This window comes from Oncorhynchus kisutch, linkage group LG13, assembly GCF_002021735.2.
Source record: "Oncorhynchus kisutch isolate 150728-3 linkage group LG13, Okis_V2, whole genome shotgun sequence".
Classification (NCBI taxonomy): Eukaryota; Metazoa; Chordata; class Actinopteri; order Salmoniformes; family Salmonidae; genus Oncorhynchus; species Oncorhynchus kisutch.
The window spans coordinates 15,979,048-16,106,983 of NC_034186.2; the positions used below are offsets into that span (position 1 = coordinate 15,979,048).

The 127,936-nt window shown below is 41.9% G+C and overlaps 4 protein-coding genes and 1 long non-coding RNA gene across 14 annotated transcripts; 2 read left to right on the plus strand and 3 right to left on the minus strand.

The window, feature by feature from the left end:
• Positions 1 to 19,063: 19,063 nt before the first annotated feature.
• dnai3 (dynein axonemal intermediate chain 3) lies at positions 19,064 to 48,159 on the minus strand. Of its 2 annotated transcripts, none has more exons than XM_020499498.2 (23): positions 47,934 to 48,159; positions 47,314 to 47,395; positions 47,109 to 47,153; positions 43,080 to 43,264; positions 40,267 to 40,371; positions 39,873 to 40,022; positions 39,516 to 39,715; positions 39,131 to 39,247; positions 37,867 to 38,057; positions 36,693 to 36,817; positions 35,880 to 35,969; positions 35,038 to 35,130; positions 33,119 to 33,241; positions 30,832 to 30,905; positions 30,500 to 30,653; positions 30,118 to 30,214; positions 28,570 to 28,694; positions 28,227 to 28,290; positions 25,435 to 25,565; positions 25,041 to 25,245; positions 24,720 to 24,811; positions 24,383 to 24,505; positions 19,064 to 19,492 (listed from the first exon to the last, which is right to left on the minus strand). In XM_020499498.2, the coding sequence occupies exons 2-23, from the start codon at positions 47,360 to 47,362 to the stop codon at positions 19,355 to 19,357; spliced, it is 2,676 nt and encodes an 891-aa protein (XP_020355087.2). In that variant the 5' UTR covers positions 47,363 to 47,395; positions 47,934 to 48,159; the 3' UTR covers positions 19,064 to 19,354. The 2 variants fall into 2 exon arrangements, with proteins under 2 accessions (XP_020355087.2, XP_020355088.2); XM_020499499.2 differs by having other exon boundaries at positions 33,119 to 33,238; positions 47,934 to 48,093.
• Positions 48,127 to 57,229, plus strand: mcoln3b (mucolipin TRP cation channel 3b). Of its 2 annotated transcripts, XM_020499496.2 has the most exons (15): positions 48,544 to 48,746; positions 49,235 to 49,455; positions 49,776 to 49,943; positions 50,897 to 51,050; positions 51,628 to 51,709; positions 51,948 to 52,044; positions 52,327 to 52,426; positions 52,537 to 52,649; positions 52,958 to 53,107; positions 53,186 to 53,287; positions 53,418 to 53,540; positions 53,702 to 53,908; positions 54,146 to 54,273; positions 56,549 to 56,624; positions 57,104 to 57,229. In XM_020499496.2, exons 1-14 carry the CDS (start codon positions 48,674 to 48,676, stop codon positions 56,601 to 56,603), a joined length of 1,773 nt encoding a protein of 590 aa, XP_020355085.1. In that variant the 5' UTR covers positions 48,544 to 48,673; the 3' UTR covers positions 56,604 to 56,624; positions 57,104 to 57,229. The 2 variants fall into 2 exon arrangements, with proteins under 2 accessions (XP_020355086.1, XP_020355085.1); XM_020499497.2 differs by lacking the exon at positions 48,544 to 48,746 and adding an exon at positions 48,127 to 48,520 and having other exon boundaries at positions 56,549 to 57,229.
• LOC109902827 (G-protein-signaling modulator 2-like) lies at positions 57,070 to 83,710 on the minus strand. 8 transcript variants are annotated; one of them, XM_031785678.1, is made up of 14 exons: positions 66,455 to 66,878; positions 63,952 to 64,173; positions 62,569 to 62,704; positions 62,007 to 62,146; positions 61,668 to 61,791; positions 61,300 to 61,415; positions 60,727 to 60,882; positions 59,946 to 60,054; positions 59,495 to 59,645; positions 59,127 to 59,206; positions 58,715 to 58,912; positions 58,313 to 58,475; positions 57,839 to 58,074; positions 57,070 to 57,661 (listed from the first exon to the last, which is right to left on the minus strand). In XM_031785678.1, exons 1-14 carry the CDS (start codon positions 66,601 to 66,603, stop codon positions 57,485 to 57,487), a joined length of 2,157 nt encoding a protein of 718 aa, XP_031641538.1. In that variant the 5' UTR covers positions 66,604 to 66,878; the 3' UTR covers positions 57,070 to 57,484. The 8 variants fall into 8 exon arrangements, with proteins under 8 accessions (XP_031641538.1, XP_020355081.1, XP_031641540.1 ...); XM_020499492.2 differs by lacking the exon at positions 66,455 to 66,878 and adding an exon at positions 83,571 to 83,710 and having other exon boundaries at positions 57,225 to 57,661; XM_031785680.1 differs by lacking the exon at positions 66,455 to 66,878 and adding an exon at positions 68,869 to 68,976 and having other exon boundaries at positions 57,225 to 57,661.
• A 6,402-nt stretch (positions 83,711 to 90,112) lies between these two features.
• Positions 90,113 to 99,962, minus strand: stxbp3 (syntaxin binding protein 3). Its single transcript, XM_020499489.2, has 19 exons — positions 99,833 to 99,962; positions 99,149 to 99,198; positions 98,815 to 98,896; positions 98,093 to 98,169; positions 97,859 to 97,931; positions 97,644 to 97,744; positions 96,828 to 96,976; positions 96,093 to 96,201; positions 95,675 to 95,799; positions 94,436 to 94,534; positions 94,291 to 94,348; positions 94,086 to 94,151; positions 93,750 to 93,830; positions 93,500 to 93,635; positions 93,121 to 93,227; positions 92,789 to 92,890; positions 91,957 to 92,042; positions 91,401 to 91,549; positions 90,113 to 90,801 (listed from the first exon to the last, which is right to left on the minus strand). Exons 1-19 carry the CDS (start codon positions 99,876 to 99,878, stop codon positions 90,701 to 90,703), a joined length of 1,797 nt encoding a protein of 598 aa, XP_020355078.1. The 5' UTR covers positions 99,879 to 99,962; the 3' UTR covers positions 90,113 to 90,700.
• A 10,773-nt stretch (positions 99,963 to 110,735) lies between these two features.
• Positions 110,736 to 116,197, plus strand: LOC116353049 (uncharacterized). The gene is made up of 3 exons (XR_004202336.1): positions 110,736 to 111,259; positions 113,178 to 113,462; positions 115,634 to 116,197. It is a non-coding gene; the product is annotated as an uncharacterized LOC116353049 (long non-coding RNA).
• The last annotated feature ends 11,739 nt before the right edge of the window (positions 116,198 to 127,936 follow it).

The window sequence follows — 127,936 nt, forward strand, 5'->3', positions numbered from 1 at the left end:
ATTAGGGTTCAAATAAGGGTTTTCAATGTATTAGGGTTCAAATATGGATTTCCAAGGTGTTAGGGTTCAAATATGGATTTCCAAGGTATTAGGGTTCAAATATGGATTTCCAAGGTGTTAGGGTTCAAATATGGATTTCCAAGGTGTTAGGGTTCAAATATGGATTTCCAAGGTATTAGGGTTCAAATATGGATTTCCAAGGTGTTAGGGTTCAAATATGGATTTCCAAGGTATTAGGGTTCAAATATGGATTTCCAAGGTGTTAGGGTTCAAATATGGATTTCCAAGGTATTAGGGTTCAAATATGGATTTCCAAGGTGTTAGGGTTCAAATATGGATTTCCAAAGTATTAGCGTTAATCTTTCTTTGCTATGGAAAAGTTAGAGCAAAGCAACAAAAGACAGGAAAGATGGGAAGTGTTCCTGGCTCTGCAGAGTTTTGGGAATATTTTTAGGATGTGGGAATCTCCCAGTGCTTGGCACAGCTTCGGGGACATTCCAGAACTACAGCCCTCTTCATTTTAACTCTGTGGAGTAGCCTGCTACCTTTCTTTTCTTTCTTTTTACACTCCGTAACACAATTACCCCACTGAAGACATTCTTTTAAAAAGTACACTCTTCCATAACAGACTTTATATGGGCAAATAAAACTCATGGAATAAAATGGAAAGTTTTACGTCTTCCTAAGTCTGAGGTTAATTTAAAACATCCAGACTTGTAATTGTATCAACTTGCCACCCAAGGCTTTTACTACAGACATATAATTAAATGCACTAAAGAGGAACAATGGGTACCTATTGAAGATGCACATGCTCATCCTCAGAATCTTTTTACGTGTTTGTTTTCAAAAGATTAAGCTAAGAACATTAACAACTTCATAGTTAAGAACCTCATAACAATATGGAAGAACATTAACAACTTCATAGTTAAGAACACCATAACAATATGGAAGAACATTAACAACTCCATAGTTAAGAACCTCATAACAATATGGAAGAACATTAACAACTTCATAGTTAAGAACACCATAACAATATGGAAGAACATTAACAACTCCATAGTTAAGAACCTCATAACAATATGGAAGAACATTAACAACTTCATAGTTAAGAACACCATAACAATATGGAAGAACATTAACAACTTCATAGTTAAGAACACCATAACAATATGGAAGAACATTAACAACTTCATAGTTAAGAACCTCATAACAATATGGAAGAACATTAACAACTTCATAGTTAAGAACACCATAACAATATGGAAGAACATTAACAACTTCATAGTTAAGAACATAGTTAAGAACAATTAAACGGATTCTGCAAGAACCAATATCACTCCCAAAACACAACCCTATGGAACAATCCTTGGATAGCGTTTCAGAATACACCGATAATTTGGAAAACTAAAAGCATAGGAACCGTAAAATAATTGGTTTTAGGAAATATATTAAGTTCCATGACAGAATTAAAAAGACCAATGTAGATATTTTAAAATATATGCTAATTAAAAGTTTTGATTTGAAATCTTTTGGACATCAGAGCAATCTCAAAATTCTATTTGAGTCAAAAAATGATACTCATATGATAGGTAAGATATACAAAACCTTGCAGAGAACCTATCCAACTGACAACCTCTTGGTTCAAATATGAACTATTTGAACCAAGACTTAAAAATAACTGATATTGGCACAAGTTGGAGGGAGCATAGCAAACAAAATTACAGCTAACAAAAATGTACGCTTAATCCCATGGATAGAATTTATTATACAAGAGACAAATAATTAATAATCATTCATTATTAATAAATTCTACAGCAAAACGGAGAGTCATGTCTTAAGTAAGACTAACAATTAGTCAATAATCCATGCCTTCTGGGAATGCTATGAAGTTCAAAAATGATGGCCTGAGTAATGAAAGTTGTTAATCCGTCTGTCCGCATATTTCAAGACATGTCATATGAGGCGGCAGTGAGACCCATGTGTTGGACGACACTCTTCTCATCAATTATCTTGAAAAAACATATTCTTAAAAACTGGAAATCAACCAATCCTCCATTGTTTAAGACAATAGAAAAAGCAGATGCTTAATTCTGTAAATATTGAAAGAGCATGGGCGACGAAAAGGAACAAAATGGTGCAATGTGAGGACATGTGGCGGAGAGTAGTGCAGGCACTGGAGATAGAACAGGTGGGTCTGGGCAGGAGTGATGATGTTGTTGTGCATCAGTATGTTATCTTTTGTATTTGTATGTTTTGTTTTGTCTTGTTCAGCCAGGGCACCCATAATGGAAGTCAGTATTAGATGTCCATCCATGTCTGAGGACGTGGATGGAGGACGTGGACGTGCAAACTTTCAAATTCCAAACTTCAGACGGGCCTGGACATATACTGGCGTTAGCAGGGGGACACGTCTGGCACTGCAGGATTTGAGTCCCTGGCGGCGTAGTGTGTTACTGATGGTAGGCTTTGTTACTTTGGTCCCAGCTCTCTGCAGGTCATTCACTAGGTCCCCCGTGGGGTTTTGGGATTTTTGCTCACCGTTCTTGTGATCATTTTGACCCCACGGGGTGAGATCTTGCGTGGAGCCCCAGATCGAGGGAGATTATCAGTGGTCTTGTATGTCTTCCATTTCCTAATAATTGCTCCCACAGTTGATTTCTTCAAACCAAGCTGCTTACCTATTGCAGATTCAGTCTTCCCAGCCTGGTGCAGGTCTACAATTTTGTTTCTGGTGTCCTTTGACAGCTCTTTGGTCTTGGCCATAGTGGAGTATGGAGTGTGACTGTTTGAGGTTGTGGACAGGTGTCTTTTATACTGATAACAAGTTCAAACAGGTGCCATTAATACAGGGAACGAGTGGAGGACAGAGGAGCCTCTAAAAGAAGAAGTTACAGGTCTGTGAGAGCCAGAAATCTTGCTTGTTTGTAGGTGACCAAATACTTATTTTCCACCATAATTTGCAAATAAATTAATAAAAAATTCTACAATGTGATTTTCTGGATTTTTTTGTCTGTCATAGTTGAAGTGTACCTATAATGAAAATTACAGGCCTCTCTCATCTTTTTAAGCGGGAGAACTTGCACAATTGGTGGCTGACTAGATACTTTTAGCCCCACTGTGTATATATATATGCCCCCCCCCACTTCTTAAACCAAAGTTGTGCCACTGCTGAAAATAATATTAATAAAATCTTTCAAATAATAATAATAATAAAAAACATATGATAAACACCTTCAGCAGTAAGGGAACATAGAGTTCCAAACAATCCAGAGCCATTTGAGCTGTAAATGGTTTTGTAACTTTTTGGTTGTGATGGGTATTCAGTACGTAACATTGGATACATTGTGGGAGTCAACCCGTCTGCCTAGGGAGACTAGTGTTCTTGTGGCATTTTTACAATTTGTTGTGAACTAGTGAAGCTTTAGGGTACAGAGTGTATAGCACCGGTGACTGTATTACTGTAGCCTGTAGGTATGCCTTTTACCAACCTGTGGATTTGGATGGAATTCCAAACTTTCAAATTCCAAAGTGAGCCAACTTTTCATTGAGAATTTAAAGATGTACAGTGGGGTCTGAAATTATTGACACCTTTAATAAAGATGTGCAAAAATGACTGTATAAAATAAATAATTTAAATACTGAGCTATATGTTAAATTATGCTCAAAATGGGAAAATTATATTATTTTATACTAATACTATTGCTCAGAAAGAGATTTTGATACTTCAAATCAAATCAAATCAAATTTATTTATATAGCCCTTCGTACATCAGCTGATATCTCAAAGTGCTGTACAGAAACCCAGCCTAAAACCCCAAACAGCAAGCAATGCAGGTGTAGAATCACGGTGGCTAGGAAAAACTCCCTAGAAAGGCCAAAACCTAGGAAGAAACCTAGAGAGGAACCAGGCTATGTGGGGTGGCCAGTCCTCTTCTGGCTGTGCCGGGTGGAGATTATAACAGAACATGGCCAAGATGTTCAGATGTTCATAAATGACCAGCATGGTCGAATAATAATAAGGCAGAACAGTTGAAACTGGAGCAGCAGCACAGTCAGGTGGAAGTTGAAACTGGAGCAGCAGCATGGCCAGGTGGACTGGGGACAGCAAGGAGTCATCATGTCAAGTAGTCCTGGGAAATGGTCCTAGGGCTCAGGTCAGTTGAAACTGGAACAGCAGCATGGCCAGGTGGATTGGGGACAGCAAGGAGTCATCATGTCAGGTAGTCCTGGGGCATGGTCCTAGGGCTCAGGTCCTCTGAGAGAGAGAAAGAAAGAGAGAAGGAGAGAATTAGAGATACTTTTCTTTCTCTAAAGGGTAGCAGTCAAAATGATTGACACCACTGTTTTCAATGCCCCATAACATCAAAGATCCACCACCATATTGTACAGGAGGTATGGGGTTCTTTTCTGCTTATGCATTCACTTTTTTTGTACCCCCTTTTCTCTCCAATATCGTGGGATCCAATTGGTAGTTAAAGTCTTGTCTCATCGCTGCAACTCCCGTACGGACTCAAGAGAGGCGAAGGTCGAGAGCCATGCATCCTTCCGAAACACAACTCAACCAGGCCGCACTGCTTCTTGACACAATGCCTACTTAACCCAGAAGCCAGCCGCACCAATGTGTTGGAGGAAACACTGTACACCTGGCGACATGTCGCGTGCACTGCACCCGGCCCACCACAGGAGTCACTAGTAAGCGATGGGACAAGGACATCCCTGTCGGACGATGCTGGGCCAATTGTGTGCCGCCCCATGGGTCTCCCAGTCGCGGCCGACTGCGACAGAGCCTGGACTCAAACCCAGAATCTCTAGTGGCACAGCTAGTACTGCGATGCAGTGCCTAGACCACTGCACCACTCGTGAGGCCCATGCATTCTAATTTTGATGCCAAACCCACCACTGCTGTGTGTGGTGAAGTGCTCTATTTTCATGTCATCCAACAAAAGTTGCCACTTGATAACAGCCTGTCTGTTGTAGTGAACTCAACTGAACCTGTTCATTTTCTAATTGGAAAGAGAGAGACTCAGTGAGCCTAGCCTTGCTATTGAGGAAGGCCGTTGTAGGCAGACCTGGCTCTCAAGAGAAGACAGGCTATGTGCACACTGCCCACAAAATGAGGTGGAAACTGAGCTGCACTTCCTAACCTCCTGCCAAATGTATGACCATATTAGAGACACATATTTCCCTCAGATTACACAGATCCACGAAAAATTGAAAACAAACCCGATTTTGATAAACTCCCATATCTACTGGGTGAAATACCACAGTGTGCAATCACAGCAGCAACATTTGTGACCTGTTGCCACAAGGGCAACCAGTGAAGAACAAACGCCATTGTAAATACAACCCATATTTATGCTTATTTATTTTCCCTTTTCTACTTTAACCATTTGCACATCGTTACAACACTGTATATAGACATAATGTGACATTTGAAATGTATTTATTATTTTGGAACTTCTGTGAGTGTAATGTTTACTGTTAATTTGGATTGTTTATTTAACTTTTGTTTTATTATCTATTTCACTTGCTTTGGCAATGTTAACATATGTTTCCCATGCCAATAAAGCTCCTTGAATTGAGAGATAGATATGGGTCTCTTACGGTAAGCAAGAGAGAGAGATAGATATGGGTCTCTTGTGAAACTAGATCTACTCCACCCGTCTAATATCCTCCCCCCCTCCCTCCCTGTCCTTCAACCTCCCTCTCAATCTCCCCCCTCAACCTTCCATTCCAGCTAAACAATGGTATATACAGTAGCGTTTTGCAAATGTAAAAAAAAATATATCATACACAGTAATATTTTACACACACATGAAGTTACCCATAAACTATAATTTCGAATTAAAAAAACACAAATGTGAAAAATTATAGCATCAAGGAAATTAACTCGTCTTTAATGTTCCGTACTAACTAATGTGAGTCATTAGAATAGAAGTTACTAGTTGGAGCTAAGCCTCCATAATTGCTGGGAACCTTTAGATTCAAAAACAACCCCAGCCAAGACAGACATTCCATACATGTGGTGTCCTTCAATAAGATGATATTAATCACATTTTACCCAAAGTCCTGCTTCCTTCTGATGTATTTCTCTTTTGTTCCTGCCGGTGGCGGCCCTGTTACTTGGCAGCTCATCTGAAGCCGGTAGACAAATCACTGACAGATTCCTCTGGTAGCTAGCTGTGTTCAGGGACAGAATGATGAGATGAGAAGGGAAAGAGAGGAGGAGGGGGGGGGTATAAGATGAGGTTTAGACGAGAGGAGGGAGAAAGAGGTGAAAGTGAAGACTGGAGAGGGGGAGAACAGAGAAGCAGTGTGACGGGAGGGAGAACAAAGAAGAGGAGAGGGGGTTATATACGGGGGGGAGACGATAAGGAAAAGGGGAAAGGGAGAGGAGAAAGTGAAAAAAGGTGAGAGGATGAAAACAGAACCGGTGCTTCTGATCCTGTGGCTGGGGCCTCAACGTAGAGCAGAGTAGCCCTTCTCTGTCTAAATTAACCCCCCTCCCCTGGCCCCCCCTTCTCTCTAGCCGTGGTTACACCTTGCATTAATGTGTGATTGTCGTCATTTGATCAGCATGATCTGATCACTATCTGATCGAGATTTGTTGTGTCTTCACATGATATTAAAACATATCTCTTATCTGCCCACTGCCTCTGCATTGTGACCAGATCCCTGGTACCTCCCTGTATGCAAATGACTCCAACTTGCCTTGGACCTCCTATTACACACACCTCTGTGAAGAGGAAATGCAACACCCTGCTACAGCTCAACTCCCCATGAAGTGAAAGAGGTATGGACTGTAGGTGCGAGTAAGGATGACAAAAGTCCAAATTGACCGTTTACTAGGAATTTATTCCGTCAAACAGTAATTTGGGGAAAAGGGGCTGGACGGAACCAAAGCAAAGAAAGTAAATCTCAAAGCCCCCTCTCCTATCTTACCTGCCTACCTATCTAACTTAGCACCACCTGGAGCGCTAACCAAAATACAGGGGGTGGTCCGCCCAGGTCTTACCTAGTGTGCCTAGACAGTGAATATACTACGGGTATATGTATGCCCGCGGGCCTCTTTCCTAAGCACTCCCTAGGTGCCTTCCCCCCTGGGAACAAATGAAACAGAATATTAAACAATCCACTTCACTACAAAACTGAAAAAAACTCAGGCCATTTTTGTATTTGTTTATATATTTTTTTTACCTTTATTTAACTAGGCAAGTCAGTTAAGAAACAATTCTTATTTTCAATGACAGCCTAGGAACAGTGGGTTAACTGCCTGTTCAGGGGCAGAACGACAGAATTGTACCTTGTCAGCTGAGGGGTTTGAACTTGCAACACTAACCACCAGGCTACCCTGCCACCCCATTAAAGAAGCTCTGACAAAGCAACAAACACAGAACATACCAAAGCTGCTACCAATGACCAACATGCTATACCCCTCAGCCATCAACCTCCTCTCTCAGCAATGATCTATACCACAATCAATCTTTCTCCTGAACAACAGAACACTGGCTTTTATAGCTTCAGAAGGCATTGGAAATTGGAGACAGCTGTGTCCTGACGAGGGGGCGGGGTCAGCTCTCCAATTAATCGTGGAGTCGACCAATCAACTGCTGGGGGATTTCAGGAAGCCATCTCCTGAAACACACTCAAATACACAAACTACAACACAGAAACTGGGGAACTTAACACCTCCCTTATCACAAAATCTGTATAAATTAACAGAAAACAGCACACTTTTATAGTTTTACTCTCTCATCATTACAACCTATATTTGTTATCCAATTATTTAAATATTAGGAGGCCTCCTGGATGGCGCAGTGGTCTAAGGCTCTGCATCGCAGTGCAAGCTGTGCCACCAGAGACTTCGAGCCCAGACTCTGTCGCAGCCGGCCGCGCCCGGGAGGTCCATGGGGCGATGCACAATTGGCCTAGTGTCGTTGGGGGGGCTTGACCGGTAAGGTTATAGTTGTCTCATCGCGCGGGCCGTTTGCAGTGCACGCTGAACAGGTCGCTAGGTGTATGGTGTTTCCTCCGACACATTGGTGCGGCTGGCTTCCGGGTTGGATGGGTTGTGTTTCAGAGGACGCATGGCTTTCGACCTTCGTCTCTCCCGAGCCCGTACGGGAGTTGTAGCGATGAGACAAGATAGTAACTACTAACAATTGGGAGAAAAAGGGGGTAAAAAAATATTCGATATTTCATATATCCTCCTGTTTAAAAAATAAGTAAAACAGTTAAGCCTAGATGCATTGGTTGTGTTTAGGCAAGTCATACAAATAATTAGCATATCAGAAGTTTGTATTTCGAAGAACCTTTAATATAACTGTGGTGAAATTATAAAATTGGATAAAAGCGGCAATGGATAAAAATTGAGAGAAGCACGTTTGTAAAGCAAATGCTATGGATTTATAAAGGAATAAAGTGTCAATCTTAAAGTAGCCTAAAGAGTCCTTCGTCTTGTGGCCTTGCTTGCAAAAAAAGCTATGCACCTTTACACATCAGTTTAGATATATTCTGCACTTTATTGTTAGCTATTTGTATGAAAATGATTGCATTTAATTCCAGGAGTCTGATTCTTATTTAGTTTAGGCCTAAACAGTTCCAAAGACAAATAAATCAAAGACAAATATTTGCGCCGAATATTGTTACGCAGAGTGGAACAGGGGAACCCAAGAAAGGACTCAGACGAGGAGACTGGGATGAAGTAACCAAGGTATTTATTGAAACACAGGGGGGAGATGGAGTGCAGGTCAGGGGAAGCTTGGGCGGGTTGCAGGAAACCAAGTGCGGAGGCTGAGGCTGGAGCAAGAGGGGTTGAGACAAGGTAAGTAGGTCCGGAGGGGAATCCAGGACAGATCAGCAGAATGACGAGACGTGAGACTGGAGACAGGGACCAGAGTCAGAGGGGGCAGAACTGTAGCGGAGAGGAAAACAGTGTCAGGCAAGGAAAACAGGCATAACAGGATCTGAATAGTAACAAATGGCTAGATACGTAGACTGACTGAGCAGAGATTACGATCTGGCAGCGTGGAAGTGGCAGGGCTGAGTATTTGTAGAGTTCTTGATTATGGAACAGGTTGCAGCTGGTGGGGATCTGCTCTGACTCCAGCACACCTGTCTCCGCTCACACAATCACACACACACAGAGAGAGCTAGAGGGCGAGGGAGAGAGTACTGGAGGAGTAGCGGCAGGTCAAGAAGACACAAGATGAGCAGTGGAGGGCGATGCAGGAGCAGATGTGACAGAATAAAACAGGTGTGTATGGTGTACCTTACCGTGAAATTACAGTGAAATGCTTACTTACAAGCCCAACAATGCAGTTTTTTTAAAGTAAGAAAAGACTTGCTAAAAAATGAAATACAAATAAAGAAATATAAAGAAACACAATAAAATAACAAAAGTGAGGCTATACACAGGGGGTACCGGTACAAAGTCAATGTGCGGGGTGCAGGTTCGTTTAGGTAATATGTACATGTACAGTGCATTCGGAAAGTATTCTGAATTTTTGTTATAGTCTTATTCTAAAATTGATTACATATTTTTTACTCATCAATCTACAAACCTTTTTTTTTAAACATTTTTTGCAAATATTTTTTCTTTTTTTAAATACTGAAATATCACATTTATATAAGTATTCAGATCCTTTACATATTACTTTGTTGAAGCATCTTTGGCAGCGATTAAAGCCTAGAGTCTTCTTGGGTATGACGCTACAAGCTTGGCACACTTCTATTTGGGGTGTTTCTCCCATTCTTCTCTGCAGATAATTTCAAGCTCTGACAGGTTGGCTGGGGAGTGTCGCTGCAAAGCTATTTTCAGGTCTCTCCAGAGATGTTCGGTCAGGTTCAAGTTCGGGCTCTGGCTTGGCCACTTAAGGACATTCAGAGACTTGTCCCGAAGCTACTCCTGCGTTGTCTTGGCTGTGTGCTTAGGGTTGTTGTCCTGTTAGAAAGTGAATCGTCGCCCCAGTCTGAGGTCCTGAGCGCTCTGGAGCAGGTTTTTATCATGGATCTCTCTGTACTTTGCTCCATTGGTCTTTCCCTCAATCCTGACTAGTCTCCCAGTCCCTGCCTCTGAAAAACATCCCCACAGCATGATGCTGCCACCACGACGTTTCACCGTAGGGATGGTGCCAGGTTACCTCCAGATGTGACGCTTGGCATTCAGGCCAAAGAGTTCAATCTTGGTTTCATCAGACCAGAGAATCTTGTTTCTCATGGTCTGAGACTCCTCTAGGTGCCTTTTGGTAAACTCCAAGCGGGGTGTCATGTGGCTTCCGTCTGACCACTCTACCATAAAGACCTGATTGGTGGAGTGCTACAGAGATGGTTGTCCTTCTGGAAGGTTCTCCAAACTTCACAGAGGAACTCTGGCGCTCTGTCAGAGTGACCATCAGGTTCTTGGTCACCTCCCTGACCAAGGGCCTTCTCCCCCGATTGCTCAGTTTGGCCAGCAGGAAGCTCTAGGAAGAGCCTTGGTGGTCCTAAACTTCTTCCATTTGAGAATGATGGAGGCCACTGTGTTCTTGGGGACCTTCAATGCTGAATACAGTTTTTTTTACCGTTACCCAGATCTGTGCCTCGACACAATCCTGTCTCAGGGCTCTACGGACAATTCCTTCCGACCTCATGGCTTGGTTTTTGTTCTGACATGCTCTGTCAACTGTGGGACCTTATATCTTCAGGTGTGTGCATTTCCAAATCATGTCCAATCAATTGAATGCACCACAGGTGGACTCCAATCAAGTTGTAGAAACATCTCAAGGATGATCAATGGAGACAGGATGCACCTCAAATCAAATCAAATTTTATTGACAACATACACATGTTTAGCAGATGTTATTGCAGGTGTACCGAAATGCTTGTGTTTCTAGCTCCGACAGTGAAGTAATATCTAACAATTTCACAACATATACCCAATACACACAAATCTAAGTAAAGGAATGTAATTAAGAATATATAAATATATGGATGAGCAACGTCAGAGCGGCATATACTAAGATACAGTAGTATAGTATACAGTATAGAATGCAGTATATACATATGAGATGAGTAAAGCAAGGTCTGTAAACATTATTAAGGTGACTAGTGTTCTGTTTATTAAAGTAGCCAGTGATTTCAAGTCTATGTATAGAGGCTGCAGCCTCTAAGTGCTAGTGATGGCTATTTCACAGTCTGATGGTCTTGAGGTAGAAGCTGTTTTTCAGTCTCTCTGTCCCAGCTTCGATGCACCTGTATTTACCCCACCTTCTGGATGATAGCGGGGTGAACAGCCAGTGGCTCGGGTGGTTGTTGTCCTTGATTATCTTTTTGGCCTTCCTGTGACATCAGGTGCTGTAAGTGTCCTGGAAGGCAGCTAGTTTGCCCCCGGTGATGCGTTGGGCAGACAGCATCAACCTCTGGAGAGCCCAGCGTTTGCGGCGGTGCAGTTGCCATACCAAATGGTGATAAAGCCTGATAGGATGCTCTCAATTGTGCATCTGTAAAAGTCTGTGAGGGTTTTAGTTGCCAGGCCAAATTTCTTCAGCCTTCTTGAAGAGGCACTGTTACACCTTCTTCACCACACTGTTTGTGTGGGTGGACCATTTCAGTTTATCAATGATGTGTACACCGAGGAACTTGAAGCTTTCCAGCTTCTCCACTGCGGTCCCATCAATGTGGATGGATGCTCCCTCTGCTGTTTCCTGAAGTCCAAGATCATCTCCTTTGTTTTGTTGATGTTGAGTGAGAGGTTATTTTCCTGGCACCACACTCCCAGGACCCTCACCTCCTCCCTATCGGCTGTCTCGTAATTTTTGGTAATCAAGCCAACTACTGTTGTGTCATCTGTAAACTTGGTGATTGAGTTTGAGTTTGAGGCGAGTAATGGGTGAACAGGGAGTACAGGAGGGGGCAAAGCACGCATACTTGTGGGGCCCCAGTGTTGAGGACCAGCGAAGTGGTGGTGTTGTTTCCTACCTTCACTACCTGGGGGCGGCCCATCAGGAAGTCCAGGACCCAGTTGCACAGGGTGGGGTTCAGACCCAGGGCCTTGAGCTTAATGATGAGCTTGGAGGGTACTATGGTGTTGAATGCTGAGCTATAGTCAATGAACAGCATTCTGACATAGGTATTCCTCTTGTCCAGTTGGTATAGGGCAGTGTGCAGTGTGATGGCGATTGTATCATCTGTGGATCTATTGGGGGGGTAAGGAAATTGAATTGTGTCTAGGCTGACAGGTAAGGTAGAGAATATATGATCCTTGACTAGTCTCTCAAAGCACTTCATGATGACAGAAGTGAGTGCTACGGGGTGAAAGTCATTTAGTTCAGTTACCTTTGCTTTCTTGGGTATTGGAACAATGGTGGACATCTTGAAGCATGTGGGGACAGCAGACTGGAATAGGGAGAGATTGAATATGTCCGTAAACACTCCGAACAGCTGGTCTGTTCTAAGGACGAGGCTAGGGATGCCGTCTGGGCCGGCAGCCTTGTGAGGGTTAACACCCTTAAATGTCTTGCTCACGTCGGCCATGGAGAAGGAGAGCCCACAGTCCTTGGTAGGGGGCCGCGTCGGTGGCACTGTGTTATCCTCAAAGCGGACAACGAAGGTATTTAGCTTATCCGGAAGCAAGACGTCGGTGTCTGCGACGTGGCTGGGTTTTCCTTTTGTAGCTCTTGATTGTCTGTAGACCCTGCTATATATGTCTAGTGCCTGAACCATTGAATTGCGACTACACTTTGACTCTATACTGATGCATTGCCTGTTGGATTGCCTTGCGGAGGGAATAACTACACTGTTTGTATTCAACCATGATCCCAGTCACCTTGCCATGGTTAAATGCAGTGGTTCATGCTTTCAGTTTTGTGCGAATGCTGCCATCTATCCACGGTTTCTGGTTAGGGTAGGTTTTAATAGTCACAGTGGGTACAACATCGCCTATACACTTCCTGATAAACTCAGTCACCGTGTCAGTATATATGTCGATGTTATTCTCTGAAGCTACCCGGAACATATCCCAATCAAATGCCGACTGAATTATCTCTCAAGATAATTTTCTTTGGTTACAGTCATGGCCATGTATATCCCCTCTCAAGCCGATACTATGACGGCCCTCAAAGAACTTCACTGAACTTTATGCAAACTGGAAACCATATATCTTGAGGCTGCATTTATTGTAGCTGGGGATTTTAATAAAGCAAATTTGAGGAAAAGGCTGCCAAAGTTCTATCAACATATCATTTGGAGTACCACTGTTATACCAACTTCCGGGATGCAAACAAGGCCCTCCCCCGCCCTCCTTTCGGCAAATCTGAGCTCAATTTCAAGTCTCCTAGCAACGGGTCTGAACACTTATGTAAATAAGTTATTTGTGTTTTCACTTTGTCATTATGGGGTATTGTGTGTAGATTAATGAGAAAAAACATTTATTTAATCAATTTTAGAATAAGGTTGTAACCTAACAAAATGTGAAAAAAGGTAAGGGGTCTGAATACTTTCCGAGCGCACTGTAGGTAGGGGTAATGCAACATGCTGGGAGAATGACCGGGGTTTAGTTCAGTAAAGGAGTCTCTTTTACTCATGGAGGGTTGATAGAGTGACATACTAGTGACGCCGGGATGCTGGCCTTCTAGGCAGAGTTCCTCTGTCCAATGTCTGTGTTCTTTTGCCCATCTTAATCTTTTCTTTTCATTGGCCAGTCTGAGGTATGGCTTTTTCTTTGCAACTCTGCCTAGAAGGCCAGCATTCCGGAGTCGCCTCTTCACTGTTGATGTTGAGACTGGTGTTATGCGGGTACTATTTAATGAAGCTGCCAGTTGAGGACTTGTGAGGTGTCTTTTTCTCAAACTAGACACTCTAATGTACTTGTCCTCTTGCTCAGTTGTCCACCGGGGCCTCCCACTCCTCTTTCTATTCTGGTTAGAACCAGTTTGTGCTGTTCTGTGAAGGGAGTAGTACACAGCGTTGTACGAGATCTTCAGATCCTTGGTAATTTCTCGCATGGAATAGCCTTCATTTCTCAAAACAAGAATAAACTGACCAGTTTCAGAAGAAAGTCCTTTGTTTCTGGCCATTTTGAGCCTGTAATCGAACCCACAAATGCTGATGCTCCAGATACTCAACTAGTCTCAAGAAGGACCTTTTTATTGCTTCTTAAATCAGCACAACAGTTTTCAGCTGTGTTAACATAATTGCAAAAGGGTTTTCTAATGATCAATTAGCCTTTTAAAATGATAAACTTGGATTAGCTAACACAACGTGCCATTGGAACACAGGAGTGATGGTTGCTGATAATGGGCCTATGTTGATATTCCATAACAAATCAGCTGTTTCCAGTTACAATAGTCATTTACAACATTAATAATGTCTACACTGTATTTCTGATCAATTTGACGTTATTTTAATGGACAAAAAATGTGCTTTTCTTTCAAAAACAAGGAAATATCTAAGTGACCCCGAACTTTTGAACGGTAGTTATACAGTGTAACTCCTCTCGCCATGCCTTCCCTTCTCTCTCAGTCTAAACTATCCCTCCTCTCTCTCTCTCAATCCCCCTCTTTCTCGCTCTCTCACTCACTCTCCCTCCTCCCTCCCTCCCTCTCTCTTTTTCTCTCCTCTCTCTTTCTCTCTCTCTCTCGCTCAATCCCTCTCTTTCTTGCTCTCTCACCTGCTCTCCCTCTCTTTCTCTCTCCATCTCTCCCATCTTCAGGAGAGCGCAATCTCAGGATGAGGTTCTGGTACAGAAAAGTGAAAGGTCAGCTTTAACAGCTGTGTCGGTCTCTCATTTGAGATTGTGGCTCCTTCTATTGGCAGGTGACAGATCTCAACTAGCATCCACTTTCATTCCAAAACCAACCTTCAATGTTTTCTCCTACATTTGCCTTTGGTTTTATTGATACAGGACTTGGTTGTGGTGATGATTATATCCTCAGAGGAAGAAGCGAAGGGATATCATTGTTATTCCAGATTACCATGATGTCACTGCCCAGTCTCCTCTCAAAGTTCTACTTAAATCATCTCAACTCAGGATACCCAGAGTGCACTGGGACTGTAAGGCAAGACTGTCGTGATTGCTTCCTGTTCCTCGGCATAGGTGGCTTAGAGGTTGGCGTCACTCATTCTAGAATCCCCCCGTAGGTCATTGGAGAATTGGAGAGTGTTCTGAGATCATTCTAAAACTAAAAAATGTTTGAGGGGATGTTGATATTACAGTTCCAAACACCTGACACACAGACACAGACACACATACACCTTCAGATACCTCCCATTGCCAAGTTGTGGTATGTCCCTCAAACTTCAGCTTTTTGGTAGAGAGAGTAGGCCTAGACTAGACTTGGGTCAAAACTCAACATAGCTTTCAATTGAGAAAATTATAGGAGTCAAGAGGTAACATTCCATTCCAATACCCTGGCTACCTGATCTGTTATGGGGTCAAAAGTCAACTAATGAAATTCACCCCCCACCCCTGAGGGGACTTTAAAGAAAACCTGAGCGATTTAGGTGTGTGGCCACATTTGGTATGAAGCAGCAAATTCACAATCAGTCTGTAAAATAGGCTAAAGTGTTAGGGCTCTATTCAATCTGGATTGCAAGCATTTATGATTGCGCAACAGAAATGTAAAGGTAATTTCAGATTGAGCCGACATATGCAGTGTTAACCATGAGTGCAGTCTCTGCTAAAGCGGTAACATTGCCTTTAGTTCACACTGTAACGCTGGGATGTGGAAGCTAGGGTTAGGGTTGAACCCGGGATGTGGAAGCTAGGGTTAGGGTTGAACCGGGATGTGGAAGCTAGGGTTAGGGTTGAACTGGGATGTGGGAGCTTTGGTTAGGGTTGAACCGGGATGTGGAAGCTAGGGTTAGGGTTGAACCCGGGATGTGGAAGCTAGGGTTAGGGTTGAACCGGGATGTGGAAGCTAGGGTTAGGGTTTAACCGAGATGTGGAAGCTAGAGTTAGGGTTGAACCGGGATGTGGAAGCTAGGGTTAGAATTGAACCGGGATGTGGAAACTAGAGTTAGGGTTGAACCGGGATGTGGAAGCTAGGGTTAGAATTGAACCGGGATGTGGAATGTGGACGCTATGGTTAGAGTTGAACCGGGATGTGGAAACTAGAGTTAGGGTTGAACCGCGATGTGGAAGCTAGGGTTAGAATTGAACCGGGGTGTGGAAACTAGTCCCTGTAGCAGTGTGAGAAATTAGAATCTCTCGAGGAAAACATGTCCATGGCAACACTAGCATTATGTTACCTCCTGCTGTCCTCCTCCCAGAGCAGCACAGCCGCCTCCTCCTGACTTTGCAGTCATATGCTCATATTTGCCTTCATGTCATGTGACATTTCACTCTGCCGCTTGAGTATTTGCATCCACTCCAAGCAGGGGTGTGTGTGAAGATAAACGCATTACGTGAGTGTATGTGTGTGTGAAGATAAACGCGGGTGTGTTTGTGTGTTTGTGTGTGCGTGCGGGCGGGCGGGCGGGAGAGTGTTTGTGTTAAGTGTGTGAGCTCCAGAAAACACTCTTTAGCCCCTGCAGCTGTGTCTAAGAGCTCAGATGAACATGTGTGAAATGTGTGGAGTGCCCCCTCACAGAAAGATTTAGACCTCCCTGTGCACCCCACCCCCACCCCCTAACCCTTCCCTCACACCCCCACACACCCCCACTGAGCAGCTAGCAGCTAGGGCCAGGCCAGCACAATGCCCAGCCAATGGCTTAATTATACAGGCCAGATTTACAGGCCTCCTGCCCAGCACCTGCTTCCATTGTTTCCCAGGATTTGGAGGATAAATCTCAAGCAGTGGCTAGCAGTGATAAAATAGGAATGCAGCCCATTCCAGCCCAGGCTACGCTAGGCATCCTGCCGTAGTCAGACGTCCCACAGTTAAAGATCTCCTCTTTTTATGTTTGGGAAATCTCTTAGATGAAGAAATCAACTGACGAAGATCTGACAACATGAATAGCCTCCTCCTAAAGGGGTTGTGGTGGAGTTCTGGAGTTGCTGTTTGCTGTTCTGTGAGGATGTCTTGATAAAAGCCTACAGCAGCATTACATTTACATTTTAGTCAATAAGCAGACACTCTTATCCAGCACAACTTAGAGGAGAAATTAGGGTTAAATGCCTTGCTCAAGGGGGCATCGGCAGATTTTTCACCTAGTCGGTTCAGGGATTCGAACCAGCATTACTGGCCCAACGCTCTAGGCTACCTGCCGTCCCATATTTTCTGTGTGACTGTAGAGAGGGTTTGCGCTTTAACAATGCATACTTTCTAAGACTACAATCACCAACCCATTTATGCTTTTATATTATATTTATATCAAATATGCCCACACGGGCTTCAGAACCATCTTGTGATAGTGTTATAACTGTCTTTTAATCACAGAGATGACATGTTTGAGCACATTCCATAGCCAGCCTGGGAGTGTGGAGTGAACAAGTGGCTCCAGGGGGCAAGAGGGGTGTTCCAGTCAGATCAGATCCCAGTGAGCGTTAAGGAGGGGACAGAGGGGAGGGGAGATGGGCAGTCCTTTGTCACCCTGCCCTTGGTTCCTGGGGGCCATATGGACGCCTGCCCCTGTCCCCCCTCATACCCCCCTATGCCTCTCACCCCTCCTCTCTCTGACAGGTCCATGTGAGTGAGTCGTGGAGAGAGTGAAGTCACCCGTGTGGCGTTTAATCCGTCCGACACTGCAGCATCTCATTTCCGCTCAGAGGCCCAGTGTGTGCTCTCTTCTCTTTCTCTCCCTCTCTATCGCTCGGTCTCGCTCTCTCGCACCCTTTCACGCTCGCATTCAGACTTCCCCACTGACGCTAACCCACTACCCTCTCTCTCTCTTACTTTTTCTACTTCACCTCTCATTCTTTATCTCTATATATCTCATACTTTCTTATCCTCTTAACCAGTACCTCTTTCATTCATCCCTCTCTCTCTCCACATTTTCCCTTGGTGTTCTCCATGTTTTCTCTCATACTCTTGTGTATTTCTCTTACGTTGGCATCTGACCCACGGCGTGACAACCTGGCAACAGGCAGCTGCCTCTGCATTATGCACTATCCTCCCTTCCCTCATCCCTCCCTCTTATCCTCTCTCCCTACCCTCCACCAATCTCTTTCATGGTAACCACCACCAGCCGTCACTGGTGACTATGGAGCTGTTTACCCACTCTCGACCTCTAATGGACCCTATCCTTCTCCTTTCAGACTCCCCCAGGGAAGAGCAAGCCTAGGTGCCCCCATAACAACCTAGACCAAACTCACTCTATTCAACCCTTAACTCATCACTGTCAATCTTAAACCCAGCCTCTGCAGAGGGTAAACTCTGGCAGTTCCAAATATTTTAGAAACAATTGTTATCTGGAATGTGCAATATTTGAAATTGAACTGTTGAGGTAAATTGTCCAAATAATTCAAGCTACTCTTGAAATAACCATGCCGTAGGGATCACAATTATAGCGGCTATATATCCTTTCATGGCGATGAGTTACAGTACAATGGACATGCTAATTATAATCTCTACTGTAGTGCTGAGAGTATCTGCTGAGTGCTGCAGTGTGGATCAATACTGTTTAATCAATATCAGGCGGACAAGGAGTAATCAATACTTCATATGAGAGCAGAACCATGAAACCAAAGACCTGTGAAATGATTTCCTGCCGAGTTCAAATCCTTGGGTACTCACAATGTATTTCATTATCAGGGGCTCTGGGGAACCAATGATGAACCAGGGAGGATGGCAGGCATTACACAGTAACCAGAGTTCACGCAGACAAATATGTATGTATGTGTATATATATATTTTTTTTTTAAACCTTTTTTTATACAGGTTTTTCTCATTGAGATTACATTTATTTTTCACGAGAGACCTGGTCCAACAGCAGCAGGGAGAACAATGTTTCAGACAAAACAACTTACATACACTTAACACAACATTGAACAAAACTATAGACACACATACAGAACAACAACTACATATTACATTAAGAAACACAAATATCATAACAAAAAAACAGTGTGTGTGTGAAAAACTCACTCAACTCTGAGGAATCTCTCCATTCACTACATGTACCCACAAGCAAAACAAGAGGCAAACAGTTGTCTGAACAATTTACTAAAACCAAATGGAGCTTTTAATACTGTACATAGAAAATAAAAAGTGTAACAATTCCATTTTCAATTGAATAGACACTTTGTAGTACTGTGTTAAATTAGTTGTGTGGTAGGCCTCTGGTTTCAGGGAGCATCAGACATCAGCCTGAACACTGGACACCAGGGTTGGGGTCAATTCCAAGAAGTAAACTGAAATTAAATTGAACCCAACCCTGCTGGTCACACAAGGTGTGATATCAGGTGTCAGACTGAACAGTGGATTAGGGTTAGGATGTCAGATGTCAACCTTGTCTGTGTCTGGCAGCAGCCCCATTTCCTTCAGGATGACCGTCTCCAAGGACAAGTAGTCCTCATACTCCTTCATGGCCTCCTCCAAGATCTGCTCCACCTGCTTCTCTGGTATGATGGGTTCCTGGGAGGGGGACAGACCAAGGAAACATGCTTTTGGTTCATCTTGGAAAAGAGAAATTAATAACAACCACAGTCGTATGTTGTTCAATTTATTTAAACCCTTCAGACCAATTGTGAGACCTCTCACAACAACCTCACAGAGACAGATTCCCAGCTGTAGATAGTTTTCCATCATAGAGAAAATGTAGAACTCTATCTCTGTGATCAGTAATTACAGTTATATAAAGAAGGTCAACCAACCCATTGTATTGTCTTTCATAATATCCTTCTTTGGTTAAACCTAACCTCATTTAAAACATCTGAGTTTGTGGTCTCCCTAGCAACAGGCCAGGACTAGCATGTGGTGTGAGAAAGTGAGAGGATAACAAAGTGAATGTTTTTTAAATATATAATGGCCATTTTGAATGTCTGTCTTATCAGGGCCAGACGGGAGAAAATCTAAACACACACACATTTCTGAAAACAGTAATCACCGTGTTTGGTTTTAAATTCTTGAGGTCTGCGTCTTTGTAGCCTACTCATAAAAGTATTTGGTCTGGATGGAATTTAATTTGTGTGTTTCTCTCCAAATGAGTGCAAAATAATAGGTTGGGAGACATGTCTGAATTGAATTTTGGTTGTTTACTTGAAAAGAAATGTATTCACTAGCCTTAAAATAGTCTTCGATCATCTTGACATAAGCCAGCGGGTTAGGGGATTTATTCTAAACTTTAATTTGTGCCATAACAGTAATTTTGTTCTGTCTGTTTGAGAAGAAAGACAGAATAAATATACATGAGCTCTGGGACAAATGCGCTATCATTGTTGCACAAAGATATAAAACCGTGTTTCAATCATAATCACTGTAATTAGTTTAGATTGGGAGTAGACATTCCATGGTGGGTGGCAAAGATAATTTAAATCTGATGATTTAGAATGATCTTAAATGGTTACAGACTAAATACTGTTTAATGAGAATGAGAGCATTTAAAGACTGAGTGAATTAAAGGTGAATTAAACAAACTCAAAGTTTGCTCAACAACAGCAACTACAACAACTAGAACCAAACTGGCAAGGTGTTCTTTCAGGGGGACACAAGGGGAAGTATACATATTTTTTGGTTGAAATCACAGTCATAAATTGCCCACTCAAGCATCAGATAGTGGGTCTAATGGTTATGTGAAACCAGTTAACTAGTTTGGCAAGGAATGCTTTCCTTAGCCTGAAAGGTTTGATAAACGCTGTCCAGACATCTCCCTCTGATAGACCATTATGGATGTGAATATTACAGACTGTATACCTATCCTGCTCTCTGCTGCTGAGAATCAAATACCAAGTCATGAGAGTGAATAGATTCCCGCTCCTCTCACACACTTGACTTTGCAGAATTGGACTGAGCACATCTACAGTTGAAGTCGGAAGTTTACATACACCTTAGCCAAATACATCTAAACTCAGTTTTTCACAATTCCTGACATTTAATCCTAGTAAAAATTCCCTATCTTAGGTCAGTTAGGATCACCACTTTATATTAAGAATGTGAAATGTCAGAAGTAGAGAGAATGATTTATTTCAGATTTTATTTCAGTCATCAAATTCCCAGTGGGTCAGAAGTTTACATACACTCAGAAATGTACATACACTTTCCTTTAAATCGTTTAACCTGTGTCAAACGTTTCGGGTAGCCTTCCACAAGCTTCCCACAATAAGTTGGGAGCATTTTGGCCCATTCCTCCGGACAGAGCTGGTGTAACTGAGTCAGATTTGTAGGCCTTGCTCGCACACGCTTTTTCAGTTCTGCTCACAAATGTTCTATAGGGTTGAGGTAAGGGCTTTGTGATGGCCAATAAGTTGACTTTGTTGTCCTTAAGCCATTTTGCTACAACTTTGGAAGTTGTGGCAAAATTGATCCATTTGGAAGACCCATTTGCGACCAAGCTTTAACTTCTTGACTGATTTCTTGAGATGTTGCTGGAATATATCCACATAATTTTCCATCCTCATGATGCCATCTATTTTGTGAAGTGCACCATTCCCTCCTGCAGCAAAGCACCCCCACACCATGATGCTGCCACCCCTGTGCTTAACGGTTGGGATGGTGTTCTTCGGCTTGCAAGCCTCCCCCTTTTTCCTCCAAACATAATTATGGTCATTATGGCCAAGCAGTTACATTTTTGTTTCATCAGACCAGAGGACATTTCTACAAAAAGTATGATCTTTGTCCCCATGTGCAGTTGCAAACTGTAGTCTGGCTTTCTTATGGCGGTTTTGGAGCAGTGGCTTCTTCCTTGCTGAGCGGCCTTTCAGGTTATGTCGATATAGGACTCGTTTTACTGTGGATATAGATACTTTTGTATCTGTTTCCTCCAGCATCTTCACAAGGTCCTTTGCTGTTGTTCTGCACTTTTCGCACAAAAGTACGTTCATCTCTAGGAGACAGAACACGTCTCCTTCCTGAGAGGTATGACGGTTGCGTGGTCCCATGGTGTTTATACTTGCGTACTATTGTTTGTACAGATGAACGTGGTACCTTCAGGCATTTGGAAATTGCTCCCAAGGATGAACTAGACTTGTGGAGGTCTACAATTTTTTTTATTAGGTCTTGGCTGATTTCTTTTGATTTTCCCATGATGTCAAGCAAAGAGGCACTGAGTTTGAAGGTAGGCCTTGAACTATATCCACAGATACACCTCCAATTGACTCAAAGGATATCAATTAACCTATCAGAAGTTTCTAAAGCCATGACATCATGTTCCATAATTTTCCAAGCTGTTTAAAGGCACAGACAACTTAGTGTATGTAAACTTATTAGTGTATGTAAACTTCACTGATACAGTGAATTATAAGTGAAATAATCTGCCTAAACAATTGTTGGATAAATTACTAAATTACTAATTACTAAAAATTACTAAGTAGATGTCCTAACCGACTTGCCAAAACTATAGTTTGTTAACAAGAAATTTGTGGAGTGGTTGAAAAACAAGTTTTAATGACTCCAACCGACTTCAACTGTAACTTTGGGTCAATTAAATCTGTTTGCAAGATTACAGTGTATAGCAGATTGTCACCTTCTGGCTCAAGACGTTGAGAATAACTTAGAAACAGGTACTCAGGAGTACACACACATTATGCATCAAGCAATCTGTTTGCAATCTGTTATGTCATGGCTGTCTTAAATGATTTTTGTGAAAAAAATATATAGTGGGGCAAAAAAGTATTTAGTCAGCCACCAATTGTGCCACCAAACTATGACAGACAAAATGTGAAAAAAAATCCAGAAAATCACATTGTCGGATTTTTTATTTATTTATTTGCAAATTATGGTGGAAAATAAGTATTTGGTCACCTACAAACAAGCAAGATTTCTGACTGTCACAAACCTGTAACTTCTTCTTTAAGAGGCTCCTCTGTCCTCCACTCATTACCTGTATTAATGGCACCTGTTTGAAATTGTTATCAGTATAAAAGACACCTGTCCACAACCTCAAACAGTCACACTCCAAACTCCGCTATGGCCAAGACCAAAGAGCTGTCAAAGGACACCAGAAACAAAATTGTAGACCTGCACCAGGCTGGGAAGACTGAATCTGCAATAGGTAAGCAGCTTGGTTTGAAGAAATCAACTGTGGGAGCAATTATTAGGAAATGGAAGACATACAAGACCACTGATAATCTCCCTCGATCTGGGGCTCCACGCAAGATCTCACCCCGTGGGGTCAAAATGATCACAAGAACGGTGAGCAAAAATCCCAAAACCCCACGGGGGGACCTAGTGAATGACCTGCAGAGAGCTGGGACCAAAGTAACAAAGCCTACCATCAGTAACACACTACGCCGCCAGGGACTCAAATCCTGCAGTGCCAGACGTGTCCCCCTGCTTAAGCCAGTACATGTCCAGGCTCGTCTAAAGTTTGCTAGAGAGCATTTGGATGATCCAGAAGAAGATTGGGAGAATGTCATATGGTCAGATGAAACCAAAAAAACTCAACCCGTTGTGTTTGGAGGACAAAGAATGCTGAGTTGCATCCAAAGAACACCATACCTACTGTGAAGCATGGGGGTGGAAACATCATGCTTTGGGGCTGTTTTTCTGCAAAGGGACCAGGACGACTGATCCGTGTAAAGAAAATAATGAATGGGGCCATGTATCATGAGATTTTGAGTGAAAACCTCCTTCCATCAGCAAGGGCATTGAAGATGAAACGTGGCTGGGTCTTTCAGCATGACAATGATCCCAAACACACCGCCCGGGCAACGAAGGAGTGGCTTCGTAAGAAGCATTTCAAGGTCCTGGAGTGGCCTAGCCAGTCTCCAGATCTCAACCCCATAGAAAATCTTTGGAGGGAGTTGAAAGTCCAGCAACAGCCCCAAAACATCACTGCTCTAGAGGAGATCTGCATGGAGGAATGGGCCAAAATACCAGCAACAGTGTGTGAAAACCTTGTGAAGACTTACAGAAAACATTTGACCTCTGTCATTGCCAACAAAGGATATATAACAAAGTATTGAGATAAACTTTTGTTATTGACCAAATACTTATTTTCCACCATAATTTGCAAATCAATTCATTAAAAGTCCTACAATGTGATTTTCAGGATTTTTTTTTCTCATTTTGTCTGTCATAGTTGAAGTGTACCTATGATGAAAATTACAGGCTTCTCTCATCTTTTTAAGTGGGAGAACTTGCACAATTGGTGGCTGACTAAATACTTTTTTGCCCCACTGTATATATATTTTTAAATGCGCAGACAGCCCAACTTTAAGCAGGCAATATTCGATGCTCTGGCTTTAAACGTATGAGCTAAAAATGGCAAAACTTTAGAACCAGTTTGAATCGGTTCTGACCATGTGACATTATACACAGATAATGTTTTCCATCAGTTAATAATCATCTCTATATACTGTATCTCACCATCTTCTTTCTCAGCTCCTCTGCCTCATAGTCTTTCTTCTCCTTGGCTCTCATCTCCCTCCTCTTCTCAAAGTACACCAGCCTGTCCACCTCCTTCTCAAAGTACTTACTCATGCTCAGCTTCTACACACACACACACACACACACACACACACACACACACACACACACACACACACACACACACACACACACACACACACACACACACACACACACACACACACACACACACACAGAGGATGGTAGAGCTATATCAAACGCATTGGAGAAAATAAAACACAGATGGTAAAATTGAATACATCCTGTTGTCCTAGAGGCCACCTCCAGTACAAACCTCATTGCTGGAGGGGCTGCGAAGTGTCCATGGGATCTCCAGAATATGCAGAGTTCCCAGGTGATCAGACACAGCCAGGAGATGCTGCTTTGCTGTTTGTACAACAAACAAAAAGTGAATCAGATTAATACAGAACTTTCTGAATCGAACAATAAATAAATACAGGGATCCAGCAGCAGCAGCATTAGCAACATAGCCTGGTTCCAGATCTGTTTGTGCTGTCTTGTCAATTCCTACTGCCACAATGACCATACGAGTTGGCAAGACAGCACAAACAGATCTGGGACCATGTTGGCAGCACCAAGATCAGCGGCAACTCACAGGAGACGATCCAGGGTTTGATGCATGTGATCTGGGTGGCAGTGATGTTCTGGGTCTGGGAGGGCTCATGGGTCTTCTCCAGAAGGTCCCACACATCGATGTTCCCGTCCTCTTTACCGATGAAGAGCACAGCTGGACGTGACTGGGACCAGTATCCCACAGTGCACTTCTTCTGAGAACACGATGACTGGATGATGGGGCCGTTCTGATAGGTCGTAGATCACAACAAGTTCAAATGCTTAAAAACATTTTATAAGCCTTATCATAAAACCTTATAAAGGCTCATATATACTTACAACAAGTTAGAATGCATTATACCCGCAGGGTTTAAGTTAAGTGATACCAAATTATCTTAATGAGTCTGTGTTTGACCAAATGTTGTTATTGTTGTTACCGTGACGCCCTCCTTCCAGATGGCAAAGGTCCATCCTCCCACGGTCAGAATGATGTCTTTAAAGAAGGGAGACCGACGAACAGTGTTCACCTGCCCATCATGGATTATAAACCGATGAGAGGGCTTGGCACCTGAAAAACATAGAGAAGTAGACAGAAACAGAGAGAGAGACAGAGAGAGTGTGCGGTTAAAGTTGGCAAAAAACACACACATTTCTTTCAACGGGGCCGGGCGGTGACATGGGGGAGCAGCTTAAGCCCACCCTCTTCAACATATATATCAACGAATTGGCGAGGGCACTAGAACAATCTGCAGCACCCGGCCTCACCCTACTAGAATCTGAAGTCAAATGTCTACTGTTTGCTGATGATATGGTTCTTCTGTCCCCAACCAATGAGGGCCTACAGCAGCACCTAGATCTTCTGCACAGATTCTGTGAGACCTAGGCCCTTACAGTATATCTCAGTTAGACAAAAAATAATAGTGTTCCAAAAAAGGTCCAGTTGCCAGGACCACGAATACAACTTCCATCTAGACACCGTTGTCCTAGAGCTCACAAAAAACTATACATACCTCTGCCTAAAAATCAGCATCACAGGTAATGTCCATAAAGCTGTGAACGTTCTGAGAGACAAGGCAAGAAGGGCCGTCTATGCAATCAAAAGGAACATCAAATTCAACATACCAATTAGGATCTGTCAAAAAATACTTGAATCGGTTATAGAACCCATTTCCCTTTATGGTTGTGATGTCTGGGGTCCGCTCACCAACCAAGAATTCACAAAATGGGACAAACACCAAAATGCAGAATTCTGCAAAAATATCCTCCATGTATAATGTAAAACACCAAATAATGCATACAGAGCAGAATTAGGCCAATACCTGCTAATTATCAAAATCCAGAAAAGAGACAAATTCTACAACCAACTAAAAGGAAGCAATTCCCAAACCTTCCATAACAAAGCCATTACCTGCAGAGAAATGAACCTGGAGAAGAGTCCCCTAAGTATGCAGATCCTGGGGCTCTGTACACAAACACAAACAGAGTCCACAGAGCCCCAGGACAGCAACACAATTAGACCCAACCAAATCATGAGAAAACTAGAATGCCATTTGGCCCTAAACAGAGAGTACACAGTGGCAGAATACCTGACCACTGTGACTGACCCAAAATTAAGGAAATATTTGACTATATACAGACTCAGTGAGCATAGCCTTGCCATTGAAAAAGGCCACTGAAGGCAGACCTGGCTCTCAAGAGAAGACCTGTTGGCACAAGAAAAGGGAAACCAGTGAAGAACAAACACCATTGTAAATACAACCTATATTTTTATTTATTTATTTCCCCTTTTTAACTATTTGCACATCATTCCAACTCTGTATATAGACATAATATGACATTTGAAATGTCTTTATTCTTTTGGAACTTTTGTGAGTGTAATGTTTACTGTTAATCTTTTACTGTTTATTTAACTTTTGTTTATTATCTATTTCACTTGCTTTGGCAATGTAAACATCTGTTTCCCATGCTTATGAACCCCTTAAATTGAATTGAAATTGAATTGAGAGAGAGAGAGAGAGAGAGAGAGATTACCCCAGTTCAACCACATAGGAGATGAACCATATTGTCAGGCGGTGGGTGTAGCTGGTGCATGAAGTCAGGTGCAGGAGAGCAGAGATGAGTGAACAACTCACTTTACTCAAGAAAATAGCACAAGTAACAGTACCAATGTGCGAACAATAACGGTTGCTACAAAACACGGGTGAAAACAGCACCCGCACAAAACCAGCCGGAAATGTACCGACATGAACAATAAACAATGACACACAAAGATATGGGGGAAAAAGAGAGTTAAATACATGACCAGTATTTGGGAGATGAAAACTCGGTGTGTGGGAAAACGAGACAAAACAAATGGAAAATGAAAAATGGATCGGCGATGGCTAGAAGACCAGTGACGTCGACCGCCGAACACCGCCCAAACAAGGAGAGGCATCGACTTCGGCAGAAGTCGTGACACACATGGAAAATGAGTCTGAGGTAGGTATGTGTGTCTGTGTCTGAATGTTTCATCAAGATTTGAATCAACACTGGTGCCATTTCCAAGGACCAGTATCTTCCTATTGGGATACAGTAATAACGTTAAAGCTAAATAAACAGTCTACTGACCACTAGGAGCACATATTATAGTATAATAATGTCATTTCCCTTGGGAACCATTTCCCCCTTTACCATTAACGAACATGAGGAACGTGCTTTATAGGGAGCAATTACCATTAATGTACAAGCAAATAACCTTTGTCTTCCCTGACGCTGTTGTGACACGAGACACAGTTTATTATTAAGTAATCACATTCCTGTGCCCTGCCAAAACAAGATGAGGGAACCAAGGTTAATCTCCTGTAATTGGTCATAAATTGCTGAATGGCTCAATACTTTAGTAGTGATACTATTGTAGTCTAGCAGCCATGATATTAAATCTATTTCCCAGACAGTAAATGCCTTGTTTTGTTTCTTGACTGCCTCAAATCTCTTGTGCTTAAACAAACTATGATTAGGAGGAGAATAGGAGATCCTGAAGGCATTGTTTGAGTCTCCATGGAATCTGTAGAGCAGTTACATTCATGATACTTAAGATATATGAAACAAAGCAACCAATCTCCCTGATTACTAAGAGCTCTAGAGGTTTAGGAGATGATGTATTTTCCTTGGCTGTGAACCAACGGACGTGTTAACTGTAAGAGTATAGTTTAAATGATATTATAGATGGTCTCATTTATGATGATCTTACTGAACAGTCGTCCAGAGTCGTTGTCCTTCTCCAACTTCCAGTCTGTGTACACAAGCTCTCCATCCTGAGGGCAAAATGTGGTAGAAAGAACACGTTGTAGCTGAGTTTGACCTTAGTGTAACTAAGCCCCAGGATGGATAGTTTACAGTTGGCATACAGTATGAAGTTACCTGTGACTTGAATTGAGTTCTTCATGAAAAGTATTAACTCCATAACTCATCAATGAAACACATTCCACCTCTAGTAGTACGTACTTTTCAGTTACTTGATAATAGTTCCCCCTTGGAACTTCCTTCCTTCCATCCATCCATATAATAGCTATGGAGAAGAAAGGCTACGTTACCTCGGTCCCTGCGTATAACCTGGTGCAGATGTCCTCCAGCGGTTTGAGTTGTTTGGCTGAAGGCACTCTGAGCAGGGCGTACTCTGGAGCAACCTCTGACCTCTCTGCATTCAGGTGGGCCCTGTCTGTCAGGGGTTAATAGGGGGAAGCACAGAGTGAGCAGTGTTGTTATGCAGTTAAACATCATAGTTAGGGCATTTATTCCAGATAGCCTTTTGTAGCTCTTTAATGACTGTTACTCAGTGAGTGAAACAGCCAGGGCAGTTGACCGGAGAGCACGCGGGGCTGTGGCTCTGTAAGGCTTGGTACCAGCTCAGTCATCTGACCACCACCAACAGGAGAGGGAGAAGGAGAGGAGCGGCCTTTTCAGTGACAAAAGCCCCACTGTCTGCAGTGATAGTGCAGGACTCGACAGCATGTTCACAGCCCTTTATCGCCATATTATATTAGCTATCTCTAGGGTATGATCACTACACACTATTAGTTATAGGAGATGTAGGCTACTCATTAGAACTGTGGTTAAGATCAAATTGGGTTACACTAACCAACGTTCCAGTGATGACTGATGACATTGATCATCATAGCGTCATTGATGACACGAAGATCACCACCTTCTACAATCTAAACCTAGTGTTCCTATTGGGTTGGAGGATCGTAGGGAGGAGTCTTTAAGACAGGACGGGTAACACCTTCCAATCAAGACTCTCTACCTGACCTTCCATTCTCTAACAGACAAAGCCGCTACCCACCTTAACTCAAGACAGCTGACCCTATTCAATTACATAGATCATATCGAAACAGCCCACGACATGTCCAAAAAACGGCCCAAAAATTCTGCACCTTTTAGGTTCAGTAACTGAAAATGAATTCATTCCATAACCACTAAGAAAGCTGTGTGTATAAATGCAGATCTTAAAGCAGCAAGACAAAGACAGGTTTTCTTCTTGATGTACCACCCGAGACACAGGAACATCTTTTGGCCCCAGGGGCTCAGCAGCATATTGCAAACAGCTGACAGTCAACAAAGTTAATGCCCCCTGACTATGAGAGCCTTGTCTAGGTCTGGGACCGATCGTTTAATAAAACAGTATGAAACCAGAGGCGAGAAGGGTGAGGGGGGGTGGTGAAGGGAGAGACGGCCATGGCCCACTGATCATAGAGCTCACTGATCCAAAGTAGAATCTGAGACAGTGGCACACTCAAACACATACACAAGCATGTCGAACGCAATGTACAGACACACTGACAAACACATCACACACTCCACAGACAGTGTGTGCCCTGCGGGTCCATTACAAAGAGTAACTAGTCTCTTATATCTTTATCTCCTAAGATTCTTGATTTGAAGACAGATGTTGTTTTGGCTTGCTGTTTAGTGTTCCGCTCATCTGTGTTGCTTCAAGGGGTTAGAAAAAAGGGAGAATGAAAATAGGAAAAGAAAGAGTGACAGCAAGAGAAATAAACAGAGGGAAGGGAGATGCTCATCTGCATCACTGCCTGAAGGAGAAGGAGAGAGAAAAACGGTAGAGGAAGAAGGTAAATACTCACCTGCGTTGCTACCTGTATGGTTGTCACAGGTGTTGTCTCGCAGGCTGATTTTCAAAGGGCTGTATTCCCCGCTGGTATCAATCTTAGGCAGGGAAACCTGACACATGACAAGACGATAGCTTTGACATCTATCTAATGCCTTTAGAGAACTGTCAAACACACAGTACATTCCACAAATAGGCAACACTAGGAACCCCACTCTCCCTTCATATTTTCTATGTGTATTTCCGACAGATCAGAAGTGTAGGGGAAAATTAAAGTGTAGATAAAGGGGTTGAAGTGGAGACTGAACCTTGGTCTCTGGGGTCATACCAGGAGTGTTACCATTTAACCAAGGGGTCTGTTATAAATCAGTAATGGTACAGTATGATATATGCTGTACCCTGATGAGTGGTTTCCATGTGAGGTCGAGGTGTTTGAAGGTGTTGGGAACACCGTGAGGATTCTCCAGCGGTTTCTCCTCCACCTTCTGTTTCCGCTGGTCGGCCATGGTCTGGAGTACCCTCGGAGCCCGAATATCCCAGAACATCACACAGCTGGTAGGGAGAGACAGACACAGGGAGAACAAAAGAAACAAACAAAAACACCAACAAAGAGACAGGACCTAACATTTGATACATCTAAATTATAATTGTATTGTTTTTCATTCAATATTATATTTTTTATAAAACGATTGCATTTAGTCAGTCATTTAATATTAATGTCACTTTGTACCAATCAGGGGCGCAGGTGACGATCTGAACACATATTCCATTCTTGTTCTCCATCGGTACCCCCATTCTAGAGACCTTATCAGAATGAAAGAGAGAAAATGAATGAATATCTACTACACCACAGGTAGGCTTTTCAGTCCTTGTCACGGTGAGTAATGATATCCCATTTAGGGTCGGAACCTTGTCCTAATAAAAGGGAGCACTTGGGAGCATAGACCATTGTGCAGCTGTATTTTAGTCCTAGAATAATGCTATCCCTGGTTTTACAGGTTTGGCTCCCTGGGGACACTTTGATAATTGCCTGGTTTCACTTAAACCAACGACTCTCCGTGGATTGCAACGAAGCGTTGCACCACCCACACGCTTCTTTAGACATAAGACAAAATACACACTTTATTAGATGGTATAACCAATGAATGTTCACTCACTTTAAACACAGGGCATACAAGGAGATTGAGGAAGGGATAACTTCATTACTATCCACCTCTTTAATAAAAACCATGCGATTGTAGCCTGGGTGTCAAGTCTGTTTCTGCTCTCTTGCCAACTCCTTCTGGAATTGTCATGCTCAATATTACACTGGTACCCAGGCTAGTGTGAAAGGCTTGTAGTGATATTACTACTAAGACAGCACTATATAGGCATCACGACATGTCACTTGAAGATACGAGTTACCATTACCTGCTCTGACCTGTTAGGGAGGTTTGTGTTGACAGGATCCCTGACATAGAGATGATCTCTATGGTGCTTCCTGACGTAGATGGACCACGGCAATTATGTCTAAAAGCCTGTTGTGACATTCACCCTTGACCACTCCTATAAAGCTATTCCTATAGACCTTCTCTACTGTGACTACTTTCACTGATCATCTATCTCAGATCCTGCTAAAAATGTATTGTGTAACGGTCAAAGTGCTTTTAAGTCAGATTGGATCGTAAATTAAACAGGGTCATCATACCAAAATTAGACTCAGAAATCATTAGTGTGATAAGAGGACCTAGCTAACCCTTTTAACGTAAGTGTTTGAATATCAGTGTGTAAATTAGGTGTGAAGGCTTAAAAATGTCAGTTCTCACTGGACCCTGGTAGGTTGGTACTTTGTTAAGTGTATTTACTTTAGATCTCATAATGTGTGGCCTCCCGAGTGCTGCAGTGGTCTAAGGCAATGCATCGCAGTGCTAGCTGTGCCACTAGAGATTCTAGGTTAGAGTCCAGGCTCTGTCGCAGCCGGCCGTGACCGGGAGACCCATGGGGCGGCTCACAATTGGCCCAGAGTCATCCGGGTTAGGGGAGGGTTTGGCCGGCAGGGATGTCCTTGTCCCATTGCGCACTAGCGACTCCTGTGGTGGGCCAGGCACAGTGCACGCTGACACTACAGTGTTTCCGCCGACACATTGGTGCGGCTGGCTTCTGGGTTAAGTGGGCATTGTGTCAAGAAGCAGTGCGGCCTGGTTGAGTTGTGTTTTGGAGGACACACGGCTCTCGACCTTCGCCTCTCCCGAGTCCGTACGGAAGTTGCAGTGATGATACAAGACTGTAACTACCAATTGGATACCACGAAATTGGGGTGAAAAAAGGGGTAAAACATTTGTGGTGAGAGCCGAGTGTGTTGAGACCAAAACTTTCAAGAATTATTCATTTGGACAAAAACAGAAAAGTCAAATCACATTAGTATTTTCCCATGGTAAGAAATCACAATCAAATAATTAGCTAATAAAACATCTTAAAGGGATAGTTCAGGATTTTTGCAACCACTAACTTCCTTCATACTGGATGGAGAGAAATATTCACAAGTTCATCTAACTCATCCCCTCACAGTAACTCCCCTCATCCCCCTACAGTTCCTCCCCTCATCCTCCTACAGTTCCTCCCCTCGTCCCCTACAGTTCCTCCCCTCATCCTCCTACAGTTCCTCCCCTCATCCTCCTACAGTAACTCCCCTCATCCCCCTACAGTTCCTCCCCTCACCCTCCTACAGTAACTCCCCTCATCCCCCTACAGTTCCTCCCCTCATCCCCCTACAGTTCCTCCCCTCATCCCCCTACAGTTCCTCCCCTCATCCTCCTACAGTAACTCCCCTCATCCCCCTACAGTTCCTCCCCTCACCCTCCTACAGTAACTCCCCTCATCCCCCTACAGTTCCTCCCATCATTCCCCTACAGGTCCTCCCCTCATCCCCCTACAGTTCCTCCCCTCATCCCCCTACAGTTCCTCCCCTCATCCCCCTACAGTTCCTCCCCTCATCCCCCTACAGTTCCTCCCCTCATCCCCCTACAGTAACTCCGTACCTCAAAGGTTCCCGGCAGCCACTGGATGTCTGTAATGGGTGCTTTGTGGCCATTCTCTATGCCTGAGACAGCACAGTAACGCACCACAGGGGTTTCATTCTCCCGCTTGTCTTCAAAGCCCTGCTGGGGTGACAAACACACAGGGATTACAGCAAACAGCAGGGTGTTAGTCACACAATACAGCAAACAGCAAACAGCAGGGTGGCATAAGCACTGTCAGGTCAATCAACAAGTTCCATACCATAATAGCACTATGGAGGATACAGAGTGAAATACTTTAATGTCCCAGAATTGTCCTTTCTAATCTACTAAAGACAGAATTCAAATAATATACAGTTAGTTGCTTTGCTAACAGTGGAAATTAAGAATGTGGTTTATATTATATACAGAAGGACTTTCGTTTTTTGCTCTAAATGGTTTAGGACCTAGAGCAGTGCATGTGATTTCACTTTGCACTTTGGCCACCGCTGTCGTTGGCTCTGTTTCTCATTAAGACTGAGATCACTAGCTGATTGGAAAGAGATGTAGACTTAGCAGTAAAGCTGCATGCTTGGAGAGTGCTGTATATGTTACTGTTTGTGCATGTCTACTGGGTTATGGCACCCTTTTCCCTATATACTGTAGCGCACTACTTTTGACCGGGGACAATAGGGCTCTGGTCAAAAGTAGGGCACTATGTAGGGGATAGTGTGCCATTTGGGACATAACCTGTCTCTACAAAAGGTGTGAATATGGCAGGTTAGGACATACACACGTTCCCTTAAAACCATACGGGGGGTTTACAAGGCAGTAACAGGTGCTAATAAAGGACATCTTTAGCTGATAGAACTGCCATTGTTTGTTCTGAAAACACATAGCTGTAATCAGGTGTGTGTGTGTGTGTGTGTGTGTGTGTGTGTGTGTGTGTGTGTGTGTGTGTGTGTGTGTGTGTGTGTGTGTGTTTTAGGCCATGAAAGACCTATCAAGGGCATAGAGGGGTTAGGCAATAACTGGAGTGTGGTGTGTGTTGGTGTTGTTGACTCTGGATACTGGATGTTGGCTCTGGAGTGAACAGGGACACAGTGTATGGAGGGAAGGAAGACGGATGCAGCTGCTATCATATTCTACTAGGTAATAAAGAAAGAATAAACTGAGATAGAGACTAATGAAGGTTGGATATTAGGGCTGTGACGATAACAGTATCGCAATATTTTTCCACTGCAAACATGAAAACATGAAGTTGACCAAACTCTTTAGTTCTTTAAAAACCTGCTGTAAAATATTGTGTGCTATAGGTTGGAAAATAAATACATGTGAGTCTGGATGACAACATAATGATATTTGTTTCCATGTTTGTTTCTTAAAGAAGTGAAATCCGCTTCATGTTTTGTTTCCTTGCCACGATACTAATGAATATCGCAATACTGGAATCGTCCTACCCCATTGGAAATGGGATGGATGTGGCAGGCAACAGCTTTGGGGTTCCAGGTTTTCTGCTTACTAGTTAAGGCTGGTTAGCCACGGTATATGGTTAGGTTAGGTCAGAGATGGTCTATAATGTTGTAGTAATGTTGCCCTTGTAACAGGCTTTGGTTAGGTCTGACCTGGACAGAGTTGAGGTTTGTGGGGCTAAGCTGCCTAAGTATATGGGTTAGGTCTGGCTTGCTGTGATCGCCAGGGTTGGCTTGAAAAGGACCATCAGGACCGCTGCATTCCCCTTTAATTAAAGGCTGAGGATGAAGAGAAACCCGGCAAGCCAATGTGTCATCATTTCACTGCGTCACAGGGCTTTAACTCTAAAACTTAGCCTAGAACTGGGCATCTAGATTGAAGATAATATTATGAACCAGAATTGGGACCCCTCATAGACTTTCATATGCAGAAGCATGCCATTGGGATTGAGTCAGTGTGATCAGGACAGAACGTTGATTAGTACTTACTAAAGCGTTGGTGTTTGCTGCTATGTTCTTTCCACCACTGGTGCGTGTGCCCTGTAATTGTTCTACATGGGTGGATATATCCCATAACACAACCTGAGATGACAACAACACAAATAAGTGTATTACTCAGGGTGGATCAACAACTACACCTTCACCTCTCATAAAACCCTCTCCTTTTAACATATTATTAATGCTTCAGTTTAATATGAACATTTCATGAAATAAAACCATGGAGAAAACAATGGAGGATAATGGCCAAAGAGGATAAAGATAACAAGGAGAGAACGAAAAGAAAGCTGCACCTTCTATAAACAGCTATTTATCTGTTTTATCAGATTCCCTTGAAATGAAGCCAGTGAGGCCAGTGAGGCCAGTGAGGCCAGTGAGGCCAGTGAGGCCAGTGAGGCCAGTGAGGCCTGGGACGGAGGAGGACATGGGAAATGAAATCTACTCCTGAGATGGTTATATAATACGGCCTCATAAGAAAAACTCCACAGTGCTGACAGTTAGTGGGCACTGAAACAGAGACAGGGAGGTAGGTAGATAGGGAGCGAGGAAGAGAGGGATAGAAGGAGGGAGTGAGGGAAAGGGAGAGAGGATGAGGGAGAGGGAGCAGGAGGGGGAGAGGGAAAGGGAAGGGAGAGAGAGAGGGAAATACGTGGGTGGATATATCCCATATTCCATAACACAACCTGAGATGACAACAGCACAAAGAACCTGAGTGAGAGAGAACGTAGTTGAGAGGAGTATTAACAACAAGAGAGAAACATTTGGTCAGCAGCACCAAAGAGGGCAATAGAAATATGTTAACTTAGCAGTAAAGAGATGGAGAGAGAGAGAACCTGGCCGTTCATGCAGCCACCAACAATAATATTTGGGTCGGAAGGGCAGAACTCAAAGGAGAAGACGTCGTCTGGGCACTCCAACAGCAACTGCAAACAGCAGGAAAACAGAAACCCACAGCGTTACAGTGGGCTGAGGCATTACATTTCAAAGCAGAGAGAGACTTTCAAGTACTATGGTCCCTTGCCATCGAATGTATTTATTTATTCTAGTCATTCAATACACTCAGTATTTTAAATCTATGGCCTTGGCTAATCCCATGTGCAAATGATTCCATTTCACTGAACATAAAAAAAAACTAAAAAATAACAGAGAAACAGCTTTGTAATGCAAAACAATGAGTTGGGCTACATTATGTTCAAGTGCAGCACTAAATGTGGTCTATTCCTAACAAGTGCAGAGCTGAATTTGGTATATTCCTAACAAGTGCAGAGCTGAATCTGGTCTATTCCTATCAAATGTGTTTATTTTATCTGCTGAAAATGTATTGCAGTATTTTTTTTTTATCCCTAAACCACCTCATATACAGTACTTTATAGTGGCTCTATTATCCTTGGGTAAATTCGACTGCTCAACTCAATTGTAATTAATTAAGAGTCTCTTACTTCAACTTAACCAAACAAAAGCGTTGAATGACAGTTCAAAGCAACTTCTAAAGCCATTCTCTTTTTAAGAGAGCTCATCTCAAACAGATCTGACGTGAGTCAAGGGTGAGAAGAGAGATATTGCTTGTAAGCTGTCAGTGAGGATTTATCCAGAGAGAGAGAGGTAGAAGAGGATGAAATGAAAGAGAAGACTTTGCCATACCATACCTGTGGGTTGATGGGATCAGAGAAGCTCCAGAAGAGAATGAGGGAGGGGTTTAGGAGCAGCTTAGTGGAGCCATTGATCCTGTCCTCGAAGGACAGCCTCTCTGTCACAGCCACCGCTATCACACCTAAACACAACCACATATTCTTTCTTACTATGTGTAATACAGATTGTGTCTGTATACCCATCTGTATGTGGATGTTGTCTGTATCTTCTGTCTGTACTTTCTGCCTGTACCTTCTGCCTGTACTTTCTGCCTGTACCTTCTGTCTGTACCTTATGTCTGTACCTTCTGCCTGTACTTTCTGCCTGTACCTTCTGTCTGTACCTTCTGTCTGTACCTTCTGTCTGTTTATTCTGTTTAGCACTATTTCGCCAGCTCGAATTCCGGGCACATGTAAATGTACTTAAAGGTGATTCTGATAAACACTGTCATAACTTTACAGAACCATACAGAAACTCCCACAACCACATATAACCACTGTCAAAACCATACACATGTATTTGATACCATCCCGCTCCAGTCATTACCACGAGCCCATCCTCCCCAATCAAGGTGCCACAGACCTCCTGTATTGAAGGGTATGAATGATTGTTACTGTGGCCCAAAAAAAGATCAGTGCAATCATTTACATTTAGCAGACAGACAGTGAGAAGGAACGGTAATGTTCCGCTACTGAACAGAACATACAGAATACTTATCATCATCAGTTACTGTATGGGTGTTACAATCAATTCAAAGTTTATTGGTTGTTTAAACAGATTTGCAGATGTTATCAGGTGCAGTGAAATGCTTGTGTTTCTACTAGCTCCAACAGTGCAGTAATACCTAGCAATACAATAACAATACACGCATAATCCCAAAAAATGAAAAAATGTATTATATAGGAGGAGCCATGACTAGAATACAGTATATACTTATAAAGTGGTTGAAACAGTATGTAAACATTATTAAAGTGACCAGTGTTCAATGACTCTATGTCACAGTAGGCACCTGTACTGTTCCCCTTGTCTCGACCCCGTGTCCAGGTTCCTCATATAAATATGATTACTACCTCCTGGTTAATGAGGACGCTTCCTGCTGTACTTCCACCGGCCAACCCATTAAAGCCTCATTGACTTGAAGGGGAACGCCCTTTCTAGTAACTCTATTTCTATGATGTTCCTGTCCCTTACCGTTGATGGTGGGGTGCCAGTTGATGTTGCTGATGGTCTTCTCCTTGCTGAAGTGCAGGTCAGTGAAGGACTGGTACTCCTTCAGGTGTGGGTCAGCCTTCCGTCCGTAGCCACTGTCCTCCTCACTCAGGGCCTTCCAGTCGTCAAAGAACACATCCATGATTTCATTCTGCTGGATGGCCATCTCAAACCTGGGAAGTTCATTTAATAAAGAACACACACATCTTTACAGGCGTATACACTCGAGACGGCATCGCGCGGTGAAACAGCGGCTTCCCATTCATTTTCAATGGAAGGAAAGTTGTGAGAAGTAGAGTGGGCGGGGGGACCGTTGGGCGATGCGAGCATGGGCGAGGGAGCTGAACAGGGCGGGACTAAAGTTGGGCAAAGCTGAACTTTATGCAAATCTACAGCGATATTACGGCGCAAGTAACCAATCTAAGCTCACCATAGCTTCCAAACCCTACTGGATTGGTTGACAATGGCTGTTGATACGTAGCACTACCTAGCATGCTTGCTAGCTTGTTAGCACCCACATGCAGGCGGCCATAGCGTGGCCAGGCGAGTTACTGCTGTAGAGTATAAAACCATTTTTGTGACATTGTCAGCTAACCCATCTACAGTATATCTCGGCCGTCAGGTGAGGTGCTGACTAACGAAAGATAAACTATATATATATATATATTTTTTTTTTTAAGTAATACTCTCATCTCTCCTTCTCAGATGTTTTATTTTTTATGTTAGCCTGGATCCTGTCTCTGCTCAGCTATTACATTCCACTCCTTGTCACTCCTGTCATTTGCCAAATATTCAGGAATGGCAAGGAGTGGAAAGTTAGCTAAAAAGATTGGTAACCAGACTAGTCTGATGTACAGAACAGGATGTAATGTAGAACACAGTAGGTCATGTAATAGATTGATGGTATACAGATAGGATAGGACTTTATCGAATACTAGTCAATAAAATGTTATTTTAGATTGACTTTAAAAAACATTAGAGCTTAGATAATGAGCAGAAAACATACATCAGCATAAACCATGGAGAATTGCCAGAAGAAAAGTTAAGTCTCCATAAGTTACTTTGTGCATATCTTGATGAGGCCTTGGCTTTCATAATGTATGAGAGTGGATTCCTCAAGGCCTCAAGGCCTCAAGGCTGCACTATAATGTATAACTCTGGTTGGCTTTCAGTCATTCCATGCATTAAAACACTCCCATTGAGTCCCAGAGACTCGATCGTATCCATAATTTAAATGATCCCTTACCTGGAGGCCACAGAGTTGACAAAATTCTTCAGCTTCTCAGATTGGAGGCAGTTCTCTTTCTTCTCCTCGCTGAACTCTCTGGGTTCGTACTGCGTGCACATACTCCTTGGATATGTCCTATGGAACAGAACAATAATGGATAAAGTAGGCAAACTTTTGCTTCAATGTTCAATTCAGATAATCTTTCAGTACAGGGTATAGTCATTCTAAAACGATAAAGCATTTGATGATTCATTGTAATGATTCATAAAAAAAAAAAGTGATGAATCATTACAACACATCTGACATTGTTAGGTACTGCCAATGTGGACTAGTAGCTACAGGACTGTACCATGGTCTATTTTCTTCCCCTGTTCTACCTGGCTCTAGTTATAACATGACCTACCACTGTGTTTGGGTGCTGGAGCTCTTGAGGTTGGGGATAGTCTGCACCCCAGTGTGTCTCTCCATCTGCTTGAGGCTGAAGTTCTTGTCCTGGTAGGGGGTACATTCAATGAAGCCATCCTTGGTCTCCATGGCATTACGGTCAGAGAAGAAGATCGGTGACCCAAACTCCCTCCGCACCCTGGAGATCCTATACTTCAACTGAGACGGAGGAGGAGAAAGAAGAATGAATGAGAGACAATTTAGCCATTAGATCATTATCTAATTCATTAAGAACAATCATTTAGTAACAATTCTATTTTCTGTTTTGATATTTGAATGATATTTTAGGGCCCTAAATGTTGTTCCGGTGTTTTACCCTGGGTCTGGAGTCAGTGACAGACTCTTCCTCTATCTCCTGTTCGCTGCCCAGAGAGATCCAGGGCTGGGGTTCAGAGGTTTTCTGTGCTGCAAACACCTCCGACGGCTCCCGCTCCAAAGCTACCTCAACTCCCAAAGCCACTACAGGCTACATGGGCAAGACATACAGAAAACACTGTAATGAGTAATAGGGATTATATTGAAGACATGAATGATATTCTTCTTTAGATGTTTTGAATTTGAATCATTACTTTCTTTACTTATTTTATAATCACTTTATCATTCATATACAGTAGTAAAGGGCGTTTTCCCCCTAGTATATCACATAGTACTGTTTTAAAATGTTTTTTTCTTCTTCTGAAGAGGAGAATACTGGTGGTAAATGGACTCACCTTAAGGTGCCTCTCCTTGGCATCTGCTGTTAGAACCAGGTAGAAGCTGGATCCGTAGATGAAGTCTCTGTCGTAGACCAGGAGGAGCTCATCTTCAGGGTAGTCCTGTTGTATCACATAGGAGAGAGGGTATTGAGAGCACAGTGCACTGCACACACAGAGACTAGCAGGTTGGCATAACATGTAAGTACAATTTGACTAAAACAGTGATATATTTTCAAAACCAGATTTTTTTACTCTTAATGAGTGCCATTGTGAGTGAAACGTGAACTAGTAGATCATTTATAAGGGCTGGGGGGGTCTTGGTCAGTGAGAACCTGAATTGTTGTCTCAAGGTCTTAGAGAGGACAAACAACCACACACACGTCACCATGGAAACAGCACTACCCCACACAGCGGAGTGATATTTGATGATCAGGGTTGGGGAATAACGGATTACATGTCATCCGTTACATGTAAAGGCATGGTAACTGTAATCCCTTATGTTACCAGCTAAAATATTGTAATCAGATTACAGATTCTTTTGATAAACTAGATGATTACTTAAACTCAGAAAGGATGTTTGTGAGGAGAAAAATATGCTCAAACTTGCACACTTTTGATAGACTTAAAGGGGCAATCTGTAGCTGCTACATCCATTTTTGGACTTATAAATTATATATATATATATATATATACAGTGCCTTGCAATTGTATTCATCCCCCTTGGCGTTTTTCCTATTTTGTTGCATTACAACCTGTAATTTAAATAGATTTTTATTTGAATTTCATGTAATGGACATGCACAAAATAGTCCAAATTGGTGAAGTGAAATGAAAAAAAGAACTTGTTTAAAAAAATTCTAAAAAAAATACTACAGAAAAGTGGTGCATATGTATTCACCTCCTTTGCTATGAAGCCCCTAAATAAGATCTGGTGCAACCAATTACCTTCAGAAGTCACAAAATTAGTTAAATAAAGTCCACCTGTATGCAATCTAAGTGTCACATGATCTCAGTATATATACACCTGTTCAGAAAGACCCCAGAGTCTGCAACATCACTAAGCAAGGGGCACCACCAAGCAAGCGGCACCATGAAGATCAAGGAGCTCTCCAAACAGGTCAGGGACAAAGTTGTGGAGAAGTACAGATCAGGGTTTGGTTCTAAAAAACTATCAGAAACTTTGAACATCCCACAGAGCACCGTTAAATCAATTACTAAAAAACGGAAAGACTATGGCACCACAACAAACCTGACAAGAGAGGGCCCACCAAACCTCATGGACCAGGCAAAGAGGGCATTAATCAGAGAAGCAAAAAAGAGACCAAAGATCAAGGAGCTGCAAAGCTCCACAGCGGAGATTGGAGTATCTGTCCATAGAACCACTTTTAGCCAAACACTCCACAGAGCTGGGCTTTACAGAAGAGTGTGCAGAAAAAAAGCCATTGCTTAAAGAAAATAATAAGCAAGCACGTTTTGTGTTCGCCAAAAGGCATGTGGGAGACTCCCCAAACATATGAAACTCTGGTCAGATGAGACTAAAATGTACCTTTTTGGCCATCAAGGAAAATGCTATGTCTGGTGCAAACCCAACATCTCTCATCACCCGAGAACACCATCATGCTGTGGGGATGTATTTTATCGGCAGGGACTGGGAAACTGGTCAGAATTGAAGGAATGAAGGATGGAGCTAATTACAGGGAAATTCTTGAGGGACACCTGTTTCAGTCTTCCCGAGATTTGAGACTGGGACAGAGGTTCACCTTCCAGCAGGACAATGACGTTAAGCATACTGCTAAAGCAACACTCGAGTGGTTTAAAAGGGAAACATTTAAAATGTCTTAGAATGGCCTAGTCAAAGCCCAGACCTCAATCCAATTGAGAATCTGTGGTATGACTTAAAGAAGGCTGTACACCAGCAGAACCCATCCAACTTGAAGGAGTTGGAGCAGTTTTGACTTGAAGAACAGGCAAAAATCCCAGTGACTAGATGTGCCAAGCTCATAGAAACATACCCCAAGAGACTTGCAGCTGTAATTGCTGCAAAAGGTGGCTCTACAAAGTATTGACTTTGGGGGGGGTGAATAGTTATGCATGCTCAAGTTCAGTTTGTTGTCTTATTTCTTGTTTGTTTAACAAAAAATATATATTTTGCATCTTCAAAATGGTAGGCATGTTGTGTAAATCAAATGATTCCACACCCCCCCCTCAAAAAAAGATTCCAGGTTGTAAGGCAACAAAATAGGAAAAATGCCAATCCATTGATTCTTGAAGAATATAACTTAGAAATGCCTCATGAGCTTAGTTCAACTGTCACACTCCATGAGAACCCAAAATATAAGCTTGTTTTCCCCCAATGTTTGTAAACATTGTACATGTAATAGCATGGTTAAAACAATAATGTTGATATTATGGAGGGTCAGTCCTTGCATCTATTAATCTAAGAGTGGTTACATTTCTCCAGGCCCATCCATCAGCTTTTTACTAAAACAGAGACGGTGCGACCGTTTTGTTATGGTTAAAGACAGCATAAACAGATATGGGACCAGGCTAGGAACTGAGGAAGTGTTTTTCCCCCAGACCCCTCAACCTAAACATGAGGCCATGTGAATCAATCATCATATTGGTTGGGAGGATATGACATTTTAGTAATTTAGCAGACACTCTTATCGAGAGCGACTTAGTCGTGAGTTAATATATTTTAATACTGGTCCCCCGTCGGAATCAAACCCACAACCCTGGCTTTGCAAGCTCTACCAACTGAGCCATACGGGATTGCCTTTATGCTTCCTCTGTATGACAACAATAACAATGACATAGAGATCAGCCTACCAGCACCAGCTGCTTCATGGGGCTGAAATCAGACACAGCTGCCCTCATCCTCATGTCCTGCACAATGTCCTCTTTCCTCAGGATCTTGTAGGGGTTGTCCCCCGTGACGTCCTCGTCACAGCGACACCCAAACAGCTCCTGGGTAGCCGAGGTCAACGTCAAGGGCAAGATGTCATTAGGATGACCTTGATGTGAGGGGGACAAGGGTCAGACTGTTCAGGGAATTTGTCCAATAAGAACACATACTTCTGTTTTCTGTTGCAATACATTTTGCTGTGCTGTGGCATACCCTAGAGTGTACCTCCAATTCCCAGTTGCCATAACAAGAAAAGATCAAATACAAAAACGTACAGCACTGTTCTTAATTGTGTTTTATCTGATTGTAAAATAGCATGATAATACAAACATCATCACCAGCCTACAAACAATCAGAAGAACAACATGATTCCAGTAACGCCATGTGTATAACACCAGAGCACGACAGTATTCCCTTTTGGTAAACAGGCTAGGAAGCTTCTCTTGTATACTTACTAAAAATAAACTTATCTTGGACATAAACACAGGCTTACAGTGCATTGCATACTATAGTAAACAGGGCTTTGCATAATTATAGCTCTCATCTCACCTGTGGCCTGCATCAAAGCCTTTCCACAGGGTTGAGGCTGAGGAGACCCAGAGAATGCTGAAGTACAACTTAAGTAACCACTTCCCAACTAGGTGTGTCTTCCCTTTGTATTCAGACCACCAGCGCCCATGCCGAATTATTGTAGTGGAAACTCACACCATTCATTTACAGTGGGTGATGTGTTAAACATGCCATGTGGTAATTATGGAAAATATGTTATGCTTGAGTGGTGATGAGAGGTTAAATGTAACATATGAAAATCAGGTGCTATCCCCTTTCAAGGTAAAATCCATTAAGTGTCCATTAAGTCCATTAAGTGTTTGTGAATCATATTGTTACCACCAACACCACACATTTTGAATCCAGTACATGTATTGGAGTTTGTCTAAGACATCTCTTTAAATGACAGAAGATAGACCAAGCATATAGCTCCAACTATTCTTCAACACATTACATTCAATAGGGCTGTATCATACTCAAGTGAGACAACCCTCCCAAGTGCATAATGCTATCATGTTCCCTTTACATGATAGCCGATGACCTAATCTAAAGTAAAAAGATACCCCTTTCCTTCTGCTGGTCTGGCCGGCATTTGATAAGACTTCAAATTGAGATGGAAGACCAAAAGCATGTTTGCAGGGGTGGCGCTGAAACACATGAAAGCAGCTCTCCCTCTGACAATGAAGGTATGAGATTGAGTTGTAGAGAAATAATCCAACAGTTATGTGTACAGTGCCTTGCGAAAGTATTCGGCCCCCTTGAACTTTGCGACCTTTTGCCACATTTCAGGCTTCAAACATAAAGATATAAAACTGTATTTTTTTGTGAAGAATCAACAACAAGTGGGACACAATCATGAAGTGGAACGACATTTATTGGATATTTCAACGTTTTTTAACAAATCAAAAACTGAAAAATTGGGCGTGCAAAATTGTTCAGCCCCCTTAAGTTAATACTTTGTAGCGCCACCTTTTGCAGCGATTACAGCTGTAAGTCGCTTGGGGTATGTCTCTATCAGTTTTGCACATCGAGAGACTGAAATGTTTTCCCATTCCTCCTTGCAAAACAGCTCGAGCTCAGTGAGGTTGGATGGAGAGCATTTGTGAACAGCAGTTTTCAGTTCTTTCCACAGATTCTCGATTGGATTCAGGTCTGGACTTTGACTTGGCCATTCTAACACCTGGATATGTTTATTTTTGAACCATTCCATTGTAGATTTTGCTTTATGTTTTGGATCATTGTCTTGTTGGAAGACACATTTCCGTCCCAGTCTCAGGTCTTTTGCAGACTCCATCAGGTTTTCTTCCAGAATGGTCCTGTATTTGGCTCCATCCATCTTCCCATCAATTTTAACCATCTTCCCTGTCCCTGCTGAAGAAAAGCAGGCCCAAACCATGATGCTGCCACCACCATGTTTGACAGCGGGGATGTTGTGTTCAGGGTGATGCGCTGTGTTGCTTTTACACCAAACATAACGTTTTGCATTGTTGCCAAAAAGTTCAATTTTGGTTTCATCTGACCAGAGCACCTTCTTCCACATGTTTGGTGTGTCTCCCAGGTGGCTTGTGGCAAACTTTAAATGACACTTTTTATGGATATCTTTAAGAAATGTCTTTCTTCTTGCCACTCTTCCATAAGGGCCAGATTTGTGCAATATACGACTGATTGTTGTCCTATGGACAGTCTCCCACCTCAGCTGTAGATCTCTGCAGTTCATCCAGAGTGATCATGGGCCTCTTGGCTGCATCTCTGATCAGTCTTCTCCTTGTATGAGCTGAAAGTTTAGAGGGACGGCCAGGTCTTGGTAGATTTGCAGTGGTCTGATACTCCTTCCATTTCAATATTATCGCTTGCACAGTGCTCCTTGGGATGTTTAAAGCTTGGGAAATCTTTTTGTATCCAAATCCGGCTTTAAACTTCTTCACAACAGTATCTCGGACCTGCCTGGTGTGTTCCTTGTTCTTCATGATGCTCTCTGCGCTTTTAACGGACCTCTGAGACTATCACAGTGCAGGTGCATTTATACAGAGACTTGATTACACACAGGTGGATTGTATTTATCATCATTAGTCATTTAGGTCAACATTGGATCATTCAGAGATCCTCACTGAACTTCTGGAGAGAGTTTGCTGCACTGAAAGTAAAGGGGCTGAATAATTTTGCACTCCCAATTTTTCAGTTTTTGATTTGTTAAAACAGTTTGAAATATCCAATAAATGTCGTTCCACTTCATGATTGTGTCCCACTTGTTGTTGATTCTTCACAAAAAAATACAGTTTTATATCTTTATGTTTGAAGCCTGAAATGTGGCAAAAGGTCGCAAAGTTCAAGGGGGCCGAATACTTTCGCAAGGCACTGTATGTCCACAGGGTTTGCAACAGTACACCCACGCTCACATGAAAAGCATGCATAGGGTATACAGCCCCTCTTACACAGATGGATGCAATCAAATACAGGCTTGTCATTCAATCAGGAGGGTAGTTTGCCGAAAGATGTTGTTTTCTGTCTTGTTTGTTGTGGAACAGGAACACATTTGTGTACTGTGTTTCTTTCTGCTACGATGGTAATGTGATGAGAGGCCAGATGTAGATCATGCAGGTGTTTATCAGACAGACCTGATTGTTCACAAGAGGGGAATTAGTGCCTTAGGACTACGTTGTAAGGCTATAGTCATATTCTACTATGGCAGAGGCTGCAGTAATTAAGGAAAATAGTTTTCACATGACCTTTTGTGTTAGGGACCAGGATTGGGTAGGTTTATTTCTAATGTAATCTGTTACAGTTACTAGTTACCTGTCCAAAATTTTACTCAGTAACAGAATCTGATTACTTAAAGTTACGTTTAGATTACTTACCCATTAAGAGGTGTTAGAAAACTAAACGGGTCCATCAAATACTTTTGGTGCCAACATAGTGGTTTCTGACTTGTGGTCAGACTTGCTCAGTTGGAACAAACTTAAACTTGCAGCATTTTTCAATGTTGAATTAAATGTCATTGAGAAAACAGTCAATGTATTTTAATGTAATCTGATTACAATATTTTTGCTGGTAACATAACTGATTACAGTTACAGTAAAAATAAAAACTGATAACATGTAATCGGTTACTCCCAAACCTTGTTAGGGACCCATCGCCGGCCTATTCAGAAAGCAGAGTTCAGGTTGCTAATGGTTTATGGAATTTCATGGGAATCAGCAGAGGAACAGTGTCAGCAGTCTACATTTCTGGAGCAGCCAAAAACCCAGGGAATTCACTGAACTCATGCTGGGGTAGTTTACACTTAATGTTCTATATCTAAGTTATAGCCATTGCAGTATCATAAGTTTGATATACAGCAAAAGAGCCAGAAATATTCAGGAACATTTTTGATTAAATAGTTATATAATGCATAAAATAAATCTTACCAGACCCTGCAACACTTCCTGCAGACGACTCATCAGCCTTTTTGTCTACATTGATTCAAAACAGCAGAAAATGTGAATTGTCATACTTGATGTACTTTTATTTTACTTTTCATGTACATTTAGTATCATTAAAATTAGGAAAATAAACATGACAGGTGAAGTTTGATACAAAAAAAGTCAGATGTACTGAAGGGATCATACATACCTTTCCCCTTACTGGTAGTGGTTGTGCTCTTGGGTCTCTTTGTGGACATCTCTGCAGCTAAGCCTAATCACAGAGATATTTGCTGTGGGGCATTAAGATATTGAGAGTTACTGTGCTGTATCAAACAGCCGTCTACACCTACTCTCTTTTGTCTATAAATGAGATATGTCTAATCTAAAAATAAACATCTATGGAAATGGAGTGAGGCTTGTTCACTGTGATTTTTAGCCTAGTTTACAGAGCCGGATAGCCAAAACATATGCTGTGGCGACATCATGTGGCAAATACTCGCTACTCTTCTATTTTTAGAGACAGTGGTTACACAGGGCGAAACTAAACTGTGTTCAGAAAAAAACATTGATGATAGAATAGGAACTATAAAGTGTGTAAACGAGTTGGTGGAATTAGCTAGCTGGTTGGGTCTCTGGCTGGCTAGTTAGCTAACGTCAGCTACAGCTAATTCTAGCTGGCTAACATTAGCTACAACATTATTCGAGATAGACAGCCCTGTATTCGTCTGACTGCTAAATGTTGCTGTTAATCGTGTTAGCTATGTAGCTAGCTAGATGTTAATATACATGTTCAAATAACCACAAAGGCCTCCCTTATGTTTACCGTACATTAATTTCGGGGTTCCCTCATTCTCAGCGACCAAAATAAATCCCCAACTTTCGCTATTCAGCTTCAAGAACAAGTTTCCTGCATCAGTTTGGTTGCTAGTAGTTACTTGAGCAAATTAGCTGATGGACAGGTTGAACAGCCAGTCGCGGCCACTTGAAATGAAGCCTCCCACTTGGCCGAGCATATTTTACCACACAACCCGCAAAAGACACCTGTTGTTCACTCGCGCTTTTAATTCTGGGACTCTTGATTATATTGACATTTGGGACATGACTCATTATGATTTTTTTTATGGACTATTATTGTCGGGACGGGAAAGCTCAGGATTTTATTCTTCACATGGAAAATATTAATCATATTTATCCAGGCTACAGCAATACTTGAATATACAATTAAAATTGGATAATGTTGAGATAATTGTCTGATGAAATAAACTATCTAATCATCGGATATACTGGTTACTACTGTATCCCATCTCAAGTGGACTGGGGACTCATTTTTGGATACATTTTGGATCGCAAATGTGACTGACCATTCATCAACTGACATCAATAACAGCCAATTAGCCAGCAACCAAAAGTAGATGGTAAGGAGCCTATCAGGACCATTTCTCAAATGATTGATCCCAGTCAAGTGTGCTCGGGACGGGTCCAGTTGGGCACGTTGGGTAGCATACTTTTTTAGCTTGTCCCCCACTATACTGCATGCTTAGTGTGCTGTTTTTGTGTTGTTGAGCGAAATGGTGGAAAGTGATCATGTGTCAGAATGTGAGATGCGGTTTGTTGTTCAGCACTGCTCGGGTCAAAGCTCAGGTAAGAAAGCGAGCTAACCTGACCCATTCTCTCATTGTCTTCCGCTAACTTACTTTCAGAATGAATGATGACAAACGCAGGACGAATGTACAGAGAGTGAAACAATGTCAATGTTGAACAAACTGAATGCCTATTCGTAAAATGCCAATCTTGCCAGTGCCACATAATTTCTGCAAGGTGTCCTTGTCCAATTTGCTCACCTGGGTGTGCAAACTAGTCCAACACAATTACAGTTGTCAGTGTCACCAAGAATGAGGAACAGACACACTGCACAGCATTTAAGTTAGGCTATTTATCAAGATAAAGTAAACCACTTGCCTGGTGAGCAGGTTCTTATCCCACAGCATGTTTGGAAAGGATTTGTGAGTTGTCTAGAGTCTGGCTATCAATTGTGTAAAAGTGAACACTGTTGAACACAAATAGAATCACTAGAATGGGAATAGATTATATTTCTATGATTAAACACGTATTGTTTCTATTTCCTTTAGAGATGGAGCACTCAGGTGGTTTGTACAGCTCTGTGTACGAGCCAAATGGGCATGCTGCCTGGGCAGACGACCAGCAGCATCAGGACAAGGAGACAGCGGACAACCTCAGGAGGAAGATCAAGTACTTCTTCATGAACCCCTGTGAGAAATACAAAGCCCGCGGACGGAAACCATGGAAACTGATGCTCCAGATCATCAAGATCGCCATCATTACCATCCAGGTACTGACCAATGAGCGAACAGTCAACAGAGACGGGGTTACTTTTTTGTTGTTTAGTTCTGAACTATTCCGTATCCAAACCTAGAAAGACCCAACATAGAAATAAATAAAGAAAGAGAGACAGACACAGCCATTTCCTGATCACGCAAATAAGCAGTGTCATAGTTTTAAACCATCCCAACTATACCAGATGTAGGCCATATCCCAGTACTCATTGACAGTGGTCACCAACTTTTTCATACATAGTGATGGAAGCCACTATATATGGCATTTTGTTGGAATGCATCCTCCGTGTGTCATTAATAACTTTTCTCTTCCCAGTTGGTGTCTTTTGGACTGAGCAATCAGATGGTGGTAACCTTCAAAGAGGAGAACCTCATGACATTCAAGCATCTCTTCCTCAAATATTACGTGGATGGCCGTGGGGACTCTTATGCTGTGTACAGGCAGGATGAGGTGTATGAACACATCTCTTACATAGTCGATAAGGTAAGGACAGTCAACAGCTGCTATCACATTCTATCAAACATAAACTGTGATTGGAAATTAATGATATACAGGGATATCTCCTCTGTATTGCCTTTGGTTTCTAATTGAGGACAGTAGGTCAAACCTGTGAGATGGTAACCAGTTTTTGTTGCCTGGAAATCAAAAGCTAGTTCTGACCATTCCCTCATCATCCTGTGAGACTCTGTGTCCCGAGAACTCAAAATACTGTTTACCAGGTGTATTCCCCCTAGTCCCACCACCTAGATAACGATATTTTGCATCCTCAGGAACAGTTGAGTGACATAATGGCATGTGATTGTCAAGCAGCACAATGGTTTACTCCTTTGTTTTGTCACATTACTGTCAATCATTGGTTGAGTTTTATAGGTAAAGTAGCTTGTATAGTTCTGTCCTCTTAGAGGACTTTGTACGGTACCTAGCTCCATTCATTTTTGATGGCTTATTGCTGTGTAAAGGTAGTGTTTATGGAGCATGATTCCAATGAAATACCTACCCAATGTCTGTTTATTTTTATTTGTGTTTAGCCTCCAACTTCTGTTCTGTCATAGCTTGATAGTTCACCAACATTTTCAAGTTGTAGTAGTCGTATGTACAGGATACACATGGTATACACCATCCAACGAAATGCTTACTTGAGGTTCCTTCTCCACAATGCAACAACAATAAGAAATAAAACAATTAGAATATGAACATAAAGTAAATGGCTCAGTAGAATAGAATAAACATTTTTAGCATAAGTATAATACAGGAAGGCACAATTTAGAGTCCAGTATTTACACATGTATCAAGGAAGGGGGGATTGGGGGGAAAGTGTTAAAATTGTGCAGTATTCATGTCATCCCTTGTCAATCAAACATAATTTGAGTAAATACAGTATGTGATTGCTTACTTTTTAATGTTACAGTTGTCATTCTTTTATGTCCTAATTGTAGTATTCCCGTCTGCGAAATATCACCGTTGGTAACCATGCCTATGAGAAGAAGGGGGACACCTATTCCCCTCTGTCTCTGTGCCAAGAGTTCTACAGGAATGGAAGCATTTCACCAGCTAATGAGACCTTTGATATAGACGCACAGATTGAAACTGGTAGGCTAATGGTCGCTGTATACTATATGTCATTTGCAGTTAGCTTTCAGTGGTGTGTAAGAGTTGCCTGACGACTCAAACTGAATTCTTCCACTGCTCTATTGTTCGCTACATACGTCAGTCTGAGACTGCCATCATTGAAGTTGTTTGTGGTGACATCAAAATGAGCGGTGTTGTACAAAGTAATCAGCAATTGGATCATCTCTAACCAATCAGAGTATCAAAGCCAATGACACATTTTAAAAACGTTGCTTTACACACGTGTGTTCTGGGACCAATCAGACGGTCTAGAATGGATTTCCATTCTTGAAATCGTTGGAGAGGCATTCCAATCCAGACTCAATGCGGAGAAGAAACTAATGGCCATGGGTGTATCGTTTGGCCAGAGCAAGGAGTTTGAGTAGCCAGGCAAGTCTAAGATGTTCGACATGCTTTAATCACTTTATCAGAATGGTCTGAACAGAATGTTATGATTTTGAATAGGAGGTTTTGAATAGGAATCTTTTTAAATTCAGATTTTTCTTTTCTTGCTGAAATGTTTTTAAAAGTCACCTTTTGGTTATTTACCCCACAACAGAATGCCTTGAGATTGTTCCAGTATTCCCCATGGGAAGCACAACCGAGGATGATCTGTTGAATTTCGTTGTGCATTTCAAAAGGTATCAGGCCGTGATATTAAACTTAGAATTTTTTAATGCATAATTATAAGTAATAGAACTGTATACTTTTAACAAAAACATAGTTTTTTTTTGCTTATAGTACATGGGTGTTGGGTGACAGCTCTTTAAACAAACACATTACATAATATTCATAACTGAGTCCCTCATGTTTTTGTCCTAAATGTAGGTTGTTGTACTTGTCAGTGATTACGATACTGTATTTATCTTTGACTTGCAGATTGTTGAATGTGAAGATCAAGTTCACTCTGAAGGCCATAAACCTACAAACAGTTAGAAACAGAGAGCTGCCGAACTGCTATGACTTTGATGTCACGGTATGTCATCTGACTCCAGGCTGTTTCTCTACCTCACCTCACTTATTGGCTAGGCAGATTATAGACCTATTCCCAGTATGACGGAATGTTCTCTGCATTTAGAAGTTTGTTCCCATTTTTATCCATTCGAGTTCCACTGTTTTCTTCAAAGTTGGTAGTTAATTGTTTGAAACTTGAGAAAAGTATTAGGTGTGACTGGAATGCTAGCTAGGACTTGGACAGTTAAACATTAACTCTCATCCTTCCGTATTTAAAAGCAGTGTATCTTTCTCTGGTTAACAGATCACCTTCAACAACCAAGCCCACAGTGGCAGAATAAAGGTCGACCTGGACAATGACGTTGACATAAATGAATGTAGAGACTGGAAAGTAACCGGGGCCTGTATGTTCAGTGTATAATCATTAGCCTTTCCTTTTTCATTTTTAGAGCTATCTGTATTTGAAATGGTGTGTTTTATAAATCAAAGTTCTAGTTTAGTTTTCTCTCCCCAGCTCCCAAGAACATCTATTACCCACTGCTGTTTGACTGTCTCATCATTGTAACCTGCATCACCTCTCTGGCCCTCTGCACACGCTCTGTGCTCAACGGGATACGGCTACAGTTTGTAAGTCTACTATTCTGCCCTACAAAGGCAAAGTGCAGTAACTACGAATTTGGTTAAAAAAAACTTTAATCTGTTGTTATGGCCAGGTATACTATCTGATTAATGTGGTATTTCGTTTCCTGACACAAGAACAAGCCAGTCGATCAGAATATGTCATGAAGTACCAGAAATCGCTGTCTGTCTAATTACGTAGGCACTGCACTTTTGCAGGGCAGTATTGTTGACAGTGAATGTTGAGTGAGGTGAGTGGTTTTTGTGTGTTATGGCTTGTTTCTGTAAAGCTGTCTGTATCCGCCTCATTTTTCCAGGAGTACACAGACTTCTGCCTAGTCCGTCAGGGGAAGAAGGTTCCATGGTCCGATAGGCTGGAGTTTCTGAACGGCTGGTATATCCTCATCATCGCCAGTGATACACTCACCATCATCGGTTCCATTCTTAAAATAGAAATCCAGACAAAGGTGTGTGACATTTTATTTGCATTATCCTTCACACATTACACAAATATTATTAGTCTAATTTGTATGCTTTTCTCTTAGATTCTCACCAGCTATGATGTCTGCAGCATCTTTCTCGGAACAGGCACAATGCTTGTTTGGATCGGAGTCATACGCTACATGGGATACTTCAAGAAGTACAATGTAGGACACTCGTGTTGAATTCAACACTTGATGCTTCACACAAGACATATTATATGTTTTTTTAAGTGGAATACTGGGTGAGTTCCATAGGAATTCCGTTGATCTGTGGATTGTGATTGGTTATTCCTAGATTCTCATCCTGACCCTGAGAGCAGCTTTCCCAAATGTGGTTCGGTTCATCGGTTGTGCCGGAATCATTTACCTGGGGTACTGTTTCTGTGGCTGGATCGTGCTCGGGCCCTACCATGAGAAGGTAGGAGATCAAACGAGGATTGAACCCACAACCTGTTGGGAGTGTTATCACTCAACCACACAAGTGCCAGGGGTTTTTAACAGCAAAAGGAGGCTTTAACTGGATAAATTTTTTTCTTTAAATGTGTTTTTACCATAACTTTGTCTGTTTTGTTCTGTTAGTTCCGGACCCTGAACACAGTATCAGAGTGCCTGTTCTCGCTGATCAACGGAGATGACATGTATCCCACCTTCAAGTACATGAAGCAGAAGAGTTACCTGGTGTGGCTGTTCAGCAGAGTCTACCTCTACACCTTCGTCTCGCTCTTCATCTACATGATTCTCAGCCTCTTCATCACCCTTATCACTGATACCTATGACACAATCAAGGTTAAGATTCATTATAGGCAGTGTACAGCAGGCAGATATTGAATAGTTCTGGATAGTGATTTGCTAACCATATGTCTAAACTAAACCCTTACCTTAACAGATTTCCATGCCTAATATTTAGATCTGAAGGTCGAATATGCACTTCTGTTATTATAACATTTCACTTGCTTTTGGTTACAACACTATTCCTAGTAAAAACATTTCCTCACCAGAACAATCCTATCGTTTGTCTTGCAGCAACAACAGCAGGAAGGGAGCCCAGTGTCGGAGCTGCATTGTTTCATGTCTGAGTGTAAAGATCTGCCCACCTCAGGACGCTACCGGGTAGAGGGGGAGTCTGGCTCCTTCACCTGCTGCTTCCCCAGGTGAGGACAAACTTAGTGGCATTTTGTATTTATTAGGGATCCTCAGTAGTTGCTACCAAGGCAGCAGCTACTCATCCTAGGGTCCAAGCACATTAAGGCATTTACATTACATTTACATTACATATAAAACACTACATCAAATAACATTATTACACAACTACATATCTAATATACAGAATGTATAATACTACCATACAACAATATTACAATGTACGTGAGTAGAGTGCGTGTGCTAGCGCTTGTATGGGTGTCTGTACCTTTGTTTGTCTCTTCACAGTCCCTGCTGTTCCATAAGGTATATTTTATCTTTTTTTAATTTTTTTATCTACTGATTGCATCAGTTACCTGATGTGGAATAGAGTTCCATGTAGTCATGGCTCTATGTAGTACTGTGCGCCTCCCATAGTCTGTTCTGGACTTAGGTGTGCTATTAGTTGAAACCGACAGCTCGGTGCATTCAGCTTGACAACACTTCTTACAAAAACAAGTAGTGATGAAGTCGATCTCGCCACTTTGAGCCATGAGAGATTGATATGCATATCATTGTTAGCTCCCCGTGTACTTTTAAGGGCCAGCCATGCTGCCCTGTTCTGAGCCAATTGTAAGTCCCTCTTTGTGGCACCTAACCACACGACTGACCAGTAACATAACTAGGGCCAGGCCTCCCGGGTGGCGCAGTGGTTAAGGGCGCTGTATTGCAGCGCCAGCTGTGCCACCAGAGACTCTGGGCTCACGCCCAGGCTCTGTCATAACCGGCCGTGACCGGGAGGTCCGTGGGGTGACGCACAATTGGCCTAGCGTCGTCCGGGTTAGGGAGGGCTTGGCCAGTAGGGATATTGTCTCATCGCGCACCAGCGACTCCTGTGGCGGGCCAACCAAGGTTGCCAGGTGTACAGTTTTCCTCCGACACATTGGTGCAGCTGGCTTCTGGGTTGGATGCGCGCTGTGTTATGAAGCAGTGCGGCTTGGTTGGGTTGTGTATCGGAGGACGCATGACCTTCAACCTTCGTCTCTCCCGAGCCCGTACGGGAGTTGTATCGATGAGACAAGATAGTAGCTACTAAAAACAATTGGATACCATGAAATTGGGGTGAAAAAGGGCAAAGAAATTAATAATTTAAACATAACTAGGGCCTGTAGAACCTGCTAGTGTTGTTAAGGCAGAACAGTGCTTTATTATGGACAGACTTCTCCCCATTTTAGCTGTTTTATTTGAACTAGGCAAGTCAGTTAAGAATAAATTCTTATTTACAATGATGGCCTACCCCGGCCAAACACAGATGACGCTGGGCCAATTGTGTGCCATTCGAACCAGCGACTGTAGTGATGCTTCTTGCACTGAGATGCAGTGCCTTAGACCGCTGCACCACTCGGAGTTGTATCAATATATTTTGACCATGACAGTTTTACAATCCAGTGTTACTCCAAACAGTTTAGTCACCTCAACTTGCTCAATTCCAACAATTATTCATTACAAGATTTAGTTGAGGTTTAGGGTTTAGTGAATGATTTGTCCCAAATACAATGCTTTTAGTTTTTGAAATATTTAGGACTAACTTATTCCTTTCCACCCATTCTGAAACTAACTGCAGCTCTTTAAGTGTTGCTGACGTGTATATTGTTGAGTCATCCGCATACATAGGCACACTAGCTTTACTCAAAGCCAGTGGAATGTCATTAGTAAGATTGAAAAAAATAATGGGTCTAGACAGCTGCCCTGGGGAATTCCTTATTCTACCTGGATTATGTTGGAGAGGCTTCCATTACACCCTCTGTCTGTTTTCTGTTAGACAGGTAACTCTTTATCCACAATATAGCAAGGGGTGTAAAGCCATACGTTTTTTTAGCAGCAGACAATGGTCGACAATGTCAAAAGCCGCACTGAAATCTAACAAAACGGACCCCACAATCATTTGTTTAAGTGCTTTGCTTGTTGAATGTCCTTCCCTATACATGTGCTGAAAGTCTGTTTTTTTACTGTAAAATAGCATTGTATCTGGTCCATTTTTTCTTTTACTAAAGTTTACTAAGGGTTGGTAACAAGCTATCAGAGGTTACCTCTAAAATATTATGTTCTGAGTCAATTACATTTAAATTCCAGAAGTAAACTCAATTTCCAAATCAGTTTACTTGAAATATAATTAATATAATAAGACCTCACCCTTAAAGAAACCAATGATTGAACACAGGTTATGTGAAGTGAAATGTTCTTTCAGTCCAAAGATGAACAAATGTAACTTTCAACTAACCTGTTATTGTTTTGTTTTCCCCCCAGATGCAAGGACTCACGAGAAAGGCTGAGCTCTGAATCAATAGACTCTGAGCCATAGTGGACCTTTTATCGGTCTGAGGTTAGTAAGAAACCTTACACACAACCATGACCAGCACTTTACTGTACAGTTTAGCCCAGCAAAACATTGTCCTGTACTTGTAGACCTGTTTTAATCTTATTCACCAGTTAACTTGATGCAGTAGCAATTGAGCCTGGGGTTGAGGTTAGACCTGTTATGAATTGTCACTGTGTAAGATGCCTGTTAATGTACTAAAGTTGATGACCACAATGATATGCACTGATGAATGTTGATTATTTGAATGTACTGTAAATATCAAAACATGATTTGTTCAAAGACATGGGATGGCAACATTTAATAAAATGAATAGCACAAAAAAGTTGCTATTCCCTAAATGTATATTTCCCAAGCCCAGTAGATTGCAACATTTTAGTTGGATTCCTAAAGGGCAGTTGGCATCTAATCACGAGCAAGGGTTGAATTGGAGTGGACACGGAAATGCAAATCATTTTGTTAAAATGAGGCTTTATTTCCTCAAGGTGGGCATACACCGGAAGTAGAAAACATTGCGGACCTGTGCAATTTATTTTACTCATTTCTTAACTCTTCCATCAACATAAGCTTACAAATGATACAAAATAAAAATGCAATTAAAACAAGTTTAACTATGAAAAATCTGTTAGTTTATTGCACTGTCTGGGTCATTCACACACTGAGAAAGGCTGAAAGGAGCCCAGTCAACATAACAAAAAAAAAAAGTTACATCTCTGCCAGAATAATAAGTCTGTACATTAGGACTCCATGATTTAGTGTGGTGGGGTAGATCCATTTTCAGTTAGGGCTTTGGTAGAGGAATGCATTTGTGTGCTGGTTTCTGGGCTGAGAGAAGCTGAGGAGAGGTAGAAGTAGACAAAAGCTGGTCAGTCCGAGATGGGCTGGTTAGGGTCGAAGCTTAGGGGTGGTGGTGGGACCCGCTGCTCATCCATCCGGTTAGCCTGGGAGCGCAGGATAAGGCTAAAGAAGTCCTCAGCTGGGACAGTAGGACCTCTAGTGGAGGGAGGGGGTTCTTCACACCGCTGGTCATTCAGTCTTGAACCCTACACAAGCACATTGCTGATAGATCACAATCCGGTCTATCCCAGTCTTTTTCAATAACTTTGGTACATAAGTTACCATTCATCTTTACAATAGGTGCTAATTCATTATGTAAGCAAATACAGGCTTATACTAACTTCATTGTCAGAGAACCAACTAAAATAGGCTGTCTTGATTACCTGGCACTTGACTAGCATGTCAAAGAAGACGTCGTCATCCTGAGGCTGGTCAGCACTGGTCATCAGGCGACTGAGCATGGGGTGGAGCCTGATGGGCTGATCGGAGGTGCTGAGACGTAGACCGGGGAGGCTGCTGCCCACGCTGGCTCTCTGCTCGTCCAGTCGACTGCCCTGGGAGCTGTCCCGCAGATCCAGGAAATGCCCAGGCTCCGGGTTGGCCTCGCATGCGGAAGTAGCTACAAGAGGTGGAAGAGGAAAGGGAGGTGAGGATAGAATAAGTGGAAGGAAGGAATAGTTTCAGTTTAGCCTGAAATCCACTTCTCCAAAGCAACCTAAAAATCTGAGTAAAATAACCAGTGCATGATCTCCTATCCCCGAATAAGGGACAGGCATGGATAGGCATTGGATGACACTTAGGTCACCAAGTGCAACATTGGTGGGGGTGGCATGCAGAGGGGGGCCGGGGTAACTCACATTTCCTCATGGCTACGGGCGGGGTAGTACAGGGAGAGAAGGGATCGGAGAGACGGCTCTCGCCGTCCAATAAGGAGCACCTTTGGTCGTCCATTCTGCTGCCCTGGAAACGACTGAGGAGGTCGAAGAAGCCATCGTCACCCAGGGTGTCAGAACATCCGATCTACAGGAGAAAAGATCAACAAAACACCCATTAACACACCCAGAAAAGACTGTCACGACAAACATCAGAAAGACTATTACTAAGGCGAGCATGTAACAATAGACTGGATATACCACATTATGGATTTACTGTACTAAAACCACAGTAGGCTGTTGAAGCCATAGGAATAGAATTTAAAATAATAGCCAAACCAATTCCATTATTTCTATGTAAAGACATATCTCCAAGGTTAAAGCTACCTTGACTCCTGACTTATGCGTGTCCATCTCTCGGGCCGTGGGCTTGTTGCTGGTGTCCTGGAGGACCCCACCTCTGGTAGGAGAGCTGTGTTTCTTGTGTTTCTTCCCTCTGAACCGGTTGATGAAGAACAGTTTGGAGGAGGCCTTGGCCATGCTGGATTTAGGGTTAGAAGGCCTGAATACATCTTCGTCCCAGTTCTGTGGTAATGGCAGACAGTACATGAAACAACACAGAGGGCAGGGGGTGTCTTGGCAGTTTAGTTGAGATGTCACTGCTGCTATATAACCAATCAATAAAAACAACATTTACATAAATCAATGCAATTGTAACATGATTGATGAGAGACATTTCTGCTCCTAAGCCTATGTGAGTGTTAATATGCATGTGTACTGTACATATTTTTGTACACACTTCTACAGTTGTTTTCTCAGGGCCCAGTCCCATATGCTCCAAGTCCTCCATACTGTTACTCCTTCCTTCTGACTTCACACCTGAAACAAACATCAGAGGTGGGTATTTCTCCAATATGGATCAACATGCATTCGTGTCGCTTTGCCAGGCTTGCACCGACTGACTCCGAACTACAGATGTGTAAGGTTCAGAATAATGAGTATAAATGGAATAATGGTTATTTCAAATAATAATAAATGCCATCTATAGTAGGAATCAAACTCACGATCGATGTTGCAAGCGCCATGCTCTACCATTTTTATTTAAACTAAACTCAATAAATATTGTTTATAATAATGTTTCAGGTAGGTAGGCCTGTAGGGACTTACCTGGTAAGGTATCCTGCGTCCTGTGGTTCTCAGTCAGAACAGAGCTGTTGTTGGTGTTGAGGCTTGAGCTTGGGTTCTGACCCAGACCCAGCACTAACCTCAGGTCTGCCATATTCATCCTGGCTGTTGCCTCACCATTTTTGTCTCCAGTCTAGACCAGATACAGGATGAGAAGAGGGAGAATTAGCTACATAAGAACATAACTTAAACATAGCAAGGGAATAATGTGCCCATATAGAGAGTTGAGGTTTTGTTGTCATCGCCCCTCCCCTCTGTTATTTTATCCATAGGGAATTCGCAGAGTTGTGACTTATTGGATAATAATGAGCAGGTTATTTCCATGTAGTTCCTCCGATGTGCAGCAGAAAGAGATGTGACTAGATAACAGGTACTGATAACATGCATTAGATCGGGAGGAGTACACAGTTGACCAGTAGCAGTAAATAGACACCTCTTTAGATATCTCCAGATGCTTCTCAGCAAAGTGAATGGCCTTCTGATGATTCCCCAAGGCTGTGTGGGCATTTCCTAAACTCCAGCACGCTCTGCCCTCCCCAACCCTGCACAAACAGAGAGAGGAGCCCCAATGAATTTAGAGAACACTTCACTACTGTGATCACATTGAGCATGTTCAACAAAGCATGTGTGTCCAGGGTAAAGATGATAAACTGTGTGTGTGTGTATGTACACTACATGACCAAAGTGGCGGCGAGTTTTACCCCACTCCAGCCGACATTTAGCATTGTGCATGGTGATCTTAGGCTTGTGTGCGGCTGCTCGGCCATAGAAACCCATTTCATGAAGCTCCAGACGAACAGTTATTGTGCTGACGTTGCTTCCAGAGGTAGTTTGGAACTCGGTAGTGAGTGTTGCAACCGAGAACAGACGATTTTTACGCTCTTCAGCACTCAGCAGGCCCGTTCTGTGAACTTGTGTGGACTACCACTTCACGGCTGAGCCGTTGTTGCTCCTAGATGTTTCCACTTCACAATAACAGCACTTACAGTTGACCGGGGCAGCTCTAGCTGACTTGTTAGAAAGGTGGCACCCTATGACGGTGCCATGTTGAAAGTCACTGAGCTCTTCAGTAAGGCCATTTTACTGCCAATGTCTATGGAGATTGCATGGCTATATGCTCAATTTAAATACACCTGTCAGCAACGGGTGTGGCTGAAATAGCCGAATCCCCTAATTTGAAGGGGTGTCCACATACTTTTGTATATATAGTGTACCTGTCCTTGAGCTCCTGTGCGATGATAAGGTGTTTGAGGTGGTAGTCGATGGCTCTCTGGTAGTCCTGCTGCAGTGTGTAGGTGTTCCCCAGGCTATAACAGGCCTGAGCCTCCACAGCCTTATCCTTCAGCACCATGGCCAGCTGCAGAGTCTTCCTGGGTAGAGGGGGAGGGCAGAGGCACAAACAGGTCAAGGGTCAGAGGGTGAGTAAGAAGCAGTCACCACCAAAACCTAGTCTTGCTTGTTCCTAATTTATAGGCAGCTGTGGGCAGAGACTGCCAAAAACACAATATTTCCTTATCATTTTCACCTCACTAAAACTCCTTCTCTTCTCATTGTTTGCCCTCACTCATGTTTATTTATTAAGTTTATCAAGTTAATTTGGACAGGGACAATGTACAACAAAAAAAAACATCTCAGAAGTAAGAAGTGATGCGTTCCACCAAAGTTGCACCAGAGTTAGCGAACATCTGTCAAACAAGTGTGGACCAACTAGAGACAGGCGTGTCTGAAAAATCACTGGGCCGCTGATGGTTGGTCTAAGGAAGTGAGTTTAGTAATCTACTACTCACTTGTAATGTTCAGCCGCCACTTCAAACTGGTCTAGGAAGATGTATGCGTTGCCTAGGTTATAGTAGGCCCTCCTCTCAGCCGCCCTGTCCCCAAACTCCTTAGCGATGAGGAGACGCTACAACAATAAGTAAAAGAAGCAGATTGGTCATTGGTTACAGATTCTCAATCCCTCTACATAATAACGGAGAGATCATGCAATACAACATTATCTACACAGGGATGTCCATCCCTTAATCACAAATGGCCCCCTATTGCCTATATAGTGTAAATAGGGCGCCATTTGGGACGCATACTGTTATAATCTATTACCTCGACTGTTTATGGATGCAAGTCAGGTTCTATGATGCCACTAAGTTAGGGTATGTACCTGTCCATGGGCCACCACAGCTCGCTGGAAGTTTCCGAGCAAATAGTGTGTGTTACCTAGGTTACCATAGGTCCGCCCCTGTGCTGCCCGATCCCCCAAGTCCTTCACAATGGAAAGGTTGAATCTATGGTAAACAGAAACACACAAAACATATATAAAAAGGTAACACATTTACAAAAGTCTATTTATTCAGTCATTTAATGTCAAATCTGACTTATTTTTCAGCAGACGCCATCATAGATACAATTAAAAATGTAACACACTAACAAAAGTCACATTTATCTATTGACACATTTTAAATGGGCAGATTCCATTTCAGAAACCAACTGATTAACTCACTCGTAATACTCTGTGGCTTTGTTCAGAGCGACCTTGGCCTCCTCAGGGATTTCTCCTGGCTCTGCTCCAGTCCAGCAGATGCTTTTCCCCTTGGCATGGTAAACGTTGCCAAAATTATACAGCGCTCGGGCCTGCCCAACCTACATGCACACACAGGCACCACCAGACAGGAACAGACCAATATAACCAACGTTGTAATTATACACTTAAAATACATTACCCAGCACACAAACACAGGGGTCGGGCGTTAAACTATTCTAGACATCAGCACATAACTATTCCTCAGTTATTCCAGTTCCACAACTATTCAGCTGTGAAAGACCAAGCTGCTGCCTGTTATGGCCACCACCAGTGGTCACCAGCCCTAGTCCTGGAGAGTCCTGGGTATTCACACTTTCGTTCCAGTCTAGCACTAAATCCCAGTTAACCATGTTTTGGTTGAATGTTTGAATCAGATGTCTTAGTGTTGGGCTGGATCCACGATCAGCACACCTTTCAGCTTTCCAGGACCAGGGTTGATGACTACTACTCATTACAATCACAGTATATTACTTGAACTCACCTTATCATACATCCCTCTGGTAATGTCATAGTGTCTTTGGCAACAGACCACTGCTTCATCAAACCTTCCCAAAACCTTCAAAGTGTTCCCAAGGTTACCACTGGCTTTTGCTTCTCCAAGTTCATCTCCAATGGTTCTGGAGAGAAATCACATCCCCACACAGAATCTTAGACATTTCAACGATTGACAGTGCCATGCCACTTCCCCAGCTCTCATTTCTTCAGACATTTACCTTTAAGAGCTTAACAAACCTCGGCTTGGACCAGTTTTCAAGAGCAGCATAGCTCCTCTACTTGCCTAGTCTTATGACGTCTTCACTTGAATAAAGGCAGACCTTAGGTTCTAAGGGTCATGGCGGTGCTGTGTACCTGATCATAGTGAGGTCATGGCGGTGCTATGTACCTGGTCAGAGTGAGATCATGGCGGTAGTGTGCACCTGGTCAGAGTGAGGTTGTAGCTGTTTTGTGATGTCATGGCGGTGCTGTGTACTTGGTCAGTGTGAGGTCCTGCTAAGTGTGTGTACCTGGTGAGGTTGAGGTCGTGGAGATGCTGTGTACCTGGTGAGGTTGAGGTCGTGGAGATGCTGTGTACCTGGTGAGGTTGAGGTCGTGGAGATGCTGTGTACCTGGTGAGGTTGAGGTCGTGGAGATGCTGTGTACCTGGTGAGGTTGAGGTCGTGGAGATGCTGTGTACCTGGTGAGGTTGAGGTCGAGGCGGTGCTGTGTACATGGTGAGGTCGAGGCGGTGCTGTGTACCTGGTGAGGTCGAGGCGGTGCTGTGTACCTGGTGAGGTCGAGGCGGTGCTGTGTACCTGGTGAGGTCGAGGCGGTGCTGTGTACCTGGTGAGGTCGAGGCGGTGCTGTGTACCTGGTGAGGTCGAGGCGGTGCTGTGTACCTGGTGAGGTCGAGGCGGTGCTGTGTACCTGGTGAGGTCGAGGCGGTGCTGTGTACCTGGTGAGGTCGAGGCGGTGCTGTGTACCTGGTGAGGTCGAGGCGGTGCTGTGTACCTGGTGAGGTCGAGGCGGTGCTGTGTCCCTGGTGAGGTTGAGGAGGTGCTGTGTCCCTGGTGAGGTTGAGGTTGTGGTGGTGCTGTGTACCTGGTGAGGTCGTGGCGGTGCTGTGTCCCTGGTGAGGTTGAGGTCGTGGCGGTGCTGTGTACCTGGTGAGGTCGAGGCGGTGCTGTGTACCTGGTGAGGTCGTGGCGGTGCTGTGTACCTGGTGAGGTCGAGGCGGTGCTGTCTACCTGGTGAGGTCGAGGCGGTGCTGTGTACCTGGTGAGGTCGAGGCGGTGCTGTGTACCTGGTGAGGTCGAGGCGGTGCTGTGTACCTGGTGAGGTTGAGGCGGTGCTGTGTACCTGGTGAGGTCGAGGCGGTGCTGTGTACCTGGTGAGGTTGAGGTCGTGGCGGTGGTATTCTAGAGCCTTGCTGTACTCCTGCAGGTGGAAGTAGGCGTTGCCCAGCTGGCTGTAGATGGCGCTGAGGATCTGGAGGTCCTCTGTGCCAACCTGGATTGCCGACTCAAAGAAGGATACCCCGGCACGGTAATTCCCCACCTTACACTGCCTCTCCCCCTCCAGGGCCAACTCCAGACAAGACGTCTCCATCCTAGAACGAGAAGAAGAACACTTTATAGCCCATAGTCTCTGTGTGTGTGTGCGTGATCAGACTATCTAGGAACATAAACTAATATCAGAGGAAATTCAGGATAAAACAACATTAAAAGCCAACAACAACAACCACCACCACTTGACAACAAATATACACATATGATAAGATAGAAAAAAGCAAAAGAGTACTGCCCCATTCAGGTCTGTTTGCACACATGACAGCTGCTATCATTGTCAAGCCAAATGGCATGACAAGAGTTGGCATGATAGCACAAACAGACTGGCACTCAAGCTGGCACAATTACCGTGTATGGATGAAGACCATCATGAAAATAAAATAACCGCCTTAGCCGTAAATAAAACAACAGCTGACTGAAGATGGGACCGCCGGGAATTTATGCGATTGAGTCAGTTTCGGCCATAACATGGACTCTTAAAAATGTTATGAACATTTGATCAGAGTTTCTAAACCCCGAGGTCCAACATCGTGATACTTTCGGGGACTCCTGCGAAGCAGACTCGACCAGGGTTTGGGAAGTCAAAGAGATAAGTTAAAAATGATTCCCTAGTTGTTCATTTCCTCGATTTCTAAAGGCACGACCTACATTCCAGCCCATGTCTTAAGTAGCTAAACATTTTATTACTCCAACTTTATGAAACTGACACGTTTTTCCTTTAGCCAAAGACAACTTTACCGAAGGAGTGACTTTCGTTTGATTGCATGCACATGCGCAGTTCGTCGTGACACAACCGTTAGACCCAATGACGTGTTTCTGCGCGCATGTTTAGCTAGCCAACGTCGCCTTGACATCGCCTAAAGCTGTGATCGGGGACTTCCGTTGGAGAAGCAGTTTCTAAAATTCTTCATACTAAATCATCTTTGTTTTGTTGCGCCTTGCAGAAACAAGCAACTGGGTCTTCGGTTGCCAAGGCAACGCACCCCACAATGCAGCAGTGCACATAAATATAATCAATAGAAAGGGCTTGGAACCTCTAACCCTGGCATTTTGACTGGTAAACCCATGGGTACACTGGCAATGGCTGTCTGGTATTGTGATGCAATAATTTCCATGTTAATGTAGAATGTTCATTCAAATTATGTTACTGATGTGGCTCATGCAATGGAATATATTGTTTGTAATGTCAGTTGAGTTGAATCAACAAATCATAGCACATATTTTACACATTTTACAGCAGTCCACCCAACATCATGCCATCATTGACATGACTGGGGATGCCTGTTCTATATATTCAATTTCTATGGCAGCACATGCAGTTCGTAGCAGATGAGAGGAGAAAATGTGTAGTCATATTTTTTTTGTATAATAATAATATTATTATTTAATTTTTTGGCTATTCAAATAGTTATTACGGTGAAGTGGTCATTTGGCTGTCCAATTACTGTCATCCAAAATTCCATGACCATCAACAGCCCTACACCAGACCAATAACATGGACTGTAGAAATACCTTGTCATGTTGGTATACAGAACCAAACTTCTCTCCACCAATGCAGTTCGGCTCCACAGCACACCCATATGTGTTTGTGGTTAGGATCTGCATCTATACTGTAGAACTCCACAGTCCACACCCTGCCACCACTGGCTTCTAAAACAGCTGTGGTTGGTTACTCCTCCAGGAGGTTCTGTTGCTTTCTTAAAAGGAAAGGCTTCAGGCTTCCTTTCATGCCACTACAGATAGACAGAAAAACAATAACAAGTGATTCCATATGCTCTCTCCAGGATAGCAATGTCGTTCACCAGACTCTTGGGCTATTAGCCTGGGGAAGAGATTATCTACCAGGTGAATATAGTGCTGAGGTGGTGGAAACTATGGGATTATTATGACATCACATCATTATAACCTACATCATGGCTTAGTCCAAGCATGACTCCCACCTCCATATGGCACAGCATATTACATACAGTATGCTGTATGCATGGGGTCTGGAGTGGTAAGAACATTGTCAACTCAATCCAATACCTGAAATACAATAACCACCTGCTCTATTCATACCAAACACTTCCCAGCATCTGATTCAAACTTCAGTGAACATTAGCTGACTGAAATATAGCACTTCATGAACAGCAACAAACCAATGTCCATCTCAAGACAAATCGTTACAGTGTTTAGAGTTATATTAGAATATAATGCCTAAGTTTTGGGCCAGGCAAGAGCAGTATTCAATAGACCTCAGTGCTGTACCTGTAAACAACATACAGTACTGTACCTGTAAACAACATACAGTACTGTACCTGTAAACAACATACAGTACTGTACCTGTTGCCTCTTTTCATCCTCACCCACTCTCGAACCCTTGACAGGATGGACATCTCAAGCTTCTCGATCACTCTGTCACTGGCTATGATCGAGACCTGCTCCTTCAGGGTGAGACAACTCAGTTGCTGTCGTTTCACGTGCTGACACATACCGAGGACGGTGACCTATTAGCCAGCCCAGACAAAAAACCTCCTCTCCCTAGTAAGACTCTCCGCCAACGACACAGTCTCTAAAACAGTCTCTCTGACCTGCCGTAACAGCACAACTTTGGGCTACAACTGCCTTCTGTCCAGAGATTCCTGACCCCTCCCAGTTGGATGTCCAGACTGTCAAATCTTTTGTTGACAGTTCAGTCAGGGCTTCAGTCTCTGGGTAACTTTAGGTTTTCGCGTACAAGAATGGGTTCAGGAGTTGTGACTACAGTAAGCTGGGCTAAGCCGACTGCTGCATTTCTGGTTCAGCCTCCCTCCTCATCTGGGCCACCGGCTGGTGTGTGTCACATCTCATTAGCCAGCATGTTCAGAGGTAATTACAGGGGCTACTAAGTGGCTCCGGGGACGACTAATGCACTCTGTCAAACTCACTCCTTTTTACTGGTGTCACAATAAAGCAGTTAGCCATAATACTGGACACTTATTGAAAGATGTTATTGTCTTGAAACAGATCTTAATAAAAAGAGACGAGATGCAGTGAACCCGTACATATGAGAGTCAGTGAGGTCGGACTCTTTAGCCGCGTTCACATTGGCACTTTGAAGTGACTCAAATCCTATTTATTTGCGTATCCAATTCAAATCTGTTATTTTTCCTGCATTCTGTCAGTTTGAAAAGAACATGTGGTAGCTAATTAGCTTGTTAATTGTTTACAAACAAATGAGTGAATGTGCTAGAAAGCACAACAGCTAGCTAGGACTCATTTTGAAAGATGGATTATCTTATTCTTTAAGGCTTTAAAATTATTCTTACCCTATGATTGTGAACATGAAAGCAACTGAGAATGTCCATAGCAGGCATTGTCACCTTAGCTTGCTACATAACTTCTGAATGATAGGAAGCACAAGCACCACCAATCAGTCTACACCACTGCGCACACACCCGTCGTTACTATGACAACTAGCGTAGACTGAACACACATAAATCCGATTTGGTCATTTGTAACTTGCTGTTTGGACAGTCATTAGTCCAAAAAAGATTTGAAAAACAAAACTGATTTGAGTATTAAGGCCTGCAGTGTGAACAAGGCTTAAGTCACAGATATCATGAAGTCAGATACTACAGCAGCATATTGAACAGGGTAAAAACTCCATTCCCCACAATGCAGTTGTAGCCCTCTCCTTATCCTTCAATCAGGTAAATAAAGCCAATCTGTAGAAATCCACTTGTGTGTATTTAATGACTGTCCTGGCCCAAGATGCCCTTGGCTTGGTCAACCACTATGTCCACAAATTAGCTTTCACAAGGACAGATTGGCATCAAAGCTCCACAACCCCAACTGACCAGGCACTGGTTAGGTCAAGCCTCTGAGTTAGGCTATATTGAATTAAGGTTTCAGTCAAGGACATGAGATTATTTGTCTGTTGACCTGGATCTTTACTCCCATGAAATGAGGCGGGCTATTTTTACAAGCAAAAGAGATGTTGCTATGCAATCTATATGATATGGGAGTTTAAACATAGGATTGAATCCAATCCAGGGAATTCTATGGCTTTCTACCAAAAACCTCAAAGGCTGTTTGTCAACACATGTCAACGTATTCGACTGTCAGGGTAAGTGATGTTCTCAGACTAGGCCTATGTTCCAGGAAAACCGGTCTGTGAAATGACAATTGTATACATTTTGAAATATTCTTCAGTTCAGAAACACGCTCCAAAATTGAGAGTTCCCACCAATGTGTGGTTGGGTTCACACAGTGTGCGCTGTGGAGGACAGAAGCCAAACTGTATAGACATTTGAAAGCAAGTCAATCGCTTGAGGATTCTCATTAATGTTTCATTCTGCTATTAAATATTGACAGGAACGAGACACTGCTTACAACCCAGGCCTCTTTTGCCTACTCCAATAGGCCTCTCAGCTCCATATCACTGGCCTCCCACTGGGGGGTAGGTTTACTGAGACTGAGAAAACCTCTGTCATTGTCACCACAGGGAACACAGACTGAACACTGAATTAACCAAAATACACTGAACAAATAAACACAATACATTTTTGATAATACGCCAGATATGATTTTTAGTATACTCCTTTCCTACTGCCCTGGGAAAATGTTTTTTTCTTGAATTAGACTATGGTATAATTTTTTATAATATTCCTGCTTGCAGATCCCTTTAATTGATAAGCACTCAGCAGCAAGTCTTCAACATTCCAAAAAGGGCAGCATAGTTACATGCCCAAAACGAGAGGAGAGAACACACATACCTGTGGCGGACATGAAGAGCTTGCTGCTTGTCCTGCGCACTTAGCAGAGAAACACTGGTGTCCATTTGGGTGCATAGCAAGCAGAGAAGTCCTTATGTGATCCACATTAAAACCAGGTGGGGAAAAAGAGAGCTGTAGAGCATGGTGGGGGGATCCCAACCAACCATCTGGGAGAAATAAAATTCAGTTGCTTAAATAAATTTAATCCAGATGTAAACAAATTCAAAAGGAAGTCATGAAGCCACTGCTGTGTGAGTGCCAGAGGGCAAGAGACACAGTGATACAAATACCCCACGCAAACACTCTACAAGGGAACAAAGACCTCGCACAGGTAAAGTAAGCTCCCCCTCTCTCATTTCACTTGTTCCACTCTCCATCTCTCAATCACCCTCGATCTACCCATCTCTGTTCCATTAGAGGGAAACTGGAGATGCTGTGTGAGGGCAAGGCCTTATTCTCCATGTGCAGCAGCAACACTGACCCACTGACACAGGTACAGTAGCCAGAAGCTGCATCAGCTGGACATATCAATGGTGAAGGTCATTTCCATGGAAAAGGATGTGAATGTGAAGTTCATAGGAGCATATCAAATGGTGTCAAATGAAAGATAAGAGTCTATATTTTGGGGAAATTAAGGCAAAGATATGTTTTCAACCATTTTCTATCCTAAAAATGTGGAAAAAGCAAAGGCTTTGATTTCTGGTCACACAGTTAGAACAGGGGTCTTAAAAAACATCTACTAGAAGTCTTAAACAATGACATGCTGGTGGGTGGTAACATTAAAATAAAACCCAGCCCTGAAACGAAATGTAGGCTGAAAATAATTTATAATAGGAAAAGACACCACATTCACACGGATTTGCAAAAGTGGGCAGTTCGGATTTGTCACTTCAAGCCCAAAATTATTCAGAAAATGACAACCTTGATAAAGATGAGCAATTCAACGTATATTCCACATCGGTTCAACGCAATTTCCAGTGTGTGCCCAGTGGGCAATGACTGTATAAAATAAATAATTCTATATTGTATGCTCAAAAAACTTGGGAAATTATATTATTTATACTAATATTTGCTCAGAGAAAGAGTGTTTAAAAAGTTTTTTTTTTCTCTCTCAAAAAGTTAGTGGTCAAAAATATTAACACCCCTAAAAAAAGTGTATAAATAAAGTAGTCAAAAGTTTAGAATTTGGTTCCATATTCCTTGCACAAAATGACTATTAAGTTTGTGACTCTACATTATGTTTCAGATTATTTTGTGCCCAATAGAAATTAATGGTAAATAATGTATTGCCATTTTGTAGTTGCTTGTATGATAAGAATATAATGTTTCTAAACATCTCTACATTAAATGTGGGTGCTACTATGAATACAGACAGTCCTGAATTGTGAATAACGATGATTGAGAAAGTTACAGAGGGTCAAAGATCACACCCTCAAGACATGCTAATGTCTCACCATTACCAATAACATGGGAGGTTAACATGCCTTGGGGGTATGATCCTTGACCCTCTGTAAAGCATGTTACACACAGAGAATCTCACTGCCGTAGGTACTTATCACAGTGGGAGGATGTTCTTTCTCTTGCTAGAACAAAAGCGGTACTTGCTGCGTGCAGACCCTGGTAGTGATGATTCTTCTTGTAGAATTGCAATGCCTGTCACTGGCCAACAACTTGACTATGAGCCAATCAGAATGCACAAACCCCTATCTGGGGGAGCAAACAAAAAAAGTGGAAACAAATAGGGCATTTTCTCTGTACATCCATGGATGAGCCAGTCACACTTCATATGCAATGTAGGCTATGGGATTGGCTTAGCTAGCTAAGTGTACAAACGCAATGCACACAGCACTAAACACTTCCTCCAAGCTAGTGAACCACTGTAGCTAGTATTGGACATTTTAATTAAATCACAATGGATTAGCTAGTTTCCATGAAACAGCTGCCAAGTCAGTGCAGTGTCCTTCGCTTGTATGTTTTGCTGGCTAGCGATTGTGTATCGCTGCAGAATGCTGTGGTAGCCATACTGGTTAAGTGTGCCTTGAATTCTAAATAAATCACTGAAAGTGTCACCAGCAAAACACCCCCACACCATAACACCTGCTCCATGCTTTACGGTGGGAAAAACACATGCGGAGACCATGGAATCAAAATCTCAAATTTGGACTCCAGACCAAAGCACAAATTTCCACTGGTCTAATGTCCATTGCTCATGTTTCTTGGCCCAAGCAAGTCCCTTATTTTTATTGGTGTCCTTTAGTAGTGGTTTCTTTGCAGAAATTCGACCATGAAGGCCTTATTCACACTTATTCCTCTGAACAGTTGGTCCTGTGTGAATTTAAGTATGCTCTCTCTAATTCTCTCTTTCTCTCGGAGGACCTGAGCCCTAGGTCCATGCCTCAGGACTACCTGGCATGATGACTCCTTGCTGTCCACAGTCCACCTGGCCGTGCTGCTTCTTAAGTTTCAACTGTTCTGCCTGCGGCTATGGAATCCTGACCTGTTCACCGGACGTGCTACCTGTCCCAGACCTGTTGTTTTCAACTCTCTAGAGACAGCAGGAGTGGTAGAGATACTCTTAATGATCGGCTATGAAAAGCCAACTGACATTTACTCCTGAGGTGCTGACTTGCTGCACCCTTGACAACTACTGTGATTATTATTATTTGACCATTATGGTCATTTATGAACATTTGAACATCTTGGCCATGTTCTGTTATAATCTCCACCCGGCACAGCCAGAAGAGGACTGGCCTCCCCTCATAGCTTGGTTCCTCTCTAGGTTTCTCCCTAGGTTTTGGCCTTTCTAGAGAGTTTTTCCTAGCCACCGTGCTTCTACACCTGCATTGCTTGCTGTTTGAGGTTTTAGGCTGGGTTTCTGTACAGCACTTTGAGATATCAGCTGATGTACGAAGGGCTATATAAATACATTTGATATGATTTTGATTTGATTTATTTGGTGGCATTGCCTTTAAATGGTTTAACTTGGGTCAAACGTTTCGGGTAGCCTTCCACAAGCTTCCCACAATAAGTTGGGTGAATTTTGGCCTCCTGACAGAGCTGGTGTAACGGAGTCAGGTTTGTAGGCCTCCTTGCTCGCACATGCTTTTTCAGTTCTGCCCACAAATTTTGGATTGAGGTCAGGGCTTTGTGATGGCCACTCCAATACCTTTACTTTATTGTCCTTAAGCCATTTTGCCACAACTTTGGAAGTATGCTTGGGGTCATTGTCCATTTGGAAGACCCATTTGCGACCAAACTTTAACTTTAACTTTAACTTTAACTGATGTCTTGAGATGTTGCTTCAATATATCCACATAATTTTCCCTTGTCATGATGCCATCTATTTTGTGAAGTGCCAGTCCCTCCTGCAACAAAGCACCCCCACAACATGATGCTGCCACCCCCGTGCTTCACGGTTGGAATGGTGTTCTTCAGCTTGCAAGCGTCCCCCTTTTCCTCCCAAACATAATGGTCATTATGGCCGAACAGTTCTATTTTTGTTTCATCAGACCAGAGGACATTTCTCCAAAAAGTACCATCTTTGTCCCCATGTGCAGTTGCAAACCGTAGTTTGGCTTTTTTATGGCGGTTTTGGAGCACTTTTGTACTTGTTTCCTCCAGCGTCTTCAAAACGGTCCTTTGCTGTTGAACAACACTTCTCGCACCAGTACGTTCATCTCTAGGAGACAGAACGCGTCTCCTTCCTGAGCGGTATGACGGTTGCGTGGTCTCATGGTGTTTATACTTGCGTACTATTGTTTGTACAGATGAACGTGGTTATCTTCAGGCATTTGGAAATTGCTCCCAATGATGAACCAGACTTTTTTTTCAGAGGTCTTGGCTGATTTCTTTAGCTTTTCCCATGATGTCAAGCGAAGAGGCACTGAGTTTGAAGGAAGGTCTTGAAATACATCTACAGGTACACCTCCAATTGACTCAAATTGTGTCAATTAGCCTATCAGAAGCTTCTAAAGCCATGACATAATTTTCTGGAATTTTCCAAGCTGTTTAAAGGCACAGTCAACTTAGTGTATGTAAACTTCTGACCCACTGGAATTGTGATACAGTGAATTATAAGTGAAATAATCTGTCTGTAAACAATTGTTGGAAAAATTACTTGTGTCATGCACAAAGCAGATGTCTTAACCGACTTGCCAAAACTATAGTTTGTTAACAAGAAATTTGTGGAGTGGTTGAAAAACGAGTTTTAATGACACCAACCTAAATGTATGTCAACTTCCGACTTCAACTGTACGTTTGGTAAGTAGGCTTCAGGGGTATCCATATTTTAATATTTTCATTGCTGGCATAGCACACAAGGGGGATGCTAAAAACACATGAAAAGCCCATTGGGCCTCTATTAACCAGAATGCTAACAGCATTAGCACAAACCAATAGCGAAATCACAGACACTGTTAGCTAAATGTTAACGTGCGAAAAGTAACATAACTAATTGCAAAGACAGGCAAATCCAGCTCATAAAGTTATTCACGCATAGCTAGTGGCTACTGCATGTCCTTTTCGTTGAGTGTGGACATTTACGATAAATTGTGCAAATGAACAAAGTTGTGATGCATGCTTTTTGAAAGGAACAGCAGTGTGTACACAGAGAAAAAGGGAGGAGAAAAAAACGCTAGGAAGCACAGGGGAAAAATGGCAACTGTACAGCTAACTCATCCATAGTACTTTGACTTCTTGCAGATAGCCATTGTAATATATCTGATGGGAAACATTTAGTAGTGAATTGCATACAAGTTTAACTTCATCACCTCATGTGTGCCTCACAGAGACTCACTGATAGATATAGAATGCTATGGACTCACCAGCTCCTGCTTTCTCCCGTTGTGCTATTTACAAATAAACACCTGACTGGCTCAACTTTTCTGGGGAACTACGGTAAACATAATGTCAAAGAATATATCAGGTGAAATGAAGAATGCAATCTGCTTGATCTCCTAACGTATTGCACAAGTTGACTGCAGGTATTCATTTAAAAAGATCTACAAATATTCAAATGTATTGAAAAACTTCAAATAAATTGTTGATGTATTGATGATATTGAAAAACCATCCTGTGGATTTTTCCAAATCCCCCTGTATACGGTATACCGCCCAAGCCTATTGAAAAGCACACTAAATCCAATGTTATGGTGGACTAATAGACTAAAGCGTTCCAGTTCCAATTTGAATGTGCTCTCTCAGTAATCTAATGCAGTAACAACATACAGTAAGATTAGGGCCAATATTGCTATATTGTAATTACTTCGCCACCACGGCCCATTTATTGCCTTAACTCCTGTATCTTACCTAATTTACACTCACTGTACATAGACTTTTTGTTTACTTTTGTTCTACTGTATTATTGACTATGTTTTGTTTATTCCATGTGTAACTCTGTGTTGTTGTATGTGTCGAATTGCTTTTCTTTATCTTGGCCAGGTCGCAGTTGCAAATGAGAACTTGTTCTCAACTAGCCTACCTGGTTAAATAAAGGTGAAATAAAAAATGAATTAAATATATATATATATCCTGTGGAGGGTTCAAAGTGGTTTAAGCCTCTTTTACCTACTTTCAAGACTGATGAGAGATGGGGATTCTGCCCCAAGCCCAGAGAAAGTTAATGACATTTCTAGATGGATGGGAAAAAAGAGAAGCACAGCAGAGAAAAGCGCTAGAATAGGTGATCAGAGTCAGCCAGCAATATGTCAGGACCTGATAGAAAATGTGGTTTCACTTTTGAGGCTTTGAAATAGAATAACATCATGATCATGCTGCAACAAGCCCACCATGCTGGAGTCAGGAAGTGGAACAGAAGGTAAGAGGGATAACACATTTGAATTGAGATGAGTAAAAAGAGACTCACCCAAATGATGATGAATGAAGAAGATCTCGCCAAAGTTCTTATTCACCTATTTATTGCCAAATATCCTGTCCTATTATTCAGACTTTATTTTTCTAAAACACCAAGAGGTGAGACTAACAGACCGTATTTCAACCGAATGAAATAAACCCCTTGATTTTGAAGAATATGACCTACCTTAGAGATTAATACAACGGTTTTAAGCTTTGTCATATTCTTAGGACCTATTACAGGATGCATTTGCTCCCTTGTTAACATTTTGCTGGTTGGTCCATTTGGTAGTATGCTATTTTTTGCTGGTGTTAGTATTCAGTGTTTCCCCTATATTCATTTAACAGTGCTGCAAAAAAACATGTATACAGTGTATTCGGAAAGTATTCAGACATTTGACTTTTCCACATTTTGTAACATTACAGCCTTATTCTAAAATGGATTAAACAGTTTTTTCCCCTCATCAATTTACATACTTTACACACTGACAATACACACTTTACACACTGACAATACACACTTTACACACTGACAATACACACTTTACACACTGACAATACACACTTTACACACTGACAATACATTTACATAAGTATTCAGACTCTTTACTCAGTAAAGTGTTGAAGCATCTTTGGCAGCGATTACAGCCTCAAGTCTTCTTGGGTATGACGCTACAAGCTTGGCACACCTGCATTTGGGGAGTTTCTCCCATTGTTCTCTGCAGATCATCTCAAGCGCTGTCAGTTTGGATGGGGAGTGTTGCTGCAGAGCTATTTTCACATCTCTCCAGAGATGTTCGATCGGGTTCAAGTCCGGGCTCTGTCTGGGCCACTCAAGGACATTCAGAGACTTGTCCCGAAGCCACTCCTGCGTTGTCTTGGCTGTTGTTATGATGGAAGGTGAACCTTCTCTCCATTGAGGTCCTGAGCGCTCTGGATCAGGTTTTCATTAAGGATCTCTCTGTACTACTCTCATCTTTCCCTCAATCCTGATGAGTCTCCCTGTCTCTGCCGCTGAAAAACATCCCCACAGCATGATGCTGCCACCACCATCCTTCACCTGGTGCCAGGTTTCCTCCAGACGTGACGCTTGGCATCCAGGCCAGAGTTCAATCTTGGTTTCATCAGACCAGAGAATTTTGTTGCTGATGGTCTGAGAGTCTTTAGGTGCCTTTTGGCAAACTTCAACTGGGCTGTCATGTGCTTTTACTGAGGAGTGGCTCCATCTGGCCACTCTACCATAAAGGAATCTCCACAGAGGAACTCTGGAGCTCTGTCAGAGTGACCATCGGATTCTCTGTCACCTCCCTGACTAAGGCCCTTCTCCCCCGATTGCTCAGTTTGGCGGGCGGGCAGCTTTAGGAAGAGTCTTGGTGGTTCCAAATTTCTTCCATTTAAGAATGATGGAGGCCACTGTGTTCTTAGAGCTCAATTTCGAGTCTCATAGCAAAGGGTCTGAATACTTTTTAGTTTTTCATTTTTAATACATTTTCAAACATAAAAAAAAAAGTTTTTGCTCTGTCATTATGTGGTATTGTGTGTAGATTGATGAAAAATGTATAATTTAATACATTTCAGAATAAGGCTATAACGTAATAAAATGTGGAAAAGGGGAAGGGGTATGACTACTTTTTGTGTGTGTGTGTGTGTGTGTGTGTGCGTGTGCATGTGTATAAATATATATAATAATATATATAATATATATATATAAATATACACACACACAGTAAATTCAGAAAGTATTCAGACCCCTTCGCCTTTTCCACATTTCATTAAGTTATAGCCTTATATTTTTTATATATATATATATATATATAGGGTTTTTCTTTATTTGTACTATTTTATATATTGTTCAATAATACTGAAGACTATTAAAGACTACTAACTATTAAATAACACATATGGAATCACGTAGTAACCAAAAAGGTGAGATTTGAGATTCCTCAAAGTAGCCAACATTTGCCTTGATAACAGCTTTGCAACCTCTTGGCATTCTCTCAACGAGCTTCATTAGGTAGTCAGCTGGAATGCATTTCAATTAACAGGTGTGCCTTGTTGAAAGTTAATTTGTGGAATTTCTTTCCTTCTTAATGTGTTTAAGCCAATCAGTTGTGTTGTGACAAGGTAGAGGTGGTATACAGAAGATAGCCCTATTTGGTAAAATACCAAGTCCATATTATGGCAAAAACAGCTCAAATAAGCAAAGAGAAATGACAATCCATCATTACTTTAAGACATGAAAGTCAGTCAATACAGAATATTTCTTTGAACTTTGAAAGTTTCTTCATGTGCAGTAGCAAAAACATCAAGCATTATGATGAAACTGGCTCTCATTAGGACCGCAGCTGGAAAGAAAGATGCAGGGTTACCTCTGCTGCAGAGGATAAGTTCATTAGAGTTACATTAGAGTTAGAGTTAGCCTCAGAAATTGCAGCCCAAATAAATGCTTCACAGAGTTAAAGCAACAGACACATCTCAACATCAACTGTTCAGAGGAGACTGCGTGAATCAGGCCTTCATGGTCGATTTGCTGCAAAGAAAATCGACCATTCCACTAAAGGACACCAATAATAAGAAGAGACTTGCTCAGGCCAAGAAACACGAGCAGTTAACATTAGACCGGTGGAAATCGGTCCTTTGGTCTGATGAGTCCTGATTTGAGATTTTTGGTTCAAATCGCAGTGTCTTTGTGAGACGCAGAGCAGGTGAACGGATGATCTCCGCATGTGTGGTTCCCACTGTGAAGCACGGAGGAGGAGGTGTGAAGGTGTGGGAATGCTTTGCTGGTGACACTGTCAGTGATTTATTTAGAATTTAAGGCACACTTAACCAGCATGGCAACCACAGCATTCTGCAGCGTAACACCATCCCATCTGGTTTGCGCTTAGTGGGACTACCATTTTTTTTCAACAGGACAATGACCAAACACACCTCCAGGCTGTGTAAGGGCTATTTGACCAAGAAGGAGAGTGATGTTGTGCTGCATCAGATGACCTGCCCTCCACAATCACCCGACCTCAACCCAATTGAGAAGGTTTGGGATGAGTTGGACCGCAGAGTGAAGGAAAAGCAGCCAACAATTGCTCAGCATATGTGGGAACTCCTGCATGACTGTTGGAAAAGCATTCCAGGTGAATCTGGTTGAGAGAATGCCAAGAGTGTGCAAAGCTGCCATCAAGGCAAAAAGTGGCTACTTTGAATAATCTCAAATATATTTAGATTTGTTCGCTATTATTCTACAATGTAAAAATAAAGAAAAATCCTGGAATGAGTAGGTGTATCCAAACTTTTGACTGGTACTGTAAGTATTCAGACCCTTTGCTATGAGACTCAAAATTGAGCTCAGGTGCATCCTGTTTCCATTGATCATCTTTGAGATGTTTGTTCAACTTGATTGGAGTCCACCTGTGGTAAATTCAAATGATTGGACATGATTTGGAAGGCACACACTTGTCTATATAAGGTCCTACAGCTGACAGTGCATGTCAGATCCAAAACCAAGCCATGAGGTTGAAGGAATTGTCCGTAGAGCCCCGAGACAGGATTGTGTCGAGGCACAGATCTGGGGAAGGGTACAAACAAATGTCTGCCGCATTGAAGGACCCCAATAATTCAGTGGCCTCCATCATTCTTAAATGGCAGAAATTTGGATCTACCAAGACTCTTCCTAGAGCTGGCCGCACGGCCAAACTGAGCAATCGGGGCGAAAAGGGTCTTTGTCAGGGAGGTAACCAAGAACCCGATGGTCACTTTGACAGAGCTCTGGAGTTACTCTGTGAAGATGGGAGAACCTTCCAGAAGGACAACCATCTCTGCAGCACTACACCAATCAGACCTTTCATGGTAGAGTGACCAGACGGAAGTCACTCCTCAGTAAAAGGCACATGACAGCCCGCTTGGAGTTTGCCAAAAGGCACCTAAAGACTGAGAAACAAGATTGAACTCTTTGGCCTGAATGCCATGCGTCGCCTCTCTAGGAAACTTGGCACCATCCCTACACTCAAAAAAATTAGAGGTACAACAAGGGTTCTTCTAAGATCCTCAAAGTTCTTCGAATAATCTTTAGGAGGTGGGGTTCATCGAGGAACTTCATTAGTTTGTGGGGGTTCTTGCAGGAACTGAACTGCCCAATTGAAACATTTGGATTTAAAAGGACAGAGGTGCAAACACTTAACTGAAAAATGTATAGATCTCCTCAATTTCAGGTAAGGTTTGTCCCTTGTATGATCTAAATGTATAATGTTTTATGATGATACCATCACTTTTCATAATTCTGCCAATCTTTCTAAAACAGAAAATGGACACAATTCAATGGATATCAAATCAACAAAGAGGTAAGAATATGTTGGGCTATAAGGATTATGTTAAAGGCTAGCTGTATTGGGTGCAGATGACTGAACTGCTCAATTTTGTGTCTGCAGGTATACAGACGAGGAGACATACACAGGTATGTCAATTGGTATTGGTATGTTACGCAGATCACATGTACCATCCACCCTTACCTCTTCAATGAAAATCCCATAGGCCTCTACATTATGGACAAGGTATGTGTATGAAAACAGACTCACCCTCTCTACACCTCTGGATATAACAGGAAACCTGTTCGCTCACCATACACTGCAAAATCATTCTGGCTATGGATAAGGAGAACATCAACCCGCCAGAGGATATATCCATTGGACCTGGGGCTCTACTGCGAGTTTACCTCATTTAAGACTTTTTTATTCTGCTTTGACACTAAAATCATAATATACACTGAACTCAAATATTGTGTTATTGTTATGATTATTATTAATAATAGGGGAGGGGGGTAGTTCAAAAATTAACACCAAAAGGTTCTTCGAGGATCTATTAAATGGTTATTCAAAGAACTTATAGGGGTTACCCCACATATTCAATTTGAAGAACCCTTAAATGATACTCCAGGGACCTTTTCTTTTTAGAGTGTATGGTGAAGCATGGTGGTGGCCGCATCATGCTGTGGGCATGCTTTTCAGCGACAGGGACTGGGAGACTCGTCAAGATCAAGGCAAAGATGAACGAAGCAAAGTACAGAGATCCTTGAAGAAAACCTGCTCCAGAGAGCTCAGGACCTCAGACTAGGGCAAAGGTTCACCTTCCAATAAGACAACGAACCTAAGCACACAGCCAAGACAATGCAGGAGTGGCTTTGGGACAAGTCTCTGAATGTCCTTGAGAGGCCCAGCCAGAGCCCGGACTTGAACCCGATCGAACATCTCTGGAGAGACCTGAAAATAGCTGTGCAGCAACGCTCCCCATTCAATCTGACAGTGCTTGAGGGGATCTGCAGAGAACAATGGGAGTAAATCCCCAAATACATGTGTGCCAAGCTTGTAGCGTCATACTCATGAAGACTCAAGGCTGTAATCGCTGTCAAAGGTGCTTCAATAAAGTACTGAGTAAAGGGTCTGAATACTTATGAAAATGTCATATTTCATTATATTTATTTTTGCTAAGATTTCAAAACATGTTTTTGCTTTGTCATTATGGGGTATTGTGTGTAGATGAATTAGAGGGGGAAACTATTTAATCCATTTTAGAACAAGGCTGTAACCTAACAATGTGGAAAAGGTAAAGGGGTCTGAATACTTTCCGAAGGCACTACATATTGCAGCTTTAAATCTACTTAAGTCTATGGCAAGACCTGAAAATGGTTGTCTAGCAATGATCAACAACCAATTTGACAGAGCTTGTAGAATTTTGAAAAGAATAATAAGTCTTAGAGACTTACACAAAACAGACTCACAGCTGTAAGCGCTGCCAAAGATGCTTCTACAAAGCATTGACTCAAGGGTGTGAATTTATGTAAATTATATATTTCTGCATTCCATTTTCAATGAATTTGCAACAATTTCTAAAAACATGTTTTCACTTTGTCATTATGGGGTATTGTGTGTAGATGGGTGAGAAACATTTGACAATTTAATACATTTTGAATTCAGGCTATGACACAGACAAATGTGGAATAAGTCAAGGGGTATGTATGAATACTTTCTGAAGGCACTGTATATATTCCTGCTGAAGCTGACTTTTTTTGGCTCAATGACTGGAAGTCTATGGGAACAGCTAGCTAACGCTAGTGGAATTTGTAATATATCATACAAATTTATATTCGTAACATATCATACAAAATGGATGATGGGCATCCACAAATCAAGACATACCATATGAACTGCAACACATGATACTAAATGGAGTGAGACAGATTTACATTTCCTATGTTATGTCTACCCCTGAGTCCAGGTTGTTTGAGTGGTGTTTTGGGAAACGTGTCACATCTTCGGCAGTTGTCGTCAATGAGCCAGACCCCCAAATTGGGGTCATCAGGCTAACTTGGGCAGACAATGTCTCTGTGATTTTTTTGAAGATCCATGTCCCTAGAGTTGGAAAATGTGTGATAGCTGGTGCTGCACGCTGCTACAACTATTTTTTTTTTATCGCCCATATTGTGCCATTGACATTAGAATGTTGGAAGCTTAGCCATAGAATGCCATGTAATGGGGCAGCTATGTTTTGGGATTGTACAGTCGTACCCAAAAGTTTTGAAAATGACACAAATATTAATTTCCACAAAGTTTGCTGCTTCAGTGTCTTTAGATATTTTTTGTCAGATGTTACTATGGAATACTGAAGTATAATTACAAGAATTTCATAAGTGTCAAAGGCTTTTATTGACAATTACATGAAGTTGGTGCAAAGAGTCAATATTTGCAGTTTTGACCCTTCTTTTTCAAGACCTCTGCAGTCTGCCCTGGCATGCTGTCAATTAACTTCTGGGCCACATCCTGACTGATGGCAGCACATTCTTGCATAATCAATGCTTGGAGTTTGTCAGAATTTGTGGGTTTTTGTTTGTCCACCCGCCACTTGAGGATTGACCACAAGTTCTCAATGGGATTAAGGTCTGGGGAGTTTCCTGGCCATGGACCCAAAATATCGATGTTTTGTTCCCCGAGCCACTTAGTTATTACTTTTGCCTTATGGCAAGGTGCTCCATCATGCTGGAAAAGTCATTGTTCGTCACCAAACCGTTCCTGGATGGTTTGGAGAAGTTGCTCTTGGAGGATGTGTTGGTACCATTCTTTATTCATGGCTGTGTTTCTTAGGCAAAATTGTGAGTAAGCCCACTCCCTTGGCTGAGAAGCAACCCCACACATGAATGGTCTCAGGATGCTTTACTGTTGGCATGACACAGGACTGATGGTAGCGTTCACCTCGTCTTCTCCGGACAAGCTTTTTTCTGGATGCCCCAAACAATCGGAAAGGGGAATCATCAGAGAAAATGACTTTACCCCAGTCCTCAGCAGTCCAATCCTTGTACCTTTTGCAGAATATCAGTCTGTTCCTGATATTTTTCCTGTAGAGAAGTGGCTTCTTTGCTGCCCTTCTTGACACCAGGCCATCCTCCAAAAGTCTTTGCCTCACTGTGCGTGCAGATGTACTCACAACTGCCTGCTGCCATTCCTGAGCAAGCTCTGTACTGGTGGTGCCCCGATCCCACAGCTGAATCAACTTTAGGAGACGGTCCTGGCGCTTGCTGGACTTTCTTGGGCGCCCTGAAGCCTTCTTCACAAAAATTGAACCGCTCTCCTTGAAGTTCTTGATGATCCGATAAATGGTTGATTTAGGTGCAATCTTACTGGCAGCAATATCCTTGCCTGTGAAGCCCTTTTTGTGCAAAGCAATGATGACGGCACACGTTTCCTTGCAGGTAACCATGATTTACAGAGGAAGAACAATGATTCCAAGCACCACCCTCCTTTTGAAGCTTCCAGTCTGTTTTTCGAACTCAATCAGCATGACAGAGTGATCTCCAGCCTTGTTCTCGTCAACACTCACACCTGTGTTAACGAGAGAATCACTGACATGATGTCAGCTGGTCCTTTTGTGGCAGGTCTGAAATGCAGTGGAAATGTTTTTGGGGGATTCAGTTCATTTGCATGGCAAAGAGGGACTTTGAAATTAATTGCAATTCATCTGATCACTCTTCATAACATTCTGGAGTATATGCAAATTGCCATCATACATACTGAGGTAGCAGACTTTGTGAAAATGTATATTTGTGTCATTCTCAAAACTTTTGGCCACGACTGAACATTTGGTAATAGTGGCACCAAATTGTGCACACACTGCAGGAACTGGTTTTTAGAAATATTTGTAGATGCAGGGCTTTCACAGAATTCACCCAAACAACTCAATAGGGTCTATTGGAGGATTTTCATTACCTTACCTGTATGAAATATAATTGTAGTATGCCCAAAAATATCTGAAAATGTTCATAATGATTTAGAATACACAACATTTCAGAACTTGTCAAACAACGCTTAAAACGTATCAGGGTTTTCTTTTTAAAGCCATGTAATTCTGATATGTACCCTAGAAGTCAAAGTTCTGTTTACCTGAACATTCTGAAAATGTGTCTGATGGATAGCTTTGAATGTAAGTTTTCCAATGACACCTGATTAAAGGGTATAATTGAGCAATATCTTGTATACTGACATTGTTTGACATAGGGGAAAATGTATGGGATGGGGGGATGAAAGAAAGAGTGATAACACAGAGAAAGTTATCATTTCTGCACTGCTATCACACATTTCCCAACTCTAGGGACATAAATCCATCCCCCTGATCCCCCTGGCTCATGGACTATTAAAACGGGCCCAGGACAGTAGACTACAACATACGAAAGACTGCAAAAAAAATGTTAGTAGTCTACATATTCATGTATTTCGCCTACGTTTCCGTGCATATATATTTATGTGCCCCAAAGTTAACAGGCAAAAGTTGTCATACGTGGAGTCATCTGGCACATAGTAGACTAAACAAACTTACCTTAAGTGTATTCAGATTCACCGTTCAAAGAGGTTTAGACTTTAGAAAACTAACAGCAAAATGCTATATATTGTTTTCAAGTAGATTTTTAGCAAAGACCTTGCTATAGTAAAAAAAATGTTTTATCTCCCCCTCCCCCAAAAACACATTGGCCAATGGCGTTATAGAGATTTTGAAGCTAAGCCACGCCTAATTTTTACATTAACCATGTTTCCATCATACTTTTTCATGCGGATGAATTACCTGACACATTAAAAGTAACGACTGGGATGATGGAAACGTTAAGTAAACGGGACACTTTTATAAATGTCGACAGACAATTTGTTCGTTCGACAAGGTGCGATATTTTCGTGTCGGTAAAATTCATTATGCGACAAACGCCTTTATGTGCAAAGATAATAACCATCAGTAAACTTTGAGTCACGCTGTGATATGTTGTGTGGTCCTCCCTCTACTACTCGTGAAAGCATGCAGATTATTATGCTGCAGATTAAATGGGTTATGATAATATCGAGGGTCTTATTCTGGTGACATAATGATCGATGCTTGGCAGCCGTTTGACAAAATACAAATAGGCCTAATATCGCTCTTATCCATAATATTATCATAATGGAGGTAGTCTGCGAGCTGTTGGCTAGTGCGCACGTGCCAAGACCAGAGTGAACACATTTTCTATATAATGCAACAGTTTTTGTGACAACTCAATACAGTTGAAAATGCAATGGACACCTTTGAACTTGTATTTTCCATTCGGTACAATAGAATTTAACAGCAAATGTTATTTTTGTGTGCACTATGTCATCACGCACATCATTTTATTCACAAAATCAGTTTGATGGAAACATCTCTGGTGGGGAAATGCGCATATTGTTTTATGCCGATTTTAGATATTCGCATGAAAATCCGTTTAAAATTGGATGGAAACCTAGCTACTGAATGCATGACCAATTACATTTCAATATGATACATTGTAACTTATTATTTAAAAAACTTTTTTAACCAGGTAGGCTAGTTGAGAACAAGTTCTCATTTACAACCGCGACCTGGCCAAGATAAACGCATAGCAGTGTGAACAGACAACACAGAGTTACACATGGAGTAAACAATTAACAGGTCAATAACACAGTAGAAAGAAAAAAAGAGTCTATATACATTGTGTGCAAAAGGCATGAGGACGAATATGTAGCGAGGGCCCGCCGACTAGAGCATACAGGTCCCAGTGGTGGGTGGTATAAGGTGCTTTAGTAACAAAACGGGTGGCACTGTGATAAACTGCATCCAGTTTGCTGAGTAGTGTATTGGAAGCTATTTTGTAGATGACATCGCCGAAGTCGAGGATCGGTAGGATAGTCAGTTTTACTAGGGTAAGTTTGGCGGCGTGAGTGAAGGAGGCTTTGTTGCGGAATAGAAAGCCGACTCTAGATTTGATTTTAGATTGGAGATGTTTGATATGAGTCTGGAAGGAGAGTTTACAGTCTAGCCAGACACCTAGGTACTTATAGATGTCCACATATTCTAGGTCTGAACCATCCAGGGTGGTGATGCTAGTCGGGCGTGCGGGTGCAGGCAGCGAACGGTTGAAAAGCACGCATTTGGTTTTACTTGCGTTTAAGAGCAGTTGGAGGCCACGTAAAGAGTGTTGTATGGCATTGAAGCTCGTTTGGAGGTTAGATAGCACAGTGTCCAAGGAAGGGCCAGAAGTATACAGAATGGTGTCGTCTGCATAGAGGTGGATCAGAGAATCGCCCGCAGCAAGAGTAACATCATTGATATATACAGAGAAAAGACAGTTGCTGTTATCAAGGTTACTTTGAGACAAAGGTGGCATTAGACTACTACTACTATCAGTAGACTTGAAGGTCTGTAGCCCACTCTAGTCGGGTGTGTTCAGTAGGCTATTTGAGTAAGAAATTCAATCTCATTCAGATGCCTCTGGATTAGGTGAATGGAAGTAATAACATGCAAGACCACTTAATGTATTGCTTTATATCTCAATAAATGTTGTTCAATCTCTTCTGATCTATTTCAAAAAAAAAAAAATGCTGGCCCAGGGAAGTGCTCCCTGCTGGCCCACGTTTACCTTAACGTATATTTTTATTTTTTATTTTATTTCACCTTTATTTAACCAGGTAGGCTAGTTGAGAACAAGTTCTCATTTGCAACTGCGACCTGGCCAAGATAAAGCATAGCAGTGTGAACAGACAACAACACAGAGTTACACATGGAGTAAACAATTAACAAGTCAATAACACAGTAGAAAAAAAGAGAGTCTATATACATTGTGTGCAAAAGGCATGAGGAGGTAGGCGAATAATTACAATTTTGCAGATTAACACTGGAGTGATAAATGATCAGATGGTCATGTACAGGTAGAGATATTGGTGTGCAAAAGAGCAGAAAAGTAAATCAATATAAACAGTATGGGGAAGAGGTAGGTAAAATTGGGTGGGCTATTTACCGATAGACTATGTACAGCTGCAGCGATCGGTTAGCTGCTCAGATAGCAGATGTTTGAAGTTGGTGAGGGAGATGTTGATGAATGGATATATGAGAAACGAGACCAAGTTGAGACTCTGGACAAGGCAGATACGGTATAGTAAAGGCCGTTTATTCAAGAGTAATGATATCTGGCAAATCGTGCTGCACGGCCCCATTTCGTCAAGCTCTTATGGAACTATCTGAAATAAAAGAGACCGGACACATGTCGGACAGTTCATTTTATACATTGAAATGACGTAGGTAGATTCTGGTAGTCCTGGCTTCTGGTAGGTTGCTTGTAGGTGATAGACAGTCTCCTCCAGCCTGGTGTCAGTATCCCATTGGTTCTCGACAGAGTTCTTTGTCTTTGGAGCCCATCCCCAGGGGAGGGCGTGCGTGTGTGTATGTGTGTGCGTTCCTGTCTTGGCAAGTCTGTGTGTCCTCGCAGTGAGTGTGTGTGTGAGAGATATCCTGTATGAGCCCTACCATGTTTTACTGTGACAATATGTTGCTATGTGTTGTCTCAGTTATAGCAATGCAATAGCAGTAAGCTGGTCATTTGCATAGGAAATAGCACTTCATTACAGAGATAAAAGTCTCCAACTTCAGCGACTTTTGCAATTCGTTCCAGTCACAGGCAGCAGAGAACTGGAACGAAAGGCGGCCAAATGAGGTGTTGGCTTTAGGGATGATCAGTGAGATACACCTGCTGGAGCGCGTGCTATGGGTGGGTGTTGCCATCGTGACCAGTGAACTGAGATAAGGCGGAGCTTTACCTAGCATGGACTTGTAGATGACCTGGAGCCAGTGGGTCTGGCGACGAATATGTAGCGAGGGCCAGCCGACTAGAGCATACAGGTCGCAGTGGTGGGTGGTATAATGTGCTTTAGTAACAAAACGGATGGCACTGTGATAAACTGCATCCAGTTTGCTGAGTAGAGTGTTGGAAGCTATTTTGTAGATGACATCGCCGAAGTCGAGGATCGGTAGGATAGTCAGTTTTACTAGGGTAAGTTTGGCGGCGTGAGTGAAGGAGGCTTTGTTGCGGAATAGAAAGCCGACTCTAGATTTTATTTTAGTTTGTAGATGTTTGATATGAGTCTGAAAGGAGAGTTTACAGTCTAGCCAGACACATAGGTACTTATAGATGTCCACATATTCTAGGTCGGAACCATCCAGGGTGGTGATGCTAGTCGGGCGTGCGGGTGCAGGCAACGAACGGTTGAAAAGCATGCATTTGGTTTTACTAGCGTTTAAGAGCAGTTGGAGGCCACGGAAGGAGTGTTGTATGGCATTGAAGCTTGTTTGGAGGTTAGATAGCACAGTGTCCAAGGACGGGCCAGAAGTATACAGAATGGTGTCGTCTGCGTAGAGGTGGATCAGGGAATCGCCCGCAGCAAGAGCAACATCATTGATATATACAGAGAAAAGAGTTGGCCCGACAATTGAACCCTGTGGCACCCCCATAGAGACTGCCAGAGGACCTGGACAGCATGCCCTCCGATTTGACACACTGAACTCTGTCTGCAAAGTAGTTGGTCAACCAGGCAAGGCAGTCATCAGAAAAACCGAGGCTACTGAGTCGGCTGATAAGAATATGGTGATTGACAGAGTCGAAAGCCTTGGCAAGGTCGATGAAGACGGCTGCACAGTACTGTCTTTTATATGGATGGTCGCAGACTTTGGACGTTTCCTCTCCACAAGCAAGGTTTCCATCCAATTAGCGACAGATTTTCATGCGAATATTCTAAAATCCGCACAAAATCAATAGCCTATGCGCATTTTCTCAGTGACGTTTTTTCATCGAATTGACTTGTTGCAGATTAAAGGATGTGCGTGATGACATAATGCACTTAAAAAATACCTTGTGCAGTTAAATTCCCATGTACTGAATAAATAATACAAGTAAAATGGGTTTCCATCGCATTTTCAACTGTACTGATGATTTTCAACAAAAAAAATAGTTGCCCTATATAGAGAGTGTGCCCACTTTAGTATCTGCATGTGCGATCTAGGAAACAGGGTTCAGGGGCAATCGCGCTGTTGGCTGGAGCGCAGACAGGCTATAACGTTACAATGTATCACGTATAGACTATTATGGATGAAAGAGCAATATTATTTTTATTTGTCAAACGGCAGCCAAGCGTTGATGGTCATGTCACCAGAGTAAGACCATCGATATTTATTGGAAGGGAGCATCACGCTCACCACTTTGCACTTCAGCCATCATGTGAAGTTCATCACTTATTTCATCTGTAGCCTACACCCTGACTACACCTAAATAAAGGTAGGAATCTATGTTATTCAATTATTGCACCCACACTGCTCGTGCGTGCATCAACAAGCGTCTGCATTGCCAAAGGCTAAAATAGAAGTCATTCCTATTTCTGACGCAGATCTCGCTGCAAGTCCTGCCTCTCCCACCTCCTCATTGGTTTATAGAAGCAGGTACCCATGTGCCATCTCCTCATTGGTTATACCCACATAAATGATTGAAAGACGAACTGTTACAGGTTGTCGTGGTAATACTATGAAAGTTTAGATGTCAATCACCATATAAGTTAAATGATGAAAAAGCCTGGAAGGAGGAAGATGATCAGAAATTATTCGGTTGACAGTTTTTATGTGTGGATTAATTGTCGGAGTAGAGGATTTTGTGCATTTCAGGTAAAATAATAACTGCCATAAATGATTGCCATAAATGTTTAATGCTTTTCGACCTGTCCCTAAATGAATATCATTGGTTCAGAGTTTGTTTTTATATTTTAACCTGCGTGTCGTGATCGCGTTTGGTGTAGGGGGACAAAATAAATGTATGTGCGATGGCGCACGCACGCAGCCGGTTTGGGTTCCGTAGCCTAAACTGCTAGCCTAAACTGCATGCTTCCCCGACGAGTCGAGGGTTTTTCTTTATTTTGACTATTTTCAATATTGTAGAATAATAGTAAAGACATCACAACTATGAAATAACACATATGGAATAATGTAGTAAGCAAAAAAGTGTTAAATCAAAATAGATTTTAGATTCTTCAAAGTAGCCACCATTTTCCTTGACAGCTTTGTACTCTTGGCATTCTCTCAACCAGCTTCATGAGGTAGTCACCTGGAATGCATTTCAATTAATAGGTGTACCTTGTTAAAAGTTCATTTGTGGCATTTCTTTCCTTCTTAATGCGTATGCCAATCAGTTGTGTTGTGACAAGGTAGTGATTCTAAATAAATCACTGACAATGTCACCAGCAAAGCACCCCACACCATCACACCTCCTCCTCTAACTAAAGGTCAATAGGGGGCGCACTAGCACTGCATACCACAGGAGACAGGCTGTGGCCAACACCATGTCCCCTTACCTACATTCACTTTCTCTTCACTTAAAGATCAGACTTTACCCTTCCATCATATATATCCTTTTGTATAATACAAGTGCTGAAAATATATAGCCTATACAAGCCAATGCAATGATTCATCTCCAACAATCAATGGACACAATATAAAACATGGCTATGATACTGCATTTTTTTGGAGAGTGGCTAAAAGTAGGGCAGATTTGATATATAAGCCTCATATCCTCGGGGGGGGGGGGCAGCAGCATTGTCTCTTTTTCAGGTATGAGAACACTTTGTTCACTCAATACCCATGTCCCAGCTCTACCAGAAAACCCTGCTGCGCTTATTGCCTTCTCTATAGAACCTCTGCTTCCTTTCTGTAGCAGCCCACTGGAGAGGATTGGCTTTGAGTACATGTGCTGCAGAGGATCACATTACTGTTGTTCTGATTAAGCATTCTGATCTGTTTCTTTGTCTTCATTATTCAGATGCTTCATACGTCTCCTCAAAACCTCCCAATCGCCAGTATCACCCTAAATAAACTTTCTATTATTGATGCTATTGGTGATGAATCATACATGTTTAAAAAAAAAATATATGAGTGTTTCAGTAGATGACTCTAGAGCAGTGGTTCTCAATCCTGTTCCCGGGAACACAAAGAGGTGCACATTGTATTTTGAATAAGTGAGGGGGTGTATGTGCAAAGTGAGTATCACTCCAAATAATAATCAGACACCATTGAACCATGTCGGCCATTTATTCATCAGCAGTTCAATACAAGAAAATGTAAATAATCTATGACAAAATAAACAGTAATTGAGGGGAGAGAGGATTTAGCTAGCAGCAGACAGACAGTGCTTACATCATATGTACATTATCTTAGCTCCATATCTTTTTATCCAAATTACATCTCTAAGCATTTCTCAGAAGCTTTCCAACATGGAACATTGAGTGTTTTAAAGTGAGAAAAAATACAAAAACAGGGTGCATCTCAAATGGAACCCTATTCCCCAACAGTGCAGTACATTTGACCAGAGCCCTATGGGCCCTAATCAAAAGTAGTGCACTTTTTATGGGAATAAAGGGTGCCATTAGAGACGCACACACACAGATTTGATAAAAAGGTAATAAATGCACTTTAGTGTAGGGCACAACGGTTATGTTACAAATATGCACCAGGTTCCAAAGTTAAGTATTAATAATACACATAGCTAATGACTAAACTCTAGAATATGAATTCCCTTCAGTCTTCCATTGATGAAGTTGAGTGCTCTGTGCTCAGGTTTGGGGGAGGGTGTTATGTTTGGGGAAGGGGTACGGGGTGGGTCACTCCTTCACTATTGTAAAGGTCTCCTTGGTGGTGGTTGGTTTACTCAGGGCCTGAATATCATCTAGGAGCTCCATGGGGGTCACAATGTGGGACGATCCTGGAGAAGAAAAAAAATGACGTTTTTAAATAACAAAATAAAAAGACACACAGATGAAGAACATTCTGTAGTGTTACTTTGCCTGACACTCAAGACCAGGGACGCAACTTTGGTTTTAGAAAAAAATATGTATATATATATATATATATATATATATATATTTTTTTTTTCTCCCCCCAATCGGATAAACACTCCAAAACAGCCTACCCAGTTGCCCCATTTTGTATCACATTCCAATTATAAAACTGGGTGAGACAAATGCAATTTCAAAATGTGGCCCCCGTCCCCAGTGAAAGATGTACCCCTGCTCAAGACTGAACCATACTGTACAGCATTTATTTTTCCATTCATTACCTCCTGTTTTTGTACTACCATTTATTTACAGCAGGAGGTGTCAAGCAGTAGTCCAGTTACTGGGCTGTAGTTAAGGACAATGAGAATGATTGGTTACAAAAGTCTTCAATTCTTTGTGTTCTCTCTTCTTGCAATGGAGAAGATCACATTGGAGGCGATGAGAGAGGATGCAACTAACAAGAGATTGAGATTCACCAACGCTGCCCTGCAGCACAGCACGTAGAGTTGCTGCTGTTGTTACACACCTATGATGACCTCACAGGACTTGACGGACTGTGTGACCTGGTAGGCACTGCGCATCTCTGAGTAGCTAATCCCTCCGATGACAAAGATGATGAGCCTAGAGCCACTCCTCCGCTCATCCTGTGTACTGGCCTTGTGTTTCTGACGGGCACTGGGAGAGGAGAGAAGGAAGGATGGATGGTGTGTGTCAGTGATTGGAATTCACTCGGAGAGCCATCATTAATAATAGTTACGTTATCATATTTTTTCCATTAGTTAATCAGATCTGTATTTGTAAGTGTTGTAATTTATAACAGAACCATATCCTAGACCTAGACTATAAGTCATTGTGACATCCAGTCATAACACACCCCAGGGATGGGAGAAGCCTCTGAATGGAGTTCGGTGTGAGTGCCAACGCTCCTTCTAACAGCCATAACCCCTTTCCTCAAACCCAATCTATCATTTGGGTTGCAATTAGTCTATGAATGTCAATCATGTGCACTTTTTTGTTACCACCCTTTACCAAAAGCAAATACCACCAACTGCAGTTGTGTGACAAAGAATGTTGAATCTTACCTGACAGCCCCAGAGCCATTCCAGGCTGCTGGGCACTCTGACTGGTGTGGCCATTCCCTGGTCTCCAGCTTGTTCTCCACAGCATCCTGGAACACCACACAAAAAGTATTCTTACACTATAACTCATTCAGTCATCATGATGGTGGGGAGGCAATTACTGGACAATGGGCCCAGGACATTTGGTCACTTATTGCAGGTCCAAGGCTGGTTGTGTTGCTTAGCTTTAGTTCATAATAGTTATACTTAGGCTGGTATCAGCCATTAGGAGAATTGATCCTGAATCAGTTGTATTGTTATGGGTCGCGCTTGTAGAGCCTCGATCCACTGTTACACAGACGCCATTGACATAGTTAAATAGCACAGTGACCGAGAAAGGGACTGTGTACTGAGTGACGATTGACATATCATAGGCCTTCCCTCACCCATCCCATTTCCTTCCTAATCCCACCACCCTCCTGTGACCCTAAGGCCACCCAAAAACCTTTATCCCCCTCTGTTCCCTACATCCAAAACAGACTGCATTGACTCACCCATCCTTAACGTTCAGGGAATTTCTGTTACCCAGAACACCACAACATGTCTCAGAGTAGGACTGCTGATCTAGGGTCTGGTCCACCCTGTCCATATAATCTACATCTAAAAGGCAAAACTAAACCTAGATCAGCACTCCAACTTTGTGAATATGAGCCCTGGTTCCCATCCCTTCCTGTGACTCCCTCCCTTCCTACCCATGTGACTCCCTCCCTACCCCTGTCCCTGAGAAAAGCTAAGTGACACAGTTCTGTTCTGTGAGATAAGGAAACGGTTTATCATTGTTATCATTAACACTGACCTCCATCACGTCTTTGATGACAGGTGTCCATCGGGACAGGCTGTATGTCTCCTCCTGAGTGCGGTCCCTTCGAGATGACCTACGCATTGGGAAGAAGCTCGGCTGGGTGGAGGGAGAGAGAGAGTGAGAAATAGGAACATAATAACTAAAAGCCCTGTTTTAAAAGGTAAGATACAAAAGGAGAATTGAAAGAAAGTACAAAACCACATAAAACTAGTGAAGTGCCACACTACTATACAATGCACACTGATAGTACTATAGAATCCACCTGGGCTATGAGCCAGCTAAGATCTAGCAGACTATGTACAGTATGCCCTAGAAGTCTCACTTACCGAAGATATTATGGGGACTCCCAGTTCTCGCCAGTTGAGAATGAACTCTCGATCCTCCTCGATCTTAACGTGCTGGATGAGTTTGTTCAGGTTTTCCTCTGTTGTTCCTGTTCAGAACCAAAAAGAAAATCTTTTTAAAAAGAGTATTTGACTAAAATTCAAATTAAAAGAGATTCTATTGAAAGAATATTCCTATAGCTGAAGCTCCAACGGTACCTTAGTTAAGGGGCAAATAAGGAATTAATGACTTTCCATTTTCAAACCGTAGACTCATTACAATTTCAATATAATAGATGCCATATAAAAATGACTAAATGATCACATGTAAATATAAAGACAGACTGTGAAGGCGGAGGGTGAGTCAGCGCAGCAGACCCACCATTGAGACTGAAGATGTAGAGGAGAACAGCTCTGATCTTGTCATAGGTACCATGGGGGTGCAGCAGGACAGGGAGCAGTGTCCTCATGGGGTCCTTCACCTTCACACCCTCCACATCAGACCCTACTGCCAGGTCCTATAGAACAGCGAAGACATAACATCACTCAGAAAGCACAAGGTCATACATAAGGGACATGTACAGTACAACAGTAGCATTTTGGCCATACATATGAGATAGCATAAAACATACCTGCTCAGCTTTGCAGAGTTTCTCCACGTTCTTCTGGAAGTGGTTCATACAGTCTTCAGTCAAATTCAGATGGACCGTTTTCTGTGGTTGACATTGAAACATGGCTGATGTTTTTTATTCTAAAAATCACATGGCAGTATAAGTGAACAGCTTTCATTTCCATATAAACCCAGCCACCTAATAGGTGAATGATCCGTTTTCCACAATATTGTTTCCATAAAGACCTATCGAAGAAAGCACTACATGACACTGGGCCTCAAAGGCATCACACCCAATCCCATCAGACCAATCAGAATGAGCAAACCAGAGCGGACCAGATCACCTGGCGCTACGTACCTGAGCAACCTGCTTGCGGAAGTGGGGCATCTTCTTCATAAGCTGGGATAAACCGCTTATTGTGATCTAGAAAATATTTAAAATATTGATGAGAAGAAAATAATGATGGGAACTCAAGGGAGAGAGAGGACAAAACCAGATACAGAAAATCTTTCTAGTTTAATGTAGAACAGAGGTGGAGGGAGAAACTAAAATGGCCACCTACCTTTCCATCGGGCTGTTTTTTGTTGGCAGAAATTTCTTTCACCAGTTTAGGTATTTGTCTAGAATATAAAGCACATAGTTAACTAATTATCTTCAGTATAACTATTTCAGAGGTTTAAAAATGTCAAACTAAAATGGATACTTACTCTGACACCTCAGCAATGTGCATGTGTCTGAGTCTGGCCCACAGCTGGTCATCCTCATTCAGCAGGGCCTCCTTCTCAGAACCATCTTTAGACTTGTATCTGGACAGAGAAACAAGTGAACGAACAACGTTTCTCTTACATCATCATGGCGGTGGATTATATGTATGTCTATGTTTACAGTATACAGCACATAGAAAAGTACATAGCCAGCCAAAAGAGACATTACTTTGTGTATACTGTATACATGTCTTAGGAGCAGCTACTGTGCAGCTATCCTCTAAATTAATACAGAAAGTCTGTCATATTTCTTTTGACCCATTCAGACATTCCAGAACAAGTGAGAACAAGAAAACAGAACACAAGGCAGGGGTTCAAGGGAGAGTAGACCACGGTCGCTAAGGGAGAGCGAACTACAGCAAGACTAATGGTCGCTAAGGGAGAGCGAACTACAGCAAGACTAATGGTCGCTAAGGGAGAGCGAACTACAGCAAGACTAATGGTCGCTAAGGGAGAGCGAACTACAGCAAGACTAATGGTCGCTAAGGGAGAGCGAACTACAGCAAGACTAATGGTCGCTAAGGGAGAGCGAACTACAGCAAGACTAATGGTCGCTAAGGGAGAGCGAACTACAGCAAGACTAATGGTCGCTAAGGGAGAGCGAACTACAGCAAGACTAATGGTCGCTAAGGGAGAGCGAACTACAGCAAGACTAATGGTCGCTAAGGGAGAGCGAACTACAGCAAGACTAATGGTCGCTAAGGGAGAGCGAACTACAGCAAGACTAATGGTCGCTAAGGGAGAGCGAACTACAGCAAGACTAATGGTCGCTAAGGGAGAGCGAACTACAGCAAGACTAATGGTCGCTAAGGGAGAGTGAACTACAGCAAGACTAATGGTCGCTAAGGGAGAGCGGACCAGAGGAAGACAAATGGTCACTAAGGGAGAGTGGACCACAGGAAGACAAATAATATATATTATATATATTTTTTTTATAATAATAAATATATTCCATTCAACAGACGCTTTAATCCAAAGCAATTTACAGTCATGCGTGCATCCATTTTATATATGGGGAGCCCTGGGAGTCCAACCTGGGGAGCCCCGGGAGTCCAACCCACAACTCTGGCAGTGCAAGTGCTATGCGCTACCTGAGCCATACAGGACTAATGGTCGCCAAGACATCAGCTAATGGGGATCTGAATTTTAAAAAATTGTACTGGGACTGAGCTGGGTTCTCACTTGTAGGTGTCGTTCTTGATTGGGACAAGGTCGTAGGCCATGGCCTGATAGGTCAGCTCATGTAGGATGGGGGTCACAGGGTCAAAGCCCCTCTCTACGATTAACAGCTGGGCCTGGGTCTTTCCCTGAGGGGAAAACACAACACACACAGAAAGAGGTATCAATTATTTTGTAGTGTCATACTATTATAGTATGTGGCTGGCCTCACTAGCCTCACAAACTAACACAAATGACCATGCTAACCTTCCAACTAAATACTTCAACACAACGTCTAGGGCAATTACCATCAGTCTTAATGTAGTCTATTGACTGGTGTCCGTAATCTCTAGCTATTTTCATATATTTTCTAACGCTCTCGGTTAAGTCCTTATTTATTGTGTCAACTCCCTGCTGACAACAGGCAAGGTGTCCGCCTCACCTTTTTCTTGCTATTGTCATCCATATCGTAGTGCTTAGTCAGTTTGTAATCCACAAGTGCTGCTAGCTGTTTGGCGTTATCCAGAGTGGTGTTCTCCAACACGGTCTCCCTGACAAAATACATGGTTATGCATGAGTTATGTACATTAGTAACAGAACAGCAGAGTCATATATATATATATCTAAACAAGGCAACATTAAACATGTTACCCCCCACAAATGATTGGCCAATTGAGATATCGCGTGACTAACAAATTTCAGTTAATCATTATAGCTCTCACCTCAGGCCAATCAGTGTAATTTTGTAAATGCTGGATCTCTATGGCAAGACGCATCATTCACCCAAGTTTCATCCAAATCGGCCCAGTGCTGTCTGAGATGGCGTGTGTGACTAACATGCAAACAAACGTACGGCGGCAGGTCCACAGTCACCTCCCCGATTTAATTGTGGGGGACAAAGTGTATGATGATTACTCATTCAAATGTTGTGGAAGTCAGTGACTGACTCTTTCCTATGAGTAAACAATTAAGGTGTGGCTACAGAACACTTTAGACATTTATAGTCAAAATATTATATCCGACAGTTATATAATGCAATTCCTTTCGGTCTTTGTAATACATATTCCCATAAAGAATCAAAAACTCAGAATGTGCTTGGGGGCTGAGGAGAACGAGTTGTGTCAGAAGTGGTGTAAACTGAGAAAGCAGAAGCTCTTATCTCCTCTCCCTGACTCACTTCTTGTATCTGACCCCTGGGTTCTCGTCCAGCGTGGCACAGAGAGTGACGATCTGGGCTGCCAAAGTCTCCAATGTCTTCACTTTGTCCTGACTACAGTGAGGGCTGTAGATACTGCGGAAGGCCCCAGGGTTATCACAAGTGAACACCTGAAACATAAAGGATTGCTATACACCGATCATATGTAATGCAGCCTTCTCTACATATTCTGATCAGATATTCCAACAAGAACATTCTCAATTTGGACCAACATTTTGAGTAGCACTGATTCTTTGTAAATTAACGTTGTATTGTGGTGATTTGTTTCTACTCAGATTAACTTAATAATAGGATTATTATGATGTTACACATGGATGAGAGGAGCATCCAGAAATGTCATTGTGTGTGTGCCATTTATGAAGGCCAAGGTTTTTTGACTGAGTTCATTGTGTTCAGTTTCACTCTCAAATACTAGGTGCCAATAACACACAATAACTGACTAAATCTTCCCATAGTCCTCCCTTCTTAACTGATAAACATCTGTCTCGCCCAATCAAACAGGAATTTTGAATATAATGAAACCTACAAGTGTTACACAATTCTGATTTTCCGTTAGAGAATCATAGCGTTGACAGATTGCCTCAGCGTATTACACCATAAAGGTTTTCAAGTAGTGCCCTTGCAGGGTTTTGTGATCCCTTTCTTCCCCTACTGATGTCCAGCACCAGCAGACACTCACAGACCAACAACCATGAATAATCTAACCAACATGGTAAAAGTCAGCATAAGGAATAAAACCAGATAATTATAGAAAGCCTGAGAAAAACAACCACTTACCTGTGACTCCTGGGGCAAGAAAGAAATGTTTAATTCCTTACAGACACGTATATACTTTCCACAGTACAGTTTCATTTTGTTGAACAACTCATCCGAACAATCTGGAGAGGAAAAAAATAGAGTGCCAGAATTTACAATCAACTCATGAAATTGGTCTACCTTTTTCTAATGATTTGCATCAAAACTAAATTCTCCTTTCTACAGTATATACTCACAGTCAGTGAAATAAACGTATGCTGCTTTGTACTTGGGTTTCAACTTGAAGTCACCAATGAAGGCATCGACACACTAAGCACAAGATGGAAATATAAAATGACAAATACACATTCACAGCACTGTCAAACCTAGTACACATGAATAACAGTTGTATTGTGTTGTTTGTAATGATGATCAATGTAGACATTTCAATATTGAAGTGGGGTATGGTGTACAGATATCTAATGTCGAACCTTTGCTGTCGGGGTCATGAAGTAGATAGCCTTCATTTCTAGTACAGGCTCTCTGCTTTTGTAGAGGTCCTCCACAACTAAGAGAAAACTCAGTTTAATTTCAGGTCATGGTGCAGATATCAATAATACCACTTTTAACTGTTTTAAAGGTCCTGTTTTAATCTCAATATGAAATCATTTCTGGGTAACAATGAAGTACCTCACTGTGATTGTTTTCAATTAAAATGGTCAAAAGGACACAAAAATAGCTTCTCAGCCAAGGGCAATTTCTCTTACACTAAAAGGGCATTAATATCATTTTCACAATTTTACAGTATTATTAAAAAATAAGTGTGGAAATACTTTTTTAAATTATTACGTTTTTGACTGAACTGGGCCTTCAAAACATATTCAAAGTTGCCTTGGGCTATTTGTACATAAGCAGTTCTACACTAACGATATGTTCGTTATTCTTATGCTGTGGTGGGGACACATTCTTATATTCCTCTTACACATAAATGAAACACAGCCTTACAGGGATCTAATAGTTTCTATACCCCCACTCCATGAAACAGAAGCGTCACTTTGGTGTGTGAAAACTTCCACCACTTGCAATGTAGTTCTCCAATTACAACCAAAGTAATATTTATGGTTTGAAATCATAGTTACAATCCCTAATGACGGGAGACAAGGCCAAGCATTAGACATCTATGGAAATGATCAGTTCAATTAGTGCGACATACTGGTAATTCCCTCCTGCATCAAGTCGGACATTTTGCAGCATGACGACAGGAGCTTGGTGGTGAAGTGGTCCAATATCAATATCTGAGAAAGAAAAGATGTTATGACCTTGATATGAAGACACCTTTTGATTCAGTTAGTGTTGTACGTGGCACATGAGACAAGAGAGATGTACGTCATCAGCATAGCATACACTTCTGCTTGAGAATGTATTGTATCAAAACAATGACTGGATAGTATGCTGTCGGGAATACAGCACTTAACCCATTACATGGGCTTTATGTAACGTGATGGAATGCAGTCAATGTCTGCAATAAACAGATCCAGTCCTCCTACCTTCCATATTTCTGACTTCTTGCAATCCTCGATGATCGTTTCCTTTATTCCTAGTTGAAAGAAGAATGGCAGTTCGCAAATACTGTATAGTTGACAGCCCCTAGGCTACATTATTACTGTCTGAAAGCTGCCCCCTCCCACAATGATCTAACCGGCAAAACAATTACATATCTTATTTCTCTTATCTAAAGCCAACCCACACATACATTTTATTTTCATATTTGTTGACAGTGCACTGACCAATAATGATGTGTATATAATGACCTAGCCGTCTGCCCAGAACAGCTGCGGCTACTAACTAGCTAGGTATCGCTAGGTAGTTAGCAAGTTAGCTATCTGGCTAACATGGCTGGCTAACGAACCAAATTGGATGGGGTTCCCCATTGTTATTCATGTACAAACAAGTTATATGGTATAACTAAGAATCGCAGTTGTAATCACCAAGTAGATAAACACCCAAAATTGAACACACTAAAGTTCATTTCGGAACTCTTTGGCCACTGACACATGGCTAGTTTGCAAACTTCCGTATCAGAAGTTATGGCTAGTTGACATTCCATTGTCAGAGAAGAACAACACAACTTTGCAAAAGTTCAAGTGAATAACATAATTTAAGTAGCTATTAGTTCGAAATAAGCCCGATACTTTCAGTAGCTAAACGTTGCCATAATCAGTTTCACTTACTTTGCCAAACTACTCTTTTTAGCCCGTGCTCTGAAACAGTTGCCATCTTGTTTCTTTTTCTCAATTTCCACTGGCGCTTGCCCTGTCCCGTACTTTGTGCGTCATCAGTGTCGACAACTGCGCGCGAGTAGTCTGTTGTAGTCCGAATTATGAGAAATGTTAGTTTTCTGGGTTCAGAATTGTATTTATTTATTTATTTATTTCACCTTTATTTAACCAGGTAGGCAAGTCGAGAACAAGTTCTCATTTACAATTGCGACCTGGCCAAGATAAAGCAAAGCAGTTCGACACATACAACAACAAACATACATTATTGAATAATAAACTGATAGAGACATACCCCAAGCGACTTACAGCTGTAATCGCAGCAAAAGGTGGCGCTACAAAGTATTAACTTAAGGGGGCTGAATAATTTTGCACGCCCAATTTTTCAGTTTTTGATTTGTTAAAAAAGTTTGAAATATCCAATAAATGTCATTCCACTTCATGATTGTGTCCCACTTGTTATTGATTCTTCACAAAAAAATACAGTTTTATATCTTTATGTTTGAAGCCTGAAATGTGGCAAAAGGTCGCAAAGTTCAAGGGGGCCGAATACTTTCGCAAGGCACTGTACCTTTTCCCAGGTATACTGTAAGATTAGCCTTGAGTAGGGCACACTCATTCCAGAAAAGTGCTTGTATGAATTTTATAACATTTCTTATGGTATGAACATTGTTTAATGTTATTTGTTTCACATTCTCTTGTAGTAAAATATGTTTTTTCTACACATTCTGTTACATTACAGCCTTATTCTAAAATATAGTAAATCGTTTTTCCCCCATCAATCTACACACAATACCCCATAATGACAAAGCAAAAACAGGATTTTAGATTTTTTGCAAAGGTATTAAAATCACATTTACATAAGACCCTTTACTCTACTTTGTTGAAGCACCTTTGGCAGCAATTACAGCCTTGAGTCTTCTTGGGTATGACGCTACAAGCTTGGCACACCTGTATTTGGGGAGTTTCTCCCATTCTTCCCTGCAGATCATCTCAAGCTCTGTCAGGTTGGACGGGGAGGGTCACTGCACAGCTATTTTCAGGTCTCTCCAGAGATGTTCGATCGGATTCAAGTCCGGGTTCTGGATGGGCCACTCAAGGACATTCAGAGACTTGTCCCAAAGCCACTCCTGCATTGTCTTGGCTGTGTGCTTAGGATCGTTGTCCTGGTGGAAGGTGAACCTTCGCCCCCAGTCTGAGGTCTGTCGTGGAAATTCAGTACTGAGAGAGACTTGGTCATTTCTTCAAACAATCATCTTAATTTAATATTGATTAATTATTGAAATAATGAAACCGTCAGCCCAACAGTCTTGTCTACCCTTCACAGACAATGCACAGTTTATATAGCTAATACCCAGAATGCTTGGTTCCACCCCTCCCATATAGATTGGGGAGCACCATAAGCCACTTTGGGTTCATCCTCTGGTCATCTGCCTTTGGTGTTGTCTCCCAGATGCCAGGATGTCTAAGAACCATTGAGGCCATCTCTATCTCATCTATAGCATGCAGGCCCAGTTTGACCGGAGACATATGTCTTTGGCATCATTAAAGTGAAGACTGTTATTTTATCAAATAAATTCTCTGTAATTATTATTATTTGGTTAAACTAATCATGTAAATGCAATTAACTAGGATGTCGGGGCACCAAGGAAAATCTTCAGATTACAAAGTTCTAATTTTCCTAATATAACTTTCAGATATTTTTATATACGATCAATTAGTCTTCTAATTCAGGAATTATTCCAAACGTCGTAAGTTGTTGGTTATCTGCACGAACCCAGCCTTCACTATGAATCATCCATACATCAATTGTCTTAATAATTTATTTACTAACTAACTAAATGATCACAGAAATGCATAAACAAACAAACAAACAAACAGTAGGTATGGTTACAAGGAAATGATAGGGGATGTTCCCTAGTGGGCTAAGCCGATATGGCAACTTGGTAGACAAAGGGAAGTGGGTGTGGACTGAGAAGGGCGCGAAAGACAAAAGTCACTACACAGTTGATAATTATATTGATTGAAATGCTAATCCTTTCCACATGAACGCTTACTCATTCGGGAATAATTGCAATTAATATATCTTTACGCTCAGTGTGTCGTCGTGATCTCTGTTGGAATCGTCCGTCTTTCTGTTGGAAAGTTCATCTGATCGTCTCTGCTCCCATGAAGTATCTCGTGGTTAGAATGGATACTTCAGAGTCCCATTCAGAAATGTTCTTATATAGCAGCTGTTTCGGTGTTTGTCGGACTTCGCATTTCAGGTCGACATAACTTCTAGTTGCAGACTAGTAATTAGTATCGAAGATTTGCTCATATTCTGTTGGAATCGATAGTCTCAGAGTTTAAACAACCATTACAACCTTAGATTATACTGAGGTTTTTATGATCTCTACTCAAACCTTCGCCCCCTCTGTGATCAAGGTTTGCCTGAAGGCAATTCCTTCAGGTGAGGGTTATATTCGTAACAGTAGAAAAGGGCTGTCCCATGATGCCAGATCAATGTCTGTGCTCATGGGGCAGGCCACTGACTTAGTTAAACTTTAAAGGGAATACAATTCTCTCACGTTAACGGTTTAAAATCACATTACACAATTTCACAAATAGTTTTATCTTTACTCATTCATTTTATACAATAATTAGATGCAAGCCTCATAACGGAGGCTCCTGTATAAACAGAGTAAGGGTAATGTGGCTGTATTGTCTTTCCTGAGGTCACAATCATAAAACAAAACGGACCGGTCGTAGCTGGTTTCTCCCCCGACCGTTTACACATTCTCCAAAACATGGATATTGTTCAGTTCTCAAGTTCTGTGATGTAGGAAAAAAAATCATTTGTTCTACTGTGAAGCTTTCTCTCTCTATACTGCATGAAGGAGAGAGTCTCCTCCAGGAATTCACGACCTGAGATATCTCCTCCAGGAATTCACGACCTGAGAACCTGGGTGTAAAAGGGAGAGAGGGAAGGCACTCGCTATACCCAAAGAGGGCCACGTCATGACACATACAGTGCCTTGCGAAAGTATTCGGCCCCCTTGAACTTTGCGACCTTTTGCCCCATTTCAGGCTTCAAACATAAAGATATAAAACTGTATTTTTTTGTGAAGAATCAACAACAAGTGGGACACAATCATGAAGTGGAATGACATTTATTGGATATTTCAAACTTTTTTAACAAATCAAAAACTGAAAAATTGGGCGTGCAAAATTATTCAGCCCCCTTAAGTTAATACTTTGTAGCGCCACCTTTTGCTGCGATTACAGCTGTAAGTCGCTTGGGGTATGTCTCTATCAGTTTTGCACATCGAGAGACTGACATTTTTTCCCATTCCTCCTTCCAAAACAGCTCGAGCTCAGTGAGATTGGATGGAGAGCATTTGTGAACAGCAGTTTTCAGTTCTTCCACAGATTCTCGATTGGATTCAGGTCTGGACTTTGACTTGGCCATTCTAACACCTGGATATGTTTATTTTTGAACCATTCCATTGTAGATTTTGCTTTATGTTTTGGATCATTGTCTTGTTGGAAGACAAATCTCCGTCCCAGTCTCAGGTCTTTTGCAGACTCCATCAGGTTTTCTTCCAGAATGGTCCTGTATTTGGCTCCATCCATCTTCCCATCAATTTTAACCATCTTCCCTGTCCCTGCTGAAGAAAAGCAGGCCCAAACCATGATGCTGCCACCACCATGTTTGACAGTGGGGATGATGTGTTCAGGGTGATGGGCTGTGTTGCTTTTACGCCAAACATAACGTGTTGCATTGTTGCCAAAAAGTTCAATTTTGGTTTCATCTGACCAGAGCACCTTCTTCCACATGTTTGGTGTGTCTCCCAGGTGGCTTGTGGCAAACTTTAAACAACACTTTTTATGGATATCTTTAAGAAATGGCTTTCTTCTTGCCACTCTTCCATAAAGGCCAGATTTGTGCAATATACGACTGATTGTTGTCCTATGGACAGAGTCTCCCACCTCAGCTGTAGATCTCTGCAGTTCATCCAGAGTGATCATGGGCCTCTTGGCTGCATCTCTGATCAGTCTTCTCCTTGTATGAGCTGAAAGTTTAGAGGGACGGCCAGGTCTTGGTAGATTTGCAGTGGTCTGATACTCCTTCCATTTCAAATCAAATCAAATCAAATTTATTTATATAGCCCTTCGTACATCAGCTGATATCTCAAAGTGCTGTACAGAAACCCAGCCTAAAACCCCAAACAGCAAGCAATGCAGGTGTAGAAGCACGGTGGCTAGGAAAAACTCCCTAGAAAGGCCAATACCTAGGAAGAAACCTAGAGAGGAACCAGGCTATGTGGGGTGGCCAGTCCTCTTCTGGCTGTGCCGGGTGGAGATTATAACAGAACATGGCCAAGATGTTCAAATGTTCATAAATGACCAGCATGGTCGAATAATAATAAGGCAGAACAGTTGAAACTAGAGCAGCAGCACAGTCAGGTGGAAGTTGAAACTGGAGCAGCAGCATGGCCAGGTGGACTGGGGACAGCAAGGAGTCATCATGTCAGGTAGTCCTGGGGCATGGTCCTAGGGCTCAGGTCCTCCGAGAGAGAGAAAGAAAGAGAGAAGGAGAGAATTAGAGAACGCACACTTAGATTCACACAGGACACCGAATAGGACAGGAGAAGTACTCCAGATATAACAAACTGACCCCAGCCCCCCGACACATAAACTACTGCAGCATAAATACTGGAGGCTGAGACAATATTATCGCTTGCACAGTGCTCCTTGGGATGTTTAAAGCTTGGGAAATCTTTTTGTATCCAAATCCGGCTTTAAACATCTTCACAACAGTATCTCGGACCTGCCTGGTGTGTTCCTTGTTCTTCATGATGCTCTCTGCAATTTTAACGGGCCTCTGAGACTATCACAGTGCAGGTGCATTTATACGGAGACTTGATTACACACAGGTGGATTGTATTTATCATCATTAGTCATTTAGGTCAACATTGGATCATTCAGAGATCCTCACTGAACTTCTGGAGAGAGTTTGCTGCACTGAAAGTAAAGGGGCTGAATAATTTTGCACGCCCAATTTTTCAGTTTTTGATTTGTTAAAAAAGTTTGAAATTTCCAATAAATGTCGTTCCACTTCATGATTGTGTCCCACTTGTTGTTGATTCTTCACAAAAAAATACAGTTTTATATCTTTATGTTTGAAGCCTGAAATGGGGTAAAAGGTCGCAAAGTTCAAGGGGGCCGAATACTTTCGCAAGGCACTGTATGTCTCACATGCACCAATAATGATAGACTGAAATGTGTCTGTTTGTTTTTTTTTATCACAGAGGCATCAATCGGCAGCTTCAAGCTATCTTTAGTAAAAACCCATGTCCTCAACATCCAGACTAGCTGCAGGGTGCTAGAGTGGACACCATAAAAACTTAGCATTAGCAGGCCAGTTTTACTCTTAGTTAAATATATAACCGTTTACTGTTAATATCAAACAAATCAGGTAAGTATGTCATTTTTCCTGAGGGCCTGAGTGTTCTGGAGTAGGTTTTCATCAAAGATCTCTCTGTACTTTGCTCTGTTCATCTTCCCCTCTATCCTGAGTAGTCTCCCAGTCCCTGCCGCTGAAAAACATCCCCACAGCATGATGCGGCCACCACCATGCTTCACTGTAGGGTTGGTGCCAGGTTTCCTCCAGACGTGACGCTTGGCATTCAGGCCAAAGAGTTCAATCTTGGTTTCATCAGACCAGAGAAACTTGTTTCTCATGGTCTGAGAGTCTTTAGGTGCCTTTTGGCAAGTAGCCTGTCATGTGCCTTTTACTGAGGAGTGGCTTCTGTCTGGCCACTCTATCATAAAGGCCTGATTGGTGGAGTGCTGCAGAGATGGTTGTCCTTCTGGAAGATTCTCCCATCTCCACAGAGGAACTCTGGAGCCATGTCAGAGTGACCATCTGGTTCTCGGTCACCTCCTCGACCAAGGCCCTTCTCCCCCGATTGCTCACAAGCTCTGTCAACTGTGGGATAAAGTATTTCTGTTTTGGACTTTTTATAATGTAAAAACATTTCTAAAAATCTGTTTTCACTTTGTTATTATGGGTAGTATTCGGGTAGATTGATGAGGAAAACATTTAATTTAATCAATTTCAGAACAAGGCTGTAATGTAACAAAATGTGGAAAAAGTCAAGGGGTCTGAATACTTTCCGAATGCACTGTATCTTTTTGCAACATTACATGTACATTACTAAACTGTCTATATTTTTCAACTGCAGAATATAATGATGGTTGGATGAAAGTGGATTTATTAAAAAAATCATGATTATTAAAATTAATTATAACATATTAAGTAATAAGGCACGAGGGGGTGTGGTATATGGCCAATATACCACTGCTAAGGGCTGTTCTTACACACAACGCAATGCGGAGTGCCTAGATATACAGCCCTTAGCCATGGTATATTGGACATATACCACAAACCCCTGAGGTGCCTTATTGCCATTACCAACATAATAAGAGCAGTAAAAATAAATGTTTTGTCATACCCGTGGTATACGGTCTGATATACCACAGCTGTCAGCCAATGAGCATTCGGGGCTCATAGCACTCAGTTTATAATATTTTGTAATTTGATCCAGATATGAATACAGTAACTCTGATTCTTTCTCTCTCCTCATATACAGTGGGGCAAAAAAGTATTTAGTCAGCCACCAATTGTGCAAGTTCTCCCACTTAAAAAGATGAGAGAGGCCTGTAATTTTCTTCATAGGTACACTTCACCTATGACAGACAAAATGAGAAGAAAAAAATCCAGAAAATCACATTGTAGGATTTTTAATAAATTAATTTGCAAATTATGGTGGAAAATAAGTATTTGGTCACCTACAAACAAGCAAGATTTCTGGCTCTCACAGACCTGTAACTTCTTCTTTAAGAGGCTGTATAAATCACAGTGTTGATATTCAGGGTTACATCTAAGAGTGTGACAGTGTGATGGAGTAGATACTCAGGAACCAGTTCCTACAAGATCACAGCGATCCCCAAGAACTCCCTGGATGTCTCAGGATGGTAAGTTGGTGATGGAAGATATCCCTCTAGTGGTGTGAGGGCTGTGCATTGGCAAAGTAGGTGGGGTTATATCCTTTCTGTTTGTCCCTGTCCGGGGGTATCATCGGATGAGGCCACAGTGTCTCCTGACCCCTCCTGTCTCAGCCTCCAGTATTTATGCTGCAGTAGTTTATGTGTCAGGGGGCTAAGGTCAGTTTGTTATATCTGGAGTACTTCTCCTGTCTTATGTCCTGTGGGAATTTAAGTATGCTCTCTCTAATTCTCTCTTTCTCTCGGAGGACCCGAGCCCTTGGACCATGCCTCAGGACTACCTGGCATGATGACTCCTTGCTGTTCCCAGTCCACCTGGCCATGCTGCTGCTCCAGTTTCAACTGTTCTGCCTGCGGCTATGGAATCCTGACCTGTTCACCGGATGTCCTACCTGTCCCAGACCTGCTGTTTTCAACTATCTTGAGAAAGCAGGAGTGGTAGAGATACTCTTAATGATCGGCTATGAAAAGACAACTGACATTTACTCCTGAGGTGCTGACTTGCTGCACCCTCGACAACTAATGTGATTATTATTATTTGACCATGCTAGTCATTTATGAACATTTGAACATCTTGGCCATGTTCTGTTATAATCTCCACCCGGCACAGCCAGAAGAGGACTGGCCACCCCTCATAGCCTGGTTCCTCTCTAGGTTTCTTCCTAGGTTTTGGCCTTTCTAGGGAGTTTTTCCTAGCCACTGTGCTTCTACACCTGCATTGCTTGCTGTTTGGGGTTTTAGGCTGGGTTTCTGTAGAGCACTTTGAGATGTCAGCTGATGTACGAAGGGCTATATAAATACATTTGATTTGATTTGATGATGCCTTTACCCAGTTCGGTGCCAACTCTGTGATGGGCTGCATCAACTCTATGACCCCCAACATCATGTACATTATTAAGGCTGAGGAGATGGAAAATGACCTGACTGTTTAGAGCCAGGCTGAGGTTGGAGAGACCATAGATGAGTCAGTGTCTCCTACGAGACCTTTAGGTGAAGTTGTTGAAACAATAGGCTATACATTATGTTGTGATTTCATTACATTCTGTTACTAATCTCTGATCCAGGGCCAGTTCTGTTTTTCTTTCTCATCTGAGCTACAGTATAAGGGAAGATAGAAAACCTGTCCTTAGAGCGACTCTCATGAGAAATACACACTGAGTGTACAAAACATTAAGAACACCTTCCTAATATTGACTTGCCCTCAGAACAGCCTGAATTTGTTGGGCATGGACTCTACAAGGTGTCGAAAGCGTTCCACAGGGATGCTGGCCCATGTTGACTCCAATGCTTCCCACAGTTGTGTCAAGTTGGCTGGATGTCCTTTGGGTGGTGGACTATTCTTGATACACACAGGAAACAGCGTTGCAGTTATTGACACAAACTGGTGCACCTGGAACCTACTACCATACCCCATCCAAAGGCACTTAAATCTTCACCCTCTGAATGACACACATACACAATCCATGTCTCAATTGTCTCAAGGCTTATAAATCCTTCTTTAACCTGTTTCCTCCTCTTCATCTACACTGACTGAAGTGGATTTAACAAGTGACTTCAATAAGGAATCATAGCTTTCACCTTGATTCACCTGGTCAGTCTATGTCATGGAGAGAGCAGGTGTTAATCATTTTTTGTACATTCAGTGTACAGTATATCTTGACAGTAGGCTTACAGTGAAAAATGTGATTTTCCTGTATGAAAACATTATTGTGGTGGAACTGGTTACACTCATTACATTTGCATGTGTGTAGCTCCTGAATTGAGTCTTAATAATCCCACCCTTTTTTCTGTAGCTTCTGAGGTGCCCACTACAAACATGGCAACATGAAAGCAGAGTGAGAGCTGTGGAGTTCACTCAGGTGACAGGAGCTATAACGATTGTCCTCCTCCTCTTCTGACGAAGAGGATTAGTAGGAACGATCGGAGGACCAATATGCAGCGTGGTAAGTGTCCATTTTAATATATAAAACTGAAAAATACAAAATACAAAATAACAACGTGAATGAACAAACAAAAACCCGAAACAGTCCCGTGTGGTACAAACAGACACAGGGAACAATCACCCACAACTCAAAAGTGAAACCAGGCTACCTAAGTATGGTTCTCAATCAGGGACAACGATTGACAGCTGCCTCTGATTGAGAACCATACCAGGCCAAACACAGAAATCCCAAATCATAGAAAAAGGAACATAGACAACCCACCCAACTCACGCCCTGACCATACCAAAACAAAGACATAACAAAAGAACTAAGGTTAGAATGTGACAGGAGCCTCCTACTACATCCTGCGGGCTGAGAACACCGACCTGTCCTTCCCCCGAGACCGAGGTGTCCTCTTCCCACGGGACCATGCTCAACCTCCAGGTGTACACCGACTACACTCTCAGTGTCATATCCGTCATCCACGGAGGCAGGAGCCAGCCTTCCCTCCCTTCAGTAGCAAAGACAGGTATTGTCCCTTGGACCTCACATTAACTGACTGTTGGGGAAAGAAAGAACAAACGAAAGCTAAGAAAGGAGAGTAGCTGCATACCTGATCTTAAAGCCCTAAGGGTGAGAGTTATCTATCCTGTATCCGGGGTAACTATATCCAACCCCTCTCCATGAACACAAATAATAAACTTAACTGGGTTGAGCACTGAGTTAGTCAGCCTATCGGGTTTCTTCATGTACCAAAACAATACAGCAGCAGTTTCATCCATTGTGGTTTAGTGGTTTGATGTTCTTTAGAGGCAGAAGAGATGAAGAGGGTCAGTCTCAGATCTCAGTCATGTAGTACATTGTAATTACACTCGCACAGTACCATCCCACCCAAAATAAAATATGCACTTTACAGTTTTGTTATATGAAAGTACACAGAACAGAAAATAGTACACTTTTTTAATTGAAATTGATAAGTAGGCTATCATACAATTACAATTTAAACCATAAAAACCCCAACACAGACAAACAAATACACACCTCAAATAAGATGTCTCTTTGCTGTCTTTCTCCTACAGCGGTTGCAGCGCCAGAGCTCAACTCCACCTCACCCAGCAATGACACCATTGTGGTGGGGTGGGAGACAGTGGTCCACGCTGTCCTGTACACAATCAGCATCTTCATGGAGGGCTCAGAAAGCAGGGTGAAGCTCAACTCCACCGACACCAGCGTCACCTTCCCTGGTCTGGAGGCTGGGACTACTGCATCAAGGGCAACTCCCGGGACCCTGAGAACAGACAGGGAGACAACTTCACTGTCTGCCAGATCACACGTAAGGAGGGGATGGGGGGGTTGGTTAGCAAGCACACACATTTTCTTCAGGAAATGCATCTTATCTAGTTTGATTTAACCTTAATTTAATCAGGCAAGTCCCTTGAGGTTGAAAATGAGACCTGGTGATAGGGATAGGGTGGATGGAAAGAAATAGCAGCAAATTGAACAGTATATTTGTCAACACATTTAGGTGTCTGTATTAATCAGTCCAACAACACCTGCACCCCTCCCCTAAGGGGCAACACCTGTTACGTGCTGGAGATCATGTGTGGAGACATCTACAAATTAGTGCTGGCCCCTCTCACCCAGGACGGAGCCATAGTCCAGTTCTGCCCACAGAGGATGTACTCAGGTACCGAATAGAATACCATTCAGGAGTTCTACATAGATCATCTAAAAGCAAAGGAAATGTATATCAATTAACTTTATCGAGCTTTGTATTGCACCATTATAATAGAGATCGAAAATGTAATAGATAGCATAAAGGCAAAAAATGAACAGAAGTGTTTTTGGTTAAATTCATATTCTTGTCTTTTTTTCAGTTTCCTGCTCGGGAAGCAATGTTGGAATGGAAGTGTTTGAGTACCTCCAATCTGTACTGATTATTCTTGCAATGCATTGTGTCACAAGATGGCGGCAGGGCAGTTTTGCTGAACGTGTTGTGACACACTGTTTGTTTCAAGTGTTACAAGTTTTTATTACTTAGCAAAACCGTTATAGTCTGTGAGAGTTGTTATTAAACAACAGGCAACAGCTTGTGCCCTTCCTGAAAGCCGAGAGAGAATACATCTGTGCTGTGACTGACGACCTAGACACGTTGGGCCGACTAGCCTTGGATACTCCTCAACGGTCAGGTTTTTATCAGTGTTTCGCCATTCTACCGGAGTCTTCTGACTCCGCTTCTGCCCCGCTGTGTGGTGGAAGCCGGAGGTTGGTATGTATCTACGATGTGACAACGTCTAGATGCGCTAGGCTTCCTAGCCCAGGATACCCCTGTCAGGTGGACTAGCCACCAGTGATTAGCCGGTGTACTGGGCCCGCTTTGCCTCACTGCGGTCTGGACTTGCAGAAGGTACGTAATCATACAACCTCTCATCCGTTTAAATTCACAGCAATTTAAACTGAATTTAAACTGAAGTACACATGTCCCAAAGTAGCTCCCTGAGCCATCCAAGATGAACACAGTCAGAAGCTGAATAAATAGCCATTGAGTGGCAGTGGATCGAATTAGAACAGAGCATGTGCAGAACTGTGCAGAACTGAGCAACATTCATAGATGAAGACTTCCAAAAGTCTTGTGATGAAATTATTTCTATTAATGATATAAAAAATGTATCGGCAAGTTAAAAGAGAACAATGATGGGATTATCAGTGAATTCTATAAATATTTTCAGGAGGATATTATTGCATTTATATTTAATGTTTTTAATGAGGCAATTGATTTAGGGGTCCTGCCTGTTTCCATGACACGTGGCCTAATTTCTGTAATACCCAAACCAAACTAAGATTCTATGATGTTAGAAAATTGGAGACCAATCACATTAATGAACAATGATGGAAAGATACTTGCATCCATCTTTGCAGAAAGACTTAAAAAAGGTCTTGACCAAATCATTGATGATACCCAGTCTGGTTTTATGAAGGGCAGACACATATGTAATAATATTCTACTAGTATTGGACTTGATAGACTACAATGAGCACATTATTGAAGATAGCATTATTTTATTTGTAGACTTTTACCAGGCATTTGATACAGTTGAACATTATTTTATTTTTGGTTTTGGTCAATATTTTCAAAGTGTAATTAAGACACTTTACAATAATAGTAACAGCTCTGTTAAATTAAGATTCGACATTAGACGTGGAATTTAACAAGGATGCCCAATTTCTCCTTTCTTATTTTTATTGGTCACACAAGTTATAGCACTTCATATAAATAAGGATAGTTTTAGGGGTATTCAGATACAAGACAAAGAGATAAAAGGTTCACAATTGGCTGACGACAACACCATTTTTTTTTAAAGATCATAATGAAGTCAAGAAAGCTATTGAGTGTATTAATGCCTTCTCACATGTATCAGGTTTCTTTCTGAATATTAGGAAATGTGAATTATTTGCGTTGAAAAGATGTGACTTAAACTCAGTATATAATATCCCTGTAAAAGATGTGATCACATATCTTGGTATTACAGTTAGCAAAGATCAGAAAGAAAGGGCCAACTTAAATTGATCTCCTATTGTAGAGAAAATTGGAAAGAGATTTAACTCCTGGTTATTAAGAGATCTTTCTTTATCTGGACGAGTATTTTTATCACAATCTGAAGGTCCAGATGAGTTTATACCTTCCAAGGTGAGGGAGGGTTCAATGCTTTGGATTTTAAAACCTCTAATATAATATTTAAGATGAATTGGATACAAAACTATTTAAGATATAAGGTTTGCATCTGGAATATCATCCCTAATTTAATATTCCAACAAATTGGTGGTCTAGAATTCTTACTCATATGCAACTTTGATATGGGTAAAATCCCTATTAAGCTTACAAACTTTCATAAACATGTACTTCTAACTTGGAAGCTCATGTACAAACACAATGTTTCCCCTCATAGGTATACAATCTGGAATAATAAAGACATAAAATACAAAAACAAGTCTTTGTTTTTCCAGAACTGGTTTGACAACAACATTATTTCGGTTAAACAATTATTGAATAATGATGGACAACTGTATGATTATCCAGAACTTATTAGAACACACAATGTTACATTCACTCCTGAGGAGTATCAAATTGTTGTTAGAGCTGTCCCTAAAGGTGCTATTCTTCTTTTAGGAGAATATAACAGTACTCCAAGTGCAACTGTTGAGGATTTTGTAGCCTCAATAAAATTAGAAGGAATTGACAAACTTATAATGTATTATAAACTATAATGTAATAACAGGTATATAAGGAAACTATGTCAATATGTTACTATTCCCTCTGGAATGCAGCCCTAGGACAAGTGAACTGGAATGCAGCCCTAGGACAAGTGAACTGGAATGCAGCCCTAGGACAAGTGAACTGGAATGCAGCCCTAGGACAAGTGAACTGGAATGCAGCCCTAGGACAAGTGAACTGGAATGCAGACCTAGGACAAGTGAACTGGAATGCAGCCCTAGGACAAGTGAACTGGAATGCAGCCCTAGGACAAGTGAACTGGAATGCAGCCCTAGGACAAGTGAACTGGAATGCAGCCCTAGGACAAGTGAACTGGAACAAGGTTTTGTTGTTATCTGGTAAATATTGTATATCTAATAAGGTGAAAGAAGTATCATACAAACTCATTCATAGAATCGACCCTGTAAAGACCTTTATTATACACAGATTTAAAATAGCTATTGATAACAAATGTTTATTTTGTGATTGTGACCCAGAGACTCTTGACCATTTATTTTGGGACTGCTCTTATGTCAGAAGATTTTGGAGTGAGTTCAAAGATTTTATTTTAAAAGAAACTCTGATGTTATGTTTTATTTTGAACCAAATGATATGGACAGTGATTTTAACTTTCATTGTTCATTTGTTTATCTTTCTTGGAAGATTCTTTGTCCATAAAATGAAGTGGGCAGAGAACAAACCCCTCTTCACATTATTTAAGATAGAATGTAAATATTATTTTGAAATGATCAGTAAATGTAAAAACAAAAAAGGCAATATGCACCATAAAAGTATTTAACAAACTGAAAATGAGTCTTGATATGTAATACCCCTGTCTGTTAGGTTTATGTACTCTTGTTTGTATATTTCTGTTTTTTTGTATGACAAGCTGACAAGGTACAAATCTGTCGTTCTGCCCCTGAACAAGGCAGTTAACCCACTGTTCCTAGGCCGTCATTGAAAATAAGGATTTGTTCCTAACTGACCTGCCTAGTTAAATAAAAGTAAAATAAATGTGTAGTGTTCATAATAAAATAAAATAAATTAATATTAAAATGAGAACAGAGCATAACATGAAACATTATTCTGGGAATTTGGGGGTCAATAAAAACTCTTCCAACCCTGATAGGCTGAATAGGTTTTCAGCCATAGACCTTTACACTTGAAGTAACCGTAACGTCACAGGGGAAATGACACTTTCTATAAAATTGATGGTTGATATGAAACACTATTTCAGAATAAAATACTGACTCAAGCTAGGGAGATGTAAGATGGCGGACGGCGAGAACGTGATGCAGAAAGAAGGGTGTGAGGTTCAAACCCAAAACTGACATCTGTGAAAATACAAGCAGAGTACTTTATCCTTTGAGTCAAGTACAGGAAAGATAATTACACGTTATGCTCCTGAAAACCCTGAGCAGTCGACAGATGGTGACAGATGAAGAACCTGCGCCCACGGTGTTAGTGCTGTTTTTAATATACCATTTTGTTGTTGGATTTGACTGTTTCTTAGAGCTAAAGTTAGCAGGCTAGCCCCGTGCTAACTAGGTTACCTGGCTGTCACCGGCAAAGCTTGTCTCACGTTGCTGTTGGCTCTTGTAGCGGCGATGTCTGTTTCTGACTCGAGTGTAAGCGGACTCTTCTCATTTGGAGTCGGAGATGGACAGTGAAGCCATAAAAAGTGAAACCTGTTATCATGGAAAGATGTTTCGGGATGGGGGTGCGGCGGTGGTGTGAAAATGTGTTGCCGGCAATAGACGGCTATATTGGTCCGCTAGTAAAGGCCCTGTGCGCTGCTTGTGAAAAAATAAAAATGATGTCCCACATTTGACAGGGGCGGCAGGTAGCTTAGTGGTTAGAGCGTTGGGCCAGTAACCGAAAGGTTGCTTGATCGAATCCCCGAGCTGACAAGGTAAAAATCTGTCGTTCTACCCCTGAACAAGGCAGTTAACTGGCTGTCATTTTAAATTAGATTTTTTTTCTTTATTGACTTGCCTCGTTAAATAAAATAAAAGACAGCTATGGGTCCGCTAATACAGGACAAGTAAAGGCCCAGTGCACTACTTTTAAGAGGAAAAACATTCAACAAAAAAATAAGAGGGCAGCACTCAGCACCCCTACCTCTTGTGGCTATTGTATGTTCACCATAGTGAAAGAGGATGAATTTAATGACATTTACACCTGTCAAAAGTGTAAACAACTCGTTGCCTCAAAAGACCGGATCATTGAACTACTAGAGGATAACAGGTTCCTAAAGGAATGTCTCGCTCTGGCTAAGGAGACTTCAAGACTGAATGCACATCTGAGGGTGTAGATGTGAGTCCAATGGAGTGTATGGGCTGCAATGGCTCATTGAATTAACAGTAGCAGTTTCTCTCTCCTGGTCAAAAATGGACATTGCAAACAAGCCACATATTCGAGTTAAATCACAGTGGAATCTTCACTTGAATCTTCAAACCTAGTTTTAATGTCTATACTTAAACATGCATAATTTATGAGATGTTTTGTATGTTATTCTCTGCTTTCACAGTTTCCAGTCCTGTAGATTTCAGGAGCAGCAGAGACCTTACTCCCCCAACATGTCTTCCCTGATCGCCGATAGGAAGTGAACTTGTCTACTGTCACGACTTCCACCGAAGTCGGCTCCTATCCTTGTTCGACCGGCGTTCGGCGGTCAACATCACCGACTTTCTAGCTATCGCCGCTCCATTTTTTATTGATCCATTTGTTTTGTCTTGTTCCCTGCACACCTGGTTTTCATTCCCCAATCACACTGCATGTATTTATTCCTCTATTCCCCCTCATGTCTTTGTGTGAATTGTTTGTGTTACGTGTTAATTGTTGACGCACCAGACTGGTTTCCTTATACCGTGTTGTTCACGAAGATGTTTATTGTTAAACATAAATTATTGTGACTGTTTTGCGCGTTTTGCACTTTTGCCTATGGGCTGGAGGTTTTGACACAGTGGCGTCCGTCTGTTGGTTTCTCCTGCCTCAATAAACTCTCTGCTCTCCTGCACCTGACTTCGCTACCAGTACGCACACACCTGACATCTACAAAATATCCCTGTCTAAATTATAGTTTTTAGTAAGACCTGTTGTTGGGATGTGTAAAAAAATCTAAAGCTACTGATCTGACCAAATATACTGAGTTACATTTTTTTTGTCTGGAAAAAGTAGATTTTTTTTCAACACCCCCATTATTATATGAACTGTTTTCCCCGTTGTTCTTAATGAATGACAAGTTAAGGAAATGTATTGGGACATATCTGTCAGCAAAATGCAATAAAAAGTACAGTTATGACATGTAGTTAGATATGAGGTTAAATGTTCCATATTTAAATCTATATAATGATTGTACATCATGCACTGTAACTGAAACTAAAATACCCACTGTTGATTATTCATTGGAAATGTAACAAACAAAGATGAACAACAATTAATAATTGAAGTAGATTGGGACCTTGTTAGTCATGAGGAGCAACCCAGCAGACACAGAGCAACCACAGAATGTTGCCACAACATTGCCTCAAAGTTGTGTGGTGGCTGTATAGTATTGCATATTGCATCTGTCATTGTAAGCCCTCTGTGTTCTGTCATTTTTTCCCAGAATAAACAGTAAGAATAAAATGGTTTGGAATATGTATTTGTTTGGTTGTGTAAAACTGTTGCAATTTCCCTTCACTAAAACCCATCATTGCATTAATTCTTATTTTTTTATATTTCTAATATCATTTGAGAGATTGATAAGAGGTCAGACTCAGGGACTGTTATAGAAAATTCCCTTCCAAACCCATCCCGCTTTACTTCCAGTGCCACATTCCTTAACAATTCAATCACCACTCACTTCCCTTACACTCCCAATCAACAGAGGCAGGACTTCCTCTGACACTACCTGCAATAAATTGACACATTTCAGAAGGTCCTATGGGTACTCCACTGTGAAGCTCCACAGCACAACCTGGTTGCAACCAATTCCAATATGTTCCTACACTGTTGTTCTTCATACGGCTCGAACTCTTATCGCTTTTACATACAGTATTAGTCTAATCAAATGCCAATGAGCATTTTGTACACACATTAATGCAATAACTTCTAAGATAGAGTACTCTGACTTAAACTTCAATCAGATGAATTCAGCATCTCTCAGGGCCAGTAACCAGAGAGTTGTCAGTTCAAATCCCATGGCTGACGGGGGAATTTGTCAGGAGTGAGCTGGCAACCAGAGGGTTTCTGACATCAGAATCTCATGTGCCACCTGCTGCCGTTATGCCCTTGAGCAAGGCACTTAACGACTAACCTGCTACAGGGATGCTGTCTGCTGCTTATTTTATGCTACCTTTAGCCTGGTGTGGTACCCATGTGTTGGAAATAACTCACATTGGACAATAAAGGTGTATTCTTGGATCTAATACAATGCCAACCCATTACAGAAGCATACATCAAACACTGAAGTATGCTGGGCACAGAGGACCAGTCATTTTGTCTACCATCCCAGGAGGAACATGTGCTGCCTACAGTTGTTTTAGGAATTAAGCTTCGATTGACGTGGTTCCCACGATGTACAATGGGAAACAGTACTGATTTGGATCCCTAATGCACAGTAAGAAATTATGCACAAGGTATAGACCCCTCAAACTAGACTCTGGACCTCAAAACCAGTTTCACTGCATTCTTTACTTCTTTCCCTTTAATCAGGGACTGATTTAGACCTGGGACACCAGGTCACCAGGTGTGTGCAATTAATTATCAGGTAGAACAGAAAACCGTCAGGCTCCGGACCTCGTAGGGTAAGAGTTGAGTAACCCTGATATAGACTTTCACGTTGATACCAACAGAGGCCATTCAGAGAGAATACAGGAACACAAGGCAGTAGCAGCAGAGTGGTATCTCTTTATGATCATCATCGAAGCCACAGTACCACGTCCACACCCATATCTGGAGATCCACTGGAACCGGATATAACGCCCTATCAGAGAGCAGATTGGAGTTATATTGGATTGGAGAGTAAGCTCCTATCCAGAGGGTGTACTTGTACATCAAGCTGTCTCATGCTACAGAAACAGGAGATATGCTCCTTCCCTATGGGACATTCTGGCTTGGACAAGGATAACTTACTTATATTGTTCAAAGGGCAGCTCTGCCTCTAAGGCAGAAATGAATGTGACTGGTTATGTTCAGGCAAGTCATTTTTATTGGGATGGGATTTGAAACAGCCTCCATGTTACGCCCTCCGTCAACCACCACCACCCTGCCATCTAGTGAGCCTTTTGTTTATTTCACTCATCTTTCAGCCGTAAGATTTATGATAAAATCACCATTAAAACAATAGTTACCCTTTTTAGGACTTTTCCAGTTATTTCAATCCCAGATACTATTTTACACTGAGTACACGAAACATTCCTAATATTGAGTTTTGCCCTCAGAACAGCCTCAATTCATCTGGGCATGGACTCTACAAGGTGTTGAAAGTGTTCCGCAGGGATGCTGGCCCATGTAAACTCCAATGCTTCCCACAATTGTGTCAAGTTGGCTGGATGTCCTTTGGTTGATGGACCATTCTTGACACACACTGGAAACGGTTGAGCATGAAAACCCCAGCAGCGTAGCAGTTCTTGACACAAACCGGTGTGCCTGGCACCTACTACCATACCCCATGCAAAGACAAATGTTTTGTGTTGCCCATTCACCCTTAATGACACACATACTCAATCCATCTCTCAATTGTCTCAAGGCTTAAAAATCCTTCTTTAACCTGTCTCCTCCTCTTCATCTATACTGACTGAAGTGGATTTAACGAGTGACATCAATATAACTCAGTGTATAAGGGGACTATGGTAATAAAATATAGGACTTTTGTGAGGTTTTATTATGACAACCATTAATAATGAAAACAATATTGTTGCATCACAGACATTCACTATGGGACCCTACACTGTGATCCGTACTGGTGTCTATAGCAGGACCGGACAACGCAAGCTCATAAAATAATACAGTGGGAAAAAAGCAAGGTGTTAGCATCACTTGTCCTTATTCACGATTCTTGGAAATTGCCCATTGTATAAGCCTGGGTTTGAGTTTCCTTGCTGGGTTTGTGGGACATATCCCCTTTCATGTTGACTTCCTTATTTCTTATGCACAGTCAGGAACTAAGAGGTGATTGCCCTTTATTCTCTGGTGATAAAATATCCCTTTCAACACAACAAAAGACACCCTGGGGGATTACATTTTAGTCATACAAAATCAAACTTTACTAAACTTTGTATCAGAAATAGCAACATCATCCGTCCATAGCCGGTGGTGAAATGAGTTGCCATAAAGGCACAGATTGACTGGCAATCCAAAGACCTGATTTGTTCAATCCTGGCAAGGTGACATACATTGTCAAGTTATCTATTTGCGAGGAGTCCCAATTCCCAAGTTTGCCTACTTTCCTTGGGTTTCACCGGCACCTGTCTCCTTTCTAAACCTGGCCCCTCCCTCTGCTTTATCTCTGTGTTGCAGATCAGCCTCTCTGTTCCCATGTATTGTTTCCTGGACGAAAGAAACAACACAGGATAGAAAACAGGGCCAATGTGAATTTAGAGCCATACATTCTCGCTTGAGGTGTTAGAGCCTATATATATATATATAGAGTACCAGTCAAAAGTTTGGAAACACCTACTCATTGAAGGGTTTTTCTTTATTTTGACTATTTTCTATATTGTAAAATAATAGTGAAGACATCAACACTATGAAATAACACATGGAATCATGTAGGAACCAAAAAGTGTTAAACAAATCAAAATATATTTTATATTTGACATTCTTCAAAGTAGCCACCCTTTGCCTACTCTTGGCATTCTCTCAACCAGGTTCATGAGTTAGTCACCTGGAATAATGCATTTCAATTAACAGGTGTGCCTTGTTAAAGTTAATTTGTGGAATTTCTTTCCTTCTTAATGCATTTGAGACAATCAGTTGTGTTGTGACAAGGTGGGGGGGGGGGGTATATAGAAGATAGCCCTTTTTGGTAAAAGACCATGTCCATATTATGACAAGAACAGCTCAAAAAAGCAAAGAGTAACGACAGTCCATCATTACTTTAAAACATGAAGTTCAGTCAAAGAAACACAAGCTATGGACATCTGTCCTTTGGTCTGATGAGTCCAAAGTAGAGATTTTTGGTTCCATCCGCCGTGTCTTTGTGAGACGCAGAGTAGGTGAACAGATGATCTCCGCATGTCTGGCTCCCACCGTGAAGCATGGAGGTGTGATGGTGGGGGTGCTTTGCTGGTGACACTGTCTGTGATTTATTTAGAATTCAAGGCACACTTTAACAGCATAGCTACCACAGCATTCTGCAGTGGTATGCCATCTGGACAATGACCCAAAACACACCTCCAGGCTGTGTACGGGCTATTTGACCAAGAAGGAGAGTGATGGAGTGCTGCATCAGATGACCCGGCCTCCACAATCACCCGACCTTAACCCAATTGAGATGGTTTGGGATGAGTTGGAATGCAGAGTGAAGGAAAAGCAGCCAACAAGTGCTCAGCATATGTGGGAACTCCTTTAAGACGGTTGGAAAAGCCTTCCAGGTGACTAACTCATGAAGCTGGTTGAGAGACTGCCAAGAGTGTGCAAAGCTGTCATCAAGGCAAAGGGTGACTACTTTGAAGAATCCCAAATATAAAATATATTTAGATTTATTTAACACTTTTTTGGTAACTACATGATTCCATATGTGTTATTTCATAGTTTTGATGTCTTCACTATTATTCTACAATGTAGAAAATAGGAAAAATTCAGAAAAACCCTTGAATGAGTAGGTGTGTCCAAACTCCAGACTTACAGACTGGTACTGTACATATATATATATCAAAAATTAATAATACATTAAAAAAAATATATATATATATATGTGTATATATACAGTATATACACACATATAAAAATTAATTTCCCCCTAACCCAACCAACCCTCCCCTAATTGGAGTAAACTAATGGACAACAACACTTAGGCTTCTACTGCCAGCCTATACAAACTATATACATTTTACAGACACAATGTATTTTACAATAGCTTTCACAACAGGTTGTTTGTTTTCTGGGTTCGGTCAACTGCGGAAGTGCCATAGTGTCTCTATACAGTGGAGATGGAGGCTGATTGTGAGTCAGGATACACAACAAGTCTTATGTAAACATTTGAGTGATACTGTATTCTACAATGCATTCAGAAAGTATTCACACCCCTTGTCTTTTTCCACATTTTGCTACATTACAGCGTTATTCTAAAATATATATTTTTTTAAATCCTCATCAATCTAAACACAATACCCCATAATGACAAAGCGAACATAGGTTTATATACATTTTTGCAAATGTATAAAAAAAATAAAAAACATAAATACCTTATTTCCATCAGTATTCAGACCCTTTGCTATGAGACTCCAAATTGAGCTCAGGTGCATCTTGTTTCCATTGATCATCCTGAGATTCCTGCTACGCCACCGTGTCCGTGATCAGTTAATCTGACTATTCTCATAATTGATTTAATTGACTTATTTCAGTAATTAAAGGGCTTTCTGTATAATAAAAATTCAAATCAAATCAAAGTTTATTAGTCACATGGGCTGAATACAACAGGTGTAGACCTTACAGTGAAATGCTTACTTACGAGCCTCTAACCTACAATGGAGTTTACAAAATACAGATAAGAAGAAGAAATAAAAGTAACAAGTAATTAAAGAGCAGCAGAAAAATAACAATAGCGAGACTATATTTAGGGGGGTACCGGTACAGAGTCAATGGGCGGGGGCACCGGTTAGTTTAGGTAATATGTACATGTGGGTAGAGTTATTAAAGTGACTATGCATAGATGATAACAACAGAGAATAGCAGTGGTGTAAATGGGGGGTGGGCAATGCAAATAGTCGTGGTAGCCATTTGATTAGGTGATCAGGAGTCTTATGGCTTTTGGGTAGAAGCTGTTTAGAAGCCCCTTGGACCTAGACTTTGCGGTCCGGTACCACTTGCCGTGTGGTAGCAGAGAGAACAGTCTATGACTAGGGTGGCTGGAGTCTTTGACAATTTTTAGGGCCTTCCTCTGACACCGCCTGGTATAGAGGTCCTGGATGGCAGGAAGTTTGGCCCCAGTGATGTACCGGGCCGTTTGCACTACCCACTGTAGTGCATTGTGGTCGGAGGCCGAGCAGTTGCCATACCAGGCAGTGATGCAAACAGTCAGGAGGCTCTTGATGGTGCAGCTGCAGAACCTTTTGAGGATCTGAGGACCCATACCAAATCTTTTCAGTCTCCTGAGGTGGAATAGGTTTTGCCGTGCCCTCTTTATGACTGTCTTGGTGTGCTTGGACCATGTTAGTCTGTTGGTGATGTCGACACCAAGGAACTTGAAGCTCTCAACCTGCTCAACTGCAGCCCTGTCGATGAGAATTGGGGCGTGCTCGGTACTCTTTTTTCTGTGGTCCACAATCATCTCCATTGTCTTGAGATGTTTCTACAACTTGATTGGAGTCCACCTGTGGTAAATTCAATTGATTGGACATGATTATTTATAAAAAATATATATTTCACCAGGTGGGCTAGTTGAGAACAAGTTCTAATTTACAACTGCGACCTGGCCAAGATAAAGCAAAGCAGTGCGACACAAACAACAACAAAGATTTACACATGGAATAAACAAACACACAGTCAATAAAACAACAAAAAAAGTATATATACAGTGTGTGCAAATGAGGTAAGATAAGGGAGGTAAGGCAATAAATAGGCCATAGTGGCAAAATAATTACAATTTATTAATTAAACACTGGAGTGATAGATGTGCAGAAGATAAATGTGCAAGTAGGGATGCTGGGGTGCAAAGGGGCTATTTACAGATGAGCTATGTACAGGTGCAGTGATCTGTGAGCTGCTCTGACAGCTGGTGCTTAAAGTTAGAGAGGGAGATATGAGTCTCCAGCTTCAGTGATTTTTGCAATTTGTTCCAGTCATTGGTAGCAGAGAACTGGAAGTAAAGGTGGCCAAAGTAGGAATTGGCTTTGGGGATGACCAGTGCAATATACCTGCTGGAGCGCGTGCTACAGGCGGATGCTGCTATGGTGACCAGTGAGCTGATATAAGGTGGGGCTTTACCTAGCAACAACTTATAGATGACCTGGAGCCAGTGGGTTTGGCGACGAATACGAAGCGAGGGCCAGCCAACGGGAGCATACAGGTCGCAGTGGTGGGTTGTATATGGGGCTTTGGTGACAAAACGGATAGCACTGTGATAGACTGTTGGAGGCTATTTTGGAGGCTATTTTTTAAAATGACATTGCCGAAGTCAAGGATCGGTAGGATAGTCAGTTTTACGAAGGTACAGTGCCTTGCGAAAGTATTCGGCCCCCTTGAACTTTGCGACCTTTTGCCAAATTTCAGTCTCTCGATGTGCAAAACTGATAGAGACATACCCCAAGCGACTTACAGCTGTAATCGCAGCAAAAGGTGGCGCTACAAAGTATTAACTTAAGGGGGCTGAATAATTTTGCACGCCCAATTTGTCCGTTTTTGTTAAAAAAGTTTGAAATATCCAATAAATGTAATTCCACTTCATGATTGTGTCCCACTTGTTGTTGATTCTTCACAAAAAAATACAGTTTTATATCTTTATGTTTGAAGCCTGAAATGTGGCAAAAGGTCGCAAAGTTCAAGGGGGCCGAATACTTCCGCAAGGCATTGTATATAGGAATTATAAAGGGTTTATGAAGGCTTCATTATTAAACCATAGTGGGACTGAGGTGTTGATAGTGGCCAACACTATAGCAAGTCCTCTGACTAGCAGGTGACTACATTTCATACAATATAAGATACTTTACACCTCTATGTAATAGGACAAACCTCTTATTTGGAATCATGAAGAGCCCATGATCATTTCCTGCCCCTAAAAGAAAGATCATAGTACTTATTTCTTTATTATAATTTAATTATTTAGGCGACCTATTGTGACCATGGTCTATATTCCAAGGGAGACCTGCATGACAAAACCAAGAAGCTACACAATCAAGGCAGGATCATAGGATACACACAAAGAAAAACACAAAAAACTATAATCATAAAAAACAACCCAGTTCCTCATCGAATAATCTGTTCCTCTACCAGCAATCTGAATTGCCCAAAAGGCAGCAATGCATCCAACTGAGTTTTCTGAAGATTGTTCCATAAGTGAGGTGCCCAGAAACTAAAAGCTATAGGCTCAAAATTGTGCTAAATCAGGTATTCCCAAACTGGGGCACGTGTACCCGCAATGCCGTCAGGGGTACGCCAAGTAAAAATGTGATTCACATAAAAAAAAATATGTAGCCAAACGTAGCAGCTGCTCATTCCGTTTGCTCGAAAATGTATTAATGGTTAAAAAAAGTAAGGTCGGTGTCTATAGAGACACATACCAGCTCTACTGGTGAGCTACCAAGTGGCTAGGACAGGCAAGCCCCATACTATTGTGGAGGACTTAATTCTTCCTGCTTTCGCAGATATGGCTGGGACAATGCTCGGGGAAAAGGCCCAAAAAATTATACAGACAATCCCTTCATCAAACAACAACGTTTCACAACGCATCAGTGACATGGCAGGAGATATTTTGAAACAATTACTGCTTCGCATACAAGCCAGTGAATTCTATGTGTTACAGCTGGATGAGTCAACAGACGTGGCGGGCTTGGCACAGCTCCTGGTATATGTCCATTACATTTATGGGGGGTCAATTAAGGAAGACATCCTCTTCTGCAAACCACTGGAAACCAGGACAACACGAGAGGATCTTTTTAAAGAACTGGACAGCTTTGTGACATCAAATGACTTGGGTGGTCAAGATGTGTTGGTATCTGTACTGATGGCACAAAAGCCATGACAGGGAGACATTGTGGAGTGGTAACGCGGGTGCAAGCAGCTGCTCCCGACACCACTTGGGTACACTGCAGCATCCCCCGAGAGGCTCTTGCTGCCAAGGGAATTCCTGACAGCTTGAAAGACATTTTGGACACTACAGTGAAAATGGTTAACTTTTAAAGCAAGGCCCCTGAACTCTTGTGTATTTTCTGCATTATGTAATGGTATGGGCAGCAACCATGGAACGCTTTTACAACATACATAAGTGTGCTGGTTATCAAGGAGCAAAGTATTGACACATTTTTTTAAATTGAGAGACGAGCTTAAAGTTCACACTTGTCTGACCGCTTGCATGATGACGAGTTTCTCACACGACTGGCCTATCTGGGTGATGTTTCTTCTCGGCGGAATAATCTGTATCTAGGATTGCAGGGACTCTCCGCAACTATATTCAATGTGCGGGACAAAACTGAGGTTATGATTAAGAAGTTGGAGCTCTTTTCTGTCTGCATTAACAAGGTCAACACACAGGTCTTTCCATCATTGTATGATTTTTGTGTGCAAATGAACTCAAGCTTACGGACAATGTCAAATGTGATATTCCGAAGCACCTGAGTGAGTTGGGTGTGCAATTACACAGGTACTTCATAAAAATTGCAACAAGCTGTTCTGTGAAAATGTAATTTAATCAGAAGCTACCGACAGATTTCTGGATAGGGCTGCGCTCAGAGTATCCTGCCTTCGTAAATCTCACTGTTAAGACACTGATGCCCTTTGCAACCACGTACCTATGTGAGATTCTCGGCCCTCACTAGCATGAAAACTAAATACAGGCAAAGACTGTGTGTGGAAAATGATTTAAGACTGAGACTCTCTCCAATACAACCCAACATTGTAGAGTTATGTGCATCCTTTCAAGCAAACCCTTCTCATTAACCTGTAGTGAGTTATTCACAATTTTCATTGAACAAATAAGGTTTTATATGTAAGATGGCTAAATAAAGAGCAAAATGATTGATTATTATTATATTATTATTTGTGCCCTGTTCCAATAAGAGCTATTTGTCACTTTCCACGAGCCGGGTTGTGACAAAAACGCACACTCATTCTTATGTTTAATAAATGTATCGTATAGTGTGTGTGTGGCAGGCTTACAATGATGTCAAAAAACAATATTTGAGATTGTGCTGACCCTGGTGCTAGAGGGGGTACGCAGCTGGAGGTTGAATGTTTGAAGGGGTACTGGAATATAAAAAGTTTGGGAACCACTGTGCTAAATGAATACATGATGATTGTGAGAAAAACCAATCTATTTTAGAAATATTGAAATCATTCAACATAACACATTGAAATATACCACATAGTAGCGCATAGGTTGCAATTACACAGGCTGACCAATTCTGATATTTTTTTTCACTAATTGATCTTTGACCAATCAGATAACTCTGAAAAAGTTTTGCTGTGAAAAGATCTGATGTGATTGGTCAAAAGACCAATTAGGGGGGAAATAAATATCAGAATTGGGCTGCCTGTGTAAACGCAGGCATTGTGGCATCTATGGATGCATTTAGACAGGCAGCCCAATACCGATCTTTGTTTCACTAACGGGTCTTTTGACCAATCAAATTAGCCCTGAATAAGATCTGATGTGATTTGTCAAAAGACCAATTACTGGAAAAAAAAATATCATAACAGTCTAAACATAGCCTAAGTGGAATAGAAAAAGTCACAGTGTGGTGAGAACAAATCAAATGTAAATACTGAACATAATATAGGTGTGTGACAAATCATGAATGGGATGCATTGATTATTATGCAACCAAACTGATACAGAAGCACGGAGAGAGATACCAGCCTGCTGTATCCTTCCAATAGAGCTGAGCCACCCAGTATTTTTTCTCATCCCTCCCTCGTTCCCTGCCTGCGCCACTATCTTCTCATGACACCTCTGTGCCCAGGGCGATCAGGAGGAAAGCTGGCCCCATTTGGGGCCTACTGATTGGTTCCCACCTAGTATGTGCGCTTTAGCTCAAAAGAATCCAGAACACCTTTTATATTTGACTCCCATGTATACTAAACTAATCAGGATCCTGCAGTCATTGTGAACAATGGGATTGGTAGGAGCAATAGGTTTTTCTTTAGTATTGGTATCTCTAACACAGGTAAATATATATTTTTCTTGGAATATACTTTTTTTGTGTGCAAACTTTTTTTGTGTGCAAATATAACTTTATATTATATTGTTTTGTCAAATGAATGTTGGAGTATAATTAACTTATTTTGGCTGTTTTTCAGATATCATACACAAAAGCACAAGGTAAGTCTCCAGCTATATCATTAGTTGATGGACTTTGAATAAAGGGAAGATGTGGATGTCAAGCAGTCAATAATGTTTATTTATTCATAATATTTTTTTATATGATTCTGTGTTCAAATGTTCAATCTACAGAAAAAGTGTAACTGAAAGATTTGACACAATTTGGGGGAGATTAACTTGAAAACGTATTGTCATCCCCTCAGGCAATGACGCGTGAAAGAGTATTGAGATGTCTACTGATTTACTCATCAATCAATTCTACTAGGCTATTCTCTCCTAGATACATTTTTTTCTATTGAATTTTACTCAAACTTCTCTCTCTCTCTTTCAGTATGCAATATTACATCAATAACATCTCCAGCTGCGTCAGCACTTCTGGTGAAATGGAACAAATACACTGGAGCAACAAACTACTTTTTGGACCTTCGGGTAATAAATGCGACAGATATAGCTCCTGTCGTGGTAACGCTACCAGCTACCAGTACGGAAAAACTGGTCCAGGGCCTGAGACCTGGAACCTTGTATAGTGTTACGGTCAAAGTGTTCCAGTTCTACTATGTTATGTGCTTGAAAACACAAGTGGCCAAAACAGGTAAGTATCATTCTCCACCGGAAAGCAAAGTTGTGATAAACATGAATTTTAACCAGTAAA

Excerpts from the sequence above, each read along its gene's own strand:
- mcoln3b (XM_020499496.2), top strand. The coding sequence starts at position 48,674 with ATGGTGGAAAGTGATCATGTGTCAGAATGTGAGATGCGGTTTGTTGTT. Across the intron at positions 49,944-50,896 it reads TCTCTTACATAGTCGATAAG|TATTCCCGTCTGCGAAATAT; the intron begins GTAAGGACAGTC and ends TCCTAATTGTAG. Across the intron at positions 53,108-53,185 it reads AAATAGAAATCCAGACAAAG|ATTCTCACCAGCTATGATGT; the intron begins GTGTGTGACATT and ends CTTTTCTCTTAG.
- LOC109902827 (XM_031785678.1), bottom strand. The coding sequence starts at position 66,603 with ATGTGTCAGCACGTGAAACGACAGCAACTGAGTTGTCTCACCCTGAAG. Across the intron at positions 60,055-60,726 it reads GCACAGGAGCTCAAGGACAG|GGTTGGGGAGGGCAGAGCGT; the intron begins GTACACTATATA and ends CTGTTTGTGCAG. Across the intron at positions 58,913-59,126 it reads CTGAGAAAACAACTGTAGAA|AACTGGGACGAAGATGTATT; the intron begins GTGTGTACAAAA and ends CCATTACCACAG.
- stxbp3 (XM_020499489.2), bottom strand. The coding sequence starts at position 99,878 with ATGGCAACTGTTTCAGAGCACGGGCTAAAAAGAGTAGTTTGGCAAA. Across the intron at positions 94,535-95,674 it reads ATCAAGAACGACACCTACAA|ATACAAGTCTAAAGATGGTT; the intron begins GTGAGAACCCAG and ends TTCTCTGTCCAG. Across the intron at positions 94,349-94,435 it reads CACATTGCTGAGGTGTCAGA|ACAAATACCTAAACTGGTGA; the intron begins GTAAGTATCCAT and ends TTTATATTCTAG.
- dnai3 (XM_020499498.2), bottom strand. The coding sequence starts at position 47,362 with ATGTCCACAAAGAGACCCAAGAGCACAACCACTACCAGTAAGGGGAAA. Across the intron at positions 30,654-30,831 it reads GTCACCTGCGCCCCTGATTG|CTGTGTGATGTTCTGGGATA; the intron begins GTACAAAGTGAC and ends TCTCCCTACCAG. Across the intron at positions 24,506-24,719 it reads GCAGCCCCTCCAGCAATGAG|AAGCTGAGCATGAGTAAGTA; the intron begins GTTTGTACTGGA and ends GTGTGTGTGTAG.